The sequence below is a fragment of the Cervus canadensis genome, chromosome 5 (assembly GCF_019320065.1).
Source record: "Cervus canadensis isolate Bull #8, Minnesota chromosome 5, ASM1932006v1, whole genome shotgun sequence".
NCBI classification, from domain to species: Eukaryota; Metazoa; Chordata; class Mammalia; order Artiodactyla; family Cervidae; genus Cervus; species Cervus canadensis.
In genome coordinates, this window is record NC_057390.1 from 59,584,072 (window position 1) to 59,728,250 (window position 144,179).

The 144,179-nt window shown below is 40.7% G+C and overlaps 1 protein-coding gene, 1 long non-coding RNA gene and 1 other non-coding gene across 6 annotated transcripts; 1 reads left to right on the forward strand and 2 right to left on the reverse strand.

The window, feature by feature from the left end:
* Positions 1–810: 810 nt before the first annotated feature.
* SERTAD2 (SERTA domain containing 2) lies at positions 811–113,421 on the reverse strand. Of its 2 annotated transcripts, none has more exons than XM_043468897.1 (2): positions 112,721–113,421; positions 811–6,070 (listed from the first exon to the last, which is right to left on the reverse strand). In XM_043468897.1, exon 2 carries the CDS (start codon positions 6,064–6,066, stop codon positions 5,110–5,112), a length of 957 nt encoding a protein of 318 aa, XP_043324832.1. In that variant the 5' UTR covers positions 6,067–6,070; positions 112,721–113,421; the 3' UTR covers positions 811–5,109. The 2 variants fall into 2 exon arrangements, with proteins under 2 accessions (XP_043324832.1, XP_043324831.1); XM_043468896.1 differs by lacking the exon at positions 112,721–113,421 and adding an exon at positions 23,790–24,111.
* Positions 18,096–18,202, reverse strand: LOC122442713. Its single transcript, XR_006269709.1, has one exon. It is a non-coding gene; the product is annotated as a U6 spliceosomal RNA (small nuclear RNA).
* LOC122441841 lies at positions 113,149–119,879 on the forward strand. Of its 3 annotated transcripts, none has more exons than XR_006269459.1 (3): positions 113,149–113,215; positions 113,757–113,919; positions 115,147–115,869. It is a non-coding gene; the product is annotated as an uncharacterized LOC122441841 (long non-coding RNA). The 3 variants fall into 3 exon arrangements; XR_006269458.1 differs by lacking the exon at positions 113,149–113,215 and adding an exon at positions 118,968–119,879 and having other exon boundaries at positions 113,647–113,919; positions 115,147–115,247; XR_006269457.1 differs by lacking the exon at positions 113,149–113,215 and having other exon boundaries at positions 113,647–113,919.
* The last annotated feature ends 24,300 nt before the right edge of the window (positions 119,880–144,179 follow it).

Consider the following 144,179-nt stretch of genomic DNA (forward strand, 5'->3'; position numbering starts at 1 on the left):
AGCAGCTAGGAGGCAGGTGCAATAATTGGAGGTGAGGGGGGAAGACGGCTTGAGCTGGGGAAGTGGAAGCTATAGTAGGTTGGGAAAGGAAGCTGATGGAATACACCTGGGAGAAGGGTGATGAGGCCAAACAGAGGCCCAAAGAGGAAGGACCAGCCCTGTTGGGGAAATGAGGCTGTTTTAGATGCACTAAGTATGAGATGGCAAAGCTTGGCTGAAGTCTAGAGCTTGGGAGAGAGGTGAAAAAGTGAAAGTGTTAGTCACTCAGTCCTGTCTGATTCTTTTGCGATCCCATGGACTGTAGCCCCACCAGGCTCCCCTGTCCATGGAATCCTCCAGGCAAGAATACTGGAGTAGATAGCCATTCCCTTTTTCGGGGACTTTCCCAACCAAGGGATGGAACTCGGGTCTCCTGCATTGCAGGCAGATTCTTTACTTTTTGAGCCACCAGGGAAGCGGGGAGAGAGGTAGGAGCTGGAAATAAGTTTTCAGAGTCCTGGATGGATTAGGAACCCTTGGGAAAACAAGCGAAGTAGAGGCTCGGCAAAGAGCTGGTCACCAACTGAACCCTGGGAGAAACCCAGTGTTTAGAAAGAGCTGGAGAAGGAGGTTTGAGAAGCACCCAAAGGCAGGGGGAGAACCAACAGAGAAAAGTGCTTCTGAGATGGAGACGGAGGGAGAGGGTGATAGCACCAACTTCAGCGGAGGCAGTGGGGGGTGGGGGTGGGGGCACTGTTCCCTGACACGGGCAGACGGTGACATATGAGATGGTTGTACTCCAGGCAGAAGGAAACTGCAAACACACCTCTCTCATCTTTTAACTGTTTATTGTATAATATAAAACTACAAAAGTAAGACTGCTCATTTCCATGTACATTTAATCTGTCCAATTGTTCAGATTACAGCCCAAACCTACATGTGAATACAACCATCTGGGTTCTGATGTAACGTCTGTAATATTGCATAGAAAAGGCACAGCTCTCAGGTCTGTGGGGGAAAGGTTACACCTCCTTTTTGACAAAAGCCCTCCTCAAAAACCATGCACCAAACATGTTCCTATGTACATCTTTTCCAAATCTTGGTTGTATGGACCGCACTTCTCTTCCAAACTTGTTATCCCCAAAAGACATCCACAATTTTTATTGGCTTTGTCTGCAATAGTACTTGATCCTGTCTAATTTTCAAGAACCATTTAGACTCATTCTCAGAAGCCCTGAAAACAATTGTACATAAGCAGGACGCACACACCTCACTGCCACTGGCAGTTACAGGAAGTTAACCATTTACAGCCAGAAAAGGTTAAAGATGCTCTTTTCAATTCTTTTCAGAAAGTGTATAAAGGTCCAATTTGTAACAGCAAGATTTTTAAATTAAGACAATTCATATAGAAAACAACAATCGCTGCACAAAGTAGAGTCTCTCTCTCTGGTTGGTTTTTCTTTTTTTTTTTTAATCTGTCATCTGAGAAGGCTGCCCTGCAGATTCATAATTCATTATTTACCACCAAGGGTGGTTAATAAATTTAAGCTTTAAAAATGATCCGTAAGTTGACACTTTGGCTCTTTGGAATTTATTTATTTAAGAAATTTTCCTTGATTGATCTCAGGGCAGTTGGGACACTCTGAGGGGCTATGGCAATAAACAGCACAATTAAGAAAGACAGTCCTCCGGTGGAGGTGGCTTGGCTAGTTCTCACCCTTTGGTGTGAACGAGGGTGTCAGTGGTGTGGTTGCCCCTTCTGTCATAAAGAGAAAGTGCGACTAAAAAAAGTTTAAAAATATCAACCCTTTGATGCTTGATTTTCTTAAAAATTTGGAGGTATTAAAACATTCCTCATCCATACCTTTTGCATATTTCAAATAGACCCATATTTTACAGGAGAGAGTAAAAATGAATGTGGACTGTGCATACGATGAGAAGACCCAGGGGTCTGGCTCAGACCCCCTTCTAGTACAGACTGACATTCCTACAGGAGAATACATTCCTACTTACATTCTGCACATGTTACCATCCAGATGTTGTTAGAGCTCCACAGTAAAATAAATATATTTACACAGAAAAAAAAAAGGAATAAATAACTTATGAAAAAAATCACTTCAAATTCAAAGCTCTTATTATTCTGCTCTCATCTTGTCACTTCATTGCACATCACTGTCAATAATTGTCCTCTCCCAGCCCCACCCAGCATGTCGCTCTCGTAAAGGCACCTCACACTGCCTGCCTGCCTCTGAAACCCACATGGTGTCCTTCAGGAGGGGGAAGGCACTGCCGCCGGGTGGCATGTGGACGCACGTCCCACGCTTGAACTGGGACTCGGAGATCACACACAGGCTCACGTTCTTCCCTGTTGGGACATCGCTTTGTAAAAATAAGACACAAAGATAACTGGAACACTAGGTGGTTTTGTCCTTTCGAAAAAGGGCCACTAACTTCCCATGTTATTCCTCATTAGACCTTGAATACCAAGAATTCATGGCAAGGGTGTCCAGAGTTAAAAAGCACTTGCATGCTGCTGTTGGGGGTTTTTGTTTTGATCTTGAAGCCCAGCCTTACCAATGCGGGAGAGGGGGAGAACCACGTGTGGGCAACATCTCGCAATGCTTATTTGAACTGCTGCCCAACATATGGGACTTGTTTAAACACACGATTTGCTAATCCAACCAAAGTACAGTTGTTCTAAGTTACTATCAATCAGTTTTTAACAATGGCAAATCAGCCGCCTTACCCTGTTATTGTCCGGGATAATCAACACTATTGTGCACGGACACGTATGTGTATGTGTGCGGCATGTGGAGGGTTTGCCGGGTCCTCCAGCTAGCAGAAGCATGGCGTCTGGGCGGTCTTGTTCTCTACAGGAAAAGGAAGCCCTTCAAATGGACAGGTACAGTGACAATGGAAGCATCTACAAAAACCCTCACCTTAACTATATGGTCCCTGGTCCTATTACAGGGAATGACACATCTGTAGTAGTAAGAGGTGTCTGGTGGAGGGTGCTCAGAGGAGAACAGTGCAATTTGATCGGTTTCTCACTGCTTGAATGAGTTGATAATTAGCCTTTAAAAACACATTTAGGTGGGTGGGTGGGGGCTGGGGTGGGGGGGAGTAAATCAGAATGTAGAAAGATTTAATCATATCATACACGAATCTTTTGCTTAGATGAGCAGTTCCTTCATCACAAATGTATTTGCTTTGCCATGTGCATTATAAAAATATAACTATCTATGGCTTGTTTAAAGTGCCATTTTATAAAGCTGTCTTTTTTTAATTGGCCAGAAAGACTCAATTTTATCCATGGCAAGAAGTGAGCAGAATTGGTGACTGAATATTGACAAATGACCAAACAACAAAGACAACGACAACAACACAAATCCCATAATTTAAAAATTCTTAAATAAATATAAAAGTTATTCCTAAAGAAGCCATCTGCGTTTCAACAATATAGGTTGTAACCAGCTAAAGTACCATTGGAAGAAAAGAAAAAACTGAAACAGAAAGGCCATAAACAATTTCGGCAACAAGCATGATACATCGCAAACATTTTAAAATTAAAAGTACATCACTAGGAATAAAAAGCTAGTTCTCCTGGCAGAGAGAGGATGGCAAAGTAGGGGGAGAGGGGAACATGCATAGAAAGTCCTGTCTGTGTATTTGGGTAAAACAGCCTTGTAAAGTGAAGTTAAAGCAGTTGATTCAAGAAAGCAACCAGATCAGAGGCCGTGATGTAATGGGGCCAACTCCAGGTTCAAGAGCCATGGGTGTCACATGAGGGCATCCCAGGCTGGGCCGAGGAGAGTCAGGCTCACTGTGGTGATCATGAAGATGCCATTTTCAGCACTTAGCAACAGAGGGAATGAAAGCTCTAGGGAAGGGAAGCCGGAAAAGACAACTGAGCAACATGATGGATGCCTTCCGGGGGAAGAGTTCCTTCTCGGTGAGCCCTAAGCATTGCAATAGGGTTTAGTTCCATGAAGAGGTTGGTCGCTTTTCACAAAATTCTGTTCGCTTGTAAAATTTCAGGTCTTCATAAAAATTATGCCAAAAAGGGAAAGATCTGGGGTTTTGTTTAAAAAAAAAATAAAAACAATTAAAAGCGCAGACTTGGCATAAATAAGAGTACTTGGTAGCCTTCCCCTTCAGACAGCAAGCGAAAGAGAACCATCATGTAAACTGGAAGCTCCATGGCTGCCTCCCGCCAACTGTTTAATGCAAGCTTGATGAGCCCACGTGGCTCTGGCTTTGGAAGTCACAGTGCTGGCGGGTGTTCATGCCAGGGGGTCAGTGCTCATGAAATTTGGGTGTGATATCTCCTGGCCCTTTTTAAAGCGCTGTGTGTGTGTATGTGTGTGTGTTTGCATCTGGGGACATCAATTGCGGATTGATTTGATCCAATTTTCTCTTTGCACCAAACACATATAAAACATTACAACTCTATAAAAGTACAAGTGCAACTTGTACATCTGAAGTTTGCAGGAACTATGTGAGCAAATCCTATCAAAATAGCTATCTCATATGTATAAACAGCATTTGTTTTTAGAAAAACAATATCATAAACTGCAGAATCTGTACAAAAATATAAAATAAATTTGGGCAGCAGTTTCTAAACAGCCATGTAAATGCAACACTTAAGAGGAGTAGTTAATGCCTCTAAAAAGGCTGAATTGCCAAGTCAACCTATACAGGGCGAAAATGCCAGAAAAGGTACTGAGATTATCTAAATAATATATATATATATTCTTTTTTTTTTTTACCTCTTGCAATAAAACTTATAGAAAAAATAGACAAATATGCACATGCAATTTACAGCTTTCCCAACTTATTCCTTGTGCTTCACTTGAACTGTTTTTGTCATTCAACACAGCCACATCGTCTTCAAATGTATTCTTTCTTATTCCCGGGTAGTAGGTCTCTGATGAACCACTCAAGAAAAGCGTATTAAAAGTGGTCATACTTGGATGAAGGCACTCCAACTCTGCTCAAAGCAAAAACTAGTGTGATCCTTTTGTAGAATGTTCTTCTCAGAAAAAGGCAAGCAAGGGTGCATGCACAGTGCGGAGAGCTGTCGGGGTGCGGGGGGTGGGGGGTGGGGGGCAGGTGCGGGGGCCTGGGGGCTCAGGACCCAACCAGCACCTCCATGATGTGGTCCAGCTCCGTGAGGTCCATCTTGAAAGGCTGGCTCGGGGCGACGGGCTGGCTGCTGTAGGGGGCCAGCGTCTTGAGGAGGTCGTCGGCCGACACGGGGGACATCTTGGAGGCGGTCCCCGACGCGGACGTGCAGGGGTCGAAGTCGTACATGGACGTGTCAATGTCGGCGAACAGGATGTCGTCCAGGGTCAAGTCTGTGAGGAAGCCCGTGGACGCGGTGATCTCAAAGTTGCCAGGCAGCGAGTCCATCAGTTTCGCGTCCTCGGGCCGGCCGCCGTCCTGCAGCCCCTCGGGTCTCTGAGGCGCGCCGGGCCCGCTGGAGGAGGAGTCCCCTTTCGGGCCGTCGGCCTCCGTGGCCTCCGTGGAGGTAGATGTGGGACAGAGCTCCTCGATCTCGTCCAGGGCGGAGGAGAAGCTGTCCTTTTCCGGCGGGAGGAGGGCGGGAGGCGCGAGTCTGGCGGGGGCGGCCGGCGAGGAAGTGCAAAACGTGTCCGGGTCGTCGTCCTCTAGCAGCGAGGCGGGGGTGAGGCAGGCCTCCAGGGCCGCGGCGCCGCCCAGCTCGCAGGGCGCGGGAGCGGGCTGGCTGAAGGCGGGCGGCGCCTCCCGGGAGCTGGAGCCCAGCGGGTCGGCGGCGGCGGCGGCGGCAGCGGGCGGCGAGGAGGCGGGGAACGCGGGCCGCAGGCTGCCCTCCTGCTTCAGCTCCTCCTGGATCCGCCGCAACATGTTGTTGATGAGCACGGTCTTTTGCAGGCTGGGCTCGGTGAGGGGCCTGTGGTTGTAGAGCTTCATAAGGGAAATGTTGAAGATAGTCTGGCGCTGTAAGGTGTAAGACACCTTGGACGGACCGTCTGACGGGGACACGATTTTGCCTTCCAGCCCATCTTCATGCTCGTCAAACTTCCGTTTTCCTCCTTTCCCCAACATATATCTGCCAAGGAGAAAGGAAGGAGATGGAATCAATCCCACAGAAACGAATTCCATTCCGCCCCCCTCTCCCGTTTTCAAAAAAGATGCTGATTTCAGAGGTCAGGACTCAGGACATGAGCTCCCTGCCCAGGGCTGATTACAACAGAGGAATTCATTGGGAAATCTACCTTTGTGTGGCGGTGGAGCAATTTTTATCACTGGGTAGTCTGTTGAATGTATTTCTTGAGAAATGTGTACGACACAGACAAGTTAAACATTACCATGGGAACCGTGATTTTGACTTTCTCGCTTGTGTGCCTGTGTCTACCTACCCTGTTACCAAGCAGGTTCAACTTCCCTCCCTCCAACAGATCTATTTTTAAAACCCAAGAAAATACTGACAATGCTATGACCTAAACAGGTAAAGGTGTCATAGGTTACAGCTTGAACACAGCTGGAATGATGAAAAGAATACAGTTGGAAAAAGGGGAACTTGTACAGTTCTGGCAGAACCGCATATGCTTTCAAAACACTGCTTTTTTCCCCATCACGCACAGAGCCCTTCTGACTGGTAACATGTGGTGAAGGGCTTAGGCTGTATTAAATGACCACAGTGATGGAGCTGCCATCGCTTTTCTGTCGAGAATCAAGTGGAGAATTTCCCAATCCAAGTTTTTCCATGGCTCAGTTTCATCACAGGCTGTCATACCTGAGTGCAACTGAACTAATTTAAAAGAAATTTGCTGTGATTATAAGTATTGTTGTTTGGGTACTGGATACATTTCTTAAAATACCTACTGTGATTCCTGCATTGATTTCAAAGAGACAATGGCCTCCTATCTCAGACCCTGAGCACTGGAGAATGGATTTTAACTCCTGCCCACCTTGCCTGACATGGCAGCCTCCTCATGTGCTCTGTCCTGATTGAAGACACCCCCATATGCCTGTGCTTTCTGGAGAGCAGCTGGCCCTTCCCCTCAGAACATTAGCATCTAAACCAAGCAATCACAAGTCCACCGGTCTGTGTCTCACAGACCCCACTTTATAACCATTTAACCAAGAAAGCTGTCCTTGTGTCGTTGTTCAGACCCGGAGACATGCTTCTAATCAAGCTAGGCCCGTGGCTTGCTCCCTTCCCCCTCTACAATGCTTACCCAGAGGACCGTGTTAATGCTCTCCTCAAGGCCACTCACTCTTTTTGATGATGTCACATACAAGAAAGTGCTTTGCAGTTACCCAGCATTTTTTTCTAAAGGCGACCTTTTCTGAATGACCTCCTTCAATCCTTTAACTCATCCCGCATTTACGCTGTCTTGGGCACCCTGCCAGAAAGTGGGTCGTCCCACACAGGAATAAAGCCTGGTCTTCAAGGGGCTGAACAACTTCTCCTACACCTCATTATCATTTTAAAGTAGGAGTCTCATCCTAAAGGGAGAAGGCTAACCATAATAAAACTTCCTTCTACGGCTTTGTGGAAGAAGGCTAAACATGCAGGTGGACACAGAGCCTGGCACACACGTCCCATTCCGGGTGGCTGCCTTCATGGGCCTCAGTCTCTAGCAGAGGATGAAGACAACTGCAATCCATCAAGTCAGAATCAGCCTGAGAATTTGTTAACGCTCATAAAGAATGTGGAGTTACTTATAGGAAACACTTCCCCCCACTTCGTAAACATTAAGAAAATGGCTATCAATCACTAGGACCAAAGACCAGTCCCATACTTAACTGTTCTCTGAGGCAAAGAAGGTATGATAGTAACAAAGGGCTTATCTAATGCTTCACATGACAGCAACACTTCCTACTGCTCAGTGCTGTCTCACTTGTATACACACTTTGCATAGGCCATCTCCTATCTAAAGCATCTGTGCCCATTTAAACCTGAGTGTGAATCACAGAGGAAGTGACTTCATTTCACAACACAAAACACTTTCTACTTTATCCATCAGAAGTACTCCCAGACAACTGTATTTTGAAACAGATAACTGTATTCAAGTATATACCATCTGTATTTGCTTACAATTTAAGCATTTAATGCCATGTCCAGAAAAACTCTACTTTTACCAAAGGGAAAAAAAGTGAAAGTGAAGGTTGCTCAGTCGTGTCCAACTCTTTGTGACATGGACTATACAGTCCATGGAATTCTCTAGGCCAGAATACTAGAGTGGGTAGCCTTTCCCTTCTCCAGGGCATCTTCCCAACCCAGGGATCGAACCCAGATCTCCTGCTTTGCAGGTGGATTCTTTACCAGTTGAGCCAAAAGGGAAGCCCAAGAATACTGGAGTGGGCAGCCTATCCCTTTCCAGCAGATCTTCCTGACCCAGCAATCAAACCAGGGTCTCCTGCATTGCAGGTGGATTCTTTACCAACAGCTATCAGGGAAGCCCCGCTTTTACCAAAGGGCTCACCAAATGCATTTAACTATCATATAAGGCAGTTATATAACCTATGTCATACACTATAATTTGAATGTACCTAATACACCCAAATGTGTGTGAGAGTACACAAGTGTGTGTGTGTGTGCGCGTGCGCGCACACACACACACTCTCTCCCTCTCTCTTAAAACAGTGTTTTTCAAAGTGTGATCCATAGATGGAACCAGTCTGCAAACTGTTACTGGTTCACAATGAGGTAAGTAGAGATTCTGTATTGCTTAGAAATTTTTATGGAGATTTACAGAGTAATTATGTTTTGTAAATAAAACTTTTAAAAATGAGGCTTATATTTTTACATCCTTATAACTCATTTTATTTTTCCAGTATTCTTTTTGTCAGGTTTTACTAAAGTATTAGTCCATAGAGGAAAAACACAAACAAGATGGTCTTTCATCACAGAAAGTTTGAGAAGCACTGTCCCAAAATGTAAACTAAACACATGCCTCAAAACAAGTATGTAAGCTCATGGCTACTTTAAATGTTTACTGGCTCCCTGAAGGAGAAGTAACACTCAGGAAAGACAACGCAGACGTTTCCTTTCTTTTAGTCATTCACACAGAACTGTTACCAGGAAAAAAACAACAGGACTTTTTCAATAACTCACATTTCTCTAGAAATAATCACCAAGCACATAGAACGTAACTATTTAAAAAGCACATGGTACTACAGGCATGGTTAGCCAAATTCTCGTGGCTGAAGGAGGTCTATGGAGATACTTTTCGGAGAGATTTCAATGTGAGAAGCACCTGATTTCCAATTAGAATGATCTAGCTGGTCATTATCGACTCAACAGACACGAGTTTGAGCAAACTCCAGGAGATAGTGAAGGACAGGGAAGCCTGGTGTGCTGCAGTCCATGGGGTCACAAAGAATCAGACATGATTTAGCGACTAAACAACAACAACAAAGCTGGTCACAGCTCTGGGATATGATATGGATCCGAATGATTTAGGGAAAGCCTGATAAGACATCTGTAATGCTGTCTGGAAGGGGAAGGAGGAGGACCCAGGTAAGCCAAATCCGTGAGCAGGAACAGGCAGACGAATTGAATCTTGGATGCTTCTCAAATGTGTAAATAAGGACCTGTGATAGAGTATCTCTCAAAGCAGGTTTGCCTTCATTTTTCTATTTCGTTTTATGAGGCAAACTGCTCTACACACCCAGTAAGATTGCAAAATGCACACAATCCTGATTTGTAATCTGAACTCTATCTACATTTTTACAAAAAGGAGTGAAAAATGACATGGTAAAAAATCTAACCCACATTCTTATGTAGAACAGTAACATTAAAATTTTTTTTTAATTTAAAATTTGTAAAAAAAGAAAAAAAAGTTTTCCCAAAGTTTGCTTAACACGCTGTTGAGAGTTTTGTCTGCCCACGTTCAGAAGAGGCCTCCAACTCCTGGGAGGTGGGAGGGAGGTGAGAAGGACCCTCACTAGGAGCTGTGTGAACACGGAGCAGGCACGATTCAAAGAAAAGACAAGCCTCTCAAAAACACGAGGGCCAGGCTGCCCAAAGCCTTTTCCTCAGGCACTCTAAGACAACAGCAGCAGCTCTTCAGGCCACTGGAGAGGCACGTGACCTTTTAAAAGGCCCCACTTGGCTGCAGAGTGAAGATGAAGCAGTAGCTGGAGGACATTCAGGGCTTCAAGGTAACTGGGGTGGGGGGCTGCAGGAGGTGCGTGCTGTTCCTGCGTGAGAGGCCCCTTGGCAGTGGAACTGGACACTGGATGGTAGCCTGTGGTTCCCTGAGAGGAGGAGCTTGTGATAAGTTGGTTTCCAGGCTACCCCCAAGGCTCAGCACCGCACTTTGCCTCCTCCCTCGACTTGTGAAGACCCAGGCCCAAAGCCCGTGTCTTCCATCCAGTCTTTCAGCCGAAGGCTCAACGGGCACCCGGAACTTCAGGACTGGTTAGAGACCCTGACATGGAGGAGTGAGGTGGGTGCTCCCTCCCCTTCCCTGCCCACCTCAAGGGGTCTAAAACTAACCGCAGTCACTCTTTTTACTGAATATTCACTGGCTCTTAATATACAGTTCAGGACAAAATACCTTCCCTCCCCAATAAACTTGTTAGAAACAAACCCCTAACATTCTGATTTGCTTAACATAAATTTTGGCAAGTATTAACTGCAGCAATCTAAGTTTTGAAAAGAGACAACAAAAACTCATGGGGAGCAATACAAATAAACACTTCTCTGCGGGAGTTTTCCAGGAAGTTTAATAGTGAATAAAACTCTCCAGATACCAACCCTGGCTTTCAGTCGAGTCACTTTCACTAGGAAGGACCCTGCCCTCAAATGCTACAAATCTGCCCGGGCAGATGGTCAACAGTAACATGTCACTGGGCGATTCCTCAGAAGAGAAAGAACCAGAAAAGCAGGAAAAGATATTACTTACTTGGGGGTTTGCAATTCCAAATTCTAATGACTCCCACAGTCAGGAGTCAGAGATCAGTACAAACTGGGTGACTGGGGGGAGACTTCCGGAGACAGGATTTGAGGTTTATATTTAAGGCAGGATTGCCTCTCAGTGTACGTGTCCCACCCCAGACGGTAAGCTCTCTGAGGGTTTCAGACTGTTCTGTTCATCTCTGTATCCTCAGGGTAGGGCAGTCCCTGACACACAGAAGATGCTTCAGAAATAGCGACTGGATGAATAGTAAATGGAAAGAATGAGAAAAGACATTGAGGGACAGCCAGAGAAGGACTGTAAAACAACAACAGAGACGTGTGTCTTTGGCTCTGAGTGTAACATGGCGTGAAGGGAGGGTATGACAAAGGGGAAGGGTGAAGGAGCCTCAGAGGGCACAGCTGTACGGGGCAGGCGTTGGGTAAGGAGATCCGTCAGGACCCGAGGCGCTGAGGGTGGGCAAGGAGCCTGTATTCAGAAAGCTCTGCCTGCCTCTCCCACTCTTCCGTTCTCAAACTTGGGTGAACATCAAATTCACAGAGGGGGCTCGGGAACAATGCTCCCCGCCCCGCCCCCCACTATCCCAGATCCTCATTCATTTGGTCTGGTGTGGAGGACAGAGATCGATATTTTCAGCAAGCTTCCAGGTGATGCTGGTCTAGGGACCTCATTTTGACAACCACGACTTCCTTTTTTCTCCATCCAGCGATTTCATATTTAAGCCTGAGAATACCTTTACTCGATTAAATCTGAGTCTAAACTGCTTCCCTATTTGTGCCTAAGCAGGTAAAGAAACAAAGAATGAGTAGCTCTGTGATGGCAACTGACATCAAAAAAGAAAGACTACATGCAGAAGTAAGATGTCCTAAGCTCGATTTTAATGATAAAACTCAGTTTCTCAGACTGATACATGCGACACCACCAGCTCACTGGGGCCTACGTTCTTCTTACCGTGATCACAGAGTGAATGGTGAGGCCTTGTGCCCAGGGTCCAAAGAGAAACTGAAATAGTACCCGTGTGTTAAAAGGAGCATTTCATAGCTTTTATATTTTTAAACCATTACAGGAAAAAGACGCAAACATTAAAAAAAAAGAAAAAACAAGCAATCAAAAAAGTTCTCTTAAACTCAGTGGTTTTTCAATTATTTTAAAGCTATGCCTTGGAAAAACTGTTTAAAACACTGTCCTTTAATATTATTTGAACTGTCAAAATAAATGTTACAATTTTCTTTTCCCCCTCCTTTATTTTAATACTACAAACACTTGTGTCCAGGGCTGCTTTCAATAGCTCGCAGCGAGAGAGCTGCTTTGCTCCATACAAAACCCCAGCCCAAAAGGCTGTCTACGAATGGCTGAGCCCCAGGTTCCCCACGAACTAATTATGATTTAAAAATTAAGAATATTAAATCCGCTTTTGCAAACCACCACTTCTGTCATCCCCACTAGTAACAACAAAACCCACTGCTTTAACCTGCAGCCCACTGTGACCACTAGTGCTTCCTAGAGGCCCAGAGCCTGGGGGCGGCTGACTTGATAGGTGCACGGAGGGTCTGTGTGTGACCCCTGAGGGCAGCATCACCCCTGGGGCTTGTGAGAGGCCCAAACTGAGAGCCTGCCCCGGCCCACCACGGGGGCTGGCTTTCTGACTCAGCGGGGGTCAAAAAAAGATGCAAAAGACTTTAACCCAGTTTATCCCCCAAACAGTTATCACCCCAAACAGAAGGAAAACCCTCCAGAAGGAAAATCCTACTCACTATCCAAGGGAATTAATGCTGCAAAGGGTGTTTTAAAAGGGGACTGATAGCTTAGTTCCAATTTCTGAAGGGAGGAAATCACTGGGGAAGGTGAGACTGACCATATGATCAAAGAGGCAGCCAGGAGGGGCGGCAGGTGGCCAGCACACCATGGCAGACGTGGAAACGGCTCCCAGCTCTGCACCACCAGATGCTCATACACACTTGTTCGTCCACACACAGAGGCGGGGCACATGGGAGAATCCTGGAAGTTATTACTTTAAAACACCTCAAGGCTGGATGGTTTGTACCTTGTGTACATTTTCAGGAGCTTGTTCCAATTTCCTTTTGGACCACTAAGTGACAAGTAGAAACCCAGGGTTTTCCTTTCTCAGGAGTGTAGCGGGCTTCCTGATTAAGTGACATGTTGTCTCAACAGTCAGTTAACAGCGCAGAACTCAGCCCTGGTGTCTGCCGTCAGGGAAGGGCAGTTCCTAGTGGGGCCCTGGGCTCCCCGGGAGCGGGTCTCGCTCTACGCCCTCAGCAGGGTGAAGAGGCTGGCGCCTGCTTTCGATGAGTCACTGGCCTCACACTTAGGACCTGTGCACGTTCTGTATGCCCGTGTCACTAGTTAACAGCTCTCAGGTGAAAGGCTCCTAATAAGAGGCCCGGGTCTCCTCAACCACACCGTCCTGTGTGACCACTGGTGTGACTACTGGCTGCTGAAGGGTCCAGAAGTACCCATGCTGACACTAAAAATCATAAAAACGAGGCGTTCACAGTGATGCTAATGACTCAGAATGATGACTTTTCCTACCCAGTTTGAAGAAAAAAGAAGCTATGATGTGTGACGCGTGTCTTCAAGCAGGCTAGCAGAGGCTATTTCCTCACTCAGACATCCTGAGCCGCCAAACCCAAAGTCCTGTAAGTGGAAACACACTCACGCTTTCAGTTTCTTTCTGGGGCAGTGGAAGAAGAAAGAAGTTGCCCCTGGCAAAACTACTGAGTGGGTGACAGTCTCTCAAGTAGGAGAGAGGCTGGCTACAAATGCTGGTAAGACAATCTCTGAAACACAGAATATTCTCATCTCTCCTCTCCTCCTCCCTGACGCCTGCCTTAGGGTGTGCTTTGGGTCCTGCTCTTGAGGTGGTCCAAGTGGAGAGTCCCTGCTCCTGACCAGGATGCCTGCCACCAGCCCCCGGCTAACTCTGGGAAGAGCTCTTTTGTCAGCTGGTCACACAGCACCGCCCAGGAAGGAAAGGCCCCATCCTTGCTCCACGGGGAAAGCCAGGTTCCCTTAGACAACTTTCTACACTGTTAAAATATTACACCGTAATAAACATCCAACACTCAGGAATCTGATAATGGCTATGCTTTTGACACCCTTCCTCCCCCAGGTGACAGCAGAAGCCGCGGGGTGGCGGGGGGGGGCCACGACACCCTGAAGGGACAAGCCAGGAGGTGGTGGTGCTGGCAGATCTGGGAGAGAGCTGATAGAAAGTGGGGTGCTCCCAAAGCCAGTGCTCTGGGACACCCCAGAGGGATAGGGTGGAAAGGGAAGTGGGAGGGGGAGCTCAGCATGGCGGGGGACATATGTATACCCATGGCTGATTCATGTTGATGTATGGCAAAAACCATCACAATATTGTAATTATCCTCCAATTAAAATAAATTAATTTAAAAAAGAAAGCAGGGTGCCTGCAAGGATCTTCCAGCGGGGGTGTTCCTTGCACTGTGACCCATGCAGTTCCCCCAGTACCGGGTGGTGAGGCTCCGGGAGGCCGTTCGGGGGTCAGCACTCCCCCAGGCTGCCTGCAGACCCCAAAGCGACTGCTTCCGGCCTCCGGGAATGGCAGAAACACGGGCAAAATTCCAACAGGGAGAAAGCCTCTGCGTGTTTACTCCCAGAAGACAAGGGAGGGTGAGTAACTGAACCCCTAAAGCTGCCCCTATCGGGGAAGCTTTTTTTCTTTTTTTAAGCCCAAGCTCATCCAGGATGAGGTCCCTGCAGTAACATCCATGCTAATTGCTAAGTAAGACAAAGCCTTCCCTAACAAATCAGCAATGTAATTATGAAGCCAGTCACTAGATCAAGCCAGTTAGGCGCGCTCCGCGCGGCTCCGAGGCTGTAACCCGACACCACTGTTTGCGGAGGCGCCTCCCCGGGCTCCCCCGGCGGCGCGCTCTGCCGCGGGCAGCGCGCGGCCGCGCATCCGCGATCAGACTCCAGTCGGACGAGTCCCGCGGCGGACAATCCCCGGGCTTTCTCGACAGCGTCTTAAAGGCTGGAGACAAACCGAAATTCGGCCAGGAAGTCAACCTCGAAATCAATTAAAATAACAGCTTTTACTGTTTGGGGATGTCTTCCTCAAGTCTGCACTGTAAGAAACTCCTGCCTTCCCTCCTAGGACTTTTATGTACTTCTCTGAAATTGCAGACGGTTTCTGACTGGTTTATCGAACATAACCTTTCCTCTTGGAAAAACAAAAGGACATTTTCAAATGTTGATAACTAACTGCATTTAGTAAACAAATCCTGAGAGATAATATTTCAAGTGAATATTTCTTAGGAATAAATTATGACCTTGTTAATAAACATCTGGAAAGAAAAAAGGGTTTTTTAGACTGTAACTGTTAAGGACTAGAAAATATTTCTAATATCCAGTCTTACTGGTTCCTCAGCCAGCTGGGAATTTTAGGTTTTAGACCTAACTCTTAAGAAGCTAGGGACATCAGTCACCTTCCAAAGATACTGAGGATGTTTACAATTTTCTTAGTTTACGTTACAATTTTGACTAAAAGCACTGCACACCTAAAGTAAAAGACTGAGCCCAATTATACAGTTTCTAAATTTAAGATGAGGAAAAAAAAAAATGATTACATGCCTGGAATATGCTTTAGAATACTCTAGAAAAAAAGTCCATGAAGATGAAACAAGACTGACAAAATATTGATGACTGTTGAAGCCCGATGATGAGCACAAGGGGATGCATTGTACTCTCTTTACTTTTGAGTGTGTTTGGAATTTTCCATAAGAAAAAGGTAAAACATGTACACACACATCAATACATATTTTTAAAATTCTACAAATTATAAAAAAATCAAACAAACACAATAAACTATTTATACCCTCAGTGAGAACTATTATATTAACTTGATAGGCTATTTTACACAGAAGAAAGCTCTTGTAAACAAGCATGCCCACGACAAGTTGGAGCTCCTCTTGAGCTATGAAAGAGAGTATCACATATAACCACAAGGGGGCGCAGGAGAGCAACAGGCACTCCAGAATTCTGATTATTCACCGCAATTTCTATCTACGGATCTCTCAAAGTATACACATTTCCAAGACTGTTTCCGAATTCAGGTCTCCATAGAACACTGCTTGGCAAGCCAAGAGCCCTGCCAAGACCACACTATATTATGCTATGGTTCAAAATCTGGAAATATTGTATAAAGAAAATAAGTATATAAGTAACACTGTATATAAGTAACTGTATATAAGTAACACTGATGTTTCAAAACCCATGACTAAAATCCCTGGAGGACTCCTGAAGCAGGAACACACACCACAAACACACACCCTGAGCCATAAGATGCGGCCTGGGAGAAGCCAGTAGTTCAGAACTTCCAGTGGGGGTCCTAAAGTGATCTCCAACCACACAATGAGTCTCAAGGTTAGCAGGAGGAATTTTACTAGGATAGAAAAGCCTTCAACAATCCAATTGCTTTGTAATAACAGAAAATTGCCTCCACACTGAACAGAAGTGGTTTCTGGCAGTTTTTTGGGAAAACTTCATAAAGAATATTGGGGAGGAGCCGTTAAATCATAAAACACTGGTAACCTTAAAGATCATGAAGCAAGCTGATTGTATAACTTGCTGGAATTATTCCTATGCAAATTACATATTACACCACTGTTTGAGGTATTGAAGTTCTATGACACTGTATGTTCATAACAGAAGAACTATTATCACCAATCTTTCCATAGGAAACTTGGTAAATATGAACCATTGTAATATTTTTATAAATAATATATTATTGTAGACATTAAAATTATGATGCTACTCCACACTAATGTGTTGTCAGGAACTCAGCTTTAGCATGCTGAATCTAAAGCCTCATTATCATTAAGGGAAGGAATTCTTAGATTTGAATTTTTTTCCCTTAAGATTATATGCCAGTAAAGGCCAACCAGCCTTGCCCCACCCCCATTCCCGTGCATAATGAAAACATTTTTTTTTCTCCAGTACTTATAATTGCTTGGATGGGATTCTGATTTCAACTCTCCTGTACTATCTTTTCCCCAAAGATACCTTGTTTTTCTGCTCACACTAGAGACCCTTAATAAACAATGTCAGAGGGGAAAAGGCTTAGGGTTGAAACCAAATGCTTTGCCAAAGGTATGTGATGGTGGGTTTTTTGTTTTTGTTTTTAAAAGAAGGCCTTCAGATACATAAAACAGTCACACCAAAACAGGTAAATATAATTTGCTAGAACAAATCTGTGAAAATAAAATTTCATCTTAATTAAAACAAAAGATTACTACCTTCTAGGTTTCGTTAGCCAACTAACTTGTCACTGAATAAAACTAACAAAAACTAAGTATGCTACATTAGGAAGTGTTTTTATGAAAGTGTTTCTAAAGGATATTATTAATTTTTAATCTCCTCTGTTTTCAAATTGGGAATGCTTTAATACTGTGAAAAATCACTTAAAAGAAGACATGCTTTATAGTCCTCAAAAATACAGAACATACTTTATCTTCTAACTTCTACATGCAACCTAAAGGGAAAAACCAGAGAAATATTCTTTATTTACTTACTCATTGAGTAAGTCTAAACATTGTACTATATAGTCTAAATCTGAATTCCTCAAAAGAAAACTATCCCTAAAAAGAAAACTATCACACTTCTATAATATGACATATGAGTATTAAAATTTAAGGTACAAGATAAAAGAAATATACTTCAGAGATGCGTGAGAGGGAGGAAGGGCTTCCTTTGTGGTTCCAAGGTAAAGAATCTGCCTGCAATGCAGGAGACTTGAGTTCAATCCCTGGACTGGGAAGATCCCCTGGAGAAGAGAATGGCTACCCACTCCAGTATCCTTGCCTGGGAAACCCCATGGAAAGAGGAGCCTGTGGGCTACAGTCCATGGGGCTGCAAAGAGTCGGACACAACTGAAGCGACCAACACACGAAAGGGAAGAAACAACTATTCTACTATGTAAATATCTATTTCATATAAGTAATGTACATATTCAGAATGTTTAGTTAATTCTAAAAATTAGGCAGACTCCTGCTAAGGTTTTACAAAGACAACTTAACTTCATACACTTTAATTCTTCACAGAGTAGAAAAAGGAAAGGAAGATACAAACTAAGCTTGAAGGCAGTGAATGATACTTTGTAAATATGGCAGCCCTTCTTTTTTTTTTTTTTTTCTTTTCTCTTTTTTTATTTGTGATCTGAAAAATATGGAACGCTTCACGAATTTGCGTGTCATCCTTGCGCAGGGGCCATGCTAATCTTCACTGTATCGTTCCAATTTTAGTATATGTGCTGCCGAAGCGAGCACCCTTCTTTAAAAAAAAAAAAAAATTACTTTGGGGCTATTTTGAGATAAAAAGTATTTCTTCCTGAGGATTTCTGGGCATTGATAACTAATGACCCACAGAACTTTACACAAAGTCACTCAGTCAAATCTAATAAAAGTAATTAGAGTACCACACTGAAAGCAATACGTATTTATTTTCTAAGGAAACTACCTCTCAGAACTTCAACCTGTAGGAGCTTCAAGGACCTTTAAGGAGACCTTGCCTCCACCCCACCCCACTGCCACCCCTGAACATTCTTGTTCACCCTGCCTATCTTTAGAGGCTTCTGAAGCAAGAAGGCAGGTGCCGCTTGAGGAATCCACGTTTTGAATTTGCTAACCAACTACTGCTAGACAGCTAACAACCATCATCGGGTAAAATCTATTTTATTTTCTATTTCTGGCCATAATAAAAATATTTTAAAAAGCAGTCTGTTAAAAAAAAAAAAAAAAACTATTCAGAAAAGACCATCACCAGGTTCATGACAAGCACAGAGGCAGTGCAAAAATTTCTTCATCAGCTACAGACCACGGGGCTCAAATTCCTCTGCCAGACCCATTTTCTGTGACAGCAAGGAAGACACAGAAGTACACACACATGGAAGTTCCCTCCTCAAGAAAAGGGAAGAAATCTGAAAAGCAAATCTGTATCAAGTATTATTAAAAAATGGAATAACTACTAAGACAGGTTCAGATTAAAACAGTTGCCACCTCGTTATCTCATTGGCGTGGCTAGAATTTTATGCAAACCTGTTCTGGTGTAGAGATGACCTTGGGACTTTCAGATTCCCTGAGTTTAACTCAACACTTCTGAACACCAGGGTGGGGTACTCCAGCCGGGCTGCCTGAAGCCGGGGAGCTGTGGCTGGCGTGGAATGATAAGCAGTCAGCCAGAGCAGAGCAAGGGGCTAAAGGTTGATCAGCAGCAAGTAACGCTTCATTATTTAATTTTCTGACCACAGGCACCATCAAGTAATACTTTTTATTTTTGTTGAACAGGTTCACAGAGACAGCTGAGTGAGTGAGTGAGTGACTGGGGGGGGTGTGTGTGTGTGTCCTAAAGAGTCAGAAGCCCTTCCCCTTCACTGTTCTACTTCATGAAACTCCTCAGAAGCACACAAACGCCTGGTTTAGCCTCGTCTTTTCAGTTAACCACCTATGAAGGTTTTTAAAAGGAAGAAAAAAAAAAAAGCTTAGGACTAAAGAGCAACTCTGCGAAGCTACAGGTTTCTGCAAGGGGACAGATAGTAAGGCCAGGCATAAATGAGTGTTCAGCACAGAGGTCTGCTGCTTGCTACCCGGAGTTACCAGAGAAACAAAGCTGCCTTTGGGCACCTAAAACTAGTCGGACCTGCTGTAGCAGTTGCGCAGTCGGCCCGGCGCTGTCCCCGGCTCTCCTCCCTCCGGCCCCCCGCCCCACGCATCCGCATGGCTCACTCCACTCGGGGCGGCGCCGGGCGGGCACACTCGGCCCTGGTTCTGGCAGGCCCAGCTCTGGACACACGGGCGTGCAAGTGTGAGAGGAGGCCAGACGAGACAGCAGATGCCGACTCCATTCCGAACTGAAAGCTGCAGTGGGTGCAGAACACGGCTTCTGTGCTCCCGGGTTGCTAAGACAGATACACCAAATTGTGGGGCTGGCTGCTGGGACTCCAGGCAGGGATTCCCCTTTAAGTTCAGAGGAGGGACGGGAGACCTTGAGAGGAGACGAAGGAGGCTTTCTAGCTCCTGGGGCCCTCCGACCACAAAGAGAGCCGAATGCCCTTCCAAAAGGGAGTTTTCATTGTCTGTCTGGGGTGCTTGTTGAAATGACATGCATCTGTTTTGTCCTATGAGCAATCATATGTTTGCAAAGATATTCGTATGTTTTTATTTTCGAATTTCTATTTCAGAGAAAATTTTTAGACAGCCAAGCATGTTTTGTTTGTCTCATGATCTTCAAGGAAAAAAAAAAAAAAGCCAACAAGGCGTCCATTTATTACCCAGAATAGGAATGTCGTCTTTTTGGCCTGACATATGCCATTCACAGATTCATACAAAGAATGAACTGCCACACAGTGCTCATAGAGAAAGACACTGCTCCACACAAGGAGTGATGGGCACTCTGGGGGACAGTGCTGCTCACAGGACTGCCCAGCATCTGTATAGAGGGCAGAAGTTTGCCTTTAACGCCAATTGCACTGGCCACTGGAGACAATCATTTTGTTTAAAAGATATGCCAACTCTGGTGAGCTGCTCTTTCCTTCAAGAATATCAGAGCTAACTATATGTAAAGTAGATAACCAGTGGGAATTTGCTGTAAGACACAGGGGGCTCAATTGGGGGGCTCTGTGACAACCTAGAGGGGTGGGATGGGGTAGGAGGTGGGACGGAGGTTTAAGAGGGAGGGGACATATGTGTCCCTGCCACAGGCTTATTCATGCCAGTGTATGGCAGAGACCAACACCAACATTGTAAAGCAATTATCCTCCAAGTGGAAATACATTTTAAAAAAAGATTATTAGAATTAAATTAAATATCCACACATTTCTTTAAGCAGGAGTCCTAGCTTGGGGATTTCTGTCGGCTGTTAAAGGAATAATTATTAAAAGTTGGTAGAAAAGACATGATTTGTGCATATGTGGTGGCCACCGCATTTTTAGATGATCCTGTTCTGCTGGTCAGTGCTGATTAATGGAAAGACCGTGAAGGTGGGTGTTACCCTTATTTCAAGGCAATTTTCACTTAAAACTGGAGCTTGCCCTCTGGTGCCTTGAGCATACACCTGATCTTTGCACTCAGTAATCAGAGACACCTCTCTCTCCTCTCTCTTCCCCTACCCCACCCCTGCTTTGCCAAGAAACTACTGCAACTACAGCCATCTCCTACAGGACAGGCTGTAACAGTAAATATGAAATTTCTGTAGCAACATTTTTGAAAAATTCTACAAGTGAGTTAAGAGTTCATACTCCAAAATATCATATTAACCTACACATTTTTAAAGTCTATGTTACAATACTAACAAAGTTGTCTTGATTTTTTTTATATAAACAAAATATAAAATAAAACTTCATGCTTTTATTAGTATTTGTTTTTTAACAAGAAATCACAGCAAAAGAAACTTCTAAAAGTTTCTGTTGTAGTTTTTATCTCTATTAATAGTTAAAGTGTAAAATATTTTGACTATGGGCAAACTTTTACTATAGCTTGTTACCGATAATTTGAAGTATGCTTTTATTTTTATTTTGTCAGTTTAATTTTTGACAGAAAAAAATCTTGATTTATTTGTACATGTGTACATTTGTATCTTTAATGTCCCCTTATATGTTTATCTATTTTGTGTGTGTGCACCTTTCTAAGTAGTGTTGCAACTTATTCTGCCATTGGAACACTGTTTAAAATAGCATATGCCAAAAGCTATCAGCAGCTACACAAATTTGAGTTTTAAAATATCAAAATAAATACCATTTAACTATGCTCATTATTAATAATTTAGTGCATGGCAACTGGGTAAAGTTTATATTTCAGCTTCTCAATTAAATAAAAGGCTTTCAAGGGGACAATTCCACAAACAGAAGTCTGAAGAGTTTCTAAATGTGAGCTAATATCCCTTTCTTAGTTTTTTAAGGGAAACTGGCCCAAGCAGCTGTTACCTAAGAAGCTGTGACACTCGTCTGACAATAAAACTGTTCCCTAGGACATTCATGTCCTATACTTGGTTGGTATTATGAAATTTAAGTCTCCTATCTATTGTAATTACCCAAGGAACAGAGCTGAATGTTAAAAAAGAAAAAGAAAAAAGGCTGTCCGATCCATTTCATAAGATTTCTCACCTGAGAGCAACATGGTTACGCACATTTTAATTAGGAGGAGGGGAAAGAAATAAAGTTATTTTAAAGGGTTCCAAACTTGATGAACAACATAAACAACTTTACATTAACATATAATATCTCTAAGTAAATCACCAAAGTTAAAGGCAAACTTCCTAACATTTATCTATCTCTTTTTCCACAAAGAAATAGCTGAAATGAACAGCAAAGTGGAGATCCACAAACAAGCTCTTCTTGCTCGTGCCAGAAGCTGAGATCTCAGGATGGGTATTTTCATCCTTAGAGCACACCCTACCACACTCAAATCAGAATAGACTGCTATAAAAAGGGGGAGGAGTGGGAGGAGCTCCAGGGGTGAGTTATGGCTTCTGGGTAGCTGAACAACTAGGCCCCCCCCAGCCCCCCATCAGCAAAACAACGCAGAGGCTCTCAGGTGGACTGTCCTCCAGGGGTTGAGTGGAGCCAAGAGCCCACTTCACTCTTGTCAGAGACTCCTCTCTAATTATAAAAGGCTACTTTGAACACTTAAGGCCTCAGGGATCCGATTGGCTAGTACAACTTCTAGGCTCTTTACACACGTTATGGACATTTCTTAACATATATTGAGAAATCACAAAGCATATTTCATGAACAAAGCTTGAAAACATTTACTATCTTCCTTAAGACCAAAGGAGGCTGTCCAGCTTGATTCAAATGAAAACTGGTACAGTCTGAGACTGGATGTCTCACCTTGCTGATTGCCCTTCCTCATTAAGTGCCTGTAAAAACTTACTCTCCACCTCCTGAAACATCCTGAAACTAACCAGCTTGGGAGCAAAAAGTTATTCTAAGACAATGATGCCTAATCTTTTTGCGAAATTTAAGGCTAAACACAGAATTCTACTCCCATCTCAATCTATTACTATTATTTCTGCTAAAAGTAAGGTAACTGCTGGCCAAGGCGGGGGGAGGGGAGGGAATTTATGATTTTCTCTCGATGCAGGGGCGCTCTGACAGCACCACGTCTTGGTACAAAGTCCAGGGCCTGGGACAGCTGGCTCCCCTCGGCCCCCTCCCTCTCAGTCATAGGCGGTCACCACTAAGATGACTTGTAGATTTCTAACTTAAAAAACCAATGAGACATCAAGTTTAACAAACATACACATTCAAAATCAATTCACTTGGGCACGGGCGAAAGGAGGGCAGAGAGGAATGTTTCTAAGCTAAAACACAGGGCAACTCACAGAAATACACTAAAGCAAGCTGGATGCAAACCCGGCCACAGGACTGAAAAGTGAAGCAGCCGTCGCGCCAGCAATACGAGTCTTAAAAAAAAAAAAAAAAAAAGTCTCGCACGTTCACAACAACACAACCGCCACAACACGCACACAGATCCCAGCTGTAAAAGCGACAGCTCCGAGCTCCCTCCGCCCCACCGTTGGGCTCTGGTTAGCTCCCGACCCCTTCCTGACCCCGGTCCATGACTGCCCGTCCCCTGCCCTTCCCCCAGCAGATCTGCCCGAGAACGCCGGGGGTCCCTGGCGCCAGCCCCGGGGGTCCAAGAGCGCGGGGCCGGGGAGCAGCGGGAGGGAGCGCTCCTCCCGGTACCTGCTCCAACCCAGGTCCCTCTCGCCGAGGCTCCCGCGACCCTCGCGGCCGCCCGGGCCCCTCCTCCGCCCTCCAGGCTCACCCGGCCCTGGCCAGGTCCCAACGCTGCCCCCACCCACCCGGAGCCCCGCGCATCCGAGAATCCCCTCCAAGCCGGCGCCGGGAGAACTTACCACATGCAGCTCCACCTGGGAACTAGCACATCGGGAGGGGTTTCTGCCCACTCCTCAAGCTACTCCCGCTCCATGCGGAATCCCCCGCTCCGGGGGCCCGAGGGTGGCGCCGGGGAGCGGGCAAGAGGCGAGACCGAAGCTAAGACTCCGCCGTCCTCTGCCTGCGCGCTCGGAGCATTATACAATGGTGGAGGAGGAGGCGGCGGCGGCGGCAGGCAGCGGAGGAGGAAGCCGGAGGCGGGCGGAGGGGGCGCCCTGACCGAGCGAGCGGCAGCCAGTGCTCCAGCACTCGCTGTGCAGGAGTGACGTGCGGCCAGCGAGCCTCCCGCGAGCTCCGGGCCTCGGGCTCAGCAGGCCCCGCCCCTCGGCCTGCCCCGCCCCCTCGACCGCTAGGCCCCGCCCCCTCGGCCGGGCCCCGCCCCCTCCCCCGGCGGTCCCGGGAGGCGCGATAAATGCTGAGCGGGGCCCCGGCCGCCCCAGGAGCAGGAAGGGGCAGGCGGAGCACGCGAGACGCCGGGTGGCAACGCCGCCCACGGCTCCCTTCCCAGCCGGCGCGCCCTTGATTTCCTTAAGGAAAAGCTTAAGGAGAAGGGGAGAGGAAACGAGACACTCCGGCCAGGGGACGACAACTAACCACCAATAATCCCCTCAGACCACTCATGCAAATGACGGAGCCGCTAGTGACAAAGGCGGCAGCGAGTGCCGCGCGCGCACAGACCGCTGAGTCGCGCGACCGCAAATATGACAAGCATCTCAGCTATTCGGCAACTTGGGGCCGGTTAGCCGGGCAGGCAGGGTCCCGGGGCCGAGGGGCGGGGGTGGATGGGGAAAGAGAAAAATCCGACCCCGGGGCGCGGTATGGTATCCACGCTGCCCGCGGGGTTTTCGAGACAGGCGTCCCGGGAGGGCGGGGGCCGCGCGTCCGCAGCTGAGACGCTCTCCGATGCCTGCGTCTCCGGACAGAAGAGTGGCCCTCGGAGTGTCCGAGGGGCGGGATGGGAGCTCCGGCTGGAGATGGGGACAAATTCCCCTGGAGTGCTGTGTCCTCAGCCCAACACTTGAAATGGGTCACCAAGTCAAGAGTACTTTATCGGAACAGGACTGAAACGACTTTGCAGCCTTCGTGGCAGGCTTCAGCCGCGGTGCAAACCCGGCAGAGCCCACGCAGGTAGGGACGCCTGGCTTGGAGACGCAGGGGGTACCTAGGCGCAGTTTCACAGCGATAGCCTTTTCCTTCTCCTTAAGAAGTTCTGCTTTGAACTACCTATATTTATCAGGGAAATTTATACTAGTTTTGGGAGGCTTGTGTGTGTGGTGTAAATTTAAAAGTCCTAGGACAGGAGATCTCCCCTGGAAAATTAATGATTATTTTAAAAATTACATGCGCATTCAGTTTAAAGATGTTACCAAAAGGAATTCAGGCACCTTGAAATTTTGGTTGCCACCCCAATCAATATCGTCTCAGATCTCTTTGGAGTTTAATGCTCCACTATACTAGTTATATTTAAGGATAATAAAGCTTTAAGACCTAACATAAAGGTGATATAAGTCGTTAACATCAAGACAAGTTGAGACCTATTGGAACTGTGCAGTAATGATTTGTTATCAATCAGATTGAGGATATTATTGAAATTAAACCTGGGCTAAAATGTTGGTAGAGAAGAAAATGTTTCTAGTTTTATCTTGAAAGGGAATGAAAAAGATTTTTTACTGGACTCTCGATATAATCAAAAGGTTACACAAATTTTTCTTTTTTAAGTATAGCCAGTGCTAAAAGCTAGTGATTTATGGATATCTTTGGAAAATTTCATTACAATGGCATTCCAAATTACTCATCGTGGAAGTCGTGCTTGGGGCCCTCAGCACATCCTGCTCAGTTTGTGCCTAAGTGGTACAGTATTCACAAACATTTTGCCATGAGACCAAGATATTTTTCATTTCCAGAATTCTGCCTTTCAGAGAGGACACTACTAACAGATTCTGAACAACCCATTCACTTTAAAGAGAAGCCATTGAAATAGAAGCTGCAATAATCCTGTGGTATCTCTGTAGTGGAGGCCAGAGGCTCTCTTGAATTTAAAATAAATTTAAACTGTTATTCATAAATTAAAGTGAGCAGCAAGTTAGACTTGCATAATTTTTGTGACACTTGGATATTTTCTAGCAAATGAATTACTGGAAGAACTAAAGATCAAAGTGACAATTTCTGTGTCTCCAGAGTGGACGCATGATTTTGCTAAAGCACGAATTCTGTGTGCGCTCAGTAAAGGTCTGAGTTCTAAGGAAAGCAATCTTGAGTTCTGGGGTAAAGTATTTTTCACCTTCCCACACTTTTGAAGGTAAATGCCTTATCATTTTATATATGTTATATACAGGTATCTACGTTATATATGTGTCCCACTTCCCCTACTTTGAGATTCTGGCATCTTTTACCAAGAAGTCAAAGCATGAAGTGTTCATTTGAACATCTGCTCATGTGGTCCCTCACCAGGTGGTACACAGTCCCTTCTCCTAGGGCCAAGTCCCCCACAGCCCAGCACAGCAATTCCTGCCTGGCCCTGGGAATCCAACTCCATGAGGCTAAGGAAAGGCCCTCCCAGAGCTTTTGAAGTCAACTCCCTTTAGTATGCATGATTTTTTTTAAAAAAATATTGTTTATTCCTAGCAAATGAACAAGAAATGCTTAGTGAACACATAAGTGTGGTTTTCACACTTTCACTCTCTGGGACACTTAAAAGCCCATTTAAAATAATCCTACCCTCAGGATTTAGAGTTTCTCCCTCTCACTTGCACATACAAGAAATTAGGCCAGTCATCCACATTTAACTATCAGGAACATATCTGTTTAGGGAGAAAAGAAACACTGCTCTTGTAAGTATAGGACTGTGATGGTAATTTTTAAAAATACTCATGAGTTTAATTTCAGAGAGGTACTTCTCAACATTGCTTTGTGGTTCTGGGTACTAGTTTGCACTTCACTGCTTCTCTTGAAAGTTTCTGTACCCTCACGTCTTGCAAATGACCAGATGACTGCACTAACTGAAGGCCACTTTTAGCACTTAATTAATATGCACCAAAGAATTGACACAAGGACAAGCTAGCTATATAAACTGAGAAAGACTTCACAGCAGTTTTCAAACTTACCCTCTCTCATTATGTTTTATCTTTCAAATTTCACAAGAAATACCGGTCATAATCATCCATCTATATACCCTGGAAATATTGACCTTATGCACCGCCCCCCATAAATGTTTCAGTTATTAAACACAATAATATAGCCAGCTGGGTTAAATCATCTTTTCATAGAAAATACAGAGAGTCTAACTGAATGTGGACTTCCCATTCACTGATCACTAAAATCTATTAGTAAATCTTCAAAATAAAGTCTGGAAGTCCCAAATCACCTAACTGATTATCAGAGAGTTGACACAGGATAGGATGACTAGGAAAACTAATGAACACTCTCACAAAGACAGCACAAACAGGTTCAGTACTTTTCAGCCACTGGCAAGTTAAAACTTGACGGTACCAAAGGAGCTGGTTAACTCATCTGCCTCTGCAAAGTCTTCTCCATCTCTTTGCCCAGCTCTTCACGTCAGGCTTTCTCCTGCCTGTCCTTGCAGTCATGCTTCACAAGAACAGAGCTTCAACTCCAGTGAAGAGCCACTCTTGCAGTTTCCCTCACTGTTACTAGGCTGCTTTGCAAGGATGGCCCCTTGTGTTCTGAGAAAGAGTCATTTTCCTGTGAGTGAACACACCTTTTTCTCTTTTAAAGATCTGACAATATTTAAATCCTAATTTAGAACAAAATCTTAATGATGATATTGGAATAAGACGCTCTTGAAACTCTTTTCTTTTTTCTGGTATCTTTGATTAGTCCCTTCTATTTCTAGACGAGATGGCTTCTGTTGAGCATGAGCTTCCTCCCTACTTCACTGGCCACTATTTCCTGGTAAAATCCTCTGATAAATGGAGTGGCTCTCCTTAGACACTCCGGCTTTTGCTTTCATCTTCTCTCAGCTGGAAAGAGAAAGCCTTCCCTGGTGACAGTTCTTCAGTGCTCCCTTCCTGCCAGATGCTGCTCCTCCACGGCTGGTGGGTGCTCCTCAGAAACCTCTCTCCTTGTCCTCAGTTCCCCAGACAGCTCTACCTCTCTGGCCTCTACATGCTGGCCTATCTGCATGTTGACCCTGGACTTCCTGTCCATAAACCATGCTCCCTTCTTAAGCAATTCACTTTCTTCTCAAGGTACCTGGCACTTCTGGCTTCCCTAGAAAACTTGTATGAATGTTAGAAATTGTGCAGCCTCCAGACCATCCTTGTTCCTGGGACCAAGCCTGATAAGAGGAAGAGTCCTGGAGTAGGAGTTTGAAGATCTTGTACAAATTAATCACTATGATTGATCACTGACTTTTTAGTTTCTTAATCTGCCATGTCACAGATTAAGGATTAGCACTGGTTCTGGTGAAAAGAGCACATGTGGTTGGTCAGAAGATCTCAAGTGTAGTTCTTCAACCACAGTCAGCAAGGAAGCTGAATCAGGGCCTTCCCATCTTGAGGGCTGTGTCCACCTCCCGCCAGATGAGGCACTAGGGCCCAAAGGTTCCTGTAGCCCCTTCCCAGAGCTAAGAGTCTATGAAAAGGTGGCTACAATGGGGACTACCTTCACAGAGGAGTTTGAAAGAATATAAAACCAACTTCACATCCTATTTTCTGTGACACACATTCTCATATCTGTTGTAGAAATGATCTAAGATTGTGTACCTTTAAATCACCTATGAGTAAAGAGGTCATTTAAGAGAAGTAGGGTGATTTGGGGAGTGTAAATAACATATTTAAGCCACTTTTTGAAGTCCCAGATATAAAACTTCTACTTTAAGAAGTGAAAAAAAGGTCAAAGCTTTAATGTGTATAGATGCCCAGGAAATACCTCTGACTTCAGACTATTAAGTATGATACTATGAAGTATCATTAAAAATAAACATGTGGGCAGAGAACACAGTTTAAATGGGAACAGTGCAAAAGACAAAAAAAATGAATGACTACTTTGCCACTGTGAATTTTTATTGGTTTTCTGGAGGAGAAGGAACACTTAAGCAAGATTTTATCTTTTAGTCACCAATGCAGAATTGTTCTTTAAAGACATGTTGCCAGAATAAACAAGACTTTTCCAAAATTATCTAACTGTCCAATAATATTTGCTTTAAATTGAAAAAATATATATTTTAAATTAAAATATTTTTACACTTAAAATTTCAGAAAGGCAAAGTGAAAGCTGAGTACGAAGAAACCAAGGTAAACTATTCAGATAAACAGCAATGTTACATTAGATACATTTGTGCAACTCATCAATGGTTTTCCTAAACATGCTTTAAATATTGAAGGTTATCTTTCTAAGTAATATTTATTTCAAAACTGCTGTCTTTAGAGAAGTCTTGTTTGAGGTGTATGAAACTCCTTAAATGGTCAATTATCAGAGAAACTGGCTTTTAAGGAGAAAATAATAGTGTGAATGAGCTATATGTAACTTCCCTTTTTGAAAACAGAAGTTGAATCTGTAACACCAAATTTAGAAAGGAGAGTGGATGGCAGCAAATACCACGAGAATATCATCTATAGCATTGACGCCCACTGCCGTTCTGTTCTGTTACAAATAATGTACTCTCCACAAACTTGAGTTTGCTCAAACAATGCATGTATTTAGTTGTTCCTAAAGATGATTCTTTTAAAAGAAAATATACATATGAAAGAGTCATATCAAATTAAAAAAAAAAAACCTCATTGAAGAAGTGTCAGATTCCCTGACACTGGCTACGGTGATTCATTTGGCTTCATTACACAGAGGGCAGCATAGTACACACTGGGACAGCTGATAAACAGCTTTTGTGGGAATAGTAATGGCAATTTTAACATCATTTGTATTTCTGTTTACTTTTCTTTAAAAAATTAAAGCCCAAATTATAAAAGGTTGAAAAGAATTTTGATGAATCATTCATTTTCAATCAATCCTAATTTGTTACCACTTTAGAACTGTTAGACATCATGCTTTCAGTTTTAGTGATTTAAAAAAAAAGCTCTAGAGATAAAGACTCCAGAATTACTATTTCCACATTACAACCAAAAATGAAAAGTGAGAAAATAAAAACCTTTCCAAAAGTTTATCAGATGAAAAGAGTTAATGGAGAGCCACACCATTTATGGACAAGAATACTTGAAATACTATTCAAGTCTCCCCAAAACGCATCAATAAGTTAAATGTGATTCCAACTTAAATCCCAATGCTCCCCTCCCCCCTGCCCATGGAACTTAAGCAAATCCAGAAATCATCTGAAATAACAAAGGACAAAAGATAGCTTTAATAAGTTTAAAGAACAAGATGGAGGATGTGGCCTAACAGATATCAAGGCTTATTAAAAAGTTCTAGTAATTAAAACAGAGTGGTGCTGGCAAGAGATAAATAGATCAGCAGAACAGCATCAAGAGTGCAGAAACAGAACCACACATATGTGTAAGCATAAAGTATGACAGAGGTGAGGCAACAGATCAGTGGGAAAGAATAGGCTATTCAATATATGAGTAAAGGTCACCCGGTTACCTCCATGAAAAATAAAATTAGGTACCTCAGATTTTTTTTTAAAAAATATTTCAGGTGGACTAATGTCTAAATATGTGAAACAAAACTTAAAAACATTTAGGAGAGAATATACGAAAATGATTTATGGGCTCAGAATAAGGAATGTGTGATTATTCTGTTGCTTAAGATTCATTCTCTTCTTTGCTCTGTGCCTGGAAATGTTGACCCCTAGGGACCAAGCACCTTTGCCAACCAGCTTCCAGCTGGATTCCTCAACAGAAAGAGACCACTGGGTCAGAGGGGAGAGAGGTTGGGCTATTTCTTCCCTGCTCCTTCCTACTTTGGGCTCCTGTTAGAGCAGGACCACATAGCCACAGTTTCTGCAGGTGGCCCTTTCTCCAGGGCACTCACTCTCATAGATTCTAGCAACACCATTTCCTCCCCTTTCCCCTGTAGACCTGAGGATAGTAAGATCTAAGTTCTTGGTCTTCCATGCTTCAAGTTTTGTCACATCTCTGTCAAAAGTCCCATCATTTATGTCTCTTTAGTTGAATCATTTGAGTGAAATACTGTTTCCTGCTGAGACTTTGACTATTAAGAAACAAAATGGCCAGGGCCTTCTCTGGCGGTCTATAGTAGTTAAGACTTCATGATTCTAATGCAGGGGGCGTGGGTTCAGTCCGTGGTTGGGGAACTAAGATCCCACATGCCACCTGGCACAGTCAAAAACAGAAGAAAAGAAATAAGACAGCCAATGCACAAACTATAAAGAAAAAGACCAATAACTTGGATTATATTAAAAATTAAACATCCATTAAATAAAATACAATATAAACAAGATAAAGACAAGTGAAAGACCATTGAGTGATGGGATATAATTCATATAATCAACAAAAGATTAATATTTAGAAGTAAAAAAGAAACTCCGAGTCAGTTTTTTTTTTTTAATATAAAACCAACAGAAAAATGGGTAAAAAGAGGAAACTCAAATATCCAACAAACGTGAAGATACTCAATCTCCTCAGTTTACAGGAAAAATGCAAATTATAAAAGGTTAGTTCACAGCTCTCCACTTGACCACTTTGGAGATAATGTGACATTAGCTAGTGGAGCTGGATATGCACACACCCTGCCCACATACCTGCAGTCTTTCTCCATGAGGGTTGCATGAGAAAATAAGCCCTATAGAAAAGAATTCAAGTGACTATTTCCTCAATTCTCCCAAGGGTGGTATAAAGGTAAGAACCAGTGGTTGCTGGTAAATGTTTAACAACTGGCTGGGGTGGGGGTGGGGGTGGAGAATGGGGAAAGAAGGAAAGAAGCCCTTTTTGAAGCATTTGCTGATTTCTGTGGTGTAAATACCCCACCGGGGCTGATTTCAAACCTCCCCACTGAACTCAAGCATTACAAAGAGATTGGTGTGATCGCTGTTAGGAGCAGGTATCAGTCTCCAGCTCTAGCCCCAAACGTGAACCATTCTAGACTTAGAGGACAGGAGACAATTCATTACATACAATAGATGCCTTAGGATGCATTGCATGCATGCTTAGTCACCCAGTCGTGTCTGACTCTTTGCGACCCCATGAACTGCACCCCACCAGGTCTTCTGTCCATGAGGATTCTCCAGGCAAGACTACTGGAGTAGGCTGCCATGCCCTCCTCTGCTTTAGGGTACTGGGGCTTAATTTTCTGGAGGAATTCTGGATGAGAAGGGCTAAATCTAGAGAGACTCTTGTTTTCATCCCTCATGGAGACATAGAAGAATGTTTATAGTAGTTTTGCTTGTAATAGCTAAAGGAGAATTAATCAATACATTTGAAAGTTATGGTGGTTAAGAAGTACTACGGTTACCAAATATCAACATGGTTAAATCTCAAAAACAATGTTGAGTAAAATAAAGCCAGTTGTAAAGTATGTACAGTATAATATCATTTATATAAAATACTTTACAACATGCAAAACAATGTTATATATTGTTTACCAATACAGATGAATGCAATTATAGAATAAAAACATTAGAGACCAAAAATATTCAGGAAAGTGGTTAATTTTCATAAATGGAGGAGTACTGGAATCAGGGAGAGAGACTACAAATTTCTTTGATAAAAACATGAAAAGCAAATAAATATGTTGTAGCAAACCATTTAAATGTACTGTTTTAGATTTCAAGACATTAAAAAATACATTTTCTTCCCTTTTTTATGGTTCCCATAAAATAGAACTTTGTAAGGTTTTTTCCCACAACTTCTAATATCTATTAATAAAGCAATGGGTAATATTTATATTTCATGCATTTAACTTCATTATTTCAGTAATGACTTAATTCCTTTTACTCATTTGATATGACTGGCAGACTATAGTCCATGGGATTGCAAAAAGTCAGACATGACTGAGCACACATGCACATGCATACTGTCCTTCTCTCTCTCTCTTAATAACAGACTGCAAAACTCAATGACAGTGCTAGCGTAACTGAAAGTTGTTAATAGGAAGCCCAACTGACAAGGCAAGTATGAGAGAATAATTGGTTTAAAGCCAGTATTTGGGGTGTATTTCTCACCCATCAGGCTAACTTCTATCATGCTGCTGCTGCTGCTGCTGCTAAGTCGCTTCAGTCTTGTCTGACTCTGTGAGACCCCATAGATGGCAGCCCACCAGGCTCCTCTGTCCCTGGGATTCTCCAGGCAAGAACACTGGAGTGGGTTGCCATTTCCTTCTCCAATGCATGCATGCATCCTAAGTCACTTCAGTATTGCCCAACTCTGTGGGATCCTACGGACAGCAGCCCACCCATGCTAGAAAGGATAAAAGCTTCCTTACAAAATATGTAAGGCTTCCTGTTACTTTCTTATCATGCATCTAGCCCTAAAAAGTGAAATCTTGTTTTGTTTTAAAAAGACAATGAAAACACTCTTTCCTGGTGAACTATCTTCCACTGGGTGTTCGGTTGACCATTTCCTGCTACCCCAAATGCATTCTGATTCTCTCTTCTTTGTGTCCCTCCATGCAGGGTTATAGGAATAAAGCCCCCATACCCTCTTGATCTCTGGGAAGGTGGTGCTCTCTCAGCGCATGGGTAGTGTAACTTTTTTTTTTAGAGACTGTCTTGAAATAAGCCTATGTTTTAAATACACACTTTTCTGCTCGCTAGCAGGCATTCTGAAGCTAGGTGGTTCTAAATAAAGAACTCTAGTCAACAACAGGAAATAACTCCCACAGAAAAAAGGGGCAGAATACAAACTCTCACCAACTCTTATACACAGCTCACAACGGCCTTTTGTTCCGTGCACATTAAGCCTGAAATCTTTACTTTTCAGAGCATGTTTGGGCCTTTGCAGAGCAATTAAACCTTCCTTTTCCTTTTGCTGCTGTCCCTGCCTTCTTCTCTCTGAGGAAGTTAACCTTAGAACTGAACTTCTTACTATGAAGTAGCAGATCAGAAAACGGAACGGTTTCTATTCGGAAACTTAACAATTTTTTCCTTAATGGAGCTTCTCAAGGCGGGGTGGGGGGAATCAACTCTCGGTGTAAAACTCACTTTTCCTTCTAATTGTTGATAACCCATCCGTTTAGGTTTATGGGTTGATGTGATAGTGTCTTTGTTGACAGGTCCCAAAAGAATATTTTCATCTGCAATGTATGTTTCTAAATCTATCAACAAAGACACTATCATATCAACCCATAAACCTAAACGGATGGGTTATCAACACTTTGCCAGTGACATTTCAGCAAATCAATGCATCTATAAGACACATATTGTATTCAAAGTCTCACATCTTGAGTCTGTAGTGAAAAACAGGGAGAAAAACCTAGATCCCAAGCCAACTAAACAGAAAAAACATCTAAAGAATGGTTTTTAAAGTCTCAGTGACTGCTACTGGAACAGACTGGTGGCATTCAACTATAGTACAGCACAGGTACCCCAGACAAGAAAATTAGGCTGAGTAGAACAGCTTAAATATGACTGCAGACTAGTATTTCTTCCTCTCCTACACACTCAGCCTTGCCCTCTCTACTGGCTCCTTCCTGCAGTCAATAAATTACAGACTTGGTGTTCTCCCTCTTCACTTTTAAAACAAGAAACAGTCCTCCCCTGCTTCAATGCTGCAGGAATGTTGGTGGCTCCTGGTGGCTCAGAGGTAAAGAATTCTGACAATGCAAGAGACCCAGGTTCAATCCGTGGGCTGCAAAGATCCCCTGGAGAAGGAAATGGCAACCGGCTCCAGTATTCTTCCCTGGGAAGTCTCATGGACAGAGACTAGAGAGCTACAGTCCATGGGGGGTTGCAAAGAGTCGGACACGACTTAGCAACTAACAACAACTGCTGTCTTTACCCTTCATGGTTTTAGATCCACCTACTTCCTCTGGCTTCACAAAAAAAATATATTGACAACCTCTGAAAAGAGCACCATTACTCCCTAAATGCCAAGCCAATGGAGACTTCTCAGTTCCTCACTGACTGAACACCTATCTATAGCATTTGACATTAATGACTGCCTCCAACCATTTCTTTCAGTAACTCTGGTTGAACTCCTGGTTCTTATCTCTCTGGCTACTTGTTCCTTTGCTGGCTCCTCTTCCTCTTACCACCCTATAAACCTATAGGTCTTCACTTTAAAAAATAATCATCCTCTACTGCAATTTGGGACCAGAGAAGATTACAAAGGTGAGTGGATGATGGTGATGGTTGGTTAGGATATCGGAATCTTCATGAGGCAACTTCACCCACTCTCAGGGCATCTATATGCTAATGATTCACAAATCACTAATCACATTCTAGACCTTTCTCTTTGAGGTTCATATCTGAGCTTTATATAGAGAAAGACCATACATATATCCCAGTTTGTCAGGGTCATACCAAATTTATGCTTGTCCTCGCATAATTAGTAACAGCACCCTGTTTCAATCTTAGAAGTGTCCTAGGTTGAACAATGTGTGTGCTAAGTTGCTTCAGTCATGTCCAACTCTTTGCAACCATATGGACTGTAGCCTGCCAGGCTCCTCTGTCCGTTGGACTCTCCAGGCAAGACTACTGGAGTGGGTTGTCATTTCCTTCTCCAGGATTGAACAATAATAGTATATAATTAGCCTATTTCTATCTCATTACCTATTAGATATTTTCACCGGGTAGTATAAAGGCATCTCCAACTCACAGCACATCTAAAATTGTCCTAATCTTATCCTCCTTAAACTTGTTCCTCCTTCTGAACGCTTAAATATGGTTAAGGTAGCAACAAGGAGGGTTTCCCTGGTGGCTCAGTGGTAAAGAATCCACCTGCCAATGCAGGAGATGAGGGTTCGATCCTTGGGTTGGGAAGATTCCCTGGAGCAACCCACTCCAGTATTCTTGCCTGGGAAATCCCATGGACAGAGGAGCCTGGTGGGCTACAGTCCATGGGGTCGCAAAAGAGTTGGACACAACTTAGTGATTAAACAACAACCACCAATAAGGTATCCCTGGTGTCTTAAGTTGGAAATCTGAGATTCTAAGTTTCTTCTCTCTCCTTTTGTATCACATTTAACCAGACATAAAATCCTATCAATTTTCTCTCTTAAATGTTTTTCAAATATGTCCCCTCCTCTCCATTTCTCCACCACTGCCCTGGTCAAGGCCATATTATCTTTCACTTTCATTATTGCAACAATCTATTTCCTGACTTCCAGTCCTAGATATTCTCCTCTAATCCATCTACACCACCTATGGCATGACAGGTAGCATACCAGGTACAAGAAATGCAAAATGAACAAGAGATGCTCCCACTGAGTTCAGAGGGTAGACTAACTCATCACTGTGACACAGCGGGTTGCATGCTGACACAGACAGGCGTAGGGTGACGATGGATACACATGAGTGGCCACAGAGCCTGACCAGTGTGAAAACAGGGAGGCGGTGACGGATCTTAGGGTAAATGGTGGTTAGTTAAGGTCATTAAAGGCAGATGGAGCAGCAGAAATGGGAAGGTGAGAAACAGCAGAGAACATGGGTGAGGATCTGAAGTGTAAATCACAAGCAGGGAGTAGCAATAATCCAGACCAGAGAGTCTGACTGGGCACATCTAGGAAGGACTTGGATGCCACATTGAAGGGTCTGGCCTTTATATCCTGAAGGAGGGAGGGAGTCATTAAAAGACTTTCCATGGGAGAGAGGCACAATCTGATTTTTATTTTAGGATGTTAACTCCTCATCTATTACAGAACTTGACAGAATGAGCGTAAAATTTATTAATAATAATCAACAAATGAAAAAAATAAAATAAAATTTAAAGAATGTATTAAAAAGCTGTAATAACTAACAAAGTTGGGTTCTGGCAAAAGAAAAATATAGATGGATCTGCACTGAAATACTTGAAACAGACCTTAGTATAAAGATTTAGTATATTCTAAAAATGGCATTGTTAGTGCAACAGTTAACAATTTAAGGTGAATAATGGATGTTAGAGTTTCGCCTCACACAATATGAAAAAACACAAGAGATTAACTAAATAATAAAATAATTTTTAAAAATGTAAGAGAACTAAAAAAAATTATAGATGAATAACTGATCTTAGAGGTAGACAAGATTTGTTTTCCAAACATAAAGCAAAAAAAGAACTATAAAATTAAAACAAATTATACTAAAAAACTATACATCAAGAAACACCATAAGCAAAATTAAAAGAAAAATGACAAACCTGGAAAAATATGTGCAAAGCAGATAACAAAGACTTAGTAACCTAACCTAACCTAATTCTATGGCTCAGTTACACTAATACTACAGTACATTAAGACACAATGAAACTAAATTAGACAAACTGGCAAAGGACACAAGCTGATGCTCAACAGAAGGAGGAAATGCAGGGGAAAAAATAAGTACAAAGGCATCCAATCAAAGCAATACAAATTAGAAATATAATTGCCATACACCAAGCTGGCAAGTTAGATAAAACTGCTAACAATGTGACGGGACTTCACATCACTTCAGTGTGGCGGACAGGTCGTCATAGCCACTGATGAAACTCTAAGTGAATTCAAACGGGAAGGCAGAGTTTGGACATGTGTATCAGGAATTTCCTAGAAGGTCCATATCCTGTACTGTGGTCATCTCATTTCTAGGAATTTACCCCCATGGAACCAAACAGAGCTATGCATAAAGAATACATTCATTCAATACATATTTATCGCATGTCCACTGTGTCCTAGGTTCTAGGAGTTGAGAATGTGGCAGCAAACAAAACACACCCAAATCCCTGTTCTCATGGCTCTTACATCCCAGCGAGGGGAAAGAGAAAAGAGAGAAGAGTCAATTACACAGCATAACAGAAATTAGGTGTTCTAGGGGAAAACAAAGCAGTGAAGCAGGATAGGGAACGTGTGCTTGGGTGTGTCTGTGTGGGGTGGGGGGCAATTTTGAAGAAGTGGTTTAGAAAAGCCTCACTGAGAGAATGATGTTTGAGCGAAGATCTGAAGGTGAAGACTCAAGTCAAGTACCAGTTTTCCTGACAGGAGGAACAGAAAAAGTGAGCAGGGCTGCAGTGGGGTGTGTGCCCAAGGGCGCAGGGACTTCAGGGCACAGTGAGGAGGAGGGGAGAGGAGCATGGGCAGAGAGGAGGGAAAGGGAAGCGGGGGCAGGGTGCAGAGGACCTTAGACGCCAACGCAATGACTTTGGCTTGACCTTGAGTCAGATGGGAAGCAAATACTGCAATACTCTTGGCCCCAACCATGTAGCCTCAAGAGAGTGGTCAAGGACCCTTTTAAAACAAAAGTCGGGTCGCCTCACTCCTCTATTAAAACCCTCCAGTGATAGTGACTGGGTTATAATGACTGATTTGTTTAGTGTTGCCGTGACTTTGTAATCTCTTCAACTGTGCCCAAACCCTGATATTCAAAGATGTACTAGGAATAGCACACAGCAGAGAATCACTGCTGGAGCTGGTGTGATGGTAAGAGCCTGAGCTTCACAGTTAAGGCGGATCAGCGACCAATGAGATTTCCACTGTGAATTGTGGGCATGTTTCTCCATCTCTGGTTCTTCACTGTAAAGAAGGGAAAATATTATCCACCTCAAAGGGTTATAAAGATTAAATAAGAAAATGCACGTTTTTTTTTTTCTTTCCAAGTGAACGGTGACACTGGTGGCATGTGAGGTGATGTTAAAAGGCACAAAGACCTGTGCCTAAGGGGTCATCTCTGGAGGAGGGAGGCACCAGCTGGGTGAGAGGTAAGTGTCCTTTGAGGTACACAAAGGTTTCCAGGAGGAGGAGAACAGGAGAGTGTTTTGAGACAGTATTCTGGTCTAGGGGGCTTCCCTAGTGGCTCAGCAGTAAAGAACCTGTGTGCAATGCAGGAGATGCAGCTTTGATCCCTGGGTCACGAAGATCCCCTAGAGGAGGGCATCATATCCCATTCAAGTACTCTTTACTGGAGAATCCCATGGACAGAGGAGCCTGGCGGGCTACGGTCCACAGGGTCGCCAAGAGTTGGACACAATGGACATGACTGAAGCGACTGAGCGCGCATGCACTCTGGTCTGGGGTTTCCTGCTTTCTGGCCTCTCTTGCTGCTGGAGGTAATGCTGGGTGGTGCAGTTCTGGCCCAGTGGGTAGAGGGGATAGTCTGCTGGGAGCCTTGGGAACTTTTCTTCTCTGATTAAAAAATGGAAGACATATGGGCATGCAGGAAGAGCTCTTTGTCTCCTTCTGACCGTAGGAGGATGTGGTCCCTGGAGCTGTGGCAGCCATTCTGTGTGCACGATGTTAGAAGGCTAAGGACCACAGGTGGTGGGGAAAGGTCCAGGCGGAGCCTGGGTCCTTGAAGGTGTTCACTGAGCCGATGAGCTGATAGGAACAACTGACGATGGGACTACCCACCTTCAGACCTCCAAGGGAGACAGTAGATGGCTTTATGAGTATGTTTGTAACCACAGGTGAGGTCCAAGGACACAGACCACTGAATCACGGGGGAATGGTTCAACCCCACAACCCGGACCCCGCCCACCTCTTTTAAAACAGTATCTCTGTGGGCGTGCCTAGGAGTCTGTATTTTAGACTTGCTAGCTATAGTGATCCCCTATTGCTGCTGTAACAAATTACCATAAACTCAGTGCCTTAAAATGACTCAAATTTATTCTCTTACAGTTCTGGAGGTTCAGAAGTCTAAAACTGCAGTGTTGACAGCCCTGTGTTCCTTCTGGTGGCTTCACCGGAGAATCTGTTTCCTTGACTTTTCCAGCTTCTAGAGGCCACCTGCACCCCTTGGTTTGCATCCGCTTCTTCCATCTTCCAAATGTCCCATTCCAACCTCTGCTTCTGTCGTTCCATCTTCTTCTGCCTCTGACGTTCTTGCCTCCCCCTAATAAGGACCCTTATAATTACATGGAGCACAAAATAGCCCAGGATAATCTGGACAATAAGAATTTCAAGATCCTTAATTTAGAAACATTCACAGACTCTCTTTTACTATGTTAAATAACATGGGTGGGGAGGGAGGGCACTAGTCTGATCACATCACCTGGGTCTCCTGCATTGCAGGCAGAGTCTTTACCATCTGAGCCACCAGGGAAGCCCCCAGTTGACTACAGAACCATTAAAAATCATAAGTGTAAGACACTATTTGTTGACATGCAGGTGAAAACATCTTAATAAATCACTTACTGGCCATAGAAACTCAACCTACTGGTTCTGAATGAGAGCAGAGATGGCAGAAGAGTGTAGAAAATGGGAAAAAGAGTTAGGAAAAGCTTTATGCATTAGAATTATTTGGGATGTTTTTCCAAAATGTAACCCAAGTTCTGCCCAGACCTAGTGAAATGGGATAGCCAGCTGGGAAAAAAACCCTGATGCTGGGGAAGATTGAAGGCAGGAAGAGAAGGGACAAAAGAGGATCAGATGGTTGGATGGCATTACTGACTCAGTGGACATGAGTGTGAGCAAACTCTGGGAGATGGTGAAGGACAGGGAAGCCTGGCATGCTTCAGTCCATGGGTCATAAAGAGTCGGCCACAACTGAACAAGAACATCCAGGTAAAGGCTACATGCATGTCTGGGTGAATAAGCCTCCCTAGAATGCATTCTGCTACAACCCCTGGATAAAATAACCTGCCAAATAACCTCCAACTATGCCTTAGTTTTCTCATTTCATCATCTTAAAATGGTTTTTAAAAATATATACAACCTGCCTATCTCTCATGAGCATGTGAGGATCGAGGAATGCTGAAGAATTTTATAATTGGTAATGAGCTAGATAAGTATCACTGGTGACTATTAGAGGAAACTGATACAGACTATAAACAGTGGTGTTGCGCAAAATGATTCATTCAGAGAGACTCTAGTTACTCAGAACCAACAAAGCAAGCAAAAAGAAGTCCTTGAGGAAAAAAAGAAGAAATCATAAAGCCCATGCATCAACCTCATGAGTTATTATGCCCTCCCTGAGTATCTATTTAAGTTTAAAGATGATTTTATTTGTTTTTTCCCCTACACAATAGATGGGAAATGGAAATTAGTGGGGAGAATGGATTTAAAAAGAAGCACGCTGATAGTAACCCCTCCCCCCCACCAAAAAATAAAGGAAAAGGCGGCGAACAATTAGAAACCAGGGTTGGGGGATTAAAGAATGTTGACACAAGAGCTCAAAAAATTTAGTGCATGGGATCATTTAAAATAGAGACAAATAGCACCATGCCCCCTCACTAGCCCTTCCCTAAAGGGCTCTGTATTCCAACGGAATACCTCAGCAATATAAATGATCCTGAATCATGAAGAAAAGGCAGCATTATGTTCAATGCTTTCTGGGGGGACAATGTAATAATAACAACAATATAGGGAAATGATACAAGGAAATATTTTTATTGAACAAGTTTACATTAAACAAATTTGGGTGCTTAAAGAGAAAGGTCAAATATCTATGAAATGCATGTATACAGAATGCCTGAATAAATAATATGCCACTGTATAAACCATAGCTGTTGTAAATCTAAACATAAGTTCCACTGATGTGAAGGAAGTCCTCACACAGTATAAGAGTTCAATAAATCTGTGTTGTCTGAGAGATGGAAATTGACATTGTCACTTTCATGGATGAAGGATGGTGTTAGACTGGTCCATCTGCTGGCTATGGAGTATGTGATAACAACACCACACCTTTAAATCTGTATAATTACTTATTTTTACACATTATAAAGTGCGTTGACATCACCATCTTTGTTGCTCCCTATACCTCAAAGCTCCAAGTAGCCCCTGCTGCTACCACCCCACTTTACACTTGAGGAGTTGAGGTTCAAAGAAAACGTTCTCAGAATGCCACAATGACCAAGCAGCAAAGCATAGATTCCAGATGCAGTTTTTTTTTCAAACTTATGTTATTGCAAATATCACTTCACTTAACTATCTAATCAAGACTCTGCCAAAGCACATTTCTGCAAACAGATTCATATGGAAATTTTAACTATGGTAATCTATCCATTTATCTATCTACCTACCTATTTATAAAGCAACAAATCAAAAATATATCTTTTTCTTTTCAAAATGCCCACACACTGGCTAAGTGTCTATAAACAGTTTTAGTTCAGAGTGAGATTTTTATGACTGAATCTTAAACACTTAAGTAAACAGAAAATGCTAAAATGATCTAAGCTAATAAAATCATTACCTCTAAAAACAAAAAGCTCAAAATGTACAGATCTCACAAATATTCAGTTGCTATATGAAATGCAGTTATTCCAATGGTGTATTTTTGCTTTTATTTATTTCTTGTGGACTACTAGGCTTCCGCGCAATTTCAACCCACATACACTGATGACACACACAGAGCTTAAAATGCCATGATTCATCAGGCTGCCACATTCATGCAGCTCAGCGATGCACCTATCGGATGTGAAGCTGCGCTCTGCGTAATGTACATTCACGCTCTTCTGCCCCCACCACGCGTTTCTGTAACGCCAGCAGAGCATGCTCATCCACCTCCGACCCACCCTCCCACTCGAAGTAAATAAAAAAAGATCATGTAAAGCACCCTTCCTCAGAAACCATCTTTTTCACATTAACAGTAAAAAAGTCTTCACTATGAGTTAGACCACTTTTATACCATTACCTTTTGGTTCTTTGCAGAGAAACCAAAGTACAAAATACAGAGTATTACGAGATTATTTAACATGTAATTAAACAAACTATAGTTAAGATTTTTTGACATGCCTAAGAACACTAACTCTGGAGTCAAACCGTCCTGAGACAGACAGGGTTTCAAGTTCCAGCTTGACTGTGTGCTGGTGATCTGACCTTAGACAACTTGCTTAAGCCTCAATTTTCTCAACTGTAAAAATGGGACAGAATTAGAACCTGAGGCATGGTGTTATCATGTGGGTTAAATGAGATTATGGATATAAAGATGTTGGCACAGTCTCTAAAAAATGATAAAGTAAGGTACTATAGCTGTTCTGTTATTAATAATTACTTAATTAGATAATGCCCATTAAATTCAGTACTGCACCAGCGGTCCCTGGTGGGCCTCGTGCACTGCTGTCGGCCGTGATGAATCTCATGTACAGGTTCGGGATACACACTGGAGATTAGATGGAGCTCCACTTACTTAAGGCATTAGGTCAGACTGGAGTACAGGAAAGAAACATTTTTATTGAATAAATCTCATCATCTGACTAGCATTCAAAATGTACCTCTGTCCCTGCAATTCAATATAAAACCAACTCCACTTTTTCCTTCTTTGTCTAACAAACATTTACTGACTGTCCACTGCATCAGGCCCCAGGCTAAGCTTAAGAAAAGAACTAGGAGAAAGGAAGATTTCTGGCTGGTTAATTATTCATAATTTTCTCCTCCTTGTCACTTCATACTCTGATGGAAAGATGTATACATATCAAAGCATAATAAAGACTAGAAAAGATCAGCTACTTTCTTCAATGGCTTTAAAACATAAGTAATGGGAGAAACCAACATGTCCCTTCCTACTTTCATTGCTGTAACTGGGCTACAATACTTTCTTTTTTTCACTTAAAAAAAATGCCAGTAATGTTTGGCAAGTGAACCCCAAGAAATGAGGAATGTACACAAAAAATTTAGAAAGCTTTAAGTCCCATTAAGAGTACACATACCCATCTTTTTTTAATATCCATTATGTGTGTATGCAACTGAACCTTAGATCCCAAATCTCAATCTCTTGAATTACTCTGAAAAATACTGGTGCTTATCACAGTCATAAATATTTCCACTGGTCTATACTTCTATTTTGTTTGATGGATTATGGGCTTGAGTAGTATATTAGGATTTACTTGGCTATAAGTAGTGGCTCAGATGGTAAAGAATCTGCCTGCAATGCAGGACACCCCAGTTCAATCCCTGGGTCAGGAAGATCCCTTGGAGAAGGGCATGGCAACCCACTCCAGTATTCTTGCCCGGAGAATCCCACGGACAAAGGAGCCTGGCTGACTACAGCCACAGGGTTGCAAAGAGTCAGACACGACTGAAGCGACTTATCACCACCATAATACTAACAGTGGCTGAAATGACTAAGAGTTTATTTTTTTTCTCATGTAGTTAGTAAGTCTGGGGTTCACAGCTCAGGACTAGAAAGATGGTTCAAAGGGAAGTGTTTACTATCCTCATGGTAGCTCATGGTCACAAGAGAGTTGCTATCCACGAGCTATTTCATCTACATTGCATATAAGAATAAATTCAAAAGTCTTGTCTTCATGAGGCTTTGTCTTTTGATTTAAGAAGGCATATTCTCCCCAGGGACCTCTACCCACATCTCACAGACAAGAACAGAGCAGAATGTAGCCACTTCATCTAGAAGGGTGTCAGAACATCATGGATTTTAGCTTAGCACAGAACTACCCCCAATAAAATCAGAGTTCTCTTAAAAGACAGAATGAAGAGGAGAGGATTCTGGGAAGATGGTAGAGTAGGAAGCACCAGGAATCTGTCTCTCCACCTAGAAAACAATTGTACTGGCACAATCTTTTGAAATTCTGGCATCTGTTGAAGGCTTCCAACTTCGAGGGGAAGACTTACATGGTAAACTATAGTAAGTTTTGGTTACTTTCAGTCAATTACAGCTCTTAGCACAGAAGCAGCTGGCCACCCTCCTACCCCGGGGTATGCACATGCTCCTGAGTAGCTTGCAAGCAGCTTTTAAGAGTTAGGGGAGCAAAAAGGATCCTGTCCTCTAAATATTAGGGGGTCTGGGCTCTCATTGTTGCTTCTGATGATGTCAGTACAGACAAAGAAGTGGAAATCATTGTTGCTGCACTTGCCCCACTCTGTATTATTGCAAGCCCCTCCCCTTCCACCTAAAATGACTTTCCAAGGGGTTTTAAAGGGCCAGCACCTACCCACCACACCTAGACATTAAAGACTAGGACACTGAAAAATTGTAATATATTGGGAAAATAAGAACATAACCATGTACACCTAAAGAAAGGCTCAAAAAGACCCAAGAAAACCTTAAATTTACACCTCAGGCTGATCTTGGCACACAGACAGGCTACCACATTCTAAAAAACAAAAATGATCAACAAAAACAATACAAGAAAACAGTAAACCTTGAGGAAGAGGGTCTGAAACCTTGATTTCCAGAGTTATAACATTATTAGATTCAAATGTCCTGTGTTCACCAAAAAAACCCCACAAGGCATGCAATGAAACAGGAAAACACGATCCATTAAAAGGAAAAAATAAATCAACAGAAACTGTCCTCAAAAAAGATCTAATGGAGATATAATAGACAAAGACTTTAACATATTGTCCAAAACTGCTCAAAGAAGTAAAGGAAGATGCTGAGAAAGTCAAGAAAATGATGAGTGAACAAAATGGAAATTTCAATAAAGAGAAAGAAAACCTAAAAGGGAAACCAAAAAGAATGTCTAGAGCTGAAAAGTACTATAACTCAAGTGAAAAGTTCACTAGAGAGATTCAAAGGCAGATTTGCACAGAAAAAAGAATCAGCAAACTAGAAGACAGGACAATGAAAATAATCAAATCTGAGAACAGAAAGAAAAAAATATTGAAGAAAAGTGAAGACAACCTAACGGACCTATGGAACACCATCAAGTGGACCAACATGTGCACTGTGGGAGTCCCAGAAGAAGAGAGAATATTTGATGAAATAATGGCTGGAATTCCCACATTGATTAAAGTCATGAATATAACCATCCAAGAAGCCCAAGAAACTCCAAGTAAAATGAGTCAATGAGACCTACATACTATAATACAACTTTCAAAAGACAAAGAGAGAATCCTGAAGGCAGTAAGACATAAACAAATCATTATATACAAGGGATCGTCAATGAGATTATCACCACATTTCTCATCAGAAATTGGGAGGCCAGAAAACAGTGGGCTGATTTACCTAAAGTACTAAAAGGAAAAAACCTGTCAGCCAGAAATCCTATATCTGGCAAATCTATCCTTCAAAAGTGGGGAGAAATTAAGACATTCCTGGATAAACATAAACTAAGGGAGTTCATGATGACTAAGAGTGTCTTAAAGCAAATGTTGAAGGAAGTCCTGCAAGGTGAAATGCAAGGACACCAGATGGTAACTCAAAGTCATATGGAGAAATACGTAGACACATGGGCACATATAAAAGCTAGTATTATTGTAAAAATGGTTTTTAATTGCACTTTTGGCTTCCTACATTATCTAAGAGACTAATAAGATTTAAAGAAAAAAGTTATTAGTGTAAAAGCTATATTACTGTATCTTTGGTTTATAACTTCAAATCTTGTCTTCTCTATAATTTAAGAGACTGGTTCATTTGAAAGAATTGTTAGTTTATTTTTAGGGCACAGGGGGCTTAAAGGTGTAAGTTTGTGACATCAACAATTGAAAGGGGTTGGGAAGGAGCTACAAAGGAGCAGAGTTTTTGTATGTTATTGAAACTAGGTTGCTATAAATTCAAATTTATATTCAAATGTTATAACTTTAGTACGTTAAATGTAATCCCCATGGTAACCAGAGAGAAAATAGCTATAGAATATACCCAAAAAGAAATGAGAAGGGAATTTAAACATTTTTAAACATTTAAACTACAAAAAAACTTCAACTCAACACAAAAGAAGATAGTAATACAAAATATGAGGGACAAAATCTTTAAGTTATATAGAAAACAAATAACAAAAGGACAGAAGTCTTTCCTATCAACAATTACTTTAAATCTGTTGCACTTCCATAAACAAACAATCTGAAAAAGAAATTACAGAAACTATTCCATTTATGATAATATCAAAAAGAACAAAATAGCAATTAACTAAGGAGGTGAAAAAGACTTGCACAATCGGAACTACAAAACATTGCTGAAAAAAATTAAAGGTCATATAAATAAATGAAAACACATCCCATATTCATGGATTGGAAGACTTAATATTATTAAACTGTCAATACTACCCAAAGTAATCTACAGATTCAATGAAATTCTTATCAAAATTCCAATGACACTTTTTTGCAGAAATACAAAAATCATCCTAAAATTTATATCAACTCTCAAGACATGCCAAATAGCCAAAGAATCTTGAAAAAGAACACAACTGGAGGGACTTACACTTCCTAATTTCAAATTTTGCAACAAAGCTACCATAATCAAAACAGTGTGGTAATGGCATAGAGACAGACATATAGACCAATGGAATGGAATAGAGAGCTCAGAAATAAACCCTCACATATACAGTTAATTATTTTTGACAAGAGTGCCAAGACTATTCACTCTTTCAATAAAGGGTGCTGGGAAAACTGGAATATCCAGATGCAAAAGAATGAAGTTTGACTTATCTAACACCACATACAAAAATAAATTAAAGATGAATCAAGAACCTAAAAGTAAGAACTAAATCAATAAAAAAATCTTAGATGAAAACACAGGACAAAAACTTTATAACATTGGATTTGGCCTTAATTTCTTGACTATAATACCAAAAGCATAGGCAAATAAATAACAGACAAATTGGATTTTATGAAAATTTTAAAATATTGTGCATCAGGAGACACTATCAACAGAGTAAAAAGGCAACTCACAGAATGGGAGAAAATATTCTTAAATCATGTATCTGATGAAAGATTAATATCCAGAAATACAGAGAACTCTTAAAACTCAACAACAAAAACAACCCAATTCAAAAGTGGGTAAGGGATCTGAATAGACATTACTCCAAAGGAGATATATAAATGACCAACAAGCACATGAAAAAATGCTCAATTCACTAATCATGAGGGCAATCCAAATAAAAACTATAAGGGTGGCTACTATCAGAAACAAAACAAGTGAAACCTAGAAAGCAGCAAGTGCTGGTGACTTCCCAGGTGGCAGAGTGGTAAAGAATCTGCCTGCCAATGCAGGAAATGCAAGAGATGCAAGTTCAATCCCTTTGTCGGGAAGAGCCCCTGGAGTAGAAAGTGGCAACCCACTCCAGTATTCTTGCTTGGAAAATTTCATGGATATAGGAGCCTGGCAGGCTACAACCCATGGGGTCAAAGAGTCAGACACGACTGACTGTCAGCACAGATGAGCAGCGTGCTGGCAAGGATGTGGAGAAGTCAGAACCCTTGTGCCCTGTTGATGAGAACATAAACTGGTACAGCCACTGTGGAAAAGACTGTGGTGGTTTCTGAAAAAATTTAAATAGAACCACCTTATGAGAGATGGCTGGATGGCGTCACCGACTCGATCGACATGAGTTTGAGTAAACTCTGGGAGTTGGTGATGGACACGGAGGCCTGGCGTGCTGCAATTCAAGAGGTCGCAAAGAGTCGGACATGACTGAGCGACTGAACTGAACTGAACTGAACTGATGATCGAACAACTCTACTTCTGGGTGTATACCCAAAGAACTGAAAGTCAAGGTTTCAAAGAGATACTTATACACCCATGTTCATAGCATTTTCCACAACAGCTAATATGTGGAAACAACCAAGTGTCTGTTGAAACATGAATGGACAAGCAAGTCGTGTTGTGTACACATAAAGGATTATCATTCAACCTTGAAAAGTGAGGAAATTCTGCAATGCACCACAAGTTGGATGAACGTCACTGATGGATGAGGACATTATGCTTACTGAAATAAGCCAATCATGAAAAGACAAATACTATATGCTTCCACTTACATGAAGTACTTAAAGTAGTCAAAATCATAAAGACAGTGTAATGGTGGCTGCCAGGGGCTGAAGGCAGGGGAGAATGGAAAGTTATTGTTTAATGAGTATGGAGTTTCAGTTTGGGGGTTTTTTTAAAATAATTTTTTCTTTTTTTTGGTCTCACTGGGTCTTAGTTACAGCATATGGGATCTAGTTCCCCAACCAGGGATCAAACCTATGTCTCCTGCATTGGAGCTTGGAGTCTTAACCACTGGTCCACCAGGGAAGTCCCGAGTTTCAGCTTTACAAGATGAAAAGACCTATGGGGATGGATGGTGGTGATGGCTGCACACAATATGAATTTATTTAATACCACTGAACCGTATACTTACAAATGGGTGAAATGTTAAATGCTAGGTTATGTATATTTTACCACCAAAAGAAGCAAACAAATAAACAAAACCAAAATAAAGGAACATGGGAATAGATACAGCACAGATAATTTATAGAATTTGACATAAGTGGTAGGAGACTGTGGCTTAAATATGTGACTTCACTAGGGGGAAAATGTCAAATTATTATTAACAATTAAAATAGCTTTGTATTGTTGGTAATTAATAGTAATAACCATATAATATCTTTACTTATTCACATAGCGCTTTTCTCTGAGGATCTCCACGTTTTCTACACATATTTCTCACAAAGTTAAATGAGAAATTTTCCAGGGAATATTTTTACAAGGTAAAGGAAAGAAACAGAATGCAGAACTACAGAATGAGTCCTTGTACCAAGTACTATGCTAAATATGTTACACATGCGACTTCATTTTCTCCTCTCAGAGGAAATTAAAAAAGGTTAGGCAGGCTTTTAATGGCTCTTCATGAGAAATGCAATCTGAGTCTCGATAGGTTCACCAAAATTGAATGTGTTGAACCAAACAGACTCTTCATGAACCCCAAACTCACCTCTAATCAAAGAGGTTTTGCAAGCCCAGTCCTTGTGAGTAGTATGTACAGTGAAACTAAAAAAGGTCTCAATATTTAGGTCAATGGAGGGGAGGGAAAAAACAGGGAAGGGGGTGAAAGGGGGAGCTTTGATTACTGTGAAACAACTCCTGAGGATTTAGAAGAACTAAAAGATGCTCGCTGCTTAGAAGAAAAGCTATGTCAAACCTAGACAGCATATTAAAAAGCAGAGACATCACTTTGCCGACAAAGGTTCATATAGTGAAAGCTACGGTTTTTCCAGTAGTCATGTACAGATGTGAGAGTTGGACCACAAAGAAAGCTAAACGCCAAAGGATTGATACTTTTGAACTGTGGTGTTGGAGAAGACTCTTGAGAGTCCCTTGGACTGCGAGGAGATCAAACCAGTCAATCCTAAAGGAAATCAATCCTTAATACTCACTGGAAGGACTGATGCTGAAGCTGAAGCTCCAGTATTTTGGCCACCTGATGCCAAGAGCCAACTCGTTAGAAAAGACCCTGATGCTGGGAAAGGTTGAAGGCAGGAGGAGAAGGGATGACAGAGGATTAGATGGTTGGATGGCATCACCGACTCAATGGACATGAGTTTGAGCAAACTCCAGGAGATGGTAAAGGACAGGGAAGCCTGGCATGCTGCAGTCCATGGGGTTGCAAAGAGTCAGACACGACTGAGCAACTGAACAACAACAACAAAACCATGTCACCGATTAGGTACCTGGCTCACCTGTAAAGAATCTGCCTGCCAAGCAGGAGATGCAGGCTCAATCCCTAAGTCCGGAAGGTCGCCTGGAGAAGGAAATGGCAACCCACTCCAGTATTCCTGCCTGGGAAATCCCATGGACAGAGGGCTGCAGAGTCAGACATGACTTAGTGACTAAAAACAGCAATGTATAAAATAGGTAACTAACGAGAAACTATTGCATAGCACAGGGAACTCACTGGTGTTCAGTGTTCTGCTGCGACCTACATAGAAAGGAAATCCAAAAAAGAGGGGATGTATACATATGCATGGCTGATTCATTTTGCTACACAGCAGAAACCGACACAGCAGTATAGAGCAACTATACTCCAACTGAAAAAAAAAAAAAAGATTTATTTTGCCATTTTTGTAAATGTGAATACCAGCTATATTGCTTTTTATGGTTATTATGAACTGCAAATAAAGTAGTAAATGTAAAGTATTTTACACACCAAAAAAATATATAAGCCTCAAGGATACACTATATAGTGCAGGGAATAATAGCCATTGTCTTGTAACAACTTTTAATGGAATATAATCTGTAAAAATACTAAATCACCTTGCTGTACACCTAAAACTAATACTGTGGATCAACTATACTTCAATTTTTTTTTAATTTACTTTTATTAGTTGGAGGCCAACCACTCCACAACATTGTAGTGGTTTCTGTCATACATTGACACGAATCAGCCATGGATTTACATGTATTCCCCATCCCGATCCCCCCTCCCACCTCCCTCTCTACCTGATCCCTCTGGGTCTTCCCAGTGCACCAGGCCCAAGCACTTGTCTCATGCATCCAGCCTGGGCTGGTGATCTGTTTCACCATAGATAATATACATGTTTCGATGCTGTTCTCTCGAAACATCCCACCCTCGCCTTCTCCCACAGAGTCCAAAAGTCAACCCAGCATGGACAGACTTCATGGTTTACTTACTGTGAGGTTCAGGCATAAAAACTTTTATTAGAGAAGCCATGAATGTATATAGATGTGTATAATTTTTATCTGATTATCAAATACTCATTTTCTTTTCTAATTGCTAAGTCATTTATTCATTTAGTGAATAACTGTACTGAATTGAAGTCTAAATACAGACTCTGGTCAACAATTCTTTTTTTTTTTTAATGAGATATAATGAAACCCTGGTGGCTCAGATGGTAAAGTATCTGCTTGCAATGCGGGAGACCTGGGTTTGATCCCTGGGTTAGGAAGATCCCCTGGAGAAGGAAATGGCAACCCCCTCCAGTACTCTTGCCTGGAAAATCCCATGGATGGCAGAGCCTGGTAGGCTACAGTCCATGGGGTCGCAAAGAGTCAGACACGACTGAGTGATTTCTCTAACATCATTAAATATTGTATCAGTTTTAGGTGTACAATATAATGATTTGATTTTGCATATACTACAAAATGATTTCTACTATAAGTCTGGTTAACATACATCACCACCTAGTTACAACTTTTTTCTTGTGATGAGAACTTTTATGATCTATTCTCTTAACTTTCAAATATACAACACAATATCATTAATCATGGGTTTCCCCTGGTGGCTCAGTGGCAAGGAATCTGCCTGCAATGCAGGAAAGCCACAAGAGACACAGGTTCAATACCTGGGTCAGGAAGATCCCCTGGAGAAAGGCATGGCAACCTGTTCTTGCCTGGTGAATCCCATGGACAGAGGAGCCTGGCAGGCTACAGTCCATGGGGTCATAAAGAGTGAGACATGACTGAAGAGACAGCCCATACATACACACATTGTTAATCCCAGTCACCAGGATTTCTTTATTTAAGTGGAAGTTTATACATTTTGACTGCCTTCACTTCTGTTGTGCACCCCCTGCTCTCTGTCCCAGCACCATCAATCTATTCTCTATGAGTAAGGTTAACAATTCTAACCAAATTTTAAACTATGCTATTTCACATGTTAACAGATTTTAAAAATCATCCTTTCCCCTCCCCCCAAATTAAATAAAAATAAATAAAATCATGTCACCTAAGATATGATTCCCTTAAATTCAAATGTAAGTGCACAGATGGGAGTATTGTCCTGAGGAAATTAAACTTTCAGAGGACATGTATGCCATATATTCAGGTCAAGAATATATTAAAATTTGGTAGGTATCATATAGCCATTAATTAACATTATAATTGCTCTGAACATTCAGAGTTTCTGCCTCAATCAAAGCATATTTCTAAAATTTTAACCATGCTATAGACTAAAAAAAGAGTAGTATCACAATATTATTACTAAGCAAAATACTAAAACACAATGGAAGCTATTTGCCACTGAGCACATATACAACTCCTATTGTTATTCAGAGAGCTGAGCGCACATGCATTTGAAGAAAAAAAAAGAAATACACTGTAATGCCTCAGAGCTATTATCAGTGATGCATTAGCTTCCTAAAACTAAATAAGAAAAGCAGAGACTGGCTAGATTTACAGTTTTCAAATATGTACATGTTCAATCAATTATTTACTTCATGTTCATTTTAATTTTAAAAATTACCCCAAGTAAAATGGTTGCATCACTGATGTATTAGATCATAACACTCTTTACAGGAAAGCAAAGATAAGTTTAGTAAGTTTAATATACTAAATAAAGGATCCTTTTCTCGGCTGAGAAAACATGTGAGTTGAAATCAAGCATGAGGAGTTCTGGAGTCAGCTTCATAATTACTTATGACCCCACAAGTAGTAAGAGCAGAAATTCTTTAGGGAAAAAAAAAAGGTTTTAATTCATGATTAATTATGTGGCTGGGTACAAATTCACCACTAGCTATGCAGATCATAAGGTCTCAAAAGCAAATAAATATACGCTCTCTGTTTTGAGATCTTGGTCTTTCTTTGAAGAAGAATGGGTGTGGTAGTGGTTGGGGAAGGGGCCCTAAAGCTGGAACAGGCTTGGGAAGTTCTTCCAAGACTTTCGTTTTAAGAAAGATAGATAAACAAACCAACATTGGGTCCATTGATTGAGGAATATTTGCCTGGTTGCAATAATGAATACATTTCTTTTCTGCAGTGTGTGTGTTGAGGAGGTGGACATGACTTTTAATTGTATATTACCAAAATGGGTTTACAACACTTTCTGTTTTAAAACTAATAAAAAAAAATTTTTTTTAAGTAAAACTTTTCACCCCCGTGGACAAAGACTTGGGCCCTCTAATGGCTTCATACAAGTTGGTTTTTAAAACCTGGAAACTGATTGGGTGACATTTAATCTCTGAGATTAAAATCACTTAGTGAATATTGTATTGTTCCACTGTTCTCACTGTCATTTTGGCATTTGGGGCCTCGCTCTGCTGCTTCTGCTGGCGCACTTACCAGCTAATGAAACCTAGCCCAGGAGCAGCTGCCTGAATCTATGTCACACTGCATCTGGCACCCATCTATCTTCCAGCCATCTAAATTCACCTCTGAAATCATACAAAAGCAGCGCAGAGCTCCCTGCAGCCACACCAACACACCAGTCTTTGTTTCATCAAGGCTGTAAAGCAATTTCAGACTTTTTTTTTTAAATTTGCCACATATTTCAGAGGAGCAGCTTTTGAAAGGAATGGGGGAAGTATTTTTTTTCTTTTTAATTATGAGAATATCAAGTCTTAAAAATATCCTGTTAAAATTTGCTAGACCATCATTAGTACAGTTTTGGCTGAAATAGTACATTTAAGGGCTTGCCAGGAGAGACACGCTGGTGCCGACTGATCCCAGACAAGGAGGCAAGTCTGCTTAAAATTCTTGAGTTGTCACGGTTATTAAATATGCTGTGCCACGAAACCTTCCAGTACTCAAGGTTTTCTCCATATCAACTCTGCTAAATTATCAAAAATGCTGGTTTTAGCAGGAAAATTATTTACATGTGCATCCAAAGAACATTATTTTCAAGAACCATTATATGAGAGAAAAAGGTTTTATAAATGAAGGGCTATCTCTATATATACATATAGTTAGATATAGATATTTCTTTTAGATGAACTCTTTTTCTAAAAATTGTAATTAGTTCGATCACTCTGTAACAATTGACTCTTCCCTGCCCTGCTGAAGATAATGTCTTTTATAAGGGGTCACTATCTTCTTTAACTGCAACAGCTAAGTCTTGAGCCATTAAGAAAGGCGTATATAATAACAAACATGTACTACTAGATCTCAAAGGAAAGTCAAGTCATAGATGATGCTTAAAGCAAGCTTAGAAATAAAACTTTATTTCTTAGAAATAAAACTTTAAAAAAGCCTTCTTTTTCTTTGCATCAATTTTTATTCACACACACACTATATATATAAAATCAGTTTCCCTTTATACAGTGTTTTATCTGTATCCTATATTTTCTTTTTATTGTGGTTTTCATTTGCCATTTCAACTTTTTTTAAGGTGCACAATTCAGTGGCATTAAGTATATTCATATTGTTGTACAACCATCACGATTATCCATTTCCAGGAATTTTTCATCATCCCAAACAGAAATTCGATACCCATTAAACACTAAATCTCCATTCCTTCTGGCCCTCGTCCTCTGACAACCTCTATTCTACATTCGATCTCCATGAATTTGACTATTTTAGGTAACTTAATTTAAGTGGGGGCTTCCCAGGTGGCGCAAGTGGTAAAGAACCTGCCTACTAATGCAGGAGAGGTAAGAGATGTGGGTTCAATTCCCGGTTCAGGAAGATCTCCTGAAGGAGGCCATGGTAACCCACTCCAGTATTCTTGCCTGGAGAATCCCATGGACAGAGGAGCCTGGTGGGCTACAGTCCATAGGGTCACAAAGGGTCGGAGACGACTAAAGTGACTTTGAACACAGGCGTAACACACGCATATATAAGCACATATACAAGTGCTGCAGTCCATGGGGTTGCAAAAGTTGGACACAACTGAGTGACTGAACTGAACTGAACTGATATATAAGTGGAGTCATGTTCTTCTTTGTCTGGATTATTTCACTTAGTATGTTTTCCAGGTTCACCTATGTCGTAGCATGTATTTGAATTTCATTTCTTTCTAAGGATGAATAACATCCTATGATATGTATATACCACATTTTGTTTATCCATTCATCTGCTGATAGACATTTGGGCTGCTTCTACCTTTATGTTAGGCTGAATAATGCTGCTAATGAACACTGGCATGCAAGTATCTGTTTGAGTTTCTGCTTTCAATTCTTTGGGAAATATACCTAGAAGTGGAATTGCTGGATCATATGGTAATTCTGTAACTTTTTGAGGAACCAAAAGTAGTCTTTCTAAACAAAATAAAAGTTAATTTTCTCCTTGAAATGAGCCACAGATTAGTTTGAAGACTAAAATTCTTCTTCTCTGATGTATGGAGGTCAACAGTTTCCTCCACATTCCTAGATGCAATGGTGAATTCTCAGTCCTTATCTTATTTAACCTACAGAGTCGATCAGCTGATCACTGACTCCTACTCCAGAAAACGTTTTGTTCACCCGGCCTCCAGGATCCAAGAGCCTGTGGTTTTCTTCCTTTCTCACTTGTCATCCTCTCTCTGCTGGTCTCTCCCAATCTCTCTCTCTCTCTCTCTGACTTCTCAAGGGTCCCTTTAGGCTTTTAGGTCCCTGTCTTCTAAAGGTTCAGTCTTTGGACTTCACTAAACTCCTCCCTTGGAAATCTCATCTAGTTTCATGGTTTTAAATATCACGGAAATGCTGACAACTCGCAAGTTTATATCTCCAGACTGTTTACTTCTCTGAACTCCAGACGGGAATATCCAACTGCCTATTCAACATCTCCACTCACATGTCTCAAGTTCAACATGCATTTCTCATCTGCCCCTCTTAGGTGGCCCCATTCCTGCATTTCCCCCCCATCTCAGTTAATGACACCTCCATTTGCCCAAGTCCTCAGCTCCAAAGCCTTGGAGTCATCATTGCCTCCTCCTTCCTTCATAAAGCACATTTAACCTGGCAGCAAATCCTATTGTCATTGCCTTCAAAATCTAAACACAGATGGATTTTTTCTCAGGACTCTATTGCTACCACCCCAGTCACATCACTAGTGCTTCCTTCCTAGAGTACTGAAGTAGCTTCTGAAGTTCTCATCCTTCCTTTCACCTTGTTCTGCTACTGTTCCTTCTCAACACAACAGCCAGAGGGATACTTTTTTAACGGTTAAGTCAGATCATTTCACTCCTCCACTCAAAGCCTCCAGTGCCTCTCCATTTATTCAAAGTAGGACCCATAGACTTTGCCACACCCTATGTGTCGCTACATGTTCCACGCTCTTGTTGTCTAACTTCAGGGCCGAACTACTCTCCCTCTCTCTTTCTGTCCTGCAACCCTGGTTTCACTTCCCTGCTAGGCCTGAACGTGCTAGACACCTTTTACCTCATAGCCTTTTGCACTGACTGCTCCTTCTGCCAGGAACTCTCCTCCTCCATATACCTGATGGTTTTCCCCTCACTTCTTTCAAGACTTTACTCAAGTGACATTGTCTCTTAGTCTTTAAACCCTGGTTAAAATTACAAATTGCAATCCATTTCACTTCTGCACTTTCTTTCATATTCTCAGCCCCTAAACACTGCTTATTTTTTTTTCTTAGCACTTACCACTTCCTAACATAAATGATTTCTATATTGGGTTTATTACCTTCTGCCCCAGTTAAACTGTAAGTTCCATGAAAGCAGGAATTCCTTCCCCAACCCCAATTTTGTTCCCTGTTGTATTTCCAGCACTTAGAAGACAAATGAGATAAAGTAGATGCTCGGTAGTTTTTAAATAAATAGTTCAGCAGAGAAATAACCTTCATCTGATGGTATACTGTCAGCTATGGGTGCTTAATACGATTACACTCATATGTTCAGCCTCTCTCCCTTAAGGCAACTCATCAAACAGTTTTAAAGCATTTTTCATTAGGTAGGCACTGTACTACCTACTCATGAAATAAAGAGACTCCTTCCCTCATGGAGCCCACAGTCCAATGGAATTTTAAGGACTTCATAATTTTTTAGTTAAATGTTTAATTTTGAGATAACTGTATTTCCACATGTGGTTGTAAAAACCAATACAGAGACACATCATGCACCCTTTACTCAGTTTTCTCCAAGGATAGCATCTTACAAACCCATAGCACAGGGTATCAACATTGATAGAGTCAAAACACAGAACTTTTCCATCACCACACAGATCCCTTCTGTTGCCTTTTAACAGCTACAACACTTCCCTTACCCTCTTCCCCACCTTCCTTAACTCCTGGAAATCAGTAATCTGTTCTCCGTTTTTATATACATGGAATCATATGATATGCAACCCTTAGGGACTGGCTTTTTTCATTCAGCACAACCCATCCAGGTGTGGCATGTATCATTACTTGGTTCCTTTCTGTTGCTGAGTAGTACTGAACCTGGCTTCCCTGGGGGCTCAGTAATAAAGAATCTGCCTGCCAATGCAGTAGATGCAAGAGATGGGTTTGATCCTTGGGTTGAGAAGATCCCCTGGAGAAAGGAATGGCAACTCACTCCAGTATCCTTGCCTGGAAAAGTCCATGGACAGAGGAGCCTGACAGGCTACAGCCCAGGGGGTCACAAGGGGTTGGACACAGCAGCATACAGCAGAGCTGAACATACCGTAGTTAGTTTAGCCATTTACTTATCAATGGATCTGAACTGTTTCCAGTTTAGTGCTATTACAAATAAAGCTACTACAAGTATTTGTGTACAGGTTTTTGTACTAACTTAAAAGGTTTCATTTTTCTGGGATAAATGCCCAGGTGTGTAATTGCTGGGTTGTGTGATCGTGGCATGTTTATTTTTAAAAGAATCTGTCAAGCTGTTTTACAAAGTGTATGCAACATTTACATTCCTAACAGCAATGGACCGGTGATCCAGTTCCTTGGCATCCTCACCAGCATTTAGTGTTGTCACTATTTTTTACTCTAGCCATTCTGATAGGTATGTACATATCTCACTGACTTAACTGGCATTTCCTTAATCGGAAAAAGATGCCTCTTAATATCTTTTGCCTTTTTAAATTGGATTGTTATTTACTGTTGAATTTTGAGAGTCCTTTATATAGTCTAGATACTAATCCTTTGTCAGATACATTCTTTGCAAGTATTTTCTCAAACTCTGTGCCTTATCTCTGCATTCTTTTAACATAGTCTTTCACAGAGCAAATTTTAAGATTTTGATGGTCTAATTTATTGATTATTCCTTTTATGGATCATGCTTTCCATGTGTAATTCAATTTACTTTGTAATGTACTTTAACAGGTCATAAATGAGAAAGAATTTGCCAGACTGAGAAATGGGAAAGAACATTCAAGGCTAATGTATCAGAATGGCAATACTGGCACTAGTTGGTTTTAAAAATATGAGAACTGGAGAACTCTTTGACAATCCTATACTTAAAATATTCTACTTGTAGTCAGAAAGTTCTACACTCTACAGGATGGTGGGAATGGGGAGTAATTGCTTTATGTTTACAATTTGAACTATATGGTGATTTACATATATAAAGAAATACATTTACATATATAAAGAAATATAATTTCTTTAAAAAAACAAAAAAATTATTAATGTCAACCACTTTGAGACAATATACAATTCTAGTACCAGAAACCAGTATGGAACTCAGAACTTTCCTACACAAATAATGTGGTGGCAACTATATAAAGGTGAGGAGAAAGGCCTCCGCTTTATTTTTAGGATCATTTTTATAGAATGTTCTACCTAGGTGGGTTTTCCAGATAATTGATGGAGCCCAACCAAAGACTACATTTCCTAGCCTCTTTTGCAGCTGAGTGTGGCCATGTGATTAAATTCTGGCAAATGGAATCTGAGCTGAAATGAGAGCTGCAGCTTCTGGACTGTGTGCACTGTTCCCCTCACTCTATGTCCCTTCTCCAGTGGCTGTTTTCAGAGGGTTTTGAGCCATCCTGGACAAAGGGTATTGCTCACAGCATAGTGGAGCAATAAGACAGAAAGTGATGTGGTAACGCTTCTAATGTACTGTTCTAGACCTTTATCCATCACACCTTTGAATATCACTAATATTTCAAGAGATGTCATAATATTCCTAGCAAGAAAACAAATTCTAAGTTATAATATATATTATGTGGAATTTTCTGAGAGGAATGTTGTGGTAGGCAGCATCTAACATGCCCCCCTAGTCCCACTCAATCTTGCCTCCTGTCCTTGTGATGTTCCCTTCCCCACCGAGTATAGGCTGAGCTAGTGACTCACTGCCAATAGATGATACAGCAAAGTGATGGGATGTCACTTTCAAGATTGTTTACAAAAAGATTGTGGCTTCCATCTTGCTCGTCCTCTCTTGCTTGACTGTTCTGATGGAAGCTGGATGCCACGTCATGAGCTACTCCAAACAGAGGCCCATGGATTAGGAAACTCCTTTCAACATCCCAGCAGGGACCAAGGCCTCCATTCCAACAGCCCGTGGGGAGCTGGATCCTGCTCGCAACCATTTGAGTGAGCTTAGAAGTAGATCCTCCATCCGTCAAGCCTTCAAAAGAGGCTGCAGCCCTGCCTGACACTGAGGGACTCTGAGGCAGAGGCACTCAAACAGGCTGCACCTGGATTTTTTACTCACAGAAACTAAGATGATAAATGTGTGTTGTTTTAAGCTGTTGATTTTTGGGGTAGTTTGTTATGCAGCCATTGGTAACTAATACAGCTGCTGAAAGCAAAGATCAACAATAAGAGAACATAATTTCAAAATGTCACATATAAATTTCACTTCATAGTTTTGCTTTTATACATACCAGAAATTTGAATGTAGTGCTTATGTGAAAATGAAAGAAATAAATAATTTCATTTATAGCTATATAATTTGGATGGGCTTCCCTGGTGCCTCAGATGGTAAAGAATATGCCCACAATGTGGGAGACCCAGGTTCAATCTCTGGGTCTGGAAGATCCCCTGGAGAAGGAAATGCCAACCCACTCCAGTATTCTTGTCTGGTAAATTCCATGGATAGAGGAGCCTGGCGGGCTACAGTCCATGGAGTCACAAAGAGTTGGCCATGACTGAGCAACTAACATTCACTCACGCAATTCGGACACTGACACATCAGTCTTTGAAGACGACCAAATAATTAATTTCATTAAATCTTTTAGGACTAATGATCTATATTACATACCATAATGACATAATACCAGTCCATCCTAAAGGAGATCTTTCCTGGGTGTTCATTGGGAGGACTGATGCTGGAGCTGAAACCCCAATACTTTGGCCACCTCATGCGAAGAGGTGACTCACTGGAAAAGACCCTGATGCTGGGAGGGATTGGGGGCAGGAGGTGAAGGGGACAACAGAGGATGAGATGGCTGGATGGCATCATCAACTCGATGGACATGAGTTTGAGTAAACTCTGGGAGTTGGCGATGGACAGGGAGGCCTGGCGTGCTATGATTCATGGGGTCACAAAGAGTCGGACACGACTGAGCGACTGAACTGAACTGAACTGAATGACTTCTTACTCTTTTCTACTAAAATAAAATAGTACCTTGATTATAACATAATTTAGGATTGAATTCTAATTGTAACACTTATAAAATATAATGAAATTCATAACAGATACCGATAGTAATAAGCAAACTTATAAATATTCAGATTTGGAAATATTTTAAGTACTAGTAATTTAAATATTCATATCCTGGTAATTCCAACCTCCTAAGTAAACTCTCTCTTACACAGAGAGTAACCAATTTCTTTTCTCCAGATTCATTTTTTAAAAAAACTTAAATATAGCAGATAAATTTTTTCAACAATTTTGCTGAGACAGAATTCACATATCCTACAACCCACCCATACAAAATGTCTAATTCAATGGCATTTAGTATATTGAGACAGAATTCACATATCCTACAACCCACCCATACAAAATGTCTAATTCAATGGCATTTAGTATATTCAGAGTTGCAGAGCCAACTATTTTTTGCACTTGGTGTTTTAAGAGACCAGGTTGGAAAGAAAGTGGGAAGAAAGGTTGAAGTCCCATCTTCCAACATCAACCTGCAGGCATTTTTCCAAAGCTTATTCTCCTTCAGAACACCTGACTAAAATCCCTAGATTCCTTTTTAGTCTACCACCTTCTTGGGAAACCTGGAAGGTAAGTGCCACTTCTTTGCCTTGCTTGTCACCATATCAATATCAGGACCAGTACCAGGTCTGGCTTATTCCAGGTGGTAAACAACTTGGCTGAATGACTGGAGCTCACACTCAGCATCTTATGCAATGTGACCCAACAACTAAGGGTTCACTTTTGTCAGACTCTGCGGAGTTACAAAACCACTGGAACATGCAATCTTTGTCTTTAGTCTCCTGGGATTAATTGATCCTTTTCTGAGGACTTCTACCATCTGGTATTTCTCAATTCTGCACTAAATGTAAAAGCAAGAATTCATTTAATTTAATTTAACAAATAATGAGTGCCCACTGATAGAAAGCCATCTTACTGGAAATTTTACAGATTTCACAATACTGACTTCTAAAAACACTATCTGCCAAATAAACCTTAGTAAGAAAAGCTAGGTTCTAGCAAGGGCATGGCTTGTTTGTTTGTTTGTTTTAATGTAAAGAAGAAATAATCAAGAACTGCCTCATCCAGGAGGAGACAGAAAGAGGGAATAAGAAGAAAGAGGGAAAAGCCTAAGTAGAGAACTTAAACTCAGAACAAAGAAACACTCATTAAAACAAATCAAAAGGAAAAACAGAGTGTAGATGGTCATTTTATCTCTTTTGTAATTTATAATGGATTTAGACTTCCTCCTCTATAACAATAGATCTTAGAATTCAAATTTGCTTGGTGTTTATTTCCCACTTTTCCCTTTTAAATAAATACAGCTCCAAACAAACAAAAACAAACCCTCCTACCAGAGAGTAAAAAAGAGAGAAAATTATAGAAAATACAGTTACAGCTATAGCACATTCTATTTATTTTGAACTAAAAACTCTGCTGATGCACAGCTGTCAAATACAACCAACTCAAAGAATGTAGGAGGACATGCATATAGGAAACAAGAGTGCAAATAATTCTCAACAATAATGGGTGTAACTATTACTCTGTCACACTTAATCCCTAGGGTTCACAGCATTTAAAGAATTCCTAGGAGCTGAAAGTGTACAACAGGCCAGAAGAATGATACTCCCGTCCTTAAAACTGGCTCTTCTCTAGGCCAGTAAAGTTTCCTTCTAACTCTGAGCATTGCACCCTATCTAATCAAACCATCAAAATTCCCTCGGGAAAGGAATTCTTAAAAAGTTTTCCTTGAGTTGGCCCTATCAGCCTGTTAACTACAAATCTTTTGCCTGGGGTGAAAATTCATACTTCAGAAGGAAAATTATCAAAAACAGAAATAAAATGTTCTGGAGAAGCAGGTGGACAAGCATATTATAAGTTCAGATGATTAAGTGAAGCTAAAAATTAGAATTTGATATTGAATTTCACCTATGAGCTTAAAATCTCAATCTTGGTGGTTTTACCATAGTATAACCTTCCTCCACCCCACCTGCACCTTAAAAAACTTTTTAAAAACAGTTAGAATGTAGCAGAACTGACTGGTTTGGTTTTCAGTATTTCTTCCCCTATCTGGGAGGCTCATAAGCAGTGAGGTGTTTCAAAAGATGAAGAGCAAAAGGAAACCAAATGAGGGGGTTGAATTATGTCATTTGATTCTTCAGTTTTATAAGCCAAAGAGAAAATCTGTATAAATCCATGAATAAAACTATCAGATAGTGAATAGTCAAGAAAGAATATAAATTAACCAAATAGCTAGTGATTAAGAGAATTTTACTTGATTTTATTTTTTCCTTTGGGCTTGTATTTAATATTTGCTGAAGAGTACAATTAAGTGATTATCTTATGCTCCGGATAAAGTTAAATATTTAAGATCATTTCCCTGAGGACAAAATTAGTTCTTACACATTTTTACCTTGCTTTACCTTTTACCTTTTGTTTCATCAAAATTCTGTCACTAAGTAACACTACAAATAGTGGTGCAGATTATGTATCAATGGATTTGAAAACTGAAGTGAAAGTGAAAGTGTCAGTCGCTCAGTGCTGTCTTGACTCTGCTACCCCATGGACTGCAGCCCACCAGGCTCCTCTGTCCATTGAATTCTCCAGGCAAGTATGCTGAAGTGGGAGGCCATTCTCATTTCTAGCGATCTTCCTGACCCAAGGATCAAACCCGGGTCTCCTACATTGCAGGAAGATTCTTTACTGCCTGAACCACCAAGGAAGATAACGGAAGCAATCAACTATTAAAAATTATACATCATTTGCTATGCTGGTGATTTCATTTCTATACACTTTTATTTCTTTTGGCAGGTATTTGTTAATCTATAGTACTGAATCACACCTCACAGTAAATGTGTACCATGAAAGAATGTTTCTTACAAACGAAATCTACAAATGTCCAATGTGCATTTTTCAACATCTTTAACTAAATTTTCCTGGAACTTTTATTATTGCTCAAACTTTTTCACCACCTACTTTATACACTTTTTCGTTCAAAACTGAAGACAAAATACAGAAAGTAACATAGAAATTGTGGAGGTTCCCTTAAGTATAACTAATTATCTTTCAAAGAAATGTTTCTGAATACATCAATCATAACCAAACTTGTAACTGACAAATAAGTCATTCATTTTACTTCTACATAAGCTGCATGCCATACAATAAAATCAATTTGTTTTAAACAGTCAATTGTGTTTTGCTTTGTTTTTTCTTAGTGTTAAATGGAGAAAAGTCTTTCCTATTTATCACTTTCAGTGCTCTTTATTCTTTTATGGACATCTAATTTTCCATCTGGGATCTTTTTCCTTCAGCCTGAAAAATTTCCCATTACATTTCTTGGTGTGCAGGTCTGCTGGCCATGAATTCAGTCACCTTTGGTTGGTTTAAAGGTATTTAGTCTTCACTTCTGAGGTATTTTTCACCTGGTATACAATTTTATATTGGTTGCTTTTTCCTTCAGCATCTTAAAGATGTTTCTGTCTTCTGCTTGTATAGTTACTGATGAGGAGTTTGTGATACTTAAGAAAATTTTACTGTGTACATATGACTCTTCTTTCTGGTGTCTTTTAAGATTCTTCTTATTATCATTGGTTTTCAGCAATCTGGTTATGATGTAGGTTGGTGTGGTTTTCCCTGTGTTTATTTTGCTTCAGGTTCATTTAGTTTATTGAGTCTGTAGGTTTCATTTTCACCAAAGTTGGCTATTTTTGTCTTGTATTTTGTCTATTTTTCCCTTACCCTTAAAACTTCAATTACATGTATTGTTGCTGCTGTTCAACTGCAAAGTTGTGTCTGCGTATTTGCGACCCCACGGACTGCAGCACGCCAGGCTTCCCTGTCCTTCACCATCTCCCAGAGCGTGCTCAAACTCATGTCCATTGTGTCAGTGATGCCATCCAACCATCTCATCCCTTGCCACCCCCTTCTCCTAGATACACTTTGCTCTTACATTCCCCTGCCAAAATTTGCTCATTTTATTAGGGAGCCTAGTGTAACAGTTAACAGCACAGCATCTCACCAAGTTGCCTGAGTCCAAATTCTGGTTATTATTCTTACTAGTTTTGTAGCCTTAGACAAGGTGCCTCAGTTTCCTCATCAGTTAAGCAGATTCAATAGTATTTCCCTTATAATGTGGCATTTGACCGGGCATTTGACCTTCTCAACAACACTCTGAAGGAGATACTTTTAAAAACTTCCTAGAATAGTACCTGATACAAAGGAAGATCTACAGAGCACCACCATCATCAGTGCTACTACTAATAGCACCAAGCATTATCATACATGTTGGACAAAAGTAAGCCAGCCCCTTTCTCTGAGGAATTAACAACCCAGCAAAGGGCACACAATCAGAAGCAACATGGTAATATGTCAGAAGTTCAAATCATCATTGTAAGAAGACATTTACTAAGCACTAATTACCTGTCACTTAATCCTCCCTGCTGGTCCAGTGGTTAGACTCCACATTTCCCCTGAAGCGGGGCACAGGTTTGATCCCTGTTTGGGGAACTAAGATCTCATGTGCTGTGCTGCACGGCCAAACATTTTTTTAGAAAGGATCCTCACAGCAACTCTGAGTGAATGACTGTATGCTCAAACTCTTCGCGACTCCACAGACTGCAGCCCACCAGTGTCCTCTGTCCACGGAATTTTCCAGGCAAGAATACTGGAGCAGGTTACCATTTCATCCCCCAGAGGATCTTCCTGACCCAGGGATCAAACTGGCATCTCTTCCGTCTCCTGCATTGGCAGGAAGATTCTTCGCCACTGTGCCGCCTGGGAAACCCCATGAATCACTCACTATTATGATGTACCTTTACGAAAAAGAAATTTGAGTACTCGAAGGTGTACGTGATCACCCAAGGTCAGGCAGCTGCTGTGCAGCTGGGATCTGAACTCAGGGAGCCTGACTCCAAGCAAGAGAGATTTACTGGCCCACACAGTCTAGTGTTTAAAAAGGATAAGCTCTGGAGTCACAGAAAAAAACGCTGTTAATCCCACCTAGTGAGGCCGAGGAAGAGAGAATATTCAGGTTGTGCTTAAAGGGTGAACACAACTTCACATGGCAGAAACAAGGAAAAGCAACTACAAAATGAGCCAATTCTGACAGGGGAATGAAACAGCAAAGTGTACCTAGAGTACTGAGACTTGTCTGATGAGATTATAACATAAATGCACTTGTGGGAGATCAGAGGAGCTGAAGCCAGAAGTCAGTCCGGGTCATTTTTGGCACAGTCTTTATGGGACAGAATATTTTATCCTATAGAGTGATACTTTCCAAACTTGTTCAAATCAAGCCCACAAAGACAGTGGTATCTGTGGAGCAAACTGACATGAACAGATGTCCTTACTGGTTGCTGGATGAGTTCACCGGGGACTGTGGCTTGCCAGGACCACTCCCACACCATCAAGAGCTCAGAGCATTGCACAGGGAGGTGAGGAAGAGTTGGGGCGTGGTCAAGACGATAAGAGGATGGAGAGATATGCCATAACGGGAGAACCAGTGGCTGGGGCGAGTTAGCAAGTTTAACTCAGGATACGCTGAGTCAGGGACCTGCAAGGCGCCAAGAAGAGCACTTTGTAATACTTTCTGGAGATCAGGAGCAAGGTCCTACCCAGTATCTCCTTTTCTCACCTTAATTAATTATTACCCTTGGTGCAGCTTTCAGACTACATGTCCAATGTCTTCTGGATGTACGGAAAAGAACGCTACTGAGTACGTATGGAGAAATGTGTCTGTGAGTTTGGGAAGAAAGTAGAGGGTTAGGAGAATGAGTTGGAGTGAAAGTTTTTAGAGAAAGTGCCAAGTTCTGCTTCTGGTGAACACTTACAGTAAGAGCATAGCCTATAAACAGTTTTTAAAGTTAAGAAAATAGGGAGCAGCCAAACAATTAGATTTACTAGGTATCAGGGAAGGTAGAACACAATTGTGCAACACTGGAATTTGACCAGTCCGTTAGGGTCAAGCCGTTAAATGGAAAAGGTGCTTCTGATTGCCTGGAATGTCAAAATGTCTGTTTCCCTATTAAATAAAATAAAACCTCTAATCACCCTGTTTTTCAGTTCTTTTTTTCCTTAATTCTAAAAGTAATTAATCACACTCAAGTAAGGGGTACAACTGAAGGAGAGAAAAGATAGTAACCCCCAAAAATATGTATATGGGAAAAATCTTTTAATTAATGATTTTGAACTAGTTTAATGCGTGTATTTACAACTGTAGTTCTGTAAAAAGAAACCATGCAGAGAATATACCAACATTTAGTTTATGTTTTCACAAGTATATGCTGACTGCCTCATAATTAAGTACACAGAGCTCAAAACAGCCAACACAACAGAGAGCTTACACTGTTAACCATTATAGAAGTGGTTGAGAGATATTTGCTAATGACTACCATAAAAGGAATGGATGACTAAGAACAGAGAGGATGTGTGACTAAAAAGTCCCACTACAGTTCTTTGAAAATTCCCTGAATAACTAGGCATGCCAAATGTGGTCTATCATAAAATTATTGCTAGACTCCATAGTTAGACAACACATAAAAGATAAAGCCTTTGTGTAAATCATTCAACTGCAAAGTGCTGATACAACAAGCTCATCAATAAGTGAAAGTGTTAATCAAATTAAAATATGACCCTGAGTTCAAATGCTGCTGGGCCAGACTGGGCTAACTCCACAGATAAGTCATTCAGTTTCTAGGGTGCTGGACGACGGTGTAGTCACCAGGCACTTACTTTGAGCTGCTGCTGGTCTTCCTGCGACCTGAATATGTATAGGACGTTTCTCACAGATCCTGAACACTAGAAAAATCCAAATCAGCACATCAGAGCCTGTCTTTGGTAAACTAATCTTTTCACCCCAAAGGTTTACCACAGTAATACCTACACTCTAAAAGAAAATTCCAGTACACATTTGGAAATGCATCGTATTTCTTTCATCTACACAACTGGCTCTCAATTTGCTAATTGACGCAATGGATTTTCTGAAAGCGTATTACCTTTTCCCCAAATAATAACTCTAAATTGCAATAATAATGATAATAGTTACTGCTGTCATGCAAACTGTGTCACTTAAATCTTTAAACTCATGAGATAGATATTACATCATTCGTCAGATGGGGATGCACGCTTGAAGTCACATCATTTAAGATCAGATTGAAACTCAAGTTCGGCTGACTCCAAAACCCTTCTTTGCTTCACTACTCCTCATTGTTTCTTGATATTTTCTGTGTGTTACTGGCACTCATGGGAGAAAATACATTAAGCAAGTACTGACTCAAACAGGGAAACAGTTTTGAATGACTGCAGGAATGTCTCGTAACACACAGCAGTGGTTTTTCATGCTATGTGACTGAGGGTATTTGTATTTTTCTTTTCTGTTTTAAATCTTTGGCTTTCCTTATTTCTGGACCTTTAACATATTTTAACACTAAATCAGATTTAAATAACAAATGGATTTTTAGGAAGATGTACATCTTCACCAGGTATGAATCTTGCATCTTTAAGGATCTGTGTTCAATGTATATAATAAAAAAAGAAGCAAAAAAAAAAAGAAAGCAATTCTTTACCCCTCTATATAGCTGTCTTTTATTCAATGTAATTCACTCTAAAATGAAGGATACAGCTTACTCTCCTTATTGGGATTCTAATATTTCTTCTTCCTGTGGGCTTCCCAGGTAACTCAGTTGGTAAAGAATCCACCTGCAATGCAGGACACCCCGGTTCAACTCCTGGGTCGGGAAGTTCCGGAGCAGGGATAAGCTGCCCATACCAGTATTCTTGGGCTTCCCTGCTGACTCAGCTGGTAAAGAATCTGCCTGCAATGAGGGAGACCTGGGTTGGATCCCTGGGCCGGGAAGATCTCCTGCAGGAGGGCATGGCAACCCACTCCAGTGTTCTTGCTTGGAGAATCCCCAAGGACAGAGGAGGCTGGCAGGTCCATGGGGTCACAAAGAGTCAGACACGACTGAGCGACTAAGCAAATAGCACAGCACAGTGACTTATGTACAATAAGAAATAACTAATTTAATAAAAAGAAATTTTCATTTTCTGAAACAATAAGTTGCACAGTGAAATTCTGTTCCTCCGAAAGAATGCAGAACGCAGTACTACTGAAAATGTCAAACACCATGATGATAGAGGACATCTGCTGCTTTGCTGTATCTGTCCCTCTTCTTCTATAACAGAACCCCACGTTTCTTTGAGAACCACTCCTCCCTTTTTCTTCTATCCAGTTGGTTCTACTACCAGTAGAGGGGAAGGGCACATGACCTACGGCTGGCCAGTCTAGACACATACGTGTCCCAGAAGAGGCCAATGAAATTCAATCCAAGACTTCTGCACAAACAATTGGTAAAGAAGTGCCCTCTTTCTGCCAAGGATGCTAAAAAGGTAAGACAGTCACTTCTGGCTGTCATTACTACCACATGGGGATAATACACCTAAGAATGATGCTACCATGGGGGGTGAGGGGTGGGGGGCGGGAGAGAGGAATGAAGGAAAGCAAGAAAAGATTACATATTCCTGACATCATTATTTTAGCACAAGCAGATTCACGATGAGAAGGTTGATCTTACCAGTCCATCTTTGTCATGTGTTCTTACTCAGCTGTAGGCCACCCATCTCCTCTGGACTACCTGTTTCTAGCTTTCCTGGCAATTCTCTGAGCACCTGATATCATTTTTGGCTTACAAAGAACAGGGTCATTTTCTGTTTTTGCAACCAAGAACCTTAGCTAGTCCAATGAGCAAACAATTTTGTGGTCCAAGAGTAGAGAAGTCCTGCATAGAAAGACAGATCTGACTATATAACAATCTAAAAGTAGTAACAAAATTACAGGAAAAATAAGTTTGCAAGTATGCAATATTTAACTATTCAAATTAACAAGAAGAAAAGAAATGAAGGTTTAAAAAACAGATACTAGTCTCCCAAAACAAATCCTGTACCATTTCTATATTGTTCATTATTGAAACCTTAGTACACCTTGGCAGGTAGTAAGCACTCACGTTTTTTTTTTAAATAAGTCAATCAGTTAGGAAAGAAGCAACTGAGTGTAATAAAACAGACCTTCTCATGCACCACTAGTAGGAGCACACACTGGTACAGATGGAGAGCAAATCAGCAATACTGTCAAATGTTTTAATATGCTGCTAGACTCAGCAAGCCCATACCTATGAATTTATCTTACTGAGAAAAATGGTGTGCAAAGATATAAGTGTTGTTCCCAGCAGCACACTGCTTCCAAGAGAACAAATGAAAAACAGTACAAATGTCTGTCTGGAAATAATGGTTTACTGAATAAATTATTATATATACATTCACATTGGAATACTATGCTGCTATTTAAAAATATAATCTATATTGACATGGAAAGAGTTCCATGACTGAAAATAACAAAAAGTAAAACAGTATTTCTAGTATGGCTTTATTTAATGAAGCCATTTATCTCTTTATATCTCCTGGGGGGAGGGGTTAGAAGCTTATTCATTAAAATGGTGCCCACAGATTCTAAATGGAGGGATTTTAGTCAGAGGGGGTATACTTTTATAGTTTGGACTGCTTGAACAAGTATCTGATCTCTTTATAAATATACAGAATAATAAAAACAATATACATATGCATATATACAGACTTAGTGCAATTTCCAAAGGAATTAAATTTAATATGAAGTCACGTAAGACATGAGAGAATCTTAATCTTTTCATTAGGGCAATGTAAACCTAAAAATTTACCAAATTAGCCTAATAGGGAATAAAATCCCCCTTTTCATTCCAGAGGTGTAAAACCCAAGGGAAAAAATGGAGGCTAGAGCAGTTTATCCAGGTAAAGCATCCCAAGAATTGAAATTGTTTTATCTTGTAAATGATGCTCTTCTGAATTAAGACGAAAAGCAAGGAAACTGAGGAACTATGAGAGGGTGAACCAAAGCCATCAGTTAGTTGTTCAGATGGCACTGCATCAATTTAACCAGTTAGAAAATCTACACTTGAAAACACATATAAACTGCAATGGAATTCCTTTGTTCATCACCACCAGAATGTCTCTCATTCTGCTGAGAACTCAAAGGTATTTATCCACTACTTATCTCCAAATTCTCAGATGTATAATCAATTTTAAAAGTAGTAAGTCAAATGCTTGGCAAACAAGGAAGGCAAGACTGATATTAGGAAGAAGTAACATAATATAATAAGTTGCCAGTCTAGTACAGTAAACAGTACAACCAGTGTATCTGAAAGTCTTGTTTCAATAATACTCTTGTTTCTGTAATATTCTGAAGTACTTAAATTCTCAAGAAAGCCCCTTGGAAACAGAAAGCTGTCTGCAGGGTACCATAACTTGTACACTGAATCCAAGTTAATATTATGAATTCTCTCTACTTCTTTAAAAATTAAGATACATGGGGGATTTAAGCATTTAAACACCATCTCAGAATTTGCTTATTCAAATACAGGCAGGCTAGCATAATGGTTAAGGTCCAAGAAGTGGAGTATGAGGACAAGTCTCAGCTCTGTCCCATACTAGCTATGAAATCTTGGGCAAAATAAGACCTGTTTCAGAGCTGTAAGGATTAACTGAGCCCTTAATCACATATATAAAGCACTTAGAGCAGTTCCTGACACAGAGAATGCTCAATAAATAATAGCTATAACGTGGCTGAGGCATAAATGATTTTAGTACTCTAATATTGCAGGATAATCATGGAACTATCCAGTTAAATTTAACTTCTAAGGCATTTATCCTGTACGGATGTAAGAGTTAGACTATAAAGAAAGCTGAGCGCTGAAAAATTGATGCTTTTGAACTGTTGGAGAAGACTCTTGAGACTCCCTTGGACTACAAGGAGATCCAACCAGTCCATCCTAAAGATGATCAGTTCTAAGTGTTCACTGGAAGGACTGATGTTGTAGCTGAAACTCCAAGACTTTGGCCACCTGATTCGAAGAGCTGACTCACTTGAAAAGACCCTGATGTTGGGAAAGACTGAAGGCAGGAGGAGAAAGGGACGACAGAGGATGAGATGGTAGGATGGCATCACTGACTCAATGGACATGAGTTTTGGTGGACTCCAGGAGTTGGTGATGGACAGAGAGGCCTGGCATGCTGCAGTCCATGGGGTCGCAAAGAGTCGGACACTACTGAGTGACTGAACTGAACTAAAGGCATTTATAATTCAACTTATTATTGTTGACTTTTTTTAAAAAGTGGTGAATAATTCTCTTCCTTTGAGGTGCTTTAACACTCCGCATTAACTAAATGTTTTCACAAAGTTATATAGTACAGTTGTTTCAAAGAGTTCAGAGGTTTGAAACTGAAAGTGAAAGTCACTCAGTCGTGTCCGACTCTTTGTGACCCCATGGACTATACAGTCTATGGAATTCTCCAGGCCAGAATACTGGAGTGGGTAACCTTTCCCTTCTCTGGGGGAACTTCCCAACCCAGAGGCTTAATCTAGTTATTTATTTTCTGAGCCAAAACCTGGTGTTATTTTTCTCAGATAGATAATTTCTAAAAATGGGTATGTTTATCAGTTGCAGGTTTAACTCTGAAAAAAAAAAAAATCTCTGCAAACATGACACATATACTTCAAAAGAGAGGTAATGAGTTTATGCCAGTAATTACTACAAATTTGAAAGAGACCATTACAAAATTCAATTACATGAAAAACCTAGTACTAAGAAATGCTCTAATCTTAGATGTACATTTCCCCCTCCACTCTATCAAAATGAAGCTTCTTTCTTTTTTACTTCTTTATCAGTCTACTTTTAGTCATTCTTTAATTTCATTAACACATCATTAGACATCATTTCATTGTTCCTTTTCAACAGGGAAGGTCTTTTAAAATGTTTCTCCAATTTTTAAAAAAATCAAAAGGCCTAAAATCCATCCAACTCATATTATTTCACATAAAAGAGTGTGCCTATGAATCACTATTTCGTACACCTGAAAAATAATATAACATTGTAAATCAACTGTACTTCAACATAAAAAATAGAAGAAAAAAGTCTGTCTTTAACACATAGCACTGTTGATTTTGATAGAGATAATCTAGAAAATTTACATTTCTAGAAATCTAGTACATCCCAACATAGTTGCCATTTATCTTAGTGCAAAGACCATGATTTAGAGTGTTGATTGGTGTCCAGATGGTCTCTGACTTCAATGGTTCAACTTAACAGTTTTTCAGTTTTATGATGGTGTGAAAGGAATACACCTTCAATAGAAACCAGACTTCCAGTTCTGAATTTGGACCTTTTCCTGGGCTAGTGATATGCTCTTTCGTGATACTGCACAGGGGTAGCCAGATCTCCCAGATAGTCATGTGATCACAAGGGGAAACAACCTATACAATTACAACTACCCTGGACCCTGTAACCATTTTGTGTTTTTCACTTCAAGTATAGTATTCACTAAATTACAGAAGATGCTCAACCCTTAATTATAAAAGAGACTTTGTGTGAAATGATTTTGCCCATCTGTGGGCTAATGGAAGTGCTCTGAGCACATCTAAGACAGGTTCAGTATGTTAGGTGTATTAAATGCATTATTCGATTTATGGTATTTTCAACTTACAATGGGTTTATCAGGATGTAACCTGACTGTTAGTCAAGGATGATCTGTATTTGTTTAATTTTGAGATTTGAGAGAGACCCTTTTGTGGCAGGTTTGAGTATTTACAAGTCATAAGTACAGTCCCCAATTTTGGTAGTAGACATCTGAACTTTGCCAGCAGCTTTTTCATCTCCTGGGCCACAGTCTAAGGTCTAATAAAAGCCTGACCTTGTGATGTAAGTTGTAGTCTAACTTCGAATCACACCTATGAATCAGCACACGCCACTGTTATTATAACTCACAGTAATAATTTCTAACAGCACTGGCTGTTTTCCATGCATTGACTTATTTATCAGTCCTCCCAATAAACCTATGAGGTAGATATTATTTCCATGCTGACTTTATAGATGAGAAATCAGAGGAGAAGAGAGATTAAGTAATGTGACCAAAGTCACACGTATTGTGAGTGACAGTAACATGGTTTGAACCCAGGTCTGAACCAGGGCCCATAACCATTGTATTATACTCTCTCAAGATGATTTTGGACAAGCAAGAAATAAAAAAATAGAGTAGTGTGAGTTACATCATCATATGTAATTTCTGCAAATTCAACTACTATATGCTCAATTAAAAAAAGAAAACTGGAAAATAACAATTTAGGTAGTATAGGACAATTCCCCCTGTTCTACTCATTGTATGCCCAGGGCAGAGATGGGAAACTAATTCTTTTGTACCCTTAATACATTTTAGTACTTAAGTATTCCTGCTTAATGACCCAAATACTTCTCCTTAATGAGAATATTTAATTGAGTGTGGTATTAGTGTAAAGAAACATTTTTTATATAATTTTATTTATATACAAGTCAACTATTTCATCTGGTGCTCAGTGGAATAAACAGTGATAATTCCACTGCTCCTAGGGGAAAACTGGCTCTCTGGGGAGACAGAATGGCAGTCCCCACTGCACACCTTCCTAAAGGATTTACATGAACAATTTTGACCAAATGCATTTTTCGCCTTACATACTAACTCCAAAACATACCTCCTGTCTTAGATGCAACTCCATGCTACGTATCAGCACTGCATGTGTTACTTCAATAACCATGAATAATAGAGGCCAGATAATTACAGAATGCAATTCACGCTCATCTGGGCCATTACTGTGGCTTTGCAGTCTTTTATATTCCTCAGAGCATCTGTTCAGCTTCTTCCCTACTCTGCACAAAATCTCAAATAGATCCACACCCCACTCATATAGTAGCTGACAACATTTATTTTATAAGAAGATGTGGGCCATGCAACATCAATTCCCTCCATTTACTCTATGTTTACCACAAAACTCTGTATCCTCATCCAGCCCCTCCTGCTACAATTTGGGGTCTAGTCTCACCATTTTACTGAAACTGCTCTCAAAAGTCGCTGACGACTTAGTTGCCAAATCTAATTATGTCTCAGTCTTCATACTCTTGCTATATGAGTGTTTCTTAACCCTGGTTACAAATTAGAACTATGAAGAAAATACTGATGCCAGGGCCCCACCTGAAGAATCCAATTTAATTGGTCTTGGGTTGGTAGAGGGCTGGGAACTGACTTAAAGCTTCACAGGTGATTCTATAGGATGAAGAACCGCAGTATACAGTACTGACTCCATTCAGTAACTTGCCCCTTCTATTTGAAACTCTTGGCCGCCACAATATCACACTTGCTGGGTATTTCTATTTGCTCGTAGTGTTTTTTCTTCAATATCCTTGCCTGGAGGCTCTTTCTCTGATTCCATTTGCTCTGCCAATTATTCCTTTCCCTCTAGACCCTTAATTTAAGATTTCTAACAATCCCAGATCTCAAATCTCCAGATTTAATCTTGAACTCAAGCCTCAGCTCCAGACCCATACCTCACATAGACACTGTCACTCTGAATTCAGACTCTACATGTCCAAAATCCTATCATTGTGCTAGCTGTCTCACTCTCCATTCCACACAGTAGCTGTTTCAAACATTCTGCATTCCACCCCTCATTCAAACCCTTCATTCCACTACATCTCTCCTTATTTATAGCAGAAAGCCTCACTCCTAGTTCACAGAGAAAACAGAAGCTCTTATGATTTCTTAACTTTTCCCGCTCCGACAAAGTCAGAGACGTGCACTTTTTCTCGGCACCCCAACACCTCTGGGGCTCTTGTTCTCAGTCACCCTGGAGTCCAGGACCTACCAACTATTTCCTTTTCCCTCTTCTGGATCCTTCCCATCAGCATCTAAGTGTACTGAAGTACACTTTAAAAAAAAGGAACTCAAAAAACTATCCTGCTCACTTACATCCTCTCCACTCTCATCTACTCCCTAATGTCAATCTGCCTCACAAGTATTTTTCCATCCACATCTTTCTTGGCATTCAGATTTATAAATTCAAATGCCTGACTCTACTTCCCCTATGAGAAGTCATATGGGTTTCTAAAATACAACGTGTCCACAACTGAACTCATCCTCTTCTCACGCCTCTTCTCAAACCTGCTGCTCATGCCCTTTCTCAGTGAAAGGCATCACCGTTATCCAACCAGTTTCCCAAGCGAGAAACTGCGGTGTCTCCTTATCCCCTTTTCTTTGGAAACCCACCACATTCCAGCATGTACCATGCCAGCCCAACTGTTTCAGTTCAGCTCAGGCTGAGGCTATCTCTTGCTTGAATTTTACTGGGACGGCTCTCTGGATCTCTTTACAAATCTGATCATGTCATTCTGCTGCTTAAGACTATTCAAGATGGTGCATTTTATATAGGTATGGGAACAGACAAACAGATTTATGGGATGCAACGGAGTTCAGAAACAAATCCAGAAAAATAACTGTATATATGACGACATTTAAAGCAGCACTTCAAAGCAGTGGAATAAAATTCAATTAATGGAATTGGGATAATTGGCTATTTAGTTAGGAAAAATTAAAACTGTACCCTTACCTCATATAATGAATGGGTATAAATTCAAAGTAAAGATCTAAATGTAATAAAACAAACCATAAAAGCGCATAGAAGAAAATATATGAGAAACTTTATACTAAGCTTAGGATAAATAAGGTACTTGAATAAAAGGCCTAAACTCTTTAGAAGAACATACGAAGACCCTTGCTTATCTCCTTAACACCATTTCTCTCTCCTGCCCCTACTCCTTCTCGCTAGTGAAGAGAATCTCTTGCTCCAACAGAAGCACCACATGGGTCTCTCATCTGAGGGTCTCTGCTAGGTTCGTGTGCTCTCTAGTTTACTGGAGTCTGTCCTCTTCCTTTTGATTGTAAATGCTGTATTTATCATATATTCAATTTGATTCTTCATCTTTTTTTCTAGGCTCTATTCTGTGTTTTGATCTGTTGGTCTCTTCCTGTGCCAATGCCATGTTTAAATAACTATAAATTTGAGGTAGATGTTTGTACCTGGTAGAATTATGCTTTCCATTCTTCTCTATTCAAATTTTGAGAAATGCTCGAATTAGCTCATCAAATTCTATTAAAAATACCATCAGGGCCTTGGTTGTAACTGCACTGAATCTACAGATCACCTTGGGGAGAACTGGCATCTTCTCACCTAGGAATATGTTTCTGTCCATATTTAGTCCTTCAGCAAAGAAAAGTTTATAAGTCTTGCAGATCTATTATTTAAAATCATTTCTGGGTACTGTATAGCTTTAGTGGCTATAGTGATTGAGGCTTTATTTCATTATATTTTCAAACACATCTTTTATCATTGTATTTTCCTTAATTCAGCATTATCACTGATGATGTACAGGAAAGCTATTGAATTCTGTGTACTTCACTTGGCATCTGGTTGCTTTACTGTTTTCTCTTACTAGTTCTAACAGTTGGTACTTTGGGAGAGGGAAAGAGTATTACATTCCACAGGAAAGAAAAAAGGTATTTGAAGCAAGTTTGTATGCAAGATAATGAGGTCGAATAGTGACAATGTTATACTTAACTGGAGATGTCCTAATAAAAGTAAACAAAAACACAGGACTGAAGCAGAGGGAAGATGTGAGGACTGAACAAGCTGTAGGACTGTAGGACCTGTGCATATGTAGGACCTGTGCATACAGGTAAGAGATGAAAAAGCTCCTTGAGAGCAATGTCAATGCCAGGACTGATAAAGAGAAAAAAAAAAATGTTGGTCTATTCCAAAATTTGCTACTAAAAACAGAATAAAAAAGACATTTAAAAAGTTGTGTTGTAGTTTGATATTACAATTACTGAGTACAGACCTGGAAAATGTACTTTTCCAAAACGAATTTCAGGAGACCAAGGGTGGGGTCTCCTGACTATGGGTCTGACTACTATATGTTACTACCGTAGGATTCATGTGAAAAAGAAGCCTGATGATCAAAGTAAAGGCAGGAAATGGGTGGAGGAAAAGGGAAATGCTGAACTACAAGGTCATGGTCAGGAAACCAATTTGGCAAAGCACATGGAAAACCAAGGCATACAGAACCCAGTACCACACAGTAGTGCAAGAGCCCAAAGCCAGCTTTGTTCACAGTAACAAGACTCAAACAGCAGGGTAAAGGCCGAGACCTGCAATCCACAGAGGGAACCCCGTCAAAATGCCCCGTCAAGCTCATTTTCTGTTAGTCACTCTTACTGCGGAGACAGACTTCCAAATGGAGCTTGGACAAAAGGCTGCCTAGGTCCCAAGAAATGCATTAGTAAAAAATGCCTAATGCTGATTATTAGCCATGTACACCATCTCTCTTTCTTTCATTGCCATTATTTTCCTAAACAAGTCAAAGTACCATACTTCTTAATCATACAATAAAAGAAAATTAAGACATAGTATGTACAGTCAAATGCTAATTTCATGACGAACATGTGTCAAATTGTTAAAAATAAATATCACTCAACACCAGAATGCAACACTGTTTGTATGTTTTAACTTACACTTTCCTGAATTTTTACAGTTTCCTACAATGAATATTTATTGATTTTGTAATAAGAAAAATTCAACAGTAGGTATTATGAAAAACAGAAATCAAAGATCCTGATAAAATCAAAGAAAATCAAAATTAATATCAAAGAAAAAGAATCACAACTGTAATACATAATTTCAGATTACTCAAGAAATAGCAATTCTGATGAAATCTCCAATCAAAATAAAACTAATAAAATAAAGGAAGATGTACACCTAAACCTCTCCTTTGGAGAAAAGCTAAAATAAAAGGGTCTTTAAAGGGTAAGTGTGAAATCCATAAAAGTAAGTGTAGCAGCATGAAAAAAGAATGTAACTGATACTCTCATTATGCCACAGAATGGGAAAGAGGTCGGAGAAGATGATCAACTCAGAAATGGACCCTTGAAAACAGCGAGTCAGGGGCTTCCCTGGTGGTCCAGTGGTTAAGAATCCACCTGCCAGTGCAGGGGACAACTGTTCAATCCCTGGTCTGGAAAAACCCCACATACCATGAGGCAACTGCCCATGCATTGCAACTGGAGTCCATGCACCTAGAGCCCATGCTCCGCAGTAAGAGAAGCCAGCGCACCGCAACCGGAGAGCAGACCCTGCTTGCGGCAACTAGAGAAAGCCCATGCACAGCAACCAAGATCAAGCACAGTCAAAAATACATACATAAATAAAACATTTTTTTAAAGAATCAGAAAATAAGTAAATAAAACAGCAAGTCAAAACAGGGTCATACTTTGAATAAATGAAAGCAACGTCTGTCAGAAATGGATGAGGAGTAAGATTAACTGCAGGAGGAAGCTTCTTCCTGGCGCCATCGCAGTCACTGGGGAGGGGAGACCTGGGTGGCATCTGAACCGGCCTGCCCCTGAGACACCTGTTTCTGAGCCTGGCCTCTTACCTGCCAGCACCCCAGCCAAGCTGCTTCCAGGTGTCTGGTTCTTTCCAGAGAGTCCCTGCCAAGTTCCATGACCCATGACACCTCCTCCCCTCCTCAGAACAGCAATTTTTAAAGCTCAGAGGGAAGAGGCTGGGAAAGCAGCTAACTGGGCAAATCAGAGTCCTGATTTGTGGCTGGAAGATAGACTGCCAGAAGACAGTTGCCTAAAACCAAGGGTAGTTTACTCGTGACCAGATGTGAGAAACGGGAATGCTTATTGTGCTCAATTGAACACATGCTTGTAAAGTATCTTCTACAGATGAGGTACTTGCCAGGTGCTATAGGGGATATAAAGAAAAATCACTCACCTTCTGAAGGGATAGATGGGCTTGCCTGGTGGCTCAGATGGTAAAGAATCTGCCTGCAATGCAGGAGACCTGGATTCGATCCCTGGATTGGGAAGATCCTCTGAAGAAGGGCATGGCAATCCTCCAGTATTCTTGCTCTGAGAATCCACATGGACAGAGGAGCCAGGTGGGCTACAGTATGGGGTTGCAAAGAGTTGGATACAACTGAGAGATGAAGCACAAGGGATAGGTAGATATAGCACAGAGGAGGAGGATGGGGAGAAATAAAGTCAATAAAAACACAATGCAATAATGAGAAGGAACACTGCCTGGTGGGTGATAAGGGCTCTGCAGTCAGAGAAGTGAGTCCAAATCCATAGCTTGTGTGCCTTAATAACTTGTTATTTAACTTCTCTGTGTCTTACTTTCTTCATCTGTAAAATAATGATGATAGTCGTATCACCTCATAAGGTTCATAACAAGAGTAGTTAAAACACAAAGAGCCTATTAGGACAGAAACTATGTGTGCTCGGTCACTCAGTTGTGTCCGACTCTATGTGACCACATGAACTGTAGCTGCCAGGCTCCTCTGTCTGTGGAATTTTCCAGGCAAGAAGACTAGAGTGGGTTGCCATTTCCTACCCCAGAGAATCTTCCCAACCCAGGGATCAAACCAACATCTCTTGTGTCTCCTGCACTGGCAGGCAGATTCTTTACCACTGTGCCACGTGGGAAGCTCCCCAGGACACCAACTGACATACAATAAAAATATTTGCTATCATTTTGTGCCTCTATGTGTCAATGGGATATTGAATACTACAGTGGGTTGCCAGTCCCTTCTCCAGGGGATCTTTCTGACCTGGGATCAAACCCAGGTCTCCTGCATTGCAGGCAGATTCTTTACCAACTGAGCCAACAGGGAAGCCTATTTTTTTTATTTCTCATATTAAATAAGGGAGGCATTATTAGCCCTGTTTGTAGATGAGGAGTCTGAGGGTCAGAGAATAATATAATCTGGATAAGATAAAGAGAGGAGGAACAGAGTTGTGAGTTGAGTCCACATCTGCCTGATCACAAAGCTTCTGATTTTTATTACTACTCTGCCACTATGGGAAAGGAGTACATCAAGGCTGTGTATTGTCACCCTGCTTATTTAACTTATATGCAGAGTACATCATGTGAAATGCCGGGCTGGATGAATCACAAGCTGGAATCAAGATTGCTGGGAGAAATATCTTGAGAAATATCAAGATATTTCTTATGAAAAATATCAACAACCTCAGATATGCAGATGACACCACACTTATGGCAGAAAGTGAAGAAGAACTAAAGAGCTTCTTGATGAAGGTGAAAGAGGAGAGTGAAAAAGCTGGCTTAAAAGTCAACATTCAAAAAATGAAGGTCATGGTATCTGGTCCCATCACTTCATGACAAATAGTTGGGGAAACAAAGGAAACAACGAACTTTATTTTCTTGGGCTCTAAAATCACTGCAGATGGTGACTGCAGCCATGAAATTAAAAGACACTTGCTCCTTGGAAGAAAAGCTATGACAAACCTAGACAGCGTATTAAAAAGCAGAGACATTACTTTGCTGACAAAGGTCTGTCTCGTCAAAGCTATGGTTTTTCCAATAGTCATGTATGGATGTGAGAATTGGACTATAAAGAAAGCTGAATGACAAAGAATTGATGCTTTTGAACTGTGGTGTTGGAGAAGACTCTTGAGAGTCTCTTGGACTGCAAAGAGATCAAACCAGTCAATCCTAAGGAAATCAATCCTGAATACTCATTAGAAGGACTGATGCTGAAACTGAAGCTCCAGTACTTTGGCCACCTGATGCAAAGAGCCGACTCACTGCAAAAGACCCTGATGCTGGGAAAGACTGAAGGCAGGAGGAGAAGGGGACGACAAAGGACGAGATGGTTGGACAGCATCGCTGACTCAACAGACATGAGTTTGAGCAAGCTCCGGGAGACGGTGAAGGACAGGGAAGCCTGGCGTGCTGCAGTCCATGGAGTCGCAGAGTCAGACACAACTGGGCTACTGAACAACAACTGCCACTATAAAACACTAGCAGCCAGCAGTGTTTAGTACTTACCCTACACCAATCTTGGTATGCATAATTGAGATTATTCTCACAAAATACTATCTGAACCCCATCTTAAGAAAAAAGAAGAAAGTCTAGGTGTAGAGGCTTGCACCCATGCAAGAAATCACTGGGCTGCTAAGTGGCAAAGACAGGATGTAAATCTGTGTCTCCCCTTTGCCAGTGTCAGAGGGCAGCCCCCTGCCCAGTGCTGCTTTACCTGGGGGACTTTGAAAAAAAGAGATATTTTGAAGATTCCCACATCTAGAAGTTTATGATGAGGCAAATCTTGGGTTGGGGACCACAGTAGCATGCTCATCTTCTGGCTGGTAGTTCTCATAAGTCTGCAAAGGCATGTTTTGTCGTGGATCTTAAATGCCAAGGTGAAAAGTTTATACTCAATTCAGCTAGAAATGGGGAGTCAATTAAGGTTTTCCAGTGAGGTTTTTCAGTAAGCAGTGTTTTGGGGAAATTAATCTGGGAGTAATGAATAGGATGGACTGAAAGGGAAAGAAAAGTGTGGCAGACTGACTGGCAAGGAGACTATTCTAAGCCACAAAGCTTACTTTAGTCTTAACACAGCTACATATCAGACACACAGAAAACAAGTCCCCGGAAAAAGACCCACTTGAACACAAGATGACTTGCAGCTTGCAGAAAAACATTATTTTAATATTCCACACTGATATCTAATAACACAAATTAAAATGAGGTTTTTCCTTTTAAAAATTAAGAAAAGAAACATGCATTCATCCACAAACATCAAATTTTAAAAAGCAAATTCTGGTACATATTAGGTATATATTCATATGATTGAAATCATCTAGCATTATTATGAAAAAAAAGAAAAATTAGAATTTTATAGGGTTTTATAGTTTTAAAAAACTAGTGATTAAAAAAAAAGAAAAATAAAAAACTAGTGATATAAACCTCCTGGAAATACTGAAAAAAAGAGAAGATAATATGGGAGATATATTTTAGATAATAAAGGATAGAGCTTATTTAGATAATTATACATTCACAAAGTGAATTTATTGTTAACTTATATTACAGATGGAACTGTATTTCTAAAATTTAAGGGAATAATAGTTTTTATCAATTTGAGATTAAAAAACTGAAATCAAAACTGTGGTAATGAAGTTTTATATTTCTAGGTTATCATTAGCATGTTAAGCAGTTATAGAAAGTACTCATTTTCAAAACAGAACTGAGACAAGCACCATAAAGATATTATACCCTTTGAGTAAATAAATCTACTCTTACGACTGTATTCTAGAGATATAGTTGAATAAGAGCAAAAAGGCACATGTAGAAGACACACAACACAGTGTGTGTGTGTGTGTGTGTGTGTGTGTGTGCGTGTGCGTGTGCGTGCACGTGCTAGTCATCCAGTTGTGTCTGACTTTGTGACTCCATGGACTATAGCTCACCAGCCTCCTCTGCCCGTGGAATTTTCCAGGCAAGAATACTGGAGGGGGTTGCCATTTCCTTCTCAGGGGATCTTTCCAACCCAGAGATCAAATCTGCGTCTCTTGCGTCTCCTGGATTGACAGGCAGGTTCTTTACCAGCTTAAAACAAGAAACAATCTAATAATCCGGCATTAGATAACTTTTTGGTAAACTATCAACATAATAAAATATTTATAACACTAAATTTCAATCATAAAAATGCTACAAAAATACAAGAAAATGATTGATATATTTTAGGTACATTTTTCCTGACCACATCATTGTATAGATATTATTTATACCTATATATAAAACACACATGAAACAAGGCAGATGTCAAAAGTCAAAATGGTAGTTTAATGGTTGTTATGTGTCTTTCTTAAAATAAAAACTTCTTATAATAATATTATTCTATTGTCTTTTTATTGTCTTTACTGTTTGTATCAATTTTCTAGTTTCTTTATAGCGGAGGAAACTCTGTAAGAGAAAGCCACCTCCCATCCCTAATCTCTCTTCTCCCATGTGTCGTTATGCTTAATTAATCTGATTTCTAAGGCAGAACTAACAATGGCCTTTCTTCTCACTCCTCATATTTACCTTAACTGGAAAGAACATAAACCACCGTCCCTTCTCAGAATTCTGAGTCCAGGCCTAATCCGGGCAAATCCAGGAGAGGTGCTCCCATACCCACCCCACCTTCCTTAATTTTCGGATAGGAGCTCTCTGCTGCTACAAGGACTGGCTTATGACAAAATCCTTCCTATTTCTAAATAAAGTATTTCTCTGTGCTCATAAGTGGAAATGCACTCAGATTCTCCCAAAGAGTTCATTTTATCTGGGACACTAGATAAAGACTGCCTGACAAAGAGAGAATGAGATTCAGGGAAGTGAGTGCTGTAGATGTTTTTTCAGAGAAGTCCTTTCTACTGCCAGGTTTTTAGAAATAATTTGGGAGGAGTCAGCAGTTATGAGCGGGCTGCAACAGAAACATCTTATTTTAAACAGTCTCCCCCAATAAACGACATTCAATTTTGGGTAGGGGGAAGGGTAGTTTCCAAAAAAAAATTTTTCCAGCTTTTTTCTGTGCCTTTGCATTTCTAGGTAAAACCCAAAGACAGGTCTGAGATGGACTGATACAGATCCACTTGTCCAACAAGTGTTGCCACTTGTCCATTTAAGATAAAGCCAGTTCTATGGGCCAGTTCCCACATCCTCCAGAATCCAGACCATCTTTGCCTAACGTGCCAAACTGGGATCATTCTTTTCTGTTAGTGCAAATACACTCTTGCACACACAAATTCCAAGTGTGTGAACCTCAGCCAAGGAACAAGAAGACAGTACTATTGGGACATCAGGTACATCTCACAGCGAATTGGTTTCATCTGCAGTCCAGATCCTCCACCCTCCAGTTACCTACCCTGAGAGCTAATAAAAGAAGCATAAATACTCCTCTCACTTGTGGCACGTCGGTTCAGGTTGAACGTCATGATTAGTAGCATAGAATGCACACCTCAATGGACTCAGTCTCTTAACAAGCAAAACTGAAATTTCAGTTAAGTCTTTGCGGTTTTCTAAATGTTCTCACTCCAAGTATCAGAGCATAAGGAAGCATGATAGGTACATGGTACTTACTGATGTACGTCAGAGTGCTGACTTGATGTTCCTGGCTAAGAGTGGAGTGGCCTTGCTTGCAGCAGGAGGACCAACAAGGCCAAGACAAAAATGTCCAAGTTTTGATGACTATCCTGAATTCCTTAGGAGTCATGAAATCTAGAGTACAGTGTAGTTCTGACTTTGCTACTGAATTAATTCATTGATCTTTTCGGTGCCTCTGTTTTCTTACTTATGAAATGGGAGTATTAGTACCTATTGTGCTTTAATTCAATGTTGTGGAGATAAAATTAGACAACTAAAGTGAAAACGTTCTCAAAGCACGACCATGAGTAAGATTATCCAGAAATGTCAAAATCTTATTACGACTTCTTATTTTGTGTATGGTCACCATTGTTTCATGATTTAATAACAGCAAGAGAAGTGGTTTTATTTTCCACTTGTGTCCTTAATGAGTTACTTCTCACTTTGTTTCCCTCCCAGAAAATAATAATGCAGGAATAGCTTCTATAGTAAGGTTCCTAAGTTTCAAATAACTAAGCACTACATAAAGTTTTCAATTAAAAAAAAAGAAAAGCTCCCTCCTCATAATTTTCACTGCCGTAGCCATGTCAGAAACTATGAGGGGGGAAACACACTAGAAGTACTTGAATTCCTACCTCAGCTGTAATATCACCAAAGGAACCACAGCCCAAAATGCAGAAAAGACTGAAGAAATACGTCCCATACACAATACAAAGAGGGGAGCACTGGAGGGTGGTTTCGCCTTCTAAACACCCTTTATATCACTAACTAAGGATGCTAAAAAAGTCAGAGAATCAGACTTGTAAGTAAAAGACATACAGAAAAGTACCTAAATAAAAATGGACAGATTCACATACCATAGAACAAACACTCTCACTCAGGCCAAGAAACAGAACGTTGTCAACATCCTGAAAGCATCTTCCTTACCGTATACCCCTCTTGATCATACGCCCCCTCCTGACCTCCACGCACATTCATGTATCCCAGATGTGTAACAGTATATCCTGGTACACAAGAACCGGGCTTTCTCTCGGGCACAGTTCTCAAGTGTGGCCCAACTCCTGGATGGGGAAGGGCGTTCTAGTATCCCTGGGGATCTCCAGCCCCCTTCAGAGCGTCCACAGAATCAAATTATTTTCATAATAATTCTAAGATATTATTTGCATTTTTCACTATTGGAAAAACAGTGAAAAGCTTTGATGGATTCAGGAGGACATGAACACACACAGTAGCACCAAACTATACTAGCAGTCATTATTTTCCTGACCTCCACCCACTAAAGCAGAGAAAAATATTGATTCAATTAAATCTCAGCCCTTAAGTACATGCCTTTTTAAAGTTCTGTGTGACAAAATAGGAAAGTACACATAAAGCACTCCTGCCACATACCAAGGTACGAAGGTTGCCTGGAGAAAGGGCTTGGGCAATTGTTTGCCTTTGAGCTGACAGTAGCCACTTGTTTCATGGGACACCATTCTTACTGAAGGAATGACAGTCAGACAAACTGTGGTTATTCAGACTTGAATACATAGCAGACAAGGAAGCCTATCACTTCAAAAAAACTGAGTTTTGGTGCCAGTGATAAAATTTGGGCTTTCAAGTGAAAATTAGAATTTTGGAAAACTGTTTATCTGCCACGGTGTGCTTGACAGCATCTCAATACTTTTCTGATGAGATCAGTAATAAAGTTAAAGAATGTGACATTTTAATATTGTATAATGAAATGTGTCAACAATGAAAAGATCTGCATAGCTCAGTGAAACAGTATTTTCCAAATAATCAATGTATGACATTACAAAATTAGGCATGAGTGAAAGATCTACTCAACAAATATGCAAGGTACTAACAGATTTTAAGTAAACTAAATGGTTATTGATATGATTTCAGATTTTACAAATAGTATCCACAATTGTTTGAAAAGGTTATTAAAATATTCCTCTTTTTTCCAGTTACGTACCTGTGTGAGGCTATATAGTCTTTGTCTACTTCAACCAAGACAACACACCACAACAGATAAATGCAAAAGCAAATAGGAGACTCCAGCTCTCTTCTATTAAGCTAGCCATTAAACTGGTCTGCACAACTAAAACAATGCCAGTCTTCCCAATAATTATTTTTTAATTTATTTTTAATTGAAGGATAATTACAGTATCATGTTAGTTTTTGCCATACATCAACATGGATAAGCCATAGGTATTCCCACTAATTTTTTTTGCATTATATGAACTATAATACAATGTAATAGAAACTATCAGAATGCCTAATTTTTTTTGCTTTGGAAAAATGTAGTTATTTTTCATAAACAATGTCATGTAATACATAATGTTTTTTTTAATGAATAAACAAATATTTTAAAAATTTCTTTATTTACTAATATGGTAGATATCATCAGATATAATCCACAGAAACGAAAGTTCTTTGAGGTCCTCAATAATTTTCAAAAGTGAGATCTAAAGGTTTGAGGAACTATTGCTCTAGATTATAAATCTAGTAGGAGTAAAACTGCTGGATCACAGTGTATCTTATCTTCAGCTTTACTAGATAATGCCAAATTTTTTCCTAACATGGCTATACCAGTTTACAGTCCCATCAACAGTTCTTTATAGATTTTGAATATGAGTCCTTTGTCTATTACATATGTTCTAAATATTTTCCCTGATTTACTTTTCCTAGTCTTTTTAGTGAATAAAAATTCATCAACGGTTGTCAAATTTATCAATCTTTTTCCTTGATGGTCAGCATTTTTTGTATCTTGTTTATGAAACCGCTCTGTATTTCTAATTTTACATTCTCCAATATATTCTTCTAAATGTCGTATGGGTGCACACCTCACAGCGAGATTCACGGCACCACATGCTAATCAGTTGTTACTCAGGATATCCATGGGCTTCTGCAGGAAGGAACTCTACACCACTCTTCTCTGCATTTTCAAGTGTCTCGTTAAGGAGTGACTTCTTCTCTACTGCTGTTAAGTTTCCATCTGAATTTCTCAATTCAACTTAAAAGACCAAAGGCTAGGGAATCAAATGTTTCAGCAGAAAATAAGAAATAAGAGGCCTTAGTTTTTCAACTGACTTCTGGATAAGTAAGATTTCATCTATCCTTTTACAGTATTACATTGATCAACAAAGCTGCCCCTCAGGCTGTCACAACAAAGTTTTCGAGAAAGCAGTGTTGATGTTTTAAGAGAGAACTGAAAGTACTTTGGGAAATTTTCTAGGTCCACAGGATTTCAGTATCTCTCAGCAAAAGGTAAGTCCAAACCAGTGGAGTGCAGCTGGCACACATGGCACTCACCTTGCTCACTTCACAAAGGCCTAGGAAGTGGCTCCAGAATTTTCCTCAGTCGGAAAACTACCATCATATCATCCACCATGAATCTGGAAAAGGCATTTACATCACGTGTCTGTCACCCTATGAGACCCAGCATTTTTACAGGATGTAAGTTATTTCTTCAACAAGACTGAACAAATATCCTTGCCCAAGGACTGCTATTTTTAACATCTAGCACAGTATTTTTCAAACTACAGATCTTAACCATTAATGAGTCATGAAATCAATTAGGTAGATTATAATCAATATTTGTTAAAAATGAACTACAATAGAATGTAACAGAAAGTATCAGAATGCCTTGTACATAATGAGGGTAAATAAGGTTTCACAACCTTTTCCCCCAATTTAAATGTGTGAGTATATGTGTGCTTCAATGTAAAGTAAATTTTTTTTCACTATGGTTTTCTGCCAAAATATTTAAAAGCCAGTGGTCTGACATACTGTAGTGAGCATACATGCTAGGGAATTTTCTTCCCAACCATCATCTCTTATCCTGGGAAATACCTACCCATTTTTAGTCATACGGGCAAACATATACATGCTGCCATGTGTCTGGCTATATGACCCCTACTTCCCTGACTCTGCTGAGTGACCCAGGGATGGACACGAGACACAAACAGATCTGACTTCCTGGCTGTGATTTTTTTCTTAACCTGGCATCCAGAGAACTTTTCTGTGACATAAGCTATAAGATAAACTATCGGTGGCCATGTCTCTAGCCATGAGAAGGAATGAAACAAACATGTAGAAAACAGGCAGAGATGAAAGATGGAGAGAGTCCGGGCCACCTTCAAGCTGACCGGGGTACTGCTGCTCCCACAGTCTGATGGCCCAGGCGAAAGGCCAAGTCAGTAAGATTGTCCAAGTCAGTAACTCTCCATTCTCCAAGTTAGTTTGACAGGTTTCTGACACTTTTTGTCAGACAGACAAGGCAATGCCTGCTTTTCTCCTAAAGTCTTGGGGACCAACACGATGAAAGAAAATTTAAATGATGAATAATGAACGAAATGAATAATGAGTTGGGGTCTTGCCTTAAAATTTATGGAACTTCCCTTCACCACCACCACCATTTATCACCTAAGAGAAAAAATTGGCACAACTCACAAAAAGCTACAAATATACAAAGATGGTTATTGAAATTCAATTTTGGGCTTTAATACTAAATGAAATGAGGGACACTTCCGAGTAAATGTGGTAAATGAAGGTAGAACCCTTGTAGCCTCTTCGCAAAGTTTACATACATATCATTTATAATTTTTTACCTCTGTCTTTGGCCTGATTTGAAGCCAGTGAGACACAATACAGCAGAAAGGTACTACTCAGACTGTAGTCAATGGGATATCTGTTTATCTTTTTAAAAGCTAAACCCAAATCATTCCATCCAGTTCTTAGGCCCTAAGAACCAAGTGAGGGCAGGGGCACCTGATTTTAAGCAAGTACAGCTGAGTGCAAGTCGAGGACTTAGAGGTGAAACATGAGAGTGAAGGGAGGTTGGCTGAAGAGCCAAACCTGAAGCCGACAGAGGTGAGCATGAGCCGAGCCAAGAGACTGGGAACTTGAATGCCACTTTTATATTAAAGTGAATTTTCTCTTTCTCTAAGAATATATGATAGCTTCGCCTGTATCTATTTTACTGGAAGCTAACTTGCCCTTGAAATTCATAACCCAGCTGCCTTTGTGTATACCTGAACATCTCATGCAGAATACTGCACCAACTGACCCAGTTACACAACATAGTTTGTTTGGCTCTGGAAGTAACTAGTAAGAAAGACAAGTTTAATTCTGGTGCAAGTTAGGTCCTATAAAGGCATTCCGTGAGCGCGTTTGTTGGCAAAGGTTTACATAATGGAGCTTGTAATTATTCTGATCAATTCTGCATCCCCTATCAATTCAGCCTGACTTGGAGACTGCCCAAATTACCAGGGAGTTCAAAAGGGCTCTTCAGGCTCTCAGCTGGACTCACTCACCATCAGTTCTTTGAAAATGTATGCCAAGGAATTCAAAGGTATTAGCAGAGCTTTTACAACAAGGCACAAGTAATATACGATTTTCTCAGTCAAAACTTCTAGGGACAATGCCCACAGAGAAATCCAGTGCTAACAATCACGATTTGATTTACTTCTAATCTTCATACTTCAGCTTCTTCGAGACGGGCAACCTTACTCTGAAACACTCCAAAGTGGCCACACTTGTCATTTCTCTTACAAAGAGAAGGTCATGTAACAAAGGGATTCTTCATAAATGTTTCCAGAAGACTGAGGCCAAATCTGACTTATCCATGAATCTATCTGTGGCCTTCTCAGTCTCTTAAATGACTGAACACTTAACATGGGGGCGTCTCACCCAGAGTAAGTCTCCCCCGAAGATCTTAAACTCTCACAAGGCTGGTTCCAGCACAAGGCTTTGCACAGGGTAAATGCTTTTGCTGGAAGCTCAAGTCAAATTAACTTCTGGGATGAGAACCATGGTCTCTATTTAAGGAGGTGTCCTTTTTAAGAGAAAATGCAACCTGGTCTGAGCCTTGGGAAAAAGGCTCTAGTTCTCTGCAATTAAATGGAGTTTCACTTTCCTTATGCAGGGCTTTACCCTGGGTAAAACAATGTGTATTAAAACCAAATGGTCCCTACGGTTCACTCCACACAGCTCTTCTAATTCTGAGTAAGAAATAACGAGGGTCCCCTTTCTTTATTGGATTATTAACTTCAAAGTCAATCAAGAAGCTGCCCTTTGATGATATACTTTTACTGTGAGCAACAGGAACTGATCACTAAGCTTGATTTGCTGCCTGTGGTTTTCTGTGCAGATGCGGGAGCGAGAGGTGGGAAGACCACGAAGATGGGCGCTATCGAGGTGCTCCTTCCCGGCTCCACAGAGGGAACTCTGGGGTCAAAGGCCAGAGATTTCAGCTGAACTCTAGTACTGCCTACTAGCTAGGTGCCCTTTGACCAGTCACACCTCTCAGAATTCTTTCTCATTTATAATGGGAAAGGGCAGTTCCTCACGAGGTGGTCAAGGCTGCGGGTGCTAAATAAAATAAAATAATGCTCCTGAGAGTGATTACAAACCGCAACACACCATACAAATTCAGGTGGCATAATCATTCGTACCAAATCTGCCAAAATGGTATTTTCCAACTCTGAAATGCTGAAATAAAAACATAGTGCTTTTATGGAGGGCTAAAATTCAAATTCCACCTTGTTTTCTGCTCATATTTTATCCACTGTGGGACACATAGCAAGATGGTTACTTAAGAGTTAAAATCCAAGGCCAGTTTGGCTCTCCCCCTGACTTCACTTACCTAACATCTGTCCTCTGCCCTCACCACTATGTGTTTACAATTACAAACAGCCGCTTGCAGAGACGAGAAACTCCTTGCTGTTAAGTGATAGCCTGGGACACTCAGGCATCAGATCTTTAACTTAGAGCTGGGTTGGGCAGACCCCTGCGGCCTTTCCTGTAACCAGTGGGCATGGGCATCCCCCACGGGCAGCACTGGGGAAGTCCCACCCTGGTGCCGGCCCCGCACTGGTTGGCACTGCCCTTACTGCGGGGGCCGCTCACTGCCCTGGCCACTCTGCTCCCCCAGCACCCCCAGACTTTGAGACTTCACTCCCCAACAGAAATGAGGGGTTCTGACTGGCAGCTGTTACTTGCTCCTTATTCACTGTCATAGATAGAAGGAAGCAAAAGACGCTGAGAAGGTAGTGACTTGTTGTGTTAAAGTAGATCTGATGTACCACCCCTCTATTCCTTCAAACTGCTATAATTTTTAAAACTAGCAGTACCGTCTTTTAAAAGCAAAATGACTTTTTCCATTCAGTGAAATAAAAAGCAAAATAAACAGCTCTTTGGTTCGTTTTAAGTTATGCAATATATTTCTTTCACCCCAAATGCACTTTTTTTCTTGGGTATAGTTTAGTCAACTACTATATATAGATGCTAGACTTATTGAGGTTGCTAATACAGTTAATTTCTGATTATCACAGTTTCATTTAAAATTCCTTTTTGAGTGCCTACTGTGTACCAAAATGCAGTTTTAGAAAGCAGTTTTTTTAAAAAATTATATTTCCTTTTTTAATACATAGGATTTAAATGCACTTTCTGTCAGGGGTAAGCTAAAATCAACATTAATTTCCATTCCCTAAACACACACGTCAAAATGAGGGGAGCTGGCTCAAGTTGGAGCATTCAGTAGAGAAGTTAAGGTCCCACTAATTTACCATGGATAGTCCACTCACATCTAAACACCCTTCTGCCTACTTTTCAATGTCATATTGAAAAACCTACTCGGAGTCAAAAAGAGAAAACCAAGAGTTATCTACAGCCTCAAGTATTCCCAAACCACATATGCAACTATAAATCAGGAAGGGTCATTGTTCTTTTTCACTTTTTGTAACCATCTGAAAATAAACTAGAAGTGGGCACATGAGAAAGACAACTATTTATACAACAAACACGTTATATTTTAACCAGTAGCGCAAGTCTCTCCTCCTTCCCAATAAAATTCTGATTTCTAACTAATAGAACAGCCCCTTCATGTCAGCTTTGTCTCTTCCTGTTAACAACACAGAAGAATTACGATTTTATGTAGCCTTCAGAGGCCAAATGAAGAACAGGATCACTTTGTTAATAAATCTTCCCAATTAGGCTGGTGAGTGTAGACTTATGCTAGATTTTTCAAAAGGCTCTCTCTGAGGCAAGGGAGTGGGTTAATGTAATGTCTGGGAGTTCCCAAATGCAACAAGACTGTATCTGATTTTAACGCACAGATGTCTTGACTAGGGAAAAAAAAACTCATAAATTATCTTCCCACACATTTTAGATGGGAAAGGAAGTAACAGAACAATTAACAATTATTAAAGAAGTTATTTAATATAGTAAAAAGAGAGACAAAACAGTGTTTAGAAGGCCTACATTTCAGTCATTCTACCCCTGACTAACTTTTGAATTCTCTGGACCTGAGTTAGCTCATTTCTAAAATAGAAATAACTACAATTCTCCGGCCAATCACACAGGTTTTTCGTTAGGATTATATGTGAAAATTCAAGGTCATGTACTTTGCAAACTGTTTTAAAGGGCTATGCTAGTATTCCTGACATAAACGTATCTCTCTGCACTGCATTGATTCAGGTGTGAATGAAGATCAAAGCCAGTGACAGGCCTTCAGCAGATCTGCCAACTGAGAATCTCTAAAGTGGGTCCACTATCACTGCTGCAGGGGGTGACGTCAGGCTGTTGTTTACAGGAGAAGAAAGGCTGCCAATTTCCACTGAGCAGAAGACGGCAGCGGCCAGCCTCCTTTGGCTGCGTGTGAGCAAGAATGGACTCTTTATGTGCGGCTTGTGTGGACATGCAGCGGTTCACGTGCGGGGCACCAAAACAAGGAGACTGCTTTGTGTGTGTGCACCAGCACACGCTCTGCGCCTGGAGTTGTCACTAAAGAGGCTGAGCAAAACTGATCAAAATGCAGCTTTCACTTTTGTTACTCTGAAGGGAAGAAAAAAAAAAAAAACCTGCCACTCTCAGAAACTTTATCCTCAGTTAGATTTTTTTAAAAAGCATTTTTAAAGCAGGAACAGTCAATTCTTCTAGTTTTGACAGACTCCCCCTCAAGTTCTACAAACATTCACTAACAAAAAGAATTATGGAAGATAAACATCAAAGCACAAAATATATTCAGACTGTGGTAACTTAAGTTTTATAGGAACAACTTCATTTTCAGAGTGGTTGGAGTTGCTTCCTCCTGTAAGTTCAGGAAGTACTCGCTCAAGTATTAACACACTCTAACTAAATCCACTTCAGGGAGATATTTTGTTTAGTTTATTACTATAGTAGAAAAAAAAATCTGGCTTATTAACATATGCCCATTCATGAAATTTCCTGGCAGAAAGCAACCTTATATTAAATCAAATTTAGAAGGGCAAAAAGAAAATAGGGGATGCATTCATTATACTCTTTCTTCAACTATCCAGTGCCTTCTGGGATAGCAGTCAAATCAGGAATAATATGGGAATGGATCATGTTTATAACTGGCACTGAAACTTTACTTCAGACAATAAATCTAGTATAAATCCTAACATTGGAACGAACACTGAAGAAGAGATGTGGGAAATATTTTTGGAACCTGGAAATGTATTTTCTTTGGTTCTGTTGTAAGAATGTACATCTGAAAAGGAGAAAAACTATTGCTCAGTAATAAAATGAAGTAGAGGAAGAATCCCAAGCTCTGTTTTTGGCACTGCGGCTGCTTACAGTATAATCCCAGGTCAAATACTTAGCCAAAATGTGCCTTATTCTTAGCATCTGAGAAGTGAGGATGATAATAGCAAATACTACTTTCCAAACTTTAGGAGAACATAAGAAAAAAGATAATAAATGGAGGCCTTATGCAATATTATGTTACAGGAATTAGAAAATAACAGAAACACAGGCTGGGAATCCTGCCTGATATTGGCCAACTCCTTGAAAAGCTGGGGAGGAAAACGTGCTAAACAAGTAGGAAGTGTTATTAGCACTTCCTTCATTTTGTAGTCAGGCATAACAGTAGCAAGAAATATATGGCACCAGTTCAACTTTTCCAGGGCTGGTTCCAGCAAGTAACAGTGGCCACACATTCTTAAACACATCAAGAAACCTGAAGGGCCATCCTGGGTGCCTCCTAAACATGAATGACAAAAAAGACGCCAGAAAATCTTGTAGAAAGATACGGAGTAGATTATACATTTACACACACCATTATAAAATGGCTGTTGCTAGCTTCATTCCTTTATGTGGTGAAGGACACCTAATCACACAAGTCAACGATGATGCAAAACAATGGTAACAAAATGGCAGCATGCAGTAACACTGACAGTCTGACAGCCAGGGATGTTTTAAAAGTACAGGAATTTTACTGACTGAACAGACCAGTGATGAAAGCACAGCATCGCACATCCTGTTACAGTTCAAAGTTCATGAACATTTATTTTTAATTTAGAAGAAATAAAACTTTACATAAAGTGAAGCAGTCAACTTGTCAGTCCAGGTGATAAGGAAGAGGATGAGTAAGAAAAATCAAATTGATGGTTATCCTCACACTTCATATGTTCCCCCATGAGACTTCTTTAAAACTCTAAAATCAACTATTTGGGCTTTACTTCTGTTACTCTTTCTGGTTTTCAAATTGATAGGATCACTTTAAAACAATTACAAATACATACTGAGGGCACATGAAGAGTGGTGGTGTTGGTTTAGTCACTAAGCCATGTCCGATTCTCGAGACCCCATGGACTGCAGCCTACTAAGCCCTTTGTCTATGGGAGTTCCCAGGCAAGAATACTGGGGTGGGTTGCCATTTCCTTCTGCAGGGGATCTTCCCAACCCAGGTATTGAACTTGGGTCTCCTGCATTGCAGGCAGATTGTTTACTGCTTGAACCAACAGGGAAGCCTCTGATAACTAAATTGGCTAAGGGACTAAGTTTCCACTTGACACCTCGCAGCTTAACTGCTGTGCCCCACTATTCTAAACATTATCTGCTCTCATAGCATGTAGTTAGAGAAGCCACAATACATTTACTCGTTATGCATTTGCTTCACAAACTGCCTCCTTGGGAGTATAAAGAGTCCCAAGAACTCACTACTCTAATGCTTGTAGACGACTACTGAATCACTGCAACTCCAAGACACATAATAAAAGAAAACTCAGTTTCATTTCAGTAACTGATTGAACAGGACAGAACTTTTCTTTTGCCAAGAATGTTTTCCTAGTCATAAGCATGTCTTTTTTTTTTTCTCCTCACATAATGGCATACTGAGTTTGCACTAATACCTGTATCTAGTATTCATAAGTTAAAGTACAAATAGTCTAAAGTGCATCTCCTTTTGTATTCCTAAAATAAGAAGTAGGGACACTGTCAGGTATGACGTCAATAACTTGGACCAAAAAACGACTTGAAGGAATTCAAAAGAGTAATTCTCACACCATAATGTTTGTAAGTGTACAAATGGCTGACAGAAGACAAAGCAGAAGAACAAAAGAAAAGGTTTCCACTTTATTTTATGAAATAGGAAATCTGTTTTGAAAAAATCCCATTTTCTTACTCATATAATTATTCAAAAATAAAAATCACAGTTCCTCCAAAAGAAGTGAAACTTGTCACCAGAACAGTTGCCAAAGATCATATGAAATGATCAGCAGACTACTACACAGATGAACAAAAAGCTGTAGTAGCAAGCATCTCTCCTCCATCACCCCCTCTCAACATAGATTCTATGGCCATCTCCCCAACCAGCAAGCAGGTGAGAGCAAAACTGGGGGAGGAGGGCAAGTGTTCAAATGCCTCTATGTGTCTACTGGTGATCATAAATTAGCCCTAATAGAAAATGTTTCAGTTTTCATCGGGTTGTTCTTACTGCATTAGTACTGCAAAAAACAAGCCCCTGTTGATCTAGTGCGCTAACCACTCAGCGGTCACTATACTGGCCATAACAGGTGACATGGGTTGCAGTAGAACAGACAACAGTGCTGAGAAGACAAGAGGGTCCCTGAACCACAAGGTTTTCACACTAAGTTAGGAAAGGTGGGCTGCATCTCCAGCAGAGTCCATGAGTTGGTCCACAATAAAACTAAATTTATGGCTATTAGAGACAAATTTTCTAACAATAAAAAATTTTAACCATGATACAATTCCAATAATACCCTCAAACTATCCTTTGGTTTTGTCCAGCTGCAAATTGAAAAAGAATTATTTCTCAAAACTCAAAGTTGACCAGGAAGTGTCCCAAATGCTTCATGTTCAAATATATAGCGTATAGTTAAAAATGCACAAACTCAACGGCACAAATGGTTAATACAGCAATATATTCATGGCTGGAAAATTTCTCCATGGTATGTGGGTCTTTCAGAAATAATAATAAAAATCATTCTCTAACTATAATCTCTTTTCCAAATAATTTTTTCAAAGCTATTATACATACTTTTCTTAGCTGGTCAACAATTTTTTGTTGGTCATACTGCCATTTTTCAGCTAAAATAAGAACTTCTTATGGAAAGTGAAAACAATAAATGACCTGGGACAAAGTTTGACCTCAGAATCCACTCCACATAACTTTAGACCCCGCCGATGAGAAGCTCCAAGGCAACGCAGAAATGATAGAATCAAGAAAGAAAAAAAATGGGCCAAAGAACTAAATAGACATTTCTCCAAAGAAGACATACAGATGGCTAACAAACACATGAAAAGATGCTCAACATCACTCATTATTAGAGAAATGCAAATCAAAACCACAATGAGGTACCATTACACGCCAGTCAGGATGGCTGCTATCCAAAAGTCTACAAGCAATAAATGCTGGAGAGGGTGTGGAGAAAAGGGAACCCTCTTACACTGTTGGTGGGAATGCAAACTAGTACAGCCGCTATGGAAAACAGTGTGGAGATTTCTTAAAAAACTGGAAATAGAACTGCCATATGACCCAGCAATCCCACTTCTGGGCATACACACTGAGGAAACCAGATCTGAAAGAGACACGTGCACCTCAATGTTCATTGCAGCACTGTTTATAATAGCCAGGACATGGAAGCAAACTAGATGCCCATCAGCAGATGAATGGATAAGGAAGCTGTGGTACATATACACCATGGAATATTACTCAGCCGTTAAAAAGAATTCATTTGAACCAGTCCTAATGAGATGGATGAAACTGGAGCCCCTTATACAGAGTGAAGTAAGCCAGAAAGATAAAGAACATTACAGCATACTAACACATATATATATGGAATTTAGAAAGATGGTAACGATAACCCTATATGCAAAACAGAAAAAGAGACACAGAAATACAGAACAGACTTTTGAACTCTGTGGGAGAATGTGAGGGTGGGATATTTCAAAAGAACAGCATGTATACTATCTATGGTGAAACAGATCACCAGCCCAGGTGGGATGCATGAGACAAGTGCTCGGGCCTGGTGCACTGGGAAGACCCAGATGAATCGGGTAGAGAGGGAGGTGGGAGGGGGGATCGGGATGGGGAATACGTGTAAATCTATGGCTGATTCATATCAATGTATGACAAAACCCACTGAAATGGTGTGAAGTAATTAGCCTCCAACTAATAAAAAAAAATTAAAAAAAAAAAAGAAAGAAAAAAAGACAAAGCTCTGGCAATTATTCTAATCATTAGAGTATGTAAGTCTTGAGTAGTAAGAGACAGATAATGCACTGCTCTCCAACCCACTGTCACCTGGACTTTCATTTCATCCTCTCAGGGAGGCTAAAGAGTAGGTAGGGGCAAGAAGCATAGTTGAAACATTTACCTGTGGGAAGGAGAAAAAGCAACTGAGTCAGCTCCAACTGCTTACCCTTGATTGGTTTTTACCTGCCTAATTCAGTATCTGAAGACAGGAATACACCCCCATCCAACTACTCATCTTAGCAATCAGCATGGCCAACTGTTTAGCTATTAACAAATGTTTCCTACCCATGACTTTTCACATCATGGCAAAACCAGCCTTATTCTAGTTAGGAAATTAAACTTTAGTTTGAGCTTTTGGATCTTGATCTTTGCTTTCTTCTCATTTCTTTTTTTAACACTGGGTAGTGGAAATAAAAACAAAATCTGGTGTCAGATGGGAAACAACAGCCATTTCACTTTTCCTTTCAGCCTCTGAGCCATCGGGAGCAAACCTTAGCTAAACAGTAAAAACATTTGTTACACAGCAAAGGGAATCTTGCCCACTAAACTTTTCTGCAAGATACTAAAATTAAAAATTGGCCAAACAACACAAAGACAGAAATATAGATCAATGGAACAGAATAGAAAGCCCAGAGATAAATCCACGAACCTATGGACACCTTATCTTTGACAAAGGAGGCAAGGATATACAATGGAAAAAAGACAACCTCTTTAACAAGTGGTGCTGGGAAAACTGGTCAACCACTTGTAAAAGAATGAAACTAGAACACTTTCTAACACCATACACAAAAATAAACTCAAAATGGATTAAAGATCTAAATGTAAGACCAGAAACTATAAAACTCCTAGAGGAGAACATAGGCAAAACACTCTCCGACATAAATCACAGCAAGATCCTCTATGACCCACCTCCCAGAATATTGGAAATAAAAGCAAAACTAAAACAAATGGGACCTAATGAAACTTAAAAGCTTTTGCACTACAAAGGAAACTATAAGTAAGGTGAAAAGACAGCCCTCAGATTGGGAGAAAATAATAGCAAATGAAGAAACAGACAAAGGATTAATCTCAAAAATATACAAGCAACTCCTGCAGCTCAATTCCAGAAAAATAAATGACCCAATCAAAAAATGGGCCAAAGAACTAAACAGACATTTCTCCAAAGAAGACATACAGATGGCTAACAAACACATGAAAAGATGCTCAACATCACTCATTATCAGAGAAATGCAAATCAAAACCACAATGAGGTACCATTACACGCCAGTCAGGATGGCTGCTATCCAAAAGTCTACAAGCAATAAATGCTGGAGAGGGTGTGGAGAAAAGGGAACCCTCTTACACTGTTGGTGGGAATGCAAACTAGTACAGCCGCTATGGAGAACAGTGTGGAGATTTTCTTAAAAAACTGGAAATAGAACTGCCATATGACCCAGCAATCCCACTTCTGGGCATACACACTGAGGAAACCAGATCTGAAAGAGACACGTGCACCCCAATGTTCATCGCAGCACTGTTTATAATAGCCAGGACATGGAAGCAACCTAGATGCCCATCAGCAGATGAATGGATAAGGAAGCTGTGGTACATATACACCATGGAATATTACTCAGCCGTTAAAAAGAATTCATTTGAACCAGTCCTAATGAGATGGATGAAACTGGAGCCCCTTATACAGAGTGAAGTAAGCCAGAAAGATAAAGAACATTACAGCATACTAACACATATATATGGAATTTAGAAAGATGGTAACAATAACCCTATATGCAAAACAGAAAAAGAGACACAGAAATACAGAACAGACTTTTGAACTCTGTGGGGAGAATGTGAGGGTGGGATATTTCAAAAGAACAGCATGTATACTATCTATGGTGAAACAGATCACCAGCCCAGGTGGGATGCATGAGACAAGTGCTCGAGCCTGGTGCACTGGGAAGACACAGAGAATCCAGGTGGAGAGGGAGTGGGAGGGGGATCGGGATGGGGAATACGTGTAAAATCTATGGCTGATTCATATCAATGTATGACAAAACCCACTGAAATGTTGTGAAGTAATTAGCCTCCAACTAATAAAAAAAAAAAAAAATTGGCCAAACAAAACCAGGTTTCACAAGTTAAAGTCTTATGTCACCCTTTTTAAAAGTAACCAATAGCATTTTGAGGAGCGGCAATACCAAGTTCTAACTCCCCTGCCCCCAAACTCTTGCACTTTTAACTAAAATTAAGCCACAATGTCCCTTCTTGGTTTCTTTAATAAAATACAATTTATTTCAGAGTTCCACACTCAATGTACTGCTTCATAATTTAAAGTTTATAGAACTTTCACTTGAGACGTATAAGAAACATCAAAACACACTTAAGTTTTTTTAAAAAGCATCCCTCTAGCTGAAACAATTCATGCTAGCAGAAGCTTTGAATTATGGATGGAACTGATTCAAAATCTGAGAGGTTTCAGTATTCACAGCGCTTACTACAGCAATAGACATCTCATCAACACTAAATCTAAAACTTAAAGACAAAGTGAAAAAACTGTTAACTGAAAATTTAGGGACAGACTAAGACTTGGCATCTCTCAAGTCAAAAGAGACACTGGACTTGCACTCTTCTTCTATTCTTGCCATGGAGGTTGGCAGCAATTAGTCTCTTGAGGGGTCAAGAAGAATCCAGTAGCTCTTCTTCGAGAATGATCCCATCATTTAGGAAGAAAATTTAGGGGGGGAAAAAAAGTGAAGATCTTCCCAGGTAATTGGGTTGTGATGCAGACTTCATAGGTGATTCAGGAGTGCTTTAGAAATTCCATAGGGGAAAAAAATGTGACAATCCTTCTCTACATATTTTGAGAAGGGCATGCCTGAACAAAGACCCTCCAGCATGCACACACACTGGAAAACACATCTTTAGAAGATGACTTTCTCAGGGTAGGTAAGAGAGGGTTCAAGACCAAACAATCCAGAAAAGACTGACATGTAAATCAGATACAATTCTATTTAGAAAGTAAGATCTAGAGACACCAGAGCAGCTAAACTACCATGATAAGCCCAACATCCCCAAAGCATCAAAGACCTGGTCCATCCTCGACAAATAAGACACTATATTTCAAGTACAGCACTTTCTTTTGCTGATTTTTCCACAGGACATGGTGCATTTCTCTGAATAAAAGGGGGGAAAATCTATTTCAACTCTGCTGTTTTCATAAATAGTGAAATTAAAGAGATTTTTGTTCCCATCAGATCTGTATCTTGATGAATATACATACCCTGTTGAGAGTTTCCCTTCCCTGACTTTGAAATAACATAAACTGAAATATATAAGAAAAAATAAGAAGGGCCAAGATAGATTAATGGAGGGTACCTAACCAATGTGCAAAATTCATATAAAATGCTACACCCTAGATACTTAGGTAAGAGGATAGGTTAAAAACCAGTTGAAAGCGAGTCACTTAGTATATACTTACTAGAATGTAGTGTAGCAGGGTCAAAGGAAGACAGAATTTGCCATAAATGGAAAGAAGAAAAAAATAGGAATCACCATTTATTAAAATCAGCTATGTGCTTATTGCTTTACCTATTATATATCAAGGAATAATCACAGAGGTAGATATCACTGTTCCTAGTCAAAAACAAGGAAAACGGAGACTTAAGAGAGGCGTAATGACTACTGTTCAGAGAAGGCAATGGCACCCCACTCCAGTACTCTTGCCTGGAAAATCCCATGGACGGAGGAGCCTGGTGGGCTGCAGTCCATGGGGTCGCTAAGAGTCGGACACGACTGAGCGACTTCACTTTCATTTTTCACTTTCATGCATTGGAGAAGGAAACGGCAACCCACTCGTGTTCTTGCCTGGAGAATCCCAGAGACAGGGGAGCCTGGTGGGCTGCCGTCTGTGGGGTCGCAGAGTCGGACACGACTGAAGCGACTTGGCAGCAGCAGCAGCAGCAGCAATGACTGCCGTTAGCGGTACCCCTAACGTCCATTCCTCCCTTCCTCACCCTGAGAGAACCTCAGTCCTGCTTCTGTCCACACCTGTGGAGGTTCCTGACTTCTGAATACCGTAACATGTGGCTCTGAGCCACCCTGAGGAAGGCGCCAAAACAGAAGCAGGAGCCGGCAAGGAGTCCAGCTGGGAGCTGAGTGTAGCTAAGAACCGGAGCTCAGATCTGATCGACCCTGGAGCCTGCCTTGCCTCTGGATTTGTTGTGAAACAATGAATTTCCTGATGATTCTAGCAAGCTTGGGAGTGGTTTCTTAAAGCATCCTAACTGATACATGAATTTAACTTCTCCAAGGTCACCTGCAGTAAGAGAGCGAGAATTGAGCCAAGGTCATTCTGGCCCAAAATGGGGCTTTTTCCACTAAACCACACTGGGGCATGAGCTTTCATAAATGTTTTTTCTCATGATAAGATCAAATGATGTTAGATCCAAATAAGGATCTCACCTCAAACATACATTAAAAAGGCATTTACCTTATGGAAATGTTTGTAGTGACCTTACTTGCACATATCTTTAGCAAAAATTCTCAGATTTTCATATTCTGTGGAACTTCTCCATTGGCATTTAATTTTTAGTAGAATGTGAATTCATACACCTTTAATAAGTGAAATTGAGCTCTTGAAAAGCATTCTGAGTTATTATTAATTTTCCTAGGTGTGATAATGGTACTGTGGTTATGTAGGAAAAATGTCCTTATTCTCAGGAGATGCATACTCAAATATTTAATGGTAAAAGAGTCAAGATGTCTATAATTGACTTTCACCTGGTACGAAAAAGTATACATATAAAGAAAGGGAGACAAAGAATCATAAAGCTAATATAGCAAAAGGTTTAGAATTACTGAATCTGGGTGGAGGAAATATGGGTCTCTTATTGAATTACTCTTTCAAGATTTCTACATGGCTGAAAAGTTTTACAATAGAAAGTTCGGGTATGGGGGAATATGGTGTGGGGAACAGCACTGCAGAGCACATTGTGGCTGTTCACTGGAGTAATTTAGGATTTTCAAAAATACTGAAACCACGGCCTCACCCTGGATTATGGCCTGGGGAAGGGTGATTGTAATGTAGCCTTCTTGTATGGTAGAAAGAGCCTGAGCTTGAAAGTCACAACTCATTAATACCTTGACAGTCCCAATCCCAGAAAAACAACTCTGAATTTTTTTCTAGAATGTTTTTATCCATAAAAAAATTGCTGTTTTAAAGTTAACGTATTAATTCCAACAACAAAGAAACTTCTCTAGAAACATACATTGGGTGAGAGAAGGAAAACTCAATTAAAATTAGACCACGACTTTAACAGATCTATATGACTCAGTTCAGTCACTCAGTCATGTCTGACTCTTTGCGATCCCATGGACTGCAGGACACCAGGCTTCTCTGTCCATCACCAACTCCTGGAGCTTGCTCAAACTAATGTCCATCGAGTCAGTGATGCCATGCAACCATCTTATCCTCTGTCGTCCCCTTTTCCTCCTGCCTTCAATCTTTCCCAGCATCAGGGTCTTAAGCTGTGCTCAAGACCAGGAGGGCAAGAAGAATAGAGTAGACTTGGTTATTCCCTAAACAAATCTATTCATAGAATCTACGGTCCAACATGCCAAAATTTAACTTATAAAAATGCAATTTTATAAAAGGAACAATATTTAAGAAGAAGCATTAAGCCACTTAACCTCTCAAAAAAAAAGTCTTACTAAAATCATGCTCTTTACTCCATGCCAAGGATGAGTCATCATCTGTTAAACTATAAGGAAAGGAGAATTCCTTGAAAAATACACAACTCCAATTCTCCAAATTCAAATTTGTGCAAATTACTTAAAGATACTCCAGTGAGCATTACATAGAGTAAAAAGCTCTCTAAGGTCCTATATCTAAATTTCAACTGGCACATGAGTCTCTGTGGTTCCATTTGTCTTTCTTAAAATACATGTGTCTTGGGTATGGGATAGAAGTAAACAAACAGTAGATAAAATTTTAAAAGAAATAAAAAATAAATGACAAACTTTAAAAATATAATCTTACAATAGAGATTTTTAGCTTGAAAAACATACCTTACAATATAGGTTTTTTTTTAAGTTTCACTGATAAGCAATAAATACATATATTTAAAATGTATAATTTGATAAGTCATGACATATGTATATACCCTTGAAACCACCAGCAATCAGGATAATGAACATAACTATCCCAGGTGGCTTTTAAGTCAAATAGATACATGATGGTTTTAGCACAGATGCAGTTTTTAGGAAAATAAACTCTTGATGGAATTGTTATTTTAAAAAAGAAGAATCCACACAAGTGTCCAGACATTTTCATCAACAGATAAAATAAACATTAAAGCTTTAGATTTTTTCCCCCTAATTTAAAGAGATAAGCACATATTGTATTATTCTAGCTTAGATTTAGGTCCAAACATACAAATATACTCAAAAAACAAAATCTTGGTATTTTCAAATGTGCAGGAAAATGAGAACAAAAGCCATAGTAACAAGGCGTTATATTTGAGAATTTAAATATACACACATTAGGATTTCAGCTAACTCCAAAGCAAAACAATTTAGAAAGATTACACCTACATATTACAGCAATATAAAGACTTCCTAATTTTGGCATATTAGGCCCAGGACATGCCCATCTCCCAGGCAGGACTGGTCTAGGCAAAAATGAGAGAAAATGAGTGCGTCTTTGGTAACTGTCAAAAACTTCCATCTCTACGTCTTTCCTCCTCTTTCAGTGTTTCTTCCATTTTTCAGGGAACACTCCTTGCGTACAGAGCCCTCACTGATGTACCAGTCCTCCCAAAGCTATGGAAAAATTTTTGTCCTCAAGAATCCAAACCACATCCATACACAGATCTCCCTTGACTTACAAGAGGGTTACATTCTGATGAGACACATGTAAACTGAAAATACTCTAGGTTGAAAATATATTTAAAACACCTAAACTACCAAATACCATAGCTTAGCTAAACCTACTTTAAACATGCACAGAACACTTCCACTGGCCTACAACTGGGCAAAAACACCTAACACAAAACCTATTTTCTAATTAAGTATTAAATATCTCATGTAATTTGCTGAATACCGTACTGAAAGTGAAAAACAGAATGGCTGTGTGGTACAGAATGGTTGTAACTGCCTTGGTTAGTTACCTCATGACTATCATCACAAGAGGATCATTTAGCATATCGTTGGTCCAGAAAAACTGTCAAAACTCAAAATTCCAGTTCCTACAGAATATGCAGAACTTTCACACCTCTGTAAATCACTGGAAGCTGAACCCTGGTAATTTGGCTCATCTGTATTCTATTTCTGGGTGCAGAGTTTCTGCCTCCCATGGGGAGAGCTAACAAATGGAATGAATTCCTAGGATGTGAGCTCCCTTTCCTTTCCGTCCTCCCTGAGCAGCTAGCTGCAGTGGCTAGAAAAGGGGCTGTTCTACCCTTAGGTGTCTAAGGCACAAAGAAGGCCTTCTTTGCCAAACTTAAAAGAGAGGATGAAAAAAAAGGAAGGACGGATTCCCATGAAGGCTGTCCAGGATTTCCAGGAGGGAAGTCCATCTGACCTAGCTTACTATAGTGGCCTCCACTAGACTTCCCATCAAGTTAGAGCGCATACTGTCCAACACAAGAGACCATCTTCATATGCGGATCTTTTCTCTCCCATCTGGACCGTGAACACCATTATGGACAGGTGCCATGTCTATTAGTCTCTGATTAGGCTTCCCCAGTGGCTCCGTGGTAAAGAATTCACCTGCCAATGGAGGAGATGCGTGTTTGATCCCCGGGTTGGGAAGATCCCCTGGAGAAGGAAATGGCCACCTACTCCAGTATTATTGCCTGGGAAACGCCATGGACAGAAGAGCCTGGTGGGCTACAGTCCATGGGATTGTAGAATTGGATGCGATGTAGCTACTAAACAGGAGCAGCAGCAACCCCCAAGCACTTGGGACACGTGTTATTTATAAACAAAAATAAAATAATTAATAAAAGTCATTATCTCAGATTAGTGCTATTTATGCTGTAAAAACACATATATCCACTTTAATATTTGAGGTGAAAGGTACCCTAAGGGTTTTATTTGTTTAGGAAATTATATAGACTTTATAATAATGGAAACAAAAGATTAGTTCTTTATGTACACTAGACAAAGGAAACATAAGATTTTCTTGTTCACTGTGCAATGTAGCTATGGGGACTACATTTCCATTGTGCAATTTTCAGTGTTACACATTTTTTTCAGGCTCTGTCACAAAGAAAGCAAAGCAACGGGAGAAAACAACTTCAAAGGTGTAAAGAAAAGCTAGGAGAAATTTCAGACCATGTCCACTGCAAGGTTTCCTAGGGTTCATAAACGAGGACAATTTCATGATTTCTGGTGGAAACATTGGCAACATTATATGTTTTTAATATTTCATCTCAAACTCAAATAAAAATGGTCAACTCAAACGCAGTTGTTTCAGGATTCAGTTTTAGACCTTCACACTAAGTCAAAAGGCATAAAATCCACATGAAGAAATCTTAACGTTTTTGTAGACCACTATTACACAATGTGGAGCTGTGACTACTCAAGGTAGTAGACAACTAGCTCTAAATATATATCAAAATAGTTTAGAATATAATTTCTACAAGGACAATAATATCTGTTCCTTTTCTTCACTGCTATAATGTATTGCCTCGTAAAAGTAGCTGGCACATAATAAATGCTCAATAAATCTGCTGAATGAAATGAACAGAAGTCAGGAATGGGATACAGGTGTACAAAAAAAAGAAAAAGACCAAACTTCCTCTAAGAGGCATAGATTTTACAAAGCATAATTTCTGGAAAGTCTCATTTCACCATCTCCAAAATGCAGTTTATCTAATCTCATATTTGAATTGTTTAAATAAAAAGTATAATGGACTGTTTGTTTTGTAAATCAAAAGGGGGATTCATTCCATTTAATCAAATTGAAAGGTCTTCTACGACTAATGTCTGAATAATGTGAAGTATTTTAAGAAACTACTAAACATTCTCTCCAAATCAATGGATTTGGGTCCTTAGAAAATCTTTTTACTCAAAGGATTTTTATGTAAATTTTTTTTGTTTAAAAATACATACTCATTTTCATACTCCTTGATTTTCTCGGTAAAAAGAAGTCTTAAAAATCAAAACAAAAGTTAACTCAAAGGGATACATTTCAGTTGAGTTGAGATTATTGGAACACAATAAAGCTGATGGTTACTTCATCAGGAACCATTAATCATTCAACAATGGCGAATTCTGGAAAACCTCAGTGGACAGGGTCTGGGGTTCTGTCTGGTTTTACAGAGTTAAAAACAAAACAAACGACCTGCTTTTCACATCTCACGTGCTGTTCTCAGCCTGCACGCCCCCCTCAAATGGTCAGGTGGCCACGGTCACAGCTCAGACAGCCACCAATGCTCATCAGGCACTGGGCGCCAAGCAACACAAAGTTTGGGTGCTTGAGATGTTTTAAGGTAATGTAAACAATAAAAAATTCTGTGGGTATCTCTCCAAAAGAGAGGTTAGCAGAAAAGTAGGAAATACTAAACACATCATTATTGTCCCTTTTTATCACCTCACATAATTTAAAACTTGGTTTTAGGTTTACAAAATGGTTCCTTAAGTTTTGTGCAGATAAGATGATGAGAAAGTTCATCTTTTGAGATAGGGCAAAGCAAATTTTCTATATAGAAGGCCTTTGCCTCAGTCTCATAAAAGCAGAATGAAATAGATGAAAACCCCTTTTCCATGCCTTAAACAGAGGCAAAGGCAAAAGAGAGCCAAAGGAAAAAACCTGCAGTAATCAAGGAAAAAGACTAGTGCAAGAAGAAGAGCAAAATGAGAAAGACACCGCATTAAAAGAAAGACAAATTCATGCGGTAATATTAAGAAAATTGAAAAACAGTGGTAGAACAAAGCAAAGAAGGCTGTGAAAATCAGATAAAATTTAAAAGACTGTTTTGGTCATTTTATTTAGTAAGTTAAAAGCAAACTTTCAATACTAAAGAGTTGTACATAACATCACATGAAACTTTATAAACAACAGTGCAGACTATACATTCAGAAGCAGAAAAGAAATCTGATCAGTTTGAGTTTTCATCAACTGAATGTTCAACAATAAGGACAAAAGGACAATATACTTTCAACAGTTGCTTTCAGCTTAGCAACCTTGCATTTGAGGATCACTGTTCACTATACTTAATATTAGTTGGAACGAAAAAACTATTTCTTTGTATGTCCCACTTGTTTTAATAAGTCTTACTCTGAATAAACTAGAATTTCATTTCTACTTTAAAAAGTGATATAGTACCATTAGATTGTGACAATTCTTCTGTTAATAACCATAGAGAGGAACAGCTGAATTCAAAGAAACTAATATAATGTGCTAACTCTAGGCTTTTGATTTTTAAAGACTCAGAACTCACTTTTTGGGACAAGACATTAAAAAAAAAGAACTAGTTTCTTAAAATACAGCCTTTCCATACCTGTCTTCACTCACCTTTCTAAATAAAAGATTATATGGAATAAATGAAATCCTCCACGCTACTATATTCTGACACATGCACATTTCACTGTACTCAAAGTACAAAATGATTGTCAGGAGGGGGTCCTGCACATGCAAGTTTTACAATCTTTAATAAAATGTATTATCTTCTAGATACATAAAGTTTGATCTTAGAACATCAACATGTGCTACAATCCAGGATACGCCAAAACTTAATGTTACATTTAAAATCCCTTCCAAAGTTCCTCACCTCTTTAGGTACCTTATTCATTCTTCTGAACATACCAATAAGAAGTCTCCACAAATATAAAGTTAAAAGGAAAAAATGGCCTTAAGACAAAAGATTTAAAGTCACAATTTTTTAATAATGACAAAACAAATGTTCATATCTAAATGTGAATGTTTACTTTTTATTTGCTTACACTTTGTCCTTCTCCAGTGTTTTTATAAAAGCACTTACAAATTACCCCTACAATGCCCAATGTGAGTGAGGGCCAGGCAACTGCCTTCTCTCTTCACACTGAAAGGACAAGAACTGGGAGAGTCTTGGAGGTTAAGTGTAATGCTCAAGGTCACATGCCAGTTGGTAACATGGCTCAGTCTAGAGCTCCATGGACTTTAATTCTAAGTGTATGGCAACAGATAACACAAAAATAATTTTCTTCTCCTTTTGATCACTGACAGAGTATACTGTTACCCATTTTCCTAATACTAAAAGACACGGATAGGCCCTAAAAGTTATTTCTATTCCTCTTTCCTCTTCTTTCCAGACAATTCTTCATCAGAAACTTTGTTTTTTTTTTAAAGCTGAGGACATCCCACGTATCTGTAAAATGCCAAAAAGTACTCAAATGTCCTCACCAAAAAAATGTTAAATAAAAGAAAAAGATGTGAGCTACAGAAATCATGTTGAAATCTGTCAAGCAAAAAATTAGACCTTCCATCCTGTGGAGTATATGCTTTCGTGTAGCTTCTAAGTGCCTATAAATTAACTGTTTAAAGTTTCATTTTAGATTAACTGCTTTCAAAGTGTATGAACAAAAAGGCAAGTTTTTTAAATTGTTTTAGCTAATGAAAATGCAATATATCAACTAAAATGGATTAACTGATTATATTTGGTTAAACAAAGGATTATGTATACAAAATTAGCCACATTGTGCTAGATAGTTCACCCATTTGAGAAGTTTTAACAATGTTATGGAACACTGTAACACTTCTGAGTAGATGAGTATTCAGATTTTGTTACAGAGGACATCTCCTTCATGAAAGATATTTCTTGCATTTTATACTTTCAGAGGGCACAGTAATTAAAATGGTTTTATTGACAAATAAAGCAGAATGATCCTATAAATGAAGCAGGTGGTGTAGGCCCTATCAATTTTGCTTATTGAAAAAATATGTGTTACCCAGTTGTATAATGCCAATTAAGTGTGTGGTGAAGTTTAAAGTGTTTTTTTTACTGATTACATATACCTTCTTTATGATTCCTATTACACTATTTACTACAACTATTTGAAAAGCTAATTATTTATTAAGTCTGCTCAAGAGAAAGAATGTCACTCTTGAATGGAAAAAGAAATAAAGCTTAGGTCCTTAAGGAAATCATGCTGTTTTATTTCCACAGGGTTGGTTTGATAAGTTGACTTTTATTATTATTAATTCTGAAGCCAATAATAACATCATCATTAAGGACACTCAAAATCTAATTTGTATATCTATATTAATTATAAAAACATCCAACTTAGTGAAAGGAAGTTTGGGAATCAGAAAGTCTTTCAATTAAAAAAGAGGGCATGTTAGGTATTAAGATGAGATATTTGATAAGTACTTTTCAGAATATTTTAAGTTTAATCTTCAAAATAAAAATTATTTTCCTAATAAAACATTATAATTCCATTTCTATTTACAAAAATAGTAATTGAAAACATAAAAACTCAATTCATTAACACAAATAATTAGTATTCTCCATAATATCACTTACAATGTCATTTAAGTACTCATAAACAAATTGAGAACAAGATTGTTTAATCCATTCCACAACATTCATCAAGACTATTTATGTACCAGGCACCCTGCTAGGCACCTGAGATTAAATTATGAATGAAATACTACTCTTATCCTCAAACATCTTTGTGATTAGTAGAGGAGAAAATCACATGTAACAGCAAATGTGTGATAAGTATCATTATAATAGAAGTATGCATACTCTGTTGTGCAAGTTAAAATCAAAGAGTCATCAGCTCAACTCATCCAATAACTAAATTTCATGAAAACTCATATAAACTTTAAAGTGTAAATCCCAAAAAACATTGTGCAGGTGGATAAGAACTCTGCTTACTTCACTGACAGTAATAACTCTTTATCTTTACAAAAAGGATACTTCTAAAAAACATAGTCACTCACGTTTCTAGATGTACTAGGAACAAAGCAAAGAATTAAACTTGAGAATAGGTACTAAACACTGGTCTAAACTCATTCTGACCTCATGATAACCCTATGAAGAAAATTTTTCTATTAATCCCCACTTTATAGATGGGGAATCTGAGGTTAATTTGGCCAAGATCACAAAGATAGCAGGAGGAAATACTGAGACTTGAACCCACAGAGACTGGTTATGGAGGTCCCCTTCTTAACCACCACACCAGACACCCTCTCAGGGGGTGATGGTGATGATGATGATGATGGAGCAGCTAACACCAAGTGCTCCCTGACCTGTGCCTTCTCACTTACCCTTAAGGCAACCCTTAGAGGGGAAAGTCATCCCTCCCGTTTACAGGAGAAAACTCTCATAGGCCAGGTTTGAACTTGCCTAAGGTCAGTCAGCCATCCTGGGATTGTGGCTAGATTCAAACTCAGGCAGCATGGCTCCCCTGTGTTATAAGGCCTCTGAACGATTTCAGTCTTAAACACTCATGAAAAAGGCCACATGATGAAATGTATTAAACGATTCAGAAAGGCTTTGGATAAGTCTTCCTGAAACACTCTGCCAGGTTTGGGGGCTTATGACAAGCATTTCCTTATGACAGCATTTACATTTGAGTCAACTTTACTACTTTGGGCTGATCATAAACACATTGCTCCTCTTTAAAAAGAAATTTTTCTGTAGAAACTTGGCAGACTTCAGTACAGGAACAGTCTATTCTTTACAATTAAATTTAGCAACAACTTATTCTGGTTAGTCTGAAAGAAAAGGAGAGAATGAACTACTAAGAGGCCTTTCGTGTACTTTAATATTTCAAAACATGTTTGGTTTGGCCTAATTTGAATCTTGTGGACAAGTAGACCAGAACTTGATTCAAAAAGAATAAGTACCATTTTAAACAGGCTGAATTCTCAAAAGTAGCCTCAGAAGGTGATTCAGAGTATTTCTCATAATTTTTATTTTTACCTCAAATTAAATACTAAAGATGCATAGGGGAAGTCTCATAAAGCATATATACGGCCACACATGTGTACTTTTGATCAGCCTGCAACCAAGAAACCAAATTAAAATTTTGCTCAAGAGCAATCAAGTATACAAAAAAGGGATATCAAAAGAAAAAAAAAATCCCTATTTGTCTTTTAACACACCCCACTGTGCCCAGTGACCAGGAAATAAAAAATTCTGTGTTATAATTTCTGGCTAGAATAGAGGTGAGCTAAAGATGAAGTGTCAAACTGGCTTTCCATCTTACCTCGCTTTCCTCCAACAGGTTCAAAGACTTTGTAATCTTTACATTAATATTGAATTCTCTTTTTTTTCCAAAAGGGAACCTATGAAACTAGTTTAAAATAAAAACAGCAAGCCATGCCACTAGGCAACCTGTCTTCCCGTGGTCTATCTCATTCAAATCAGACATACCTTTTGCTTTGCCTTTACTGAATAAAAGTTTAACTTTGATTTGGAAGACAACGTACCCGTTATTAGCCGTCTGACACTTTTTGCAGGTCATAGAGTCTATCAGTTCAATTCGCTGATTATGACCGCTCACTAAGAAAGCTTGCCATTACCGCTCATTTTATAAGCGTTGGCAATACCTAGAAATACAGCAAGGCTGGTGAATAAGGAGTCGAGGGGCGGGGGAAGAGGGAGCGAGGAAGGCAGTCGCCACCTCAAATCCACGCCGGACCGGGAACCTCCAGCCCACAGCGTGATCCCTTACCCTCGCCAAAGTGGACCTGCTACATTTTCCCAGACAGTTCCCCCGCCCCCGCTAACCCAACACGGCACTCACCCTTCAGCGAAGTCGGCACCGGGTCCAGCTCCGAGACGGGTCGGGGTGGCAGCGAGGGAGGGGACGTCTGGGCTGTGGGCGGGGGGTGTCGGCGCGTCACTCGAGTGCAGGACGGTGAGTTCGAGGGGTGGGAGCGGAGCGGAGCAGGGAAATCAAGTCACTGCCGAAAAGGGACGAGGAGCAACGAGGGGGGTGGAGGGGAAAGCCCCTTCCCCAAAATAAGCCCACCGGCCCCTGCGACCCCCTGCCCCAGGGAGGGAAAATAAAATCCGGGGAAATAAAAAGACTGACAAATAAACCTCTAAAACGATGAGATGCGAGGGTCAGACTTTAATTTAAAGGGGGGAGACTGAGCGAGGGCTGGAGGAGTGACAGAAGTGGCTCTAGGTCTATCCCATGCCTTTGCAGTCCCCAAGCGGAGGAGGAGGCTGGCTGAGGGGAAGTTGCAGCGGCTCCCGAGGAGGAGGCGGAGGAGGCGGAGGAGGAGGTTACACGGTAACAAGTACAGACAGACAGCCATGGATCAGAGGGGAGCTGCGAGCAGGGGCGGCCGCGGCGGAGCGAGCGGCCGCGGCAGCAGCACCGCCTGCTCGGCTAGCTCAAGACATTTAATTGGATTGATGGGTTGTGCAGTGACTCACAGACTTTACAGAGTCGTAAAGCAGTCCCCGCCCAGCTGGACAGGGAGATGCGGTGGGGACGGCTGGGGAAAGGGGGGCTGTGAAAGAACCGGGAGGGGAGGAGGCGAGTGAGAGGGCGAGGCGTTGGAGGGGGCGGGGAGCGGAGCGGAATCACCCAATGCCGAAGCCCGCCGCTCCGACGGGCGTGGGCGTCGGCCAATGACGGTGCGGCTCGATAGGCGGCAGGCTTCGCCCCTTGCCCAATGAGTCTTCTAAGGACACTGCCGCTAACGGGGCGGGGGGAAGTGGAGTGGGGGGTGGGGAGTAGTGGGTGGACGTTGAAGTAGGGAGGGAGCGGTGGAGGGAAAGATGAGGCACCGGAGACCGGCGGAGTCACTCAGCCCTCCTCGCTCCAGAAGTGCGCCTTCTGCCAATCCGAGGGCCGCCTGGGGGTGATGGACGCAAGCGTGTGCCCAATGAGGAGGAGAAGGTGTCGCTCCGAGCCACAGGGGAAGGAGTGGGCGGGCCAAGGTCCTCCCCTCCCTCCGGCACCCAGGTCCTCCCTCCCGCCCTGTTCAGGTCAGTCACGCAAATAACAGTGTGAGGGCCGGGGCCGTGCGCGGGGGTGGGGCGGCGGAGGGGCCGCGCTGCCTACGGCGTGACAGCGATAGGGACTGGCTGTGCTGCCGACTCCGCACCGACCGGAGGAGGCTATGAAGAAGGCTGGCTCCTTACTCAGCCTTCAAGCTGCTGCTGTTGCTGCTCAGCCTCTGCCCGGCGCTGCCTGGGAGCCCCTGCGGCCAAACCCCACTCCCGAGTGGCAGACAGATTTGGAGTGAATCGGATCAAAACTTTGCCTGCCGTCGGTGCAGTGCCCACTCTCGGAGACAGCTCCGTGTGACGTCCTCTGGGGCTGTGCTCTGGGAGCCGAGGGATCTGGACGCCGAGACCGGAGGCATTTCCCTCCTTGCTTGCCTGTGTCCAGGGGGAGTCAGGGTAGGGTGTGGACAGGTTGAAACACCTCCAGGATACATAACATTTCTTTATTGGGTTTCTGGTAAAGGCACTTAACCTGACGTAAGTGAAGCTGTGTGGGCTTTGTGCGTGTATATATCAGCTTCCTCCAGCCCTTCCTCCCGCATGCATTACTCTTTTTCTGCCACTTCTCTGCCCATTCTCCTCACCTTGGACCCTGACACCTTGTACTCACTACTAGATCTCGCTGCTCATTTCCCGGAGCTATGGCTTTTTCTCAGTTTCTTGCCTACTGTCTAGGAATCATTGTACACACCTTAACACTCCATGCACTTGTACTTGAAAGTAACTGGGATCACTAATAAACCTGAACAGAGGTACCCGTAAAAGAAATACACTGGCAAAAATCCACCTTGTTAACCACAAGATGCATTTCTGCAGGTTATTGAAATTTATGACAATTTCTTCTTATTAAAAAAAAAAAACAAGAAAAGGTGAATCACATATCACATCCCTAGAAAAAAAGATTTTCCAGTCCACTTAGAATACTCAGTATCCATTTTCTTTAGAAAAGTCAACTGGAGAGACCTAGGATTGACTTGTGGTCTTGAAGGGAGCAAGATCATTTTTTCCCCACGATTATCAGAGTAAAACCTACAGTGGTCTGGAATTCAGAGGAGAGGTAGTAAGTGAACAATAAGCCTTAAGGCTTACCCTAGTCATAGGGAGGCTTTCCTTGATTACTGTCATTTGAAGATAGGGACCCTTCCCCTAAACTGTGATTGTGACACTCAACCTGACACCTCTTACCTCTTCTCTTTCTGATTTTAGCCTTATTCCATGATGTCGGCCTGCATCCTGAGTCCACCTAAGAAAATGAACCAACCTGCGGACTTCCTATAGTGCCCAGAATGTGTATGCATTGCCCCTCGGTGTGTTGAAACTTCTTTGCAGTTTGGCAATGCAAGGGCAGCAGCATCCTCATTCAGGGACATAATGATACTCAGGAGGGGGGCCATGTTCCCTTAGCCAGGTCACCCTGTGATGATTGAAACACACTAAATCCCTCCTGTGGGAAGAATCAGCTCCATCTCTAGTGTGGGCTATGCTACTACATTTAAGAATGTGCTAATGATACTTTCAGAAAGCCTATTTCTTATTTCTCTTGCTGTGAGGTCATTTTATGACTCAGGTGAATATAATTGATCGTGGTGTTATCTTATGTACTATGAATGTCACTAAAAACATAGATGATTTGAGTCTCAACTACACTAGAGGATCTTTCAGAGGATCTCCAAATAGCCAGGGTTAGCCTTCTGTGGCAGAAGTTGCTCCCTTGTCAGTTGATACTGGCATGCCTCCAGTCCCCACCATGTGTCATCTTCTAATTCTGTGCTCACCCTATTCCAGTATTTCTTAAATGGTTGTCTTAGACCCACCTAGATTCCTGAGTTTGCTCTCAGACCTGCTGAATCATCATCTCTGTAGGCTGGTCCTGGGCTTCTGCATTTTTAGCAAATATGCCTGTGACGTGAATAAATATTGAAAAATCAAGTGTTTCATTTGAAACCCCCTTTTTATTCCTTTCTTTTGAAAATTTAAGAACTGTTACTTATTTATTCCTTCCTTTTTTCTTTCTCACACATATTTCTTTCCTTTTTTTCCACATATATTCCTTTCTCTTATACATTTTTTCTGTCATTTTTGTGATCACTTACCTTTCTATATTTCTTGTGCACAGGATTGTGTAATACACTGGCAGAGTAATCCCTTAAAAAAAAATGGGTGAAGTTGGCAAATTCCCTTTCATAAATACCGTAGGTATACTTTATAACTACACCATTTAAAACATATACTAAGTCAAATAGATGTATAAGCTTAAAAATAACACTGTAATTGATGTTATGTATAAATCTCAACATGTGTGAAACTTACTAGTTTATGATTTCGAAGTATACAAAAAGAATTTTTTACATGGGGGAGTCACATTTCAAAATGCAAATTTCAATGTACAAATGATTTGTTATTATCATTTTCTAAACAGTGGAGTGAGACTAATGATGTACTGAGACCTGTTAGGGTTACCAAAAAAAAAAATAAAAAGTGCTATATGAGATTTTTGTTATCTCAAAGAGCTTATATACAACTCACATGGACCAGGAAGCAAAAGTACATCCTTTATTAAAGATGGAGGTTTCAACCCGAGTTTCATTAGCATTCCTACAGATAAAGCCCAAATGAACATTAGCTCACAATCCAAATTACAAAATAAATGAATTAAAAAGTCGTAATCAGCAAGAGGAGGCAGAGGCAGAAAAAAAGAAAAATTAGAATTAGATTCTAAATCTGAAAAAGAACAAGAATAGGCCCATTTTGCTTATGAACATATGTGCAAAAAATTCTAAATATTAGCTAACCAAATCCAACATTCTTACTCCAGAAAAACTAGAAGAAACCTTGAGACTCATTTCCTGGAGAAGGAAATGGCAACCCGCTCCAGTATTCCTGCCTGGAAAAGTCCATGGACAGAGGAGCCTGGCGGGCTGCAGTCCATGGGGTCACATGACTGAGCATGTGTGCACGAGGGTGGAGGGAGATGGGTTGGTAGCAATAAAGTGGTAGAACTGAAAAAAAAAAAGAAGACTAATTTCCCTCTCTTTAGAATATACCTGTCTAGCTACCTATCTAGCCGTTTATCATGAAAATGTAATAAATCAAGTAGGGTTTACTTCAGAAATTCAAATATGATTTAACATCAGAAAACCTATCCAAATAATTTACCTCAAGAAGGCTAAGAGAGAGAAAGCATTGGAAAATGTGCATCACTTATTAATAATAGAAACTTTCAGAAAAACTAGGAATAGGAAGAAATGTACTTAACGTTATGAAGGACCAAAAATGTACTGCAAAATATTATTAATGGATTAACTTTAACACGTTCCATTTAAGTGTGGGATCAAGACAAGTTTGCCACCGCTGCTCAAATGATATTCAAAGTCCTGGCTGACGAAATAAGATTTGTAATAAAAGGATGAAGAAATTAAATGGAAGAATCAGAAGGAAAGCGATAAAAATTCTGGATTTTTGCAACAATATGATCAACCACATAAAACACCTAATAGAAACAATAAGCTATTAGAAATAATACAAGAAAGCCACAAAGTGACAGACAGCAATTTTTTTCTCTTTCTTCCACAGAACTACTTTTTTATGGGGCACATGGCCAATCAGAATAAAGACGATGTTTGCTAGCCTCCTTTGTAGCTAAGTGTTGCCACGTTCTAGGCAATGGGTTAAAAGCAGATCTGGTGCACACATTCCTAAAGGGAGAGAGTATGCTTCATCCTCTTTCCTGCTGTCTGAAATGAAGATAGAGTAGCTGGAGCTTCAGCAGTCATCTTAGACCATGAGCTGAGGTTGGATATGGAAACCACACACAGAGGAACAAGAAAGAAGGCACCTTCTGTACTAGCACCAACCCTAAAGCAGCTACCTCCAGACTTCTGGAACTTCTTGAACACACCTCCATCTCATTCGTGCCACTCTTATTTTAGTTTGTGTGTACGCATGTATGTTGTTGCAGACAGCCAAACTTAATCCTAAATGATACAGCAACATTTCCAAATTCAAATCCTTTTGTGAAAACCAGAAGTATTCTTACATACTAGTACTAAAAAATTAAAAATAAGATACTATTTATAATAGCAAGAAAACTCTAAAAGTCTTCGGGGATCAACCTAAGAAAAATGCACAAATGTTTATGAAAAAAAATGTTAATACTGGACTTCCCTGGCAGTCCAGTGGTTTACGACTCTGCCCTTCCACTGCAGGGGATGCAGATTCAATTCCTGGTTGGGAAACTAAGATTCTGCACACCGCATGGTGTGGCCAAAAAAAAAAAGACTAAAGAAAAAATGTTAATGCTATTTAAAGACTTCAAAGAAGACCTAAATAGGGGTGTGTATAATGTTTGTGGATAGGATGAAGTAATGTTACTAAGATAATTGATGTGTATGTGTGTGTGTTTCGTCTCTAAGTTGTGTCTGACTCTTTGCGACCCCATGGACTGTAGTCTGCCAGGCTCCTCTGTCCATGGGATTTCCCAAGCAAGAATACTGGAGTGGGTTGCCATTTCTTTCCCCAGGGCATCTATCTTCTTGACCCAGGGATCAAACCTGTGGCTACTGCTGCATCTCCTGCATTGCAGGCATATTCTTTAACCGCTGAGGCACTGAGGAAGCCCACTAAGATTTTAATGATCTCTAAATGTGTTCATAAACTCAGTGCAAACCATTCAAACTTGTAACAGGATTTGAAGAATTTAAACATTCTCAAATACATATGGAAGATTAAATTCCATTATAATCTGGTCATTTTTTAAAATGAAAATCAGAAAGGGGAAATTTACCTTCCCAGATAATAAGGCATATTATAAGTCATAGTAGCAGACATGTAAAACAGAGAACCAGAATAGACAACTCAGAAACAACCCATTTACCTATGTGAACTTGGTATGTGATAATGGTAACATCACAAATCTATGAGGAAATCATGTAGAGACAGTCAAATATCACTACAATAATAATACCATATAACAAATAACCCTGAAATATCAGTGACTTATTAAAGCCATTGTTTTTTCTCTTTCACAGGTCTGTATGTGAACTGAGACTCTGCTGATCCCATGTGGTTAAGACTTGATTGGACTCAGCTGGGCTTTGCTCCAGGACACAGGTTAAGTTCAGGTCTTTATCACATGTCTCTTTCTGGCAATGACAGGAGCTCAAGAGGTGAAGTCAAATCACTCAAACACATTTAACACTTCTGCTGCCATCATATCTCCTAATGTTTCATTGGCCAAAGAAGTCACATGGCCAAGTCCACCAAAGTAGTGGAAGGTGCTGCAAAACCACATGGCAAAGAGCATGGGTGTATAATTCTATAACTGGGAGGATGTGAAGGATTGGGAATAATAATCCAACCTAACAGAGAAGTTTTGTTTCATAGATAATGTTGGGAAAATTGGTTCACCATAGAGAAAAATAAAGTTGCATCCATATCTCATACCATTTGCAAATGTAAAATTTCAATGAATAACAAAACCTAAAAATGAAAGGGAAAACTGCAAAGCTAATAGAAATTAAAAGCAGAAGAATTGCTTTGGAATCTTAGAATAGGAAAAGATTTCTTCAAAGACTCTGAAAGCATAAACTATAAAACCAAAAGATTGATGAACTTGACTATATCAAAATTAAAGTTTTCTGGTCGAAAAAGAACATTATAAGACAAGAGAAAGTTGATAGTTTGAGGGATGTTTCCAAACCAACAAGAGATTAATGTCTATAATTTGCTAGGAATTTCTGCAAATCATTGAGAGAAAAAACAAAACAAAACACAGAAAACACAATAGAAAAATAGCCAAAGGATATGAACAGGCAAATTTACAGAAAGGAAGCTTGAGAGACTAACAACTAGATGAATAGATATATTGTACAACATGGGGACTATAGCTAATATTTTATATTAACTATAAATCAAATATAACTTTTAAACATTGTAAATCATGATATTGTACATCAGTAACTTATATAATATTGTATACCAATAATTGTTGTTCAGTCACAAAGTCATGACCAATTCTTTGTGACCCCATGGACTGCAGCAGGCCAGGCCCTCACTATCTCCCAGAGTTTGCCCAAGTTTACATCCATTGAATCAGTGATACTATCCAACCATCTCATCCTCTGCTGCTCTCTTCTCCTTTTGCCAATTTTTTGCCAGTTTACCAACTATATTTCAGTTTAAAGAAGCAGATGAAGAGATATACAATTCCACTTATAATCAGATAAATGCATATTAAAACAAGACACTTCTTTACATCAGTTAAATAGGCAAAAATGTGAAAGTTGGGTAACGCCAAGTGTTGGCTAGGATGGGGGGAATCAGGAATCCTCATGCATTGCTATTGGGTGTTAAGTCCCTGGTATAGTCATTTTGGAGTTATCTGGAAATAGGTAATAAAATGTAGCATGTGGGGACTTCTCTGGTGGTCCAGTGGTTAAGACTTTGCCTTCCAGTGCAGGGTCTGCTGGTTCGATCCCTAGTTGGGGATGTAAGATCCCACATGCCTCCCTGTCCAAAACACCAAAGCATAAAACTGAAGCAATATTGTAACAAATTCAATAAAGACTTTGAAAATGGTCCACATCAAAAGAAAAGAAAAAGTAGCATATGTTTTCCTAATGGCCTAGCAGTTTCACTCCTGGGAATATATACCTTTAAGAAAATCTTGAAACATGTCTATAAAAGGGTACAACTGAGAATAGTCATCACAGCAGCACTTGAATTAGCAGCATATTGTTGGCAAGCTTAGTATGTATTGTATTGTATGTATGCAATACAGAGAGAAAATAAAATGTAGCAGATACTATGGAATAACATGCAGCTGCTAAAAGTAATACACTAAATGTATGTCTTACAACATGGATAAATCTTTAGAATGTTTTATACTGAAAAAGGATAAGAAACAAGAAAACAGTGTAAGCCCCAGGCCTTGGGATGTCTTTCACTTAAGGGTACATCAGTGTTTTTCATTTCTGCTCTTAGCTGGGGCACTTTGAAGGAAGGATAAGAAGGTGCTGTTGTGATTCACTTTTAACTCAAATATTTCCTTCTAGTTTTCACATGAGGTTGTTGCAGGTTTTCATGCAGGTTCCTCCCCCTTACCCCCTAAGTTTGGAGATAGAATGGTAATTTTTCAAAAAGATTTAAGGGTTTTCTAATCTAAAGACAGGGGGAATGGATGTGATGGCTCTTGAAGTTTCTTCCAGCCCCATCAGGTTTAGAATCTCCCCCATGCAGACATGTGGGAAACACAATTGATTCCCACAAAGGTACACTGAGAACAGCCACTGCTTGGGTTATACTGCCTTAAAAGCTTGTCTCTGCCCTAAACCTTCCTTAATGGCTCATTACTAGCATATGAAATTCTGATGCTTAGTAATGCTACACTATGATTTCATGGCCCTCAAAGTCCAAGAATTTGCAAGAGCCCAGGTGGGGAGCGCCACAGGGCGGCAGCCCACACACTTCCAGGAGGACTAAAAAACAGGTGCAGGCTTCTCTCTGACTGGCTTTGGGTCCCCAGTTTCTGCAGAAGCTAGGATGTGATCTTGCAAAGATGACTTTTTTGAGATCAAATATCTTACGACTCTCATTTAGGGTCTGTAACACTCATCACCAGGTCCCAGGATTGGGACATTGTGAGCTCACGTGTATTACGTAACCCTAAAAAGAGCTAATGATTTATCCATCAGTAGCTTCTGTAACTCCTGGGAGCTGTGTAATCCAATCATCCCATATTTGTTCAACCATTACTAACAGAGTTCTAGGGAGTTTTGGGAGATGAATTAGGAAAAGATTGAACCCAGATTATAGAACCTAAAATGCCTGATTAGGAGTTTCAATTTGTAGATTAAAGCAAGAGAGCCTTTGAAGTTGTTTGAGAAAGGTCTGATGTAAAAAGACTGTTTTAAATTTAAGTGAGAAAATGTTTATTGAGAAAATGGACAGTTATTAAGTCCCTATTATAGGAAAGCTCCATGGTAAGCACTACTGTGAAAGTGCTACACTGAATATGCCAGCAAATCTGGAAAACTCAGCAGTGGCCACAGGACTGGAAAAGGTCAGTTTTCATTCCAATCCCAAAGAGAGGCAATGCCAAAGAATGCTCAAACTACCGCACAATTGCACTCATCTCACATGCTAGCAAAGTAATGCTCAAAATTCTCCAAGCCAGGCTTCAACAGTACGTGAACTGTGAACTTCCAGATGTTCGAGACTAGATTTAGGAAAAGGCAGAGGAACCAGAGATCAGATTGCCAACATCTGTTGGATCATCGAAAAAGCAAGAAAGTTCCAGAAAAACATCTACTTCTGCTTTATTGACTAGGCCAAAACCTTTGACTGTGTGGACTACAACAAATTCTGGAAAATTCTGAAAGAGATGGGAATACCAGACCACCTGACCTGCCTCTTGAGAAATCTGTATGCAGGTCAGGAAGCAACAGTTAGAACTGGACATGGAACAACAGACTGGTTCCAAATAGGAAAAGGAGTATGTCAAGGCTGTATTGTCACCCTGCTTATTTAACTTATGTGCAGAGTACATCATGAGAAATGCTGGACTGGAAGAAGCACAAGCTGGAATCAAGATTGCTGGGAGAAATATCAATAACCTCAGATATGCAGATGACACCACCGTTATGGCAGAAAGTAAAGAAGAACTAAAGAGCCTCTTGTTGAAAGTAAAACAGGAGAGTGAAAAAGTTGGCTTAAAGCTCAACATTCAGAAAACTAAAATCATGGCATCTGGTCCCATCATCTCATGGGAAATAGATGGGGAAACAGTGGAAACAGTGACAGACTTTATTTTCTTGGGTTCCAAAATCACTGCAGATGTGATGGCAGCCATGAAATTAAGATGCTTGCTCCTTGGAAGGAAAGTTATGACCAACCTAGACAGCATATTAAAAAGCAGAAACATTACTTTGCCAACAAAGGTCTGTCTAGTCAAAGCTGTGGTTTTTCCAGTAGTCATGTATGGATGTAAGAGTTGGACTATAAAGAAAGCTGAGCGCCAAAGAATTGATGCTTTTGAACTGTGTTGTTGGAGAAGACTCTTGAGAGTTCCTTGGACTGCAAGGAGATCCAAACAGTCCATCCTAAAGGATATCAGTCCTGAATATTCATTGGAAGGACTGATGTTGAAGCTGAAACTCCAATACTTTGTCCACCTGATGTGAAAAACGGACTCATTAAAGACCCTGATGCTGGGAAAAATTGAAGGCAGGAGGAGAAGGGGACAACAGAGGATGAGATGATTGGATGGCATCACTGACTCAATGGACATGAGTTTGAGTAAACTCTGGGATTTGGTGACAGACAGAGAAGCCTGGTGTGCTGCAGTCCATGGGGTCGCAAAGTGTCGGACACGACTGAGCGACTGAACTGAACTGAAGCACAAGAGGAAGAAGGTCCTTGCCTTTAAGGAATTTCTGCTCGCTAGGTGTTCTGTTTTTGTTTTTAACATGGGTGGGGCACTATTCTGAGATTTTAACCAGTGTGATTTTCCTATGCTTTCTCTACCCCAGCCTGTTCCCTCAGGGTATGGATATTACAAGGCAGAGATTTAGAAAGAAGAGTCAACTCTTGACTTCTAGGTCTTGAAATGGGCTTTAGGAAGTCATGGCAGAGACAAGAGTTTTAGAGAAAAGGCCTGGGATTTCATGAGCTGCAAGGCAACATAAACTATAGGTTTGGAATTATAATTTGCGGCGGGGGGGTGGAGGGGGGTGTTGGCCCAAAAGGTACTGTTAATGGTTCTCCCACAGTGTCTCTCAACTTGCCATGTTTAAAAAAATATTGTTGTTTAATGATATTCTAAATAAACAAAGGGACTTCCCTCGTGGCTCAGTGGTAAAGAACCTGCTTGCTGATGCAGAAGACACAGGTTTGATGCCTGTGGAAGGTTCCCTGGAGAAGGAAATGGCAACCCACTCTAGTATTTTTGCCTGGAAATCCCATGGACAGAGGAGTCTGGCAGGCTACAGTCTATGGGGTCCCAAAGAGTCGGACACAACTTAGTGACTAAACAAAACAAAAATTGAAAATATTAGCCTGAATTTCATTGTTTATTTTTATATTGTAAAATATCCACTTTAAATGCAAAAATAAGAGCATTCAACTTATAAGCAGAATCATTAAAAAGATCTAATTCATATTTTGTAGATTGTAGGTGCTTATGTATTTCATTCTTACCAGAACAATGGAAACTACTGCACAAAACCAATTCAGTTGTTTTTAATTTCACTTTTTGACATGTGCTCACTCCACCAACCCTCTACTTTCAACTTTCTGATGAGTAAGGAAGGACTAAAAGGAAAAGGAACTATGGAGTGCCCTATATTTCCCTTTCCTTCTATGTCTTCATTTTCAGGATATAAGATTCCTTGACTGTTCATGTCTTTAGAATACTATGGCCCCTTTTCTAGCTTCAGAACAAGTCCTGGTTTGAATGGAAGGCATGACCTCTCAGGGCTGTCAGCGCCCCTACTTAATCAAAGATGAAACACTCTTAAATCTTGCCGAACTCACAAACACTTGGGACAACCAGAATTCTGTGCTCATGTGGCAATAGGATCAGCAAACATACAATGCATGAATATGCCCTCTGCTCCACTGTCTCACCCAATTTCACATACAAAATATAGGTTCAAAAATAAAATCAAGACAGCATAGCAGCAGAAAGCCCTTCTGAGTGCAGGCTCCTGTGTGATTGCAAAGGTGGCACATGATGCTGGCACTGTTTTCAAGAATGGTTGAAGGGCCCGGTTGCCTCACTCAGAGGAAATAATGATGTGCTGGCCTGAGGGTGGGAAAGAAAGGCTGTGGCTTTGAGTACGAGTGTCGTTGAGAAAGGGTCTCCGTGTTCTGCTCTTGTACCCCACACGCCCACCTCTTCACCAGGCCAGACCTCAGAAACCAGTGGGAGAAGATAAAAGCAGGGAAGACCTGAACCTTGCATCCAAAGCTTCCACTGACAAGTTGGGGAATAGGAAAAAAATCACAAAGAAAAAAAAATAAGCTATTCATCATCCTACCATCCAGAGAGGGTCATTGTTAAGATTTTGTGTGATTTGTAATCTATGCATGCAAGAATGCTAAGTCGCTTCAGTCGTGTCCGACTCTGTGTGACCCCATGGACAGCAGCCCACCAGGCTCCCCTGTCCGTGGGATTCTCCAGGCAAGAATACTGGAGTGGGTTGCCATTTCTGTCTCCATTGTAATCTATAGTCATACAAAATTTTTTTTTCATGCAAAATTTTAAAGGTAAACATTTCTCAGGCCACTTGAATACACTGCTGGAAAATCGTTTTAAATATAACTTCCCATTTGAAGGTGAGGATTTGGTGGTGGTTTGCACAGTGAATTCTGGAGGGAAGAGTCTGTCAACAGAGAGCCTGGTCAGGAGATAAATGCAAGAATCCCAGAGGGGATCTGGGCTGGAGATCTGCGAAGAGGAGAGAAAAGAGGGGACTAGATGAGGCTCAAAAATAGAATGCAGAGCAAAAAAAAAAAAAAAAAAAAAAATCCAAGTTGTCAAAGATTCCATCTATTTCTAGTTCAAAGGCAGATAAAATAAAATACTATGTTATTCAGGAATACATACATAACCATTACAGCTGTAAAGCAAAACAAAATTCAGAAAGGTAGTTCCCAAGAGAAGCCAGGGAGGCAGTTACGTTCAGAAATGGGCACACAGGCACTTCCTAAGGGGCTGGTAATAGCCTGTTTCTTAAGCTGGGTTGGTAGACATATGAGTGGCCAATTTTTTAATTTTTGTAAAAATACCCTTTCGTTTTATACAGGCACACCTCAGAGACAAATGCTTTGGAGTTTTTAACTGATTTTAAGAAAAGCCCCAAATAAATTTGAGACTGTTTGCAAGTTTGGTTCCAGACCAGTGCTCAGTCGCTTTAGTCGTGTCCTGACTCTTTGTGACCCCATGGACTGTAGTCCACTAGGGTCAGGTCCATGGGGTTCTCCAGGCAAGAATACTGGACTGGGTTGCCATGCTCTCTTCCAGGGGATCTGCCTGACCCAGAATCGAGCCTGTGTCTCCTGCATCTCTTCCACATTACAGGCGGAATCTTTAACTCCTGACCAGTGCAATAAAGCAAATATCAAAATAAAATGAGTCATGAATTTTTTGGTTTCTCAGTGCACATAAAGGTTATGTTTACATTTCTCTGTAGTCTATTAAGTGTGCAATAGCATTATGTCTAAAAAAAATGTACATACCTTAGTTTAAAAATACTATATTGCTTAAAAAAAAAATGCTAACCATCACCTGCACCTTCAGAGAGTCATAATCACTTTCCTGGTTTCCTAGTAGAGAGATTTGCCTCTTGTTGATGACTGCTGGCTGATGAGGGTTGGGGCAGCTGTGGTAATTTATTAAAATGAGACAACAATGAAGTTTGCCGCATTGATTGAGTCTTCCTATCACAAAAAATTTCTCTGTAGCATGCGATTCTGTTTGATAATATTTTACCCAGAGGATAACTCTTTCAAATTGGACTCAATCCTATAAAACCCTGTGACTGCTCTATCAACTAAGTTTATGTAATATTCTAAATCCCGTTTTTGTAATTTCAACAATCTTCACAGAATCTTTACCAGGAGTAGATTCCATCTCAAGAAACCACTTTCTTTGCTCATCTATAAGAAGCAATTCCTCATCTGTCAAAGTTTTATCATGAGATTACAGTTTAGTCACATCTTCAGGCTGCACTTTTAACTCTAGTTCTCCCGGTATTTCTATGACTTCTGCAGTTACTTTCTCAACTGAAGTCTTGAACCCTCAAAGTCATTCATGAGGGTTGGAATCAACTTCTTCCAAACTCCGGGTAATGTTGATATTTTGATCTCTTCCCGTGAATCACGAATGTTCTTAATAGAATACACAATGGTAAATCCTTTTCAGAAGGTTTTCGACTGATTTTGCCTGGATTCATGAGAGAAATCACTATCTATGGCAGCTAGAGCATGATGAAATCTATTTCTTCAATAATAAGACTTGAAAGTAGAAACTATTTCTTGATTCATGGGCTACAGAATGAATGTTGTGTTAGCAGACATGAAAACAACATTAATCTCATTGTACATCTCCATCCCAACTATTGGGTAACCAGGTGAATTGTCAAGGAGCTGAAAGGAATCTTTCTTCCTGAGCACTACGTCTTAACAGTAGGCTTAAAATGTTCAGAAGACTAGGTACTAAAGAGATGAGCTAAAACCTAGGCTTTATTTTTCCATTTATAGAGCACAGGCAGAGTAGGTTTAGAATAATTCTTAAGGGCTCTGGGATTTCTGGAATGGTAAGTTAGTGTTAACTTTGACTTCAAGTTACCAACTGCATTAGCCCTTAACAAGAGAGTCAGCTTGTCTTTTGAAGCTTTGAAACCAGGCACTGACTTCTCCTCTCTAGCTATGAAAGCTCTAAATGATATCTTCTTCCAATAGAAGGCTGTTTCATCCACATTAAAAATCTGTTGTTTAGTGTAGCCACCTTCATTATTTATCTTAGCTGGATATTCTGAATAACTTGCTGAAGTTTCTATGTCAGCACTTACTGCTTCGTCCTCCACTTCAATGTTCTGGAGATGGCTTCTTTCCTTAAACCTCATGAACCAACCTCTAACAGCTTCAGATTTTTCTTCTGCAGCTTCCTCGCCTCTCTCAGCTTTCACTGAATTGAAGAGAGAGCGTTAGGGCCTTGCTCTGGATTAGGCTTTGGCTTAAGGGCATGTTGTGGCTCCTTTGATCTTCTCTCCAGGCTAAAATTTTCTCCATGCCAGCAGTAAGGCTGTTTTGTTTTCTTATCGTTGTGTGTTCACTGGAGTCGCACTTCTAATTTCCTTCAAAAAGTTTTCCTTTGCATTTACAACTTGGCTTAGCTTTTAGCCTATCACAGCTTTTGACATATCTTCCTCACTAAACTTAATCATTTCTAACTTTTGATTTAAAGTGAGAAACATGCGACTCTTCCATCACTAGAACATGTAGAGGCCAATGTAGGGTCATTAATTGGTCTAATTTCAGCATCGGTGTGCCTCAGAGAATAGGAGGGCCCAAGGAGAGGGAGACAGAAGAGTGAAGCAGACACCACAATATTTATCAATTGTTTGCTGTCTTATATGGTTGTTGTTTGTGGTCCCCCAAAACAATGGTAACATCAAAGATCACTGATCACAGATCACCATAACAAACAGGTAAGGAAAAAGTTTGAAATTTTCCAAAAATTACCAAAATGTCACACAAAGACACAAAATGAGCAAATGCTGTTGGAAAGAATGGCACCAATAAACTTGATCAATATAGGGTTGCCATAAACCTTGAATTTGCAAAAAACACATCTGTGAAGGGCAATACCTTGAAGTGTAATAAAAACAAGGTATGCCTTATATTCTTTTGTATGCATGATTTAATCTAAGCCAATATATTTTAGGCTAATGCCAAAAGATAAGGTTTTCCACAACCTCTCACTCTTCTGTAACTCGAGGCTTTGCCAGAGAGGTCACACAAACTGGGGCTCTTCCCCCAAAACACTCCCACCTTTTTGACATCTTCACTACCCACATAAGGTGCTCTGGTTCTTAAATAACTGACTGGAGTATATTTATCAGAGAGTGTCCTTTCTGAGCTGAGACCAGCAGCAATGCAAATGTCCACCAGAATATGGACACACAGACACATGAATACACGCAGGTCTAATCACGCGTGGCTAGGAGCCAGAAGAGCTTTCTGCTCTTCAAGTGTGTGCACACAGCATGGTTAGTTAGCGATTATCCAGCATGGCTAGCCAGCATGGTTAGCTCTGAAGTAGCCACCCCAACCAAATCTAGGATGTGAAGGGGAGTGGTTGTCACTATTGTTGTTTAGTAGCTAAGTCATGTGTAACTCTTTGCGACCCCTTGGACCATAGCCCACCAGACTCTTCTGTCCATGAGATTTCCCAGGCAAGAACACTGGAATGGGTTGCCATCTTTTTCTGTAGGGGACTTTCCTGACCCAGGGGTAGAACCTGCCTCTCCTGCATTGGCAGGTGGATTCTTTACCACTGAGCCACCAGCGAAGCCATGAGGAGGAGGAATATCTGCCAAGTGTCTCACAGGGTCCACTTCAGGTTATGGAAGACAGTTACACGGCAATTGGGTCGATAAGCTACATGGGTCGACATACTTTCAGCAGGTTCACAGACAAGCATTTTTTATTCTAGTGTGATATACATATTTTATCCTAATATTATATGCATATTACGTATGTCACTGACACCTAAAATCCATGGTTATTGCTTTGAACAAAGCTTAGCTAAAGTAGAGAGCAAAGCCAGCTTGAATTAACGATTTAAAAACTCTCTTGTTGTTATTCAGTCACTCAGTCATGTCCGACTCTTTGTGACCCCATGGACAGCAGCATGCCAGCACCCTAACTGGTGCCTAGAGATAGAACAAATCATGAACGCGGTTCACTATGGTGGTATCTGTAGGTGGGAAACATTGCGTGGGGACTTGGCAGCTCTTAAGAATTGTGGAATATGGGCAGCCCTTATCTTATGACCGCAAACACAACTTGTGACCCAGGAGATTACAATAAACCTCTCCTCATTCCAATAATAATTCTATGTTGAGCCCCCTTCCTCTGCCAGACTCTTGCAAAGTGCCCTACGTGCATTAGTTCTTATATTAAGTAATAGTTCTGCTTGTTCAAAGATATCTCTCCTCCTAATCTCCATCATCATTCTCATCACAAGGCTTTGGTGCTGGTTCCTCTGAAGAAAACCATCCTGGCAAAGTCCTGTACCCAGTCCTGTTATGTTGAAGGGTAACGGCACAAACCTACATGAACTTATACCTGCAATATGATTTTGCAATAGGTAAGGGTATCAAGTCAACACTTTGTACACCTTAAACGTACACAATATTATATGCAAATTATATCTCAGTGAAGCTGGAAGGGGGAAAAAAGAAATATCTACAATGGAATTGAAAACATAAACCATTTATCTCATGTCTGGTATAACTTTTTAGTGCACACCTCTCGTCTACCCTGATGTTCTGTTTTTTTCACTTTTTAAACAGAAGCAGAAACACTCTGTGCACCATTATCCCACTGGAATAGTTTGAAACCTAACCACTTGATCTCTAGCACAAAAAGTCATTGTAGGAAATACGACTTCTGATAAACAGTCCCTTGCATTAAGTGACAGTCTAATGCAAAATAAAATAGATGAGTTATAAAAAAAATCTTTAATTATTTTATAATAGATACTCAATAGACCATTAACTTTGCCATTACTCCCATTCATAACATGCCACAAGAATAGAGAAAAATATATATCAATAACTGAGAACCTTCTTTTAAAGTGCTGGCAATAGCATACTAGCAACCTCTGGGTAAAGCATTTCTATGATGACTCACAGATCAGGTAGAGCTAGGATAAAAGAGTGCTGAGGATAAAAGTTTAGCTTAGTTTAGTTTAATTTAGTATTGTTTCATCACAGTAAACTTCTCTAAAATGATAATAATCCTAAATGTAAAACTTCTACAAATTAAAGACAGACCTATCATATGTGGGTAAATTTAGAAATGAATTTAAATGTAATTTTAGACTAAAAACCTGCAAATTGATGATACATCCATATGGAACAAAATTCAAAGATACAAAAGGATAGATAATAGAAAATGTTTGTCTCCCATTCTAGCCTCTCAGTTACCTCACAGGAGGCAAACATTGCTACCAGTTTCATAAATATTTCCATGTAAATATACATTTGATATTTATAAAATGAACATAGCATTATATTTATTTTTGTAATGTAATTGATGATATTTTATACTGTTTCTGCACCTTTCTTTTTTCACTTAACAGTGTGTCGGCACAAAAAGAGGTTGCTTTAATCTTCTTCAAGCCTATGGAATATGGATGTATATGGATATATCATAATTATAGGACATTTGTACTGTGTCTAACTTTTTGTTAGTGCAAACACTGCAACAAACCAATGACTTCACATGTGTGTACTGCATCTGCAGCATATATTCCCAGGAGTGGAATTGCTGGGTCCAAGGGCAAATATTAATATGTTTAAAAATGTGATGGCTGTTGCCAAATTGTCTTTCACAGGGTGACCTACTATCAAATGGATATTTCATAAAGCACTAACGGCAGCAGGAGCAGCAACAACTACTATTGTGGTTGCTCTTAAACTTTATTAAATGATTCTACAGTAATAGCATATGATTTTTGTATAGCAAAATCAAGTTATAATACAGTTGGCCCTTGAACAAGGTTTGAACTGTGTGCGTGTGTGCAAAGTTGCTTCAGTCATGTCCAACTTTTTGTGACCCTATGACCATAGCCGGCCAGGCTCCTCTGTCCATGGGATTTTCCAGGCAAGAATTCTGGGGTGGGTTGCCATTTCCTTCTCCAGGGATCTTCCCAACTCAGGGATAAAACGGGCGTCTCCTGAATCACAAGCAGATTCTTTACCACTGAGCCACCATGGAAGCCCTGAGGATATGAAGGGCCCACTCTAAATTATACTGGGATCTCTGACTGCACAGGGCATAGGAAGGTCAGTGTTCCAACCTCCTTGCTTTGTTCAATGGTCAACTATACTGCTTTTACATACAGATACCCCTTACTTTATACACTAGGGGTTAGCAGGAATGGACACTGGGTATTCTGCTTGCATTCTGCGGTCTTAGAATTGCCTGCATGGTAAGCAATCTGTGGTTTAGCTAGGCTTTTAAAAATGGACCTATAGAGAGTTTAGAGGATTTTTAGAGCAGTGAAAAGACTTTGTATTATAAAGATGAATATTTGTCATTATACAGTTGTCCAAACCCATAGAATGCACAAGGCCAAGAATAGAACCTTAAGGTGGACTTAAGATGGACTTTGGGTGGCTGATTTGTAAAGGTAGGCTCATCCTTGGTAAAAAATGTATAATTCTGGTGAGTGATAATGATGATGGGAGAGGCTATGCTTGGGTAGGGACACAGGCTATATGGCAAATCTATGTATATTGCTCTCAATTTTGTGGCTCTAAAAAAGCCTTTCAAAAAGGCATATAAAATGCCTATATTTACATATGTATATCTTTTTTATTAATAAATGTAAAGGGCAGTATTTCTTTGGTTGACTCTAGAGTTTAGAAAGTGAAACTGAATAGAAACCAAGATGAAAGATAATGATCAGGCTTCCTTTTAAGTGTTGACTGCAGCACAAACAACCAAATTATGAGAAATAAATTACAGTTTTAAAAATCCCCTGTTTTAATTACTGCAAATGTTACTATGACTAGGTAAGAATTATTTTTAATCAACTATAATTACATGGATGGTGTACATCTAAGAGCATAAAGTCAGTATCCAAAAGTGCCAATTAAAAAAAACAACAACCAGAACCCTAAGACAAACTTTACTTTTGTTTGAAAAGTGCGATATTTTCCCTCTATATACGTCCCCTCCCAAATAAATTTTATGGTTAGAATTACTAGTTTTTAGTAAATACAGAAAGCCAGCTAGAAACATCCTTTCTCTGAATTCAGTGGGTTTGTGCCTTACCCAGTTTGAGCAAATTCTTGGTGAATATTTCATGAACTCACAAGAGACGAATTTATTTGACATGTTTAGGAGACATGTAAAATAAAGTCACCTAGGTTATAAAGCTTCAGAAATTCCCTGTGCCAGAGAGAGCTCCCTAGACCTGCAATTAATAGTTGGAATTATAAAGGAATGCGCAAAATGGAATTCTTCTTTATCACTGCGTATTAGGAGCTTCCATTCTAGGTAGGATTTTTCGTCCTTTCCTTCGCGACGGAGGGAAGGAGAGCTAGGTCTGCGGTTGGAGGAGTGTCTATAAATAGAAGGTGAAGTGTTCTAATACCGGAGGGTGCGTCACAGCGTCCCTCCCCCGAGCTGCGAGCGGCCAGGCGGCCGCGGGAGCCACTGCGCGGCACCGAGACGCCCGCCCGGCTTCCCGCTCCCAGCCAGTCCGGCTGTCACCCAGGAGCGGGGGACCTGCGGGACAGGAACGGGCCCGGGGAGGCGCGAGGCGGCCCCCGCATCCCCCCGGCCCCACGCCTCAGGTGGCATCGGACGGACCCACCCCCGGGTGCACGACCCCAGGACCCAGGCGCCCCTGCCCAGGTGGCCGCCTCACGCCGCCGCCGCCCTCTTCCCACCGGTGCCTCCCTTCTCCCCGCGGGCGAAGGGAGAACAATAACCCGGAGCGCGCCGGGGAAGCGGAGACTCCCTGGCGCACAGACAATGCGAGGGGAGTTCCGAGGGGGCGGCCCCGGCGCGCTGCGCGTTCCCGCGGGGCTCCGGGAGCTGGGGGAGCGGGACCGCGGCCACTGGCCGGCCCCCCAGGCACTGTCGGAGGCCACGTGGAGGGTATTTAGGTCTGTTGAAATGTAAAATTTCAGTGTCTGTTCAACGCTAGGGAGAATTTCCTCTAGACAGAAGCTCGTCCGGCGGTTAAAATACACACAGATAGTGTGTGCTTTGGGTCCTTCTCTATTTCGGGTTTGAATCTCAAAAGTCACTTGTGGAATTTCCATAGGCCTATCTTTTTGTAAACAGATCGCTATGGGATTCCCCACCAAGTCCCTGGTTCTTACTCTGCCAGTTCTTCCAGCTTGACCCGGTCTAGATCTTGAGATTTCAATCTGCCTCTCTCTTGATTCTTCTCTCCCTCCCCGCCCCCCTTCCCTCTTCCACAACAAACAGTTTTATTTCCTTTGCACCTTTTTCTTGAAAGTGTGTGTGTGTGTGTGTGTGTGTGTGTGTGTGTGTGTGTGTGTCCTGCAGTTCCTTCCCGCTTCTGATTGGCTCCTCCACTGGGTTTCCCTGTCCTTTTCTGTTGATTTTATTTCAATCTTTCTCATAATCTGCTCCCTTCAGTTCTTTCTTTTGTTTTTCTTTCACAGGTTGCACAAGTTTTGTTTTGTTTTGTTTTTCCTCTTCCCATTGCCTTAAGTTCTATCCCTTTAAGGACTCAAGGGTTCCTGGAAAAAACCAAGAGAATTTCATGGCATTTTATCTGGGAAATGTGTTATATAGTTCCACTTTCAGAGAGTCTGGACTAGCTGGGATTTTTCTACTTATATATAGGTCAAGCCGTCTTAGCTGAAGGAATCACAAACTTCTGTAATGTCTTGGGTGCTGGGCTGCTTGCTTACAATAAAAAGGCATGCAGGGAAAGCCTGAGGGGGGGGGGGTGAGGTATTTTCAAATATGACTTCCATACAAAGATACATGCACACACATTCTAAAGCAAAATTTTGATCATTACAGTATTCAAAAGGACACTGACATCTTTCATTCATCCATCGTGTCATCTCTTTGGTCATCTTTTTGCTCTTGTTCCTATCTGTGGAATGGCTGACCACTCGCCTGTTTCCTGTGGGTCCTGTCTGGAGTACAAAGTGCAACCCTTTATCAGCCTAGACCTGGGACCTGAAAAAAAATCCAGGCAAAGACTGGTTAAAGTTTTAACAAAACGCATACCTTTTGTGGCTAAAATATTTGGAGGTGAGAATGGATGTGAGAGGCTGGAAGTAAGGTTGGACTTATGCAATCATTACACAGATCCAGGAGGCATTTTGCTCTGCCAGGGCCAACGCTCAGGTTGGGAGGGGCCTGAATATAGCACAAATCAGATGATATCAGAAATAAACCTGGTGCAGCCATGACAAAGGAAAGAAAAAAGCAAGGACCACAGCAATATCCTCCAAAGGAAAGAAAGAGTCACCTGATTGATGAGAAGGGAGTAGAGGGTAACTGGCAGCCTTGTCTTTTTCAACACCATCTGTGGAGGGCAAGGGTCTCCCCGCTCCTGCCACCATGTCCACATGCCTTCCTGAGTTACCAAACCCACTTTCCTCCAGTCAGCCCAGGCTGAAGGTGGATCAAGGTCAAGCTTCAGGTCATGAGCAATCCTATTTACATAAGCTACTCTCATACTCTTCAAAAAAGTGTAAGGATTTGGGTGCCCAAAAGTCAGACCCAGCCCCCAAGATTAAGACTCAAAACTAAAATGATCTTTTTGAAGTTTATTTTCTGCCAGGCACTCTGCTGTCGGCTCTAACATTTTATCTCACTCAATCTTTACAAGACTTTGAGGCAGATATTACTACCTTCACGTTACACATAAGAAAACCAAGGTAGGGGACTTCCCTGGTGGTCCAGTGGCTAAGACACCTCAATCCCAATGCAGGAAGCCCAGGTTTGATGCCTGGTCAGTGAACTAGATTCCACATGCAGCAACTAAGATCTAAAGCAGCCAAATAAATACATAAAAATAAGTATTAAAAAAAAAACAACAAACCAAGACAAAGATTAATGGCTAAGAACTTATTTGCCCAAAATCACAAGGCTAGTGAGCAGTTGACCAACTCTCAAACCCTAATTTAGCTCCAAAGTCTAAACAGTTTATCTCCAGACTTGAACCTGCTCTAGGTCAGCAGGCACCTGAGGAGTCTCAGACACAATCAGGCCTTCAATGGGCCTAGAATCAAACTGCCTGGGTTCCAATAATACCTACATCCTTTCCTAGCTCTACAACTTTCAACGAGTTAATTAACCTCTCTCTGCCTCAGTTTTCTTACTGCAAAATGGGATGCATGCGTGCTAAGTCGCTTCAGTCACGTCTCTTTGCAACCCTATGGGCTATAGCCCACCAGGCTCCTCTGTCCATGGGATTCTCCAGGGAAGAATACTGGAGTGGGTTGCCATATCTTCCTCCAGGGGATCTTCCCCACCCAGGGATCAAACCCAAGTCTCTTACATCTCCTGCACTGACAGGGAGGTTCTTACCACTAGTGCCACCTGGAAAGCCCCAAAATAGGATGATGATGATATTAATGCTTCTCTCACAGGGCTGTTAGGAGACTTAAATGAGAGAATGTATCAAAAGCACAGTCTCTGGCGCATTGTGAGTCCTCTCTCCAGTATAGGCTGTTATGGTGATAATTATGTAACTTCAGCTTGGCTGAAGCCCCTGGGACTGACAAGGGCAGAAGGGGGATTCCTACTTCAGGTGTCCATTCCCTCACTAAGAAAATAAAGCAAAACAGAAAGATTAGACAACAGAAAGACTGGTGAAGTTAAAACTTTAGCAAAAGACTGGAAAGAAGTTTAACGTAAGAGCCTTAATTCCACCCTCTTTCACCCCTAGCCTGCTCTTTCCTGCTGAAAGAGCTTGAAATGAAGCTTGTACAGAATGAGCAGCAGTGTGGGGGAGTGAGGCAAGTGTTTGACCAACTGCCAGATGAGCCAAGTTTAAGTACAAGCTGTGACCTTGAGTAAGTCACTTAATTTCCCTGAGCCTAAATTTCCACATCTGTAAAATGAGTCAGAATGGATTTTTGGGGGGTGTCTTCCCATCATCTCCCTCCCTTCTTCCAGGAACTGTTTCTCTCCCACACCCCAAGTGTTGGACCTCCATTTTCTTACAGGACTTCATTCCCCTCCCTGGCCGTCACTGATTAGTTCGGAGGGGCACCTGACCGAAGCTGGACCAATCAGAAAGCTCGCTTGAGATGTTTTGTTTGTTTGATTTGTTGCTGAACTGGAACTGTGAAAAGCATCACCATCTCTGGGTAAAGTGTGTAGAATGGGGCTCACAACCACTCGGCAGTCCTGGTTCTGCCACATAAAGTTGAAGTGCTAACTTGCAGTGAAAAGCAGATGTAGGAGATCACTCTGGTGGCATTTGGACCATGAGACCCATGTATATTGCCTCATCTGCAGTCAAATGGGACACTAAGATTGATTCCAATCCACTCTCCCTTTTGCCTAAGATGTTTTGAGATCGTATTCTGTCAATCATAAAATCCATATTCCTGACTGATACAGACTAGTTTATTTCTAAGATCCCTTTAGCTCTAAATGTCTATGCTGTTATACAAAAAATAAATGAATGGCATTCAAATAGGGCTATTTCTCGCAACCTTGTTTAGGTGTATGGAATAATCAAAGATTTTTAAAAAGAACCCTCATTTAACTCACAAGTGTAGAATAGGTTCAAGAGTCTTTATAGCCTTTTATTTGATCTAAATGAAAGAAATAAATAGGTCAAGAGCTGGTGTTTTGGTGAACTGTGAGGAAATCGGCCATTAAACTATAAAAATTGATTTCAAAACTGTTGATGTAGTGACCTGATTTTGAAATTGAAGCCATTTTTTTCCTATGCCCAGTATAACACAAGAGGGAGATTAGTAACTTTGGCTTGATGAAGACCAAGAGTTTAGAAACACTCGATCTAGTATCACTACTCAAAATTCCCCAGTTTCTCTACAGTACCTAGTTAGCAATGAGTGAGTGAAATCTTTTCTTTCTTTTGGTTTAAGCAGATATAGCTATCTGATTCTCCACTTCTGATTTCTACTCTAATACATCCATCCATCTGTGTATTATTAAAAATAACTTACAGTTAACTTTCAACAAAAATTTTTTTTTTAGTTTCTTAGCATTCATGAGTTTCAATATACAAAACTCTATAATTTTTCCCATGATAAAATAACTCAGGACTGTCTGGTAACAATAAATCTTCCTGTTTATTTTTAATGACTTCACCTGAATATTAAATTTAAAATGCAAGCCTATGTGTCTTTATATCTATAACTGTTTTATTCTTTTCATTCTGCTAGAGTTAATTCTTGATAACTAATGGTATGACAGATGATGCTTTCACAGATAGTACTAATTGAAATTCAACTGTACAGAAAATTATGAGATCTCATTTTATGCAATTACTTCATTTTAATCTCCCCAGGAAAAAATCTTAAACCAGCACTTACAGGTATAGAAGTAAAACTATTTGGGGTTTCACAGAACTTCTTAGCCCACCTTTTTTTAGTTGAAGACCTTGTAAGATGTGAAATCATAGGTAAGTGAGAAGTGAGAAGAGGGAGGAGGAGGCTGGTACTTGTATGAGCCACTACAGAGATATTAACATACTTGAATAACAAAGCGTTGATGATATGAGAGAGACCTGGTGTATCAGTGATGCCTAATGACTGGCTCGCACTCTCAAGATCATCATCTGGAGCCCAGCAGGACCCCACCGATCAAGATCACCCCTAGTGAAAGGCCAAAGCCATGTATCCAAATACTTCCACTTTATTCCCACTTGATAACCCGTGTGTAATCCTTCCTGGCAGGGTGTACTCCTAATGGGAGTCAGCTGACCTCAACAATATGGTGCGCAGTCTAACCCACATGCACCACAACCCTGTCGTCGTCTTCTCTGTCCTTTGCTCAAGCATCTCTTCTCTCTACCCTCATGTCTACCATGTATTTTTTTTTTAATTTGTTCATTTTAATTGGAGGATAATTACTTTACAATATTGTGATTTTTTTGCCATACATCAACATGAATCAGCCACAGGTGCACGTATCCCCCCATCCTGAACCCTCCTCCTGTCTCCCTCCCCACCCCATCCCTCCAGGTTGTCCCAGAGCACTGGCTTTGAGTGCCCTGCTTCATGCATTGAACTTGCACTGGTCATCTATTTTACATATGATAATATACATGTTTCAAAGCTATTCTATCATATCTTCCCACCCTCACCTTCTCCCACATAGTTGAAAAGTCTGTTCTTTACATCTATGTCTCTTTTGCTGCCTTGCATATAGATCATTGTTACCATCTTTCTAAATTCCATATATGTGTGTTAATGCACTGTATTGGTGTTTCTCTTTCTGACTTAACTTCACTCTGTATAATAGGCTCCAGTTTCATCCACCTCATTAGAACTGACATAAAATACATTCTTTTTTATGGCTGAGTAATTTTCCATTGATGCCCACCACGTCTTAACCCTAGAATATCCTGCTTCAGTTGACTACTTCTCTCCTTATGTCTGGTACAGTCTCATTATAATTAAGCAAGGGTTGGTTTCCTAGGGGACAGCAGGTGGGTGGGAGTCTTTAGGGAGCTCTCCTGGACAGTTAGCTGATCTTGGCTTTTAATCTCCTTTCACTCTGTTTATTGGGTGTGGCTGACCTGTTACGCCTGTTCTTCATACAGTTCCTGCTTTGGCTGTGGCCAATTTGGCTTACTCTTAGTTCTCTTTATCCACCCTTTGCCATTTACACAGTTGGAGAGAAATTCCCAGCTCTACCTAACAATTAGAAATACACTCAATAGGATATTTGCAACCACTGCCCACATGTACAGAGGGCTCTATACCCTCACTTTATAGATACATATTTAATGAGGAACCCATGTGGGTCAACAGTGGCTCTCTTGCATTTGGGTCAGGCCAAGCATCAGAAAACTGATAGTCAATAGATTGGCACCATGATGTGCGAGTGGTGAGCTGCCAAACCTGCATAGGTGGGTGAATTCAGAATCATGTGTAAAATGTATTTTTGCTATGATGAGACATAAAATCACTGCCACAGCATCAGTCAATGAGTATTGTAACTTGGTGTGGACACAACTTGCGTCTGTGCAACTTGCTGGAATTACAGTACTAAAGAAGCGACATCTAATGTTAGAATATGGATAGATGTATGTAGATGTATTGTCAGGGAGGTAAAATGTTGATCCCACCACGGGAACCATAGATAATTTTATAATTACTATAAGACATTGTTTTGTAATCACTGTTTACTTCTTTAGTCTTGTTCTGAATCTTTAAATTTCTTCAAGTGCACAACCAAATTTCAGGAATTGAAAATGTGTCGTGAGCACAAAACCAACACTGAATTATTAGAACACCTGTGTTGAAGAGGACCCAAGAAAGTGGAAGGGCTTAGGCAGACATTAGTGCAGATTGGTTTTCTGCAATGAGAATGGACATGTGGAACTTCCCTGCTGGTCCAGTGGTGAAGAATCCACATTCCAATGCTGGAGACACAGGTTCGATTCCTGGTCAGGGAACTAAGATCCCACACGACGTGGGGCAACTAGGCCTGTGTGCTGAAACTAGAGAAGTCTTCTCATGCCACAGTGAAGAGCCAGAGCAGCCAAAAAAGAAAAGAAATGGACATGAACACTAATACCCAGACCCACCAGGAAAGTCTTCTAGCCTATGATGAGAAGGAGGATTTGGTCTGAGAAATTACTTAATCATTCATTTTAAGTTCCATCAATAAGTGTTTACTGGGCACCTGTGATAGACCACAAATTGTTTCCTGGGAGATGGACATGTGACTGGAGGAGCCCTATCTCTGCTCTCAATGAGTTGTTATTCTAGTTGGGGAGAAGGACTAAAACCAAGTAAATAGACATCACTGATAAATTTTCAAATGAATGAAAAATGGTATGAAATCACCACTGAGGTATAGAAAAACTTAAGGAGGTCTCTCAGAGATGAAAGAAGGGAAGTCAGCTACTGAAGAGAACTAGGAGTGGACACTGTCAAAGAGATGAAGGAGGGGTTTCAAACATTATCACAAAGTGGAACATGGAGGGAATAATGGGGAATAAAGATTCAGCAGACATTTACTGAGCATCCCCTATACGCCAGGTCCCCGGGGGAGAGCAGACACCAATTATGGTGCCTGAAACGGCCACCCAGCCGCTGATAGACCTGAGTGCCATAGAAGGCAGCTGGACACCGAAGCCCAGGGTTGGCACCCCACAGAGCCCAGTATTTGCCCAACCAACAAACCCAGCACTGATTAGCTTATTAATATCGGACAGAGATGATGAGCAGGATTTTTGCTTTTAAAGGACAAATTTTCCCAGTCTCGTCCCCCATAGATCAGGCTCTCTTGGGAGAGGAAAAAAAAAATCCGTTCAATGCTCAACTCCTGGGCCCTCAGAGTTTATTTTTCCTTTAACACCAACAAGTTTCTTCCCCTCCCACCCTCCCCCACCTGTAGGGCTACATTCTAGCAGATGTACATACCAAGACATCACACAGTGACCAAGGAGAATTTATTCTAACCTAATATGAACAGTGGGCTTTCCTGGTGGCTCAGATGGTAAAGAATCCGCCTGCCACTATAGGAGATGAGGGTACTATCCCTGGTGGGGAAGATCCCCTGGAGAAGGAAATGGCAACCCACTCTAGTACTCTTGTCTGGGAAATCCCATGGATGGAGGAGTCTGGTGTTCCTTGGAGTTGCAAAGGAGTCAGATACAATTGTTTAGCAACTAAACAAAAACAATATGAGCAGTGGTTATCTCAAAGAACGGGTGTCTGGGTGATTTTCATTGTCTCCCTTGCCCTTTTATGTAATGTTCAAAATTGTTCCAATGAACCCATATTATTTATATTATCAGGAAAAAAGTTACATTTAATTTAAAAACACATTTATTCATTTATTTATATTTATTTGGCTGTGTCAGATTTTAGTTGTGGTACGTGCAGGACCTTTGCTGTGTTATGCAGACTCTCTAGTTGCAGCAAACAGGCTCAGCTGCCCTGGGGCATGTGGGATCTTAGTTCCCTGACCAGGGGTGGAACCTGCATCCTCTGCATTGCAAGGTGGATTTGTAACCACTGGACCACCAGGGAAGTCCCAGATTTAATATTTTTAAAAAGGGAAAACACACAAATAGGATGCTATAACTGTGGGCAGAATGAGAAGGAAGAAGCTCGTGGTGCTTGGGAAGGAATCACAGGGAAAGAACCTGCTCAGATGAACCTGAGAAGGCTTCCTGGAAGAGAAGCTCCTGTGCAAACAGGACTTGGAAACAGGAGAAAATTCAATGATAAAAACCATGTACAACAGATACAGGCAAAGAAAAGTGAAAGTGAAAGTCACTCAGTCATGTCCAACTCTTTGCTACCCCATTGACTATACAGTCCATGGAATTCTCCAGGCCAGAATACTGGAGTGGGTAGCCTTTCTTTTCTCCAGGGGATCTTCTTAACCCAGGGATCAAACCCAGGTCTCCTGCATTGCAGGCGGATTCTTTACCAGCTGAGCTACAAGGGAAGCCCAAGAATACTGGAGTGGGTAGCCTATCCCTTCTCCAGGGGAATCTTCCAGATCCAGGGATCTAACTGGGGTCTCCTGCATTGCAGGGGGATTCTTTACCAACTGAGCTATCAGGGAAGCAGACGCAGGCAAAATATGCTTAAAGCAGTGGTTCTCAAACTGGAGGCCTGAGGGAAAAAGTCAGGGGCTCCATGAACATGAGTGGGAAAAAGTTAACATATCTCTTTTCCTTAATGTATAATTGAAATTTAGCATTCCATTCCATTTTAAATGTAAACAACCAATACAGCAATATCACCAAGAACTATGACTTTGTCAGCAGTAGAAACTTCAGATATTTTCAAATCATATAAAAACTGCTGCATATGTCTTCAATTCAGTTCAGTTCAGTCACTCAGTCATGTCCGACTCTGCGACCCCATGTACTACAGCATGCCAGGCCTTCCTGTCCATCACCAGCTCCTGGAGTTTACTCAAACTTATGGCCATTGAGTCCATGATGCTATCCAACCATCTCATCCTCTGTCGTCCCCTTCTCCTCCCACCTTCAATCTTTCCCAGCATGAGGGTCTTTTCAAATGAGTCAGTTCTTCACATCAGGTGGCCAAAGTATTGGAGTTTCAGCTTCAGTGTCAGTCCTTCCAAAGAATATTCAGGACTGATTTCCTTTAGAATTGACTGGTTGGATCTCTTTGCAGTCCAAGGGACTGTCAAGAGTCTGCAACACCACAGTTCAAAAGCATCAATTCTTCGGCACTCAGCTTTCTTTATAGTCCAACTCTCACATCCATACATGACTACTGGAAAAACCAAAGCTTTGACTAAGTGGACCTTTGTTGGCAAAGTATTGTCTCTGCTTTTTAATATGCTGTCTAGGTTGGTCATAACTTTTCTTCCAAGGAGTAAGCGTCTTTCAATTTCATGGCTGCAGTCACCATCTGCAGTGATTTTGGAGCTCAAGAAAATAAAGTCTGTCATTGTTTCCATTGTCTTCCCATCTATTTGCCATGAAGTGATGGGACCAGATGCCATGATCTTAGTTTTCTGAATGTTGAGTTTTAACCCAGCTTTTTCACTCTCCTCTTTCACTTTCATCAAGAGGCTCTTTAGTTCTCTACTTTCTGCCATAAGGGTGATGTCATCTGCATATCTGAGGTTATTGATATTTCTCCTGACAATCTTGATTCCAGCTTGTGCTTGGATGAAAGTCCAGCATTTCTCATGATGTACTCTGCATATAAGTTAAATAAGTAGAGTGACAATATACAGTCTTGATGTACTCCTTTCCTTATTTGAACCAGTCCGTTGTTCCATGTCCAGTTCTAATTGTTGCTTCTTGACCTGCATACAAATTTCTTAGGAGGCAGGTAAGGTGGTCTGGTATTCCCATCTCTTTAAGAATTTTCCACACTTTGTTTTGGTCCACACAGTCAAAGGCTTTGGCATAGTCAATAAAGCAGAAGTAGATGTTTTTTTTGGGAATTCTCTCGCTTTTTTGATGATCCAATGGATGTTGGCAATTTGGTCTCTGGTTCCTCTGCTTTAACACTCATTATCTTTTCAAAATTACAATAGCTATTAAACTCACCATTAGATCAGGTTAATTAATATTTTAATAAAGAAATGTGTATTATTAAATCACAATGTACATGTTGCTATGTGTATTGGATTTCCTTTATAATCCCATTCATTTTATCTTATGCATTTAAAATCATTATTCCAAAAAGGGATCCAAGAAAGGGGTTCTGTAGGCTATTCTAGATAGTTGAAGAGGTCCATGGCACAAAAATGGTTCCTTCTTTGCCTGCAAGAGAAGGAATGGCCCCAGGTCTGATATTTTGTATAGAAAGTCACAGTCAGTGGGAGAATTAATGAACCAATGAAAAAAATAACATCTCTTTTCTAGCTCACAAAGTCCTAGAGAGTTGTTTTGAGGACACAGGACACTAGGACTGATGCCAGACATTAAGAGGATTCTGGTAATTCCTCTAGTTCAGCCTTCCTGTTTACCAAGCAACTTGCTGGTTTTTGTATGGCTTCCTAAGCAGTTTTGCGTCTAAGGAGAGAAATCCAACTGGCAAACACGAGACTACCGTCAGCTTGTAATGTATTCAGATTTCTTTTTGGCTGTGCTGCACAACTTGTAGGATCTTAGTTCCCTCTCCAGGGATCAAACCCTGGACCCTGGCAGTGAGATCGCTAAGTCCTAACCACTGGACCACCAAGGAATTCCCCACATTTTTTATTTCAAATTCAAGTTGAACACCACCAAATGCTGGTAAGGTCGTGGAGCAACAGGAACTCTCCTTCATTTCTGGTGGGAATGT

What these genes read in the sequence shown, in the direction of transcription:
- SERTAD2 (XM_043468897.1), bottom strand. Translation starts at nt 6,066, where the DNA reads ATGTTGGGGAAAGGAGGAAAACGGAAGTTTGACGAGCATGAAGATGGG.